Here is a 144,179-nt window from a genome sequence, read left to right as displayed (position 1 = left end):
CTTGCAGGCTGGAAAGCCCATTTTTAAGCTTATCTGCGCCTGAAACGTCCGAAAAAGCAATCATTTAATAATGACAATAACTTTTGAACCATGCATGCTAGAATCATAATTCTTGCTTTCCTGGGTTGGAAATCTTCTGAATTTTCTATATTTAGTGCAGATTTGGTGAAAAAAGCTCAACTTTTTGAGTTATGCAAGTTTTCATAAAAGTGTGACTTGCAGGCTGGAAAGCCCATTTTTAAGCTTATCTGCGCCTGAAACGTCCGAAAAAGCAATCATTTAATAATGACAATAACTTTGGAACCATGCATGCTAGAATCATAATTCTTGCTTTTCTAGGTTGGAAATCTTCTGAATTTTCTATATTTGGTGCAGATTTGTTGAAAAAAGCTCAAGTTTTTGAGTTATGCAAGTTTTCATAAAAGTGTGACTTGCAGGCTGGAAAGCACATTTTTAAGCTTATCTGCGCCTGAAACGTCCGAAAAAGCAATCATTTAATAATGACAATAACTTTGGAACCATGCATGCTAGAATCATAATTCTTGCTTTTCTAGGTTGGAAATCTTCTGAATTTTCTATTTAGTGCAGATTTGGTGAAAAAAGCTCAACTTTTTGAGTTATGCAAGTTTTCATAAAAGTGTGACTTGCAGGCTGGAAAGCCCATTTTTAAGCTTATCTCAGCCTAAAACGTCCGAAAAAGCAATCATTTAATAATGACAATAACTTTTGAACCATGCATGCTAGAATCATAAATCTTGCTTTCCTGGGTTGGAAATCTTCTGAATTTTCTATATTTAGTGCAGATTTGGTGAAAAAAGCTCAACTTTTTGAGTTATGCAAGTTTTCATAAAAGTGTGACTTGCAGGCTGGAAAGCCCATTTTTAAGCTTATCTGCGCCTGAAACGTCCGAAAAAGCAATCATTTAATAATGACAATAACTTTTGAACCATGCATGCTAGAATCATAATTCTTGCTTTCCTGGGTTGGAAATCTTCTGAATTTTCTATATTTAGTGCAGATTTGGTGAAAAAAGCTCAACTTTTTGAGTTATGCAAGTTTTCATAAAAGTGTGACTTGCAGGCTGGAAAGCCCATTTTTAAGCTTATCTGCGCCTGAAACGTCCGAAAAAGCAATCATTTAATAATGACAATAACTTTGGAACCATGCATGCTAGAATCATAATTCTTGCTTTTCTAGGTTGGAAATCTTCTGAATTTTCTATATTTAGTGCAGATTTGGTGAAAAAAGCTCAAGTTTTTGAGTTATGCAAGTTTTCATAAAAGTGTGACTTGCAGGCTGGAAAGCCCATTTTTGCACTTCTCTGAGCCTAAAACGTCCGAAAAAGCAATCATTTAATAATGACAATAACTTTTGAACCATGCATGCTAGAATCATAAATCTTGCTTTCCTGGGTTGGAAATCTTCTGAATTTTCTATATTTAGTGCAGATTTGGTGAAAAAAGCTCAACTTTTTGAGTTATGCAAGTTTTCATAAAAGTGTGACTTGCAGGCTGGAAAGCCCATTTTTAAGCTTATCTGCGCCTGAAACGTCCGAAAAAGCAATCATTTAATAATGACAATAACTTTTGAACCATGCATGCTAGAATCATAATTCTTGCTTTCCTGGGTTGGAAATCTTCTGAATTTTCTATATTTAGTGCAGATTTGGTGAAAAAAGCTCAAGTTTTTGAGATATGCAAGTTTTCATAAAAGTGTGACTTGCAGGCTGGAAAGCCCATTTTTGCACTTCTCTGAGCCTAAAACGTCCGAAAAAGCAATCATTTAATAATGACAATAACTTTTGAACCATGCATGCTAGAATCATAAATCTTGCTTTTCTGGGTTGGAAATCTTCTGAATTTTCTATATTTAGTGCAGATTTGGTGAAAAAAGCTCAACTTTTTGAGTTATGCAAGTTTTCATAAAAGTGTGACTTGCAGGCTGGAAAGCCCATTTTTAAGCTTATCTGCGCCTGAAACGTCCGAAAAAGCAATCATTTAATAATGACAATAACTTTTGAACCATGCATGCTAGAATCATAATTCTTGCTTTCCTGGGTTGGAAATCTTCTGAATTTTCTATATTTAGTGCAGATTTGGTGAAAAAAGCTCAACTTTTTGAGTTATGCAAGTTTTCATAAAAGTGTGACTTGCAGGCTGGAAAGCCCATTTTTAAGCTTATCTGCGCCTGAAACGTCCGAAAAAGCAATCATTTAATAATGACAATAACTTTGGAACCATGCATGCTAGAATCATAATTCTTGCTTTTCTAGGTTGGAAATCTTCTGAATTTTCTATATTTAGTGCAGATTTGGTGAAAAAAGCTCAAGTTTTTGAGTTATGCAAGTTTTCATAAAAGTGTGACTTGCAGGCTGGAAAGCCCATTTTTGCACTTCTCTGAGCCTAAAACGTCCGAAAAAGCAATCATTTAATAATGACAATAACTTTTGAACCATGCATGCTAGAATCATAAATCTTGCTTTCCTGGGTTGGAAATCTTCTGAATTTTCTATATTTAGTGCAGATTTGGTGAAAAAAGCTCAACTTTTTGAGTTATGCAAGTTTTCATAAAAGTGTGACTTGCAGGCTGGAAAGCCCATTTTTAAGCTTATCTGCGCCTGAAACGTCCGAAAAAGCAATCATTTAATAATGACAATAACTTTTGAACCATGCATGCTAGAATCATAATTCTTGCTTTTCTAGGTTGGAAATCTTCTGAATTTTCTATATTTACTGCAGATTTGGTGAAAAAAGCTCAAGTTTTTGAGTTATGCAAGTTTTCATAAAAGTGTGACTGCAGGCTGGAAAGCCCATTTTTAAGCTTATCTGCGCCTGAAACGTCCGAAAAAGCAATCACTTAATAATGACAATAAATTTGGAACCATGCATGCTAGAATCATAATTCTTGCTTTTCTAGGTTGGAAATCTTCTGAATTTTCTATATTTAGTGCAGATTTGGTGAAAAAAGCTCAAGTTTTTGAGTTATGCAAGTTTTCATAAAAGTGTGACTTGCAGGCTGGAAAGCCCATTTTTGCACTTCTCTGAGCCTAAAACGTCCGAAAAGGCAATCATTTAATAATGACAATAACTTTTGAACCATGCATGCTAGAATCATAAATCTTGCTTTCCTGGGTTGGAAATCTTCTGAATTTTCAATATTTAGTGCAGATTTGGTGAAAAAAGCTCAACTTTTTGAGTTATGCAAGTTTTCATAAAAGTGTGACTTGCAGGCTGGAAAGCCCATTTTTAAGCTTATCTGCGCCTGAAACGTCCGAAAAAGCAATCATTTAATAATGACAATAACTTTTGAACCATGCATGCTAGAATCATAATTCTTGCTTTCCTGGGTTGGAAATCTTCTGAATTTTCTATATTTAGTGCAGATTTGGTGAAAAAAGCTCAACTTTTTGAGTTATGCAAGTTTTCATAAAAGTGTGACTTGCAGGCTGGAAAGCCCATTTTTAAGCTTATCTGCGCCTGAAACGTCCGAAAAAGCAATCATTTAATAATGACAATAACTTTTGAACCATGCATGCTAGAATCATAATTCTTGCTTTTCTAGGTTGGAAATCTTCTGAATTTTCTATATTCTGCAGATTTGGTGAAAAAAGCTCAAGTTTTTGAGTTATGCAAGTTTTCATAAAAGTGTGACTTGCAGGCTGGAAAGCCCATTTTTAAGCTTATCTGCGCCTGAAACGTCCGAAAAAGCAATCACTTAATAATGACAATAACTTTGGAACCATGCATGCTAGAATCATAATTCTTGCTTTTCTAGGTTGGAAATCTTCTGAATTTTCTATATTTAGTGCAGATTTGGTGAAAAAAGCTCAAGTTTTTGAGTTATGCAAGTTTTCATAAAAGTGTGACTTGCAGGCTGGAAAGCCCATTTTTGCACTTCTCTGAGCCTAAAACGTCCGAAAAGGCAATCATTTAATAATGACAATAACTTTTGAACCATGCATGCTAGAATCATAAATCTTGCTTTCCTGGGTTGGAAATCTTCTGAATTTTCTATATTTAGTGCAGATTTGGTGAAAAAAGCTCAACTTTTTGAGTTATGCAAGTTTTCATAAAAGTGTGACTTGCAGGCTGGAAAGCCCATTTTTAAGCTTATCTGCGCCTGAAACGTCCGAAAAAGCAATCATTTAATAATGACAATAACTTTTGAACCATGCATGCTAGAATCATAATTCTTGCTTTCCTGGGTTGGAAATCTTCTGAATTTTCTATATTTAGTGCAGATTTGGTGAAAAAAGCTCAACTTTTTGAGTTATGCAAGTTTTCATAAAAGTGTGACTTGCAGGCTGGAAAGCCCATTTTTAAGCTTATCTGCGCCTGAAACGTCCGAAAAAGCAATCATTTAATAATGACAATAACTTTGGAACCATGCATGCTAGAATCATAATTCTTGCTTTTCTAGGTTGGAAATCTTCTGAATTTTCTATATTTAGTGCAGATTTGGTGAAAAAAGCTCAACTTTTTGAGTTATGCAAGTTTTCATAAAAGTGTGACTTGCAGGCTGGAAAGCCCATTTTTAAGCTTATCTGCGCCTGAAACGTCCGAAAAAGCAATCATTTAATAATGACAATAACTTTTGAACCATGCATGCTAGAATCATAATTCTTGCTTTTCTAGGTTGGAAATCTTCTGAATTTTCTATATTTACTGCAGATTTGGTGAAAAAAGCTCAAGTTTTTGAGTTATGCAAGTTTTCATAAAAGTGTGACTTGCAGGCTGGAAAGCCCATTTTTAAGCTTATCTGCGCCTGAAACGTCCGAAAAAGCAATCACTTAATAATGACAATAAATTTGGAACCATGCATGCTAGAATCATAATTCTTGCTTTTCTAGGTTGGAAATCTTCTGAATTTTCTATATTTAGTGCAGATTTGGTGAAAAAAGCTCAAGTTTTTGAGTTATGCAAGTTTTCATAAAAGTGTGACTTGCAGGCTGGAAAGCCCATTTTTGCACTTCTCTGAGCCTAAAACGTCCGAAAAGGCAATCATTTAATAATGACAATAACTTTTGAACCATGCATGCTAGAATCATAAATCTTGCTTTCCTGGGTTGGAAATCTTCTGAATTTTCAATATTTAGTGCAGATTTGGTGAAAAAAGCTCAACTTTTTGAGTTATGCAAGTTTTCATAAAAGTGTGACTTGCAGGCTGGAAAGCCCATTTTTAAGCTTATCTGCGCCTGAAACGTCCGAAAAAGCAATCATTTAATAATGACAATAACTTTTGAACCATGCATGCTAGAATCATAATTCTTGCTTTCCTGGGTTGGAAATCTTCTGAATTTTCTATATTTAGTGCAGATTTGGTGAAAAAAGCTCAACTTTTTGAGTTATGCAAGTTTTCATAAAAGTGTGACTTGCAGGCTGGAAAGCCCATTTTTAAGCTTATCTGCGCCTGAAACGTCCGAAAAAGCAATCATTTAATAATGACAATAACTTTTGAACCATGCATGCTAGAATCATAATTCTTGCTTTTCTAGGTTGGAAATCTTCTGAATTTTCTATATTCTGCAGATTTGGTGAAAAAAGCTCAAGTTTTTGAGTTATGCAAGTTTTCATAAAAGTGTGACTTGCAGGCTGGAAAGCCCATTTTTAAGCTTATCTGCGCCTGAAACGTCCGAAAAAGCAATCACTTAATAATGACAATAACTTTGGAACCATGCATGCTAGAATCATAATTCTTGCTTTTCTAGGTTGGAAATCTTCTGAATTTTCTATATTTAGTGCAGATTTGGTGAAAAAAGCTCAAGTTTTTGAGTTATGCAAGTTTTCATAAAAGTGTGACTTGCAGGCTGGAAAGCCCATTTTTGCACTTCTCTGAGCCTAAAACGTCCGAAAAGGCAATCATTTAATAATGACAATAACTTTTGAACCATGCATGCTAGAATCATAAATCTTGCTTTCCTGGGTTGGAAATCTTCTGAATTTTCTATATTTAGTGCAGATTTGGTGAAAAAAGCTCAACTTTTTGAGTTATGCAAGTTTTCATAAAAGTGTGACTTGCAGGCTGGAAAGCCCATTTTTAAGCTTATCTGCGCCTGAAACGTCCGAAAAAGCAATCATTTAATAATGACAATAACTTTTGAACCATGCATGCTAGAATCATAATTCTTGCTTTCCTGGGTTGGAAATCTTCTGAATTTTCTATATTTAGTGCAGATTTGGTGAAAAAAGCTCAACTTTTTGAGTTATGCAAGTTTTCATAAAAGTGTGACTTGCAGGCTGGAAAGCCCATTTTTAAGCTTATCTGCGCCTGAAACGTCCGAAAAAGCAATCATTTAATAATGACAATAACTTTTGAACCATGCATGCTAGAATCATAATTCTTGCTTTCCTGGGTTGGAAATCTTCTGAATTTTCTATATTTAGTGCAGATTTGGTGAAAAAAGCTCAAGTTTTTGAGTTATGCAAGTTTTCATAAAAGTGTGACTTGCAGGCTGGAAAGCCCATTTTTGCACTTCTCTGAGCCTAAAACGTCCGAAAAAGCAATCATTTAATAATGACAATAACTTTTGAACCATGCATGCTAGAATCATAAATCTTGCTTTCCTGGGTTGGAAATCTTCTGAATTTTCTATATTTAGTGCAGATTTGGTGAAAAAAGCTCAACTTTTTGAGTTATGCAAGTTTTCATAAAAGTGTGACTTGCAGGCTGGAAAGCCCATTTTTAAGCTTATCTGCGCCTGAAACGTCCGAAAAAGCAATCATTTAATAATGACAATAACTTTTGAACCATGCATGCTAGAATCATAATTCTTGCTTTCCTGGGTTGGAAATCTTCTGAATTTTCTATATTTAGTGCAGATTTGGTGAAAAAAGCTCAACTTTTTGAGTTATGCAAGTTTTCATAAAAGTGTGACTTGCAGGCTGGAAAGCCCATTTTTAAGCTTATCTGCGCCTGAAACGTCCGAAAAAGCAATCATTTAATAATGACAATAACTTTGGAACCATGCATGCTAGAATCATAATTCTTGCTTTTCTAGGTTGGAAATCTTCTGAATTTTCTATATTTAGTGCAGATTTGGTGAAAAAAGCTCAAGTTTTTGAGTTATGCAAGTTTTCATAAAAGTGTGACTTGCAGGCTGGAAAGCCCATTTTTGCACTTCTCTGAGCCTAAAACGTCCGAAAAAGCAATCATTTAATAATGACAATAACTTTTGAACCATGCATGCTAGAATCATAAATCTTGCTTTCCTGGGTTGGAAATCTTCTGAATTTTCTATATTTAGTGCAGATTTGGTGAAAAAAGCTCAAGTTTTTGAGTTATGCAAGTTTTCATAAAAGTGTGACTTGCAGGCTGGAAAGCCCATTTTTGCACTTCTCTGAGCCTAAAACGTCCGAAAAGGCAATCATTTAATAATGACAATAACTTTTGAACCATGCATGCTAGAATCATAAATCTTGCTTTCCTGGGTTGGAAATCTTCTGAATTTTCTATATTTAGTGCAGATTTGGTGAAAAAAGCTCAACTTTTTGAGTTATGCAAGTTTTCATAAAAGTGTGACTTGCAGGCTGGAAAGCCCATTTTTAAGCATATCTGCACCTGAAACGTCCGAAAAAGCAATCATTTAATAATGACAATAACTTTGGAACCATGCATGCTAGAATCATAATTCTTGCTTTTCTAGGTTGGAAATCTTCTGAATTTTCTATATTTAGTGCAGATTTGGTGAAAAAAGCTCAAGTTTTTGAGTTATGCAAGTTTTCATAAAAGTGTGACTTGCAGGCTGGAAAGCCCATTTTTGCACTTCTCTGAGCCTAAAACGTCCGAAAAAGCAATCATTTAATAATGACAATAACTTTTGAACCATGCATGCTAGAATTAGAATCATAAATCTTGCTTTCCTGGGTTGGAAATCTTCTGAATTTTCTATATTTAGTGCAGATTTGGTGAAAAAAAGCTCAACTTTTTGAGTTATGCAAGTTTTCATAAAAGTGTGACTTGCAGGCTGGAAAGCCCATTTTTAAGCTTATCTGCGCCTGACACGTCCGAAAAAGCAATCATTTAATAATGACAATAACTTTTGAACCATGCATGCTAGAATCATAATTCTTGCTTTCCTGGGTTGGAAATCTTCTGAATTTTCTATATTTAGTGCAGATTTGGTGAAAAAAGCTCAACTTTTTGAGTTATGCAAGTTTTCATAAAAGTGTGACTTGCAGGCTGGAAAGCCCATTTTTAAGCTTATCTGCGCCTGAAACGTCCGAAAAAGCAATCATTTAATAATGACAATAACTTTGGAACCATGCATGCTAGAATCATAATTCTTGCTTTTCTAGGTTGGAAATCTTCTGAATTTTCTATATTTAGTGCAGATTTGGTGAAAAAAGCTCAAGTTTTTTGAGTTATGCAAGTTTTCATAAAAGTGTGACTTGCAGGCTGGAAAGCCCATTTTTGCACTTCTCTGAGCCTAAAACGTCCGAAAAAGCAATCATTTAATAATGACAATAACTTTTGAACCATGCATGCTAGAATCATAAATCTTGCTTTCCTGGGTTGGAAATCTTCTGAATTTTTCTATATTTAGTGCAGATTTGGTGAAAAAAGCTCAACTTTTTGAGTTATGCAAGTTTTCATAAAAGTGTGACTTGCAGGCTGGAAAGCCCATTTTTAAGCTTATCTGCGCCTGAAACGTCCGAAAAAGCAATCATTTAATAATGACAATAACTTTTGAACCATGCATGCTAGAATCATAATTCTTGCTTTCCTGGGTTGGAAATCTTCTGAATTTTCTATATTTAGTGCAGATTTGGTGAAAAAAGCTCAACTTTTTGAGTTATGCAAGTTTTCATAAAGTGTGACTTGCAGGCTGGAAAGCCCATTTTTAAGCTTATCTGCGCCTGAAACGTCCGAAAAAGCAATCATTAATAATGACAATAACTTTGGAACCATGCATGCTAGAATCATAATTCTTGCTTTTCTAGGTTGGAAATCTTCTGAATTTTCTATATTTAGTGCAGATTTGGTGAAAAAAGCTCAAGTTTTTGAGTTATGCAAGTTTTCATAAAAGTGTGACTTGCAGGCTGGAAAGCCCATTTTTGCACTTCTCTGAGCCTAAAACGTCCGAAAAAGCAATCATTTAATAATGACAATAACTTTTGAACCATGCATGCTAGAATCATAAATCTTGCTTTCCTGGGTTGGAAATCTTCTGAATTTTCTATATTTAGTGCAGATTTGGTGAAAAAAGCTCAACTTTTTGAGTTATGCAAGTTTTCATAAAAGTGTGACTTGCAGGCTGGAAAGCCCATTTTTAAGCTTATCTGCGCCTGACACGTCCGAAAAGCAATCATTTAATAATGACAATAACTTTTGAACCATGCATGCTAGAATCATAATTCTTGCTTTCCTGGGTTGGAAATCTTCTGAATTTTCTATATTTAGTGCAGATTTGGTGAAAAAAGCTCAACTTTTTGAGTTATGCAAGTTTTCATAAAAGTGTGACTTGCAGGCTGGAAAGCCCATTTTTAAGCTTATCTGCGCCTGAAACGTCCGAAAAAGCAATCATTTAATAATGACAATAACTTTGGAACCATGCATGCTAGAATCATAATTCTTGCTTTTCTAGGTTGGAAATCTTCTGAATTTTCTATATTTAGTGCAGATTTGGTGAAAAAAGCTCAAGTTTTTGAGTTATGCAAGTTTTCATAAAAGTGTGACTTGCAGGCTGGAAAGCCCATTTTTGCACTTCTCTGAGCCTAAAACGTCCGAAAAAGCAATCATTTAATAATGACAATAACTTTTGAACCATGCATGCTAGAATCATAAATCTTGCTTTCCTGGGTTGGAAATCTTCTGAATTTTCTATATTTAGTGCAGATTTGGTGAAAAAAGCTCAACTTTTTGAGTTATGCAAGTTTTCATAAAAGTGTGACTTGCAGGCTGGAAAGCCCCATTTTTAAGCTTATCTGCGCCTGAAACGTCCGAAAAAGCAATCATTTAATAATGACAATAACTTTTGAACCATGCATGCTAGAATCATAATTCTTGCTTTCCTGGGTTGGAAATCTTCTGAATTTTCTATATTTAGTGCAGATTTGGTGAAAAAAGCTCAACTTTTTTGAGTTATGCAAGTTTTCATAAAGTGTGACTTGCAGGCTGGAAAGCCCATTTTTAAGCTTATCTGCGCCTGAAACGTCCGAAAAAGCAATCATTTAATAATGACAATAACTTTGGAACCATGCATGCTAGAATCATAATTCTTGCTTTTCTAGGTTGGAAATCTTCTGAATTTTCTATATTTAGTGCAGATTTGGTGAAAAAAGCTCAAGTTTTTGAGTTATGCAAGTTTTCATAAAAGTGTGGACTTGCAGGCTGGAAAGCCCATTTTTTGCACTTCTCTGAGCCTAAAACGTCCGAAAAAGCAATCATTTAATAATGACAATAACTTTTGAACCATGCATGCTAGAATCATAAATCTTGCTTTCCTGGGTTGGAAATCTTCTGAATTTTCTATATTTAGTGCAGATTTGGTGAAAAAAGCTCAACTTTTTGAGTTATGCAAGTTTTCATAAAAGTGTGACTTGCAGGCTGGAAAGCCCATTTTTAAGCTTATCTGCGCCTGAAACGTCCGAAAAAGCAATCATTAATAATGACAATAACTTTTGAACCATGCATGCTAGAATCATAATTCTTGCTTTCCTGGGTGGAAATCTTCTGAATTTTCTATATTTAGTGCAGATTTGGTGAAAAAAGCTCAACTTTTTGAGTTATGCAAGTTTTCATAAAAGTGTGACTTGCAGGCTGGAAAGCCCATTTTTAAGCTTATCTGCGCCTGAAACGTACGAAAAAAGCAATCATTTAATAATGACAATAACTTTGGAACCATGCATGCTAGAATCATAATCTTCTTGCTTTTCTAGGTTGGAAATCTTCTGAATTTTCTATATTTAGTGCAGATTTGGTGAAAAAAGCTCAAGTTTTTGAGTTATGCAAGTTTTCATAAAAGTGTGACTTGCAGGCTGGACATTTTTGCACTTCTCTGAGCCTAAAACGTCCGAAAAAGCAATCATTTAATAATGACAATAACTTTTGAACCATGCATGCTAGAATCATAAATCTTGCTTTCCTGGGTTGGAAATCTTCTGAATTTTCTATATTTAGTGCAGATTTTGGTGAAAAAAGCTCAACTTTTTGAGTTATGCAAGTTTTCATAAAAGTGTGACTTGCAGGCTGGAAAGCCCATTTTTAAGCTTATCTGCGCCTGAAACGTCCGAAAAAGCAATCATTTAATAATGACAATAACTTTTGAACCATGCATGCTAGAATCATAATTCTTGCTTTCCTGGGTTGGAAATCTTCTGAATTTTCTATATTTAGTGCAGATTTGGTGAAAAAAGCTCAACTTTTTGAGTTATGCAAGTTTTCATAAAAGTGTGACTTGCAGGCTGGAAAGCCCATTTTTAAGCTTATCTGCGCCTGAAACGTCCGAAAAAGCAATCATTTAATAATGACAATAACTTTGGAACCATGCATGCTAGAATCATAATTCTTGCTTTTCTAGGTTGGAAATCTTCTGAATTTTCTATATTTAGTGCAGATTTGGTGAAAAAAGCTCAAGTTTTTGAGTTATGCAAGTTTTCATAAAAGTGTGACTTGCAGGCTGGAAAGCCCATTTTTTGCACTTCTCTGAGCCTAAAACGTCCGAAAAAGCAATCATTTAATAATGACAATAACTTTTGAACCATGCATGCTAGAATCATAAATCTTGCTTTCCTGGGTTGGAAATCTTCTGAATTTTCTATATTTAGTGCAGATTTGGTGAAAAAAGCTCAACTTTTTGAGTTATGCAAGTTTTTCATAAAAGTGTGACTTGCAGGCTGGAAAGCCCATTTTTAAGCTTAATCTGCGCCTGAAACGTCCGAAAAAGCAATCATTTAATAATGACAATAACTTTTGAACCATGCATGCTAGAATCATAATTCTTGCTTTCCTGGGTTGGAAATCTTCTGAATTTTCTATATTTTAGTGCAGATTTGGTGAAAAAAGCTCAACTTTTTGAGTTATGCAAGTTTTCATAAAAGTGTGACTTGCAGGCTGAAAGCCCATTTTTAAGCTTATCTGCGCCTGAAACGTCCGAAAAAGCAATCATTTAATAATGACAATAACTTTGGAACCATGCATGCTAGAATCATAATTCTTGCTTTTCTAGGTTGGAAATCTTCTGAATTTTCTATATTTAGTGCAGATTTGGTGAAAAAAGCTCAAGTTTTTGAGTTATGCAAGTTTTCATAAAAGTGTGACTTGCAGGCTGGAAAAGCCCATTTTTGCACTTCTCTGAGCCTAAAACGTCCGAAAAAAGCAATCATTTAATAATGACAATAACTTTTTGAACCATGCATGCTAGAATCATAAATCTTGCTTTCCTGGGTTGGAAATCTTCTGAATTTTCTATATTTAGTGCAGATTTGGTGAAAAAAAGCTCAACTTTTTGAGTTATGCAAGATTTCATAAAAGTGTGACTTGCAGGCTGGAAAGCCCATTTTTTAAGCTTATCTGCGCCTGAAACGTCCGAAAAAGCAATCATTTAATAATGACAATAACTTTTGAACCATGCATGCTAGAATCATAATTCTTGCTTTTCCTGGGTTGGAAATCTTCTGAATTTTCTATATTTAGTGCAGATTTGGTGAAAAAAGCTCAACTTTTTGAGTTATGCAAGTTTTCATAAAAGTGTGACTTGCAGGCTGGAAAGCCCATTTTTAAGCTTATCTGCGCCTGAAACGTCCGAAAAAGCAATCATTTAATAATGACAATAACTTTGGAACCATGCATGCTAGAATCATAATTCTTGCTTTTCTAGGTTGGAAATCTTCTGAATTTTCTATATTTAGTGCAGATTTGGTGAAAAAAGCTCAAGTTTTTGAGTTATGCAAGTTTTCATAAAAGTGTGACTTGCAGGCTGGAAAGCCCATTTTTGCACTTCTCTGAGCCTAAAACGTCCGAAAAAGCAATCATTTAATAATGACAATAACTTTTGAACCATGCATGCTAGAATCATAAATCTTGCTTTCCTGGGTTGGAAATCTTCTGAATTTTCTATATTTAGTGCAGATTTGGTGAAAAAAGCTCAACTTTTTGAGTTATGCAAGTTTTCATAAAAGTGTGACTTGCAGGCTGGAAAGCCCATTTTTAAGCTTATCTGCGCCTGACACGTCCGAAAAAGCAATCATTTAATAATGACAATAACTTTTGAACCATGCATGCTAGAATCATAATTCTTGCTTTCCTGGGTTGGAAATCTTCTGAATTTTCTATATTTAGTGCAGATTTGGTGAAAAAAAGCTCAACTTTTTGAGTTATGCAAGTTTTCATAAAAGTGTGACTTGCAGGCTGGAAAGCCCATTTTTAAGCTTATCTGCGCCTGAAACGTCCGAAAAAGCAATCATTTAATAATGACAATAACTTTGGAACCATGCATGCTAGAATCATAATTCTTGCTTTTCTAGGTTGGAAATCTTCTGAATTTTCTATATTTAGTGCAGATTTGGTGAAAAAAGCTCAAGTTTTTGAGTTATGCAAGTTTTCATAAAGTGTGACTTGCAGGCTGGAAAGCCCATTTTTGCACTTCTCTGAGCCTAAAAACGTCCGAAAAAGCAATCATTTAATAATGACAATAACTTTTGAACCATGCATGCTAGAATCATAAATCTTGCTTTCCTGGGTTGGAAATCTTCTGAATTTTCTATATTTAGTGCAGATTTGGTGAAAAAAGCTCAACTTTTTGAGTTATGCAAGTTTTCATAAAAGTGTGACTTGCAGGCTGGAAAGCCCATTTTTAAGCTTATCTGCGCCTGAAACGTCCGAAAAAGCAATCATTTAATAATGACAATAACTTTTGAACCATGCATGCTAGAATCATAATTCTTGCTTTCCTGGGTTGGAAATCTTCTGAATTTTCTATATTTAGTGCAGATTTGGTGAAAAAAGCTCAACTTTTTGAGTTATGCAAGTTTTCATAAAAGTGTGACTTGCAGGCTGGAAAGCCCATTTTTAAGCTTATCTGCGCCTGAAAACGTCCGAAAAAGCAATCATTTAATAATGACAATAACTTTGGAACCATGCATGCTAGAATCATAATCTTGCTTTTCTAGGTTGGAAATCTTCTGAATTTTCTATATTTAGTGCAGATTTGGTGAAAAAAGCTCAAGTTTTTGAGTTATGCAAGTTTTCATAAAAGTGTGACTTGCAGGCTGGAAAGCCCATTTTTGCACTTCTCTGAGCCTAAAACGTCCGAAAAAGCAATCATTTAATAATGACAATAACTTTTGAACCATGCATGCTAGAATCATAAATCTTGCTTTCCTGGGTTGGAAATCTTCTGAATTTTCTATATTTAGTGCAGATTTGGTGAAAAAAAGCTCAAACTTTTTGAGTTATGCAAGTTTTCATAAAAGTGTGACTTGCAGGCTGGAAAGCCCATTTTTAAGCTTATCTGCGCCTGACACGTCCGAAAAAGCAATCATTTAATAATGACAATAACTTTTGAACCATGCATGCTAGAATCATAATTCTTGCTTTCCTGGGTTGGAAATCTTCTGAATTTTCTATATTTAGTGCAGATTTGGTGAAAAAAGCTCAACTTTTTGAGTTATGCAAGTTTTCATAAAAGTGTGACTTGCAGGCTGGAAAGCCCATTTTTAAGCTTATCTGCGCCTGAAACGTCCGAAAAAGCAATCATTTAATAATGACAATAACTTTGGAACCATGCATGCTAGAATCATAATTCTTGCTTTTCTAGGTTGAAAATCTTCTGAATTTTCTATATTTAGTGCAGATTTGGTGAAAAAAAGCTCAAGTTTTTGAGTTATGCAAGTTTTCATAAAAGTGTGACTTGCAGGCTGGAAAGCCCATTTTTGCACTTCTCTGAGCCTAAAACGTCCGAAAAAGCAATCATTTAATAATGACAATAACTTTTGAACCATGCATGCTAGAATCATAAATCTTGCTTTCCTGGGTTGGAAATCTTCTGAATTTTCTATATTTAGTGCAGATTTGGTGAAAAAAGCTCAACTTTTTGAGTTATGCAAGTTTTCATAAAAGTGTGACTTGCAGGCTGGAAAGCCCATTTTTAAGCTTATCTGCGCCTGAAACGTCCGAAAAAGCAATCATTTAATAATGACAATAACTTTTGAACCATGCATGCTAGAATCATAATTCTTGCTTTCCTGGGTTGGAAATCTTCTGAATTTTCTATATTTAGTGCAGATTTGGTGAAAAAAGCTCAACTTTTTGAGTTATGCAAGGTTTTCATAAAAGTGTGACTTGCAGGCTGGAAAGGCCCATTTTTTGCACTTCTCTGAGCCTAAAACGTCCGAAAAAGCAATCATTTAATAATGACAATAACTTTTGAACCATGCATGCTAGAATCATAAATCTTGCTTTCCTGGGTTGGAAATCTTCTGAATTTTCTATATTTAGTGCAGATTTGGTGAAAAAAGCTCAACTTTTTGAGTTATGCAAGTTTTCATAAAAGTGTGACTTGCAGGCTGGAAAGCCCATTTTTAAGGCTTATCTGCGCCTGAAACGTCCGAAAAAGCAATCATTTAATAATGACAATAACTTTTGAACCATGCATGCTAGAATCATAATTCTTGCTTTCCTGGGGTTGGAAATCTTCTGAATTTTCTATATTTAGTGCAGATTTGGTGAAAAAAGCTCAACTTTTTGAGTTATGCAAGTTTTCATAAAAGTGTGACTTGCAGGCTGGAAAGCCCATTTTTAAGCTTATCTGCGCCTGAAACGTCCGAAAAAGCAATCATTTAATAATGACAATAACTTTGGAACCATGCATGCTAGAATCATAATTCTTGCTTTTCTAGGTTGGAAATCTTCTGAATTTTCTATATTTAGTGCAGATTTGGTGAAAAAAGCTCAAGTTTTTGAGTTATGCAAGTTTTCATAAAAGTGTGACTTGCAGGCTGGAAAGCCCATTTTTGCACTTCTCTGAGCCTAAAACGTCCGAAAAAGCAATCATTTAATAATGACAATAACTTTTGAACCATGCATGCTAGAATCATAAATCTTGCTTTCCTGGGTTGGAAATCTTCTGAATTTTCTATATTTAGTGCAGATTTGGTGAAAAAGCTCAACTTTTTGAGTTATGCAAGTTTTCATAAAAGTGTGACTTGCAGGCTGGAAAAGCCCATTTTTAAGCTTATCTGCGCCTGAAACGTCCGAAAAAGCAATCATTTAATAATGACAATAACTTTTTGACCATGCATGCTAGAATCATAATTCTTGCTTTCCTGGGTTGGAAATCTTCTGAATTTTCTATATTTAGTGCAGATTTGGTGAAAAAAGCTCAACTTTTTGAGTTATGCAAGTTTTCATAAAAGTGTGACTTGCAGGGCTGGAAAGCCCATTTTTAAGCTTATCTGCGCCTGAAACGTCCGAAAAAGTAATCATTTAATAATGACAATAACTTTGGAACCATGCATGCTAGAATCATAATTCTTGCTTTTCTAGGTTGGAATCTTCTGAATTTTCTATATTTAGTGCAGATTTGGTGAAAAAAGCTCAAGTTTTTGAGTTATGCAAGTTTTCATAAAAGTGTGACTTGCAGGCTGGAAAGCCCATTTTTTGCACTTCTCTGAGCCTAAAACGTCCGAAAAAGCAATCTTTTAATAATGACAAATAACTTTTGAACCATGCATGCTAGAATCATAAATCTTGCTTTCCTGGGTTGGAAATCTTCTGAATTTTCTATATTTAGTGCAGATTTGGTGAAAAAAGCTCAACTTTTTGAGTTATGCAAGTTTTCATAAAAGTGTGACTTGCAGGCTGGAAAGCCCATTTTTAAGCTTATCTGCGCCTGAAACGTCCGAAAAAGCAATCATTTAATAATGACAATAAAACTTTTGAACCATGCATGCTAGAATCATAATTCTTGCTTTCCTGGGTTGGAAATCTTCTGAATTTTCTATATTTAGTGCAGATTTGGTTGAAAAAAAGCTCAACTTTTTGAGTTATGCAAGTTTTCATAAAAGTGTGACTTGCAGGCTGGAAAGCCCATTTTTAAGCTTATCTGCGCCTGAAACGTCCGAAAAAGCAATCATTTAATAATGACAATAACTTTGGAACCATGCATGCTAGAATCATAATTCTTGCTTTTCTAGGTTGGAAATCTTCTGAATTTTCTATATTTAGTGCAGATTTGGTGAAAAAAGCTCAACTTTTTGAGTTATGCAAGTTTTCATAAAAGTGTGACTTGCAGGCTGGAAAGCCCATTTTTGCACTTCTCTGAGCCTAAAACGTCCGAAAAAGCAATCATTTAATAATGACAATAACTTTTGAACCATGCATGCTAGAATCATAAAATCTTGCTTTCCTGGGTTGGAAATCTTCTGAATTTTCTTTATTTAGTGCAGATTTGGTGAAAAAAAGCTCAACTTTTTGAGTTATGCAAGTTTTCATAAAAGTGTGACTTTGCAGGCTGGAAAGCCCATTTTTGCACTTCTCTGAGCCTAAAACGTCCGAAAAAGCAATCATTTAATAATGACAATAACTTTTGAACCATGCATGCTAGAATCATAAATCTTGCTTTCCTGGGTTGGAAATTCTTCTGATTTTCTATATTTAGTGCAGATTTGGTGGAAAAAGCTCAACTTTTTGAGTTATGCAAGTTTTCATAAAAGTGTGACTTGCAGGCTGGAAAGCCCCATTTTTAAGCTTATCTGCGCCTGAAACGTCCGAAAAAGCAATCATTTAATAATGACAATAACTTTTGAACCATGCATGCTAGAATCATAATTCTTGCTTTCCTGGGTTGGAAATCTTCTGAATTTTCTATATTTAGTGCAGATTTGGTGAAAAAAGCTCAACTTTTTGAGTTATGCAAGTTTTCATAAAAGTGTGACTTGCAGGCTGGAAAGCCCATTTTTAAGCTTATCTGCGCCTGAAACGTCCGAAAAAGCAATCATTTAATAATGACAATAACTTTGGAACCATGCATGCTAGAATCATAATTCTTGCTTTTCTAGGTTGGAAATCTTCTGAATTTTCTATATTTAGTGCAGATTTGGTGAAAAAAGCTCAAGTTTTTGAGTTATGCAAGTTTTCATAAAAGTGTGACTTGCAGGCTGGAAAGCCCATTTTTGCACTTCTCTGAGCCTAAAACGTCCGAAAAAGCAATCATTTAATAATGACAATAACTTTTTGAACCATGCATGCTAGAATCATAAATCTTGCTTTCCTGGGTTGGAAATCTTCTGAATTTTCTATATTTAGTGCAGATTTGGTGAAAAAAGCTCAACTTTTTGAGTTATGCAAGTTTTCATAAAAGTGTGACTTGCAGGCTGGAAAGCCCATTTTTAAGCTTATCTGCGCCTGAAACGTCCGAAAAAGCAATCATTTAATAATGACAATAACTTTTGAACCATGCATGCTAGAATCATAATTCTTGCTTTCCTGGGTTGGAAATCTTCTGAATTTTCTATATTTAGTGCAGATTTGGTGAAAAAAGCTCAACTTTTTGAGTTATGCAAGTTTTCATAAAAGTGTGACTTGCAGGCTGGAAAGCCCATTTTTAAGCTTATCTGCGCCTGAAACGTCCGAAAAAGTAATCATTTAATAATGACAATAACTTTGGAACCATGCATGCTAGAATCATAATTCTTGCTTTTCTAGGTTGGAAATCTTCTGAATTTTCTATATTTAGTGCAGATTTGGTGAAAAAAGCTCAAGTTTTTGAGTTATGCAAGTTTTCATAAAAGTGTGACTTGCAGGCTGGAAAGCCCATTTTTGCACTTCTCTGAGCCTAAAACGTCCGAAAAAGCAATCATTTAATAATGACAATAACTTTTGAACCATGCATGCTAGAATCATAAATCTTGCTTTCCTGGGTTGGAAATCTTCTGAATTTTCTATATTTAGTGCAGATTTGGTGAAAAAAGCTCAACTTTTTGAGTTATGCAAGTTTTCATAAAAGTGTGACTTGCAGGCTGGAAAGCCCATTTTTAAGCTTATCTGCGCCTGAAACGTCCGAAAAAGCAATCATTTAATAATGACAATAACTTTTGAACCATGCATGCTAGAATCATAATTCTTGCTTTCCTGGGTTGGAAATCTTCTGAATTTTCTATATTTAGTGCAGATTTGGTGAAAAAAGCTCAACTTTTTGAGTTATGCAAGTTTTCATAAAAGTGTGACTTGCAGGCTGGAAAGCCCATTTTTAAGCTTATCTGCGCCTGAAACGTCCGAAAAAGCAATCATTTAATAATGACAATAACTTTGGAACCATGCATGCTAGAATCATAATTCTTGCTTTTCTAGGTTGGAAATCTTCTGAATTTTCTATATTTAGTGCAGATTTGGTGAAAAAAGCTCAAGTTTTTGAGTTATGCAAGTTTTCATAAAAGTGTGACTTGCAGGCTGGAAAGCCCATTTTTGCACTTCTCTGAGCCTAAAACGTCCGAAAAAGCAATCATTTAATAATGACAATAACTTTTGAACCATGCATGCTAGAATCATAAATCTTGCTTTCCTGGGTTGGAAATCTTCTGAATTTTCTATATTTAGTGCAGATTTGGTGAAAAAAGCTCAACTTTTTGAGTTATGCAAGTTTTCATAAAAGTGTGACTTGCAGGCTGGAAAGCCCATTTTTAAGCTTATCTGCGCCTGAAACGTCCGAAAAAGCAATCATTTAATAATGACAACAACTTTTGAACCATGCATGCTAGAATCATAATTCTTGCTTTTCTAGGTTGGAAATCTTCTGAATTTTCTATATTTAGTGCAGATTTGGTGAAAAAAGCTCAAGTTTTTGAGTTATGCAAGTTTTCATAAAAGTGTGACTTGCAGGCTGGAAAGCCCATTTTTGCACTTCTCTGAGCCTAAAACGTCCGAAAAAGCAATCATTTAATAATGACAATAACTTTTGAACCATGCATGCTAGAATCATAAATCTTGCTTTCCTGGGTTGGAAATCTTCTGAATTTTCTATATTTAGTGCAGATTTGGTGAAAAAAGCTCAACTTTTTGAGTTATGCAAGTTTTCATAAAAGTGTGACTTGCAGGCTGGAAAGCCCATTTTTAAGCTTATCTGCGCCTGAAACGTCCGAAAAAGCAATCATTTAATAATGACAATAACTTTTGAACCATGCATGCTAGAATCATAATTCTTGCTTTTCTAGGTTGGAAATCTTCTGAATTTTCTATATTTAGTGCAGATTTGGTGAAAAAAGCTCAAGTTTTTGAGTTATGCAAGTTTTCATAAAAGTGTGACTTGCAGGCTGGAAAGCCCATTTTTGCACTTCTCTGAGCCTAAAACGTCCGAAAAAGCAATCATTTAATAATGACAATAACTTTGGAACCATGCATGCTAGAATCATAATTCTTGCTTTTCTAGGTTGGAAATCTTCTGAATTTTCTATATTTAGTGCAGATTTGGTGAAAAAAGCTCAAGTTTTTGAGTTATGCAAGTTTTCATAAAAGTGTGACTTGCAGGCTGGAAAGCCCATTTTTGCACTTCTCTGAGCCTAAAACGTCCGAAAAAGCAATCATTTAATAATGACAATAACTTTTGAACCATGCATGCTAGAATCATAAATCTTGCTTTCCTGGGTTGGAAATCTTCTGAATTTTCTATATTTAGTGCAGATTTGGTGAAAAAAGCTCAACTTTTTGAGTTATGCAAGTTTTCATAAAAGTGTGACTTGCAGGCTGGAAAGCCCATTTTTAAGCTTATCTGCGCCTGAAACGTCCGAAAAAGCAATCATTTAATAATGACAATAACTTTTGAACCATGCATGCTAGAATCATAATTCTTGCTTTCCTGGGTTGGAAATCTTCTGAATTTTCTATATTTAGTGCAGATTTGGTGAAAAAAGCTCAACTTTTTGAGTTATGCAAGTTTTCATAAAAGTGTGACTTGCAGGCTGGAAAGCCCATTTTTAAGCTTATCTGCGCCTGAAACGTCCGAAAAAGCAATCATTTAATAATGACAATAACTTTGGAACCATGCATGCTAGAATCATAATTCTTGCTTTTCTAGGTTGGAAATCTTCTGAATTTTCTATATTTAGTGCAGATTTGGTGAAAAAAGCTAAAGTTTTTGAGTTATGCAAGTTTTCATAAAAGTGTGACTTGCAGGCTGGAAAGCCCATTTTTGCACTTCTCTGAGCCTAAAACGTCCGAAAAAGCAATCATTTAATAATGACAATAACTTTTGAACCATGCATGCTAGAATCATAAATCTTGCTTTCCTGGGTTGGAAATCTTCTGAATTTTCTATATTTAGTGCAGATTTGGTGAAAAAAGCTCAACTTTTGAGTTATGCAAGTTTTCATAAAAGTGTGACTTGCAGGCTGGAAAGCCCATTTTTAAGCTTATCTGCGCCTGAAACGTCCGAAAAAGCAATCATTTAATAATGACAATAACTTTTGAACCATGCATGCTAGAATCATAATTCTTGCTTTCCTGGGTTGGAAATCTTCTGAATTTTCTATATTTAGTGCAGATTTGGTGAAAAAAGCTCAACTTTTTGAGTTATGCAAGTTTTCATAAAAGTGTGACTTGCAGGCTGGAAAGCCCATTTTTAAGCTTATCTGCGCCTGAAACGTCCGAAAAAGTAATCATTTAATAATGACAATAACTTTGGAACCATGCATGCTAGAATCATAATTCTTGCTTTTCTAGGTTGGAAATCTTCTGAATTTTCTATATTTAGTGCAGATTTGGTGAAAAAAGCTCAAGTTTTTGAGTTATGCAAGTTTTCATAAAAGTGTGACTTGCAGGCTGGAAAGCCCATTTTTGCACTTCTCTGAGCCTAAAACGTCCGAAAAAGCAATCATTTAATAATGACAATAACTTTTGAACCATGCATGCTAGAATCATAAATCTTGCTTTCCTGGGTTGGAAATCTTCTGAATTTTCTATATTTAGTGCAGATTTGGTGAAAAAAGCTCAACTTTTTGAGTTATGCAAGTTTTCATAAAAGTGTGACTTGCAGGCTGGAAAGCCCATTTTTAAGCTTATCTGCGCCTGAAACGTCCGAAAAAGCAATCATTTAATAATGACAATAACTTTTGAACCATGCATGCTAGAATCATAATTCTTGCTTTCCTGGGTTGGAAATCTTCTGAATTTTCTATATTTAGTGCAGATTTGGTGAAAAAAGCTCAACTTTTTGAGTTATGCAAGTTTTCATAAAAGTGTGACTTGCAGGCTGGAAAGCCCATTTTTAAGCTTATCTGCGCCTGAAACGTCCGAAAAAGCAATCATTTAATAATGACAATAACTTTGGAACCATGCATGCTAGAATCATAATTCTTGCTTTTCTAGGTTGGAAATCTTCTGAATTTTCTATATTTAGTGCAGATTTGGTGAAAAAAGCTCAAGTTTTTGAGTTATGCAAGTTTTCATAAAAGTGTGACTTGCAGGCTGGAAAGCCCATTTTTGCACTTCTCTGAGCCTAAAACGTCCGAAAAAGCAATCATTTAATAATGACAATAACGTTTGAACCATGCATGCTAGAATCATAAATCTTGCTTTCCTGGGTTGGAAATCTTCTGAATTTTCTATATTTAGTGCAGATTTGGTGAAAAAAGCTCAACTTTTTGAGTTATGCAAGTTTTCATAAAAGTGTGACTTGCAGGCTGGAAAGCCCATTTTTAAGCTTATCTGCGCCTGAAACGTCCGAAAAAGCAATCATTTAATAATGACAACAACTTTTGAACCATGCATGCTAGAATCATAATTCTTGCTTTTCTAGGTTGGAAATCTTCTGAATTTTCTATATTTAGTGCAGATTTGGTGAAAAAAGCTCAAGTTTTTGAGTTATGCAAGTTTTCATAAAAGTGTGACTTGCAGGCTGGAAAGCCCATTTTTGCACTTCTCTGAGCCTAAAACGTCCGAAAAAGCAATCATTTAATAATGACAATAACTTTTGAACCATGCATGCTAGAATCATAAATCTTGCTTTCCTGGGTTGGAAATCTTCTGAATTTTCTATATTTAGTGCAGATTTGGTGAAAAAAGCTCAACTTTTTGAGTTATGCAAGTTTTCATAAAAGTGTGACTTGCAGGCTGGAAAGCCCATTTTTAAGCTTATCTGCGCCTGAAACGTCCGAAAAAGCAATCATTTAATAATGACAATAACTTTTGAACCATGCATGCTAGAATCATAATTCTTGCTTTCCTGGGTTGGAAATCTTCTGAATTTTCTATATTTAGTGCAGATTTGGTGAAAAAAGCTCAACTTTTTGAGTTATGCAAGTTTTCATAAAAGTGTGACTTGCAGGCTGGAAAGCCCATTTTTAAGCTTATCTGCGCCTGAAACGTCCGAAAAAGCAATCATTTAATAATGACAATAACTTTGGAACCATGCATGCTAGAATCATAATTCTTGCTTTTCTAGGTTGGAAATCTTCTGAATTTTCTATATTTAGTGCAGATTTGGTGAAAAAAGCTCAACTTTTTGAGTTATGCAAGTTTTCATAAAAGTGTGACTTGCAGGCTGGAAAGCCCATTTTTAAGCTTATCTGCGCCTGAAACGTCCGAAAAAAGCAATCATTTAATAATGACAATAACTTTTGAACCATGCATGCTAGAATCATAATTCTTGCTTTCCTGGGTTGGAAATCTTCTGAATTTTCTATATTTAGTGCAGATTTGGTGAAAAAAGCTCAACTTTTTGAGTTATGCAAGTTTTCATAAAAGTGTGACTTGCAGGCTGGAAAGCCCATTTTTAAGCTTATCTGCGCCTGAAACGTCCGAAAAAGCAATCATTTAATAATGACAATAACTTTGGAACCATGCATGCTAGAATCATAATTCTTGCTTTTCTAGGTTGGAAATCTTCTGAATTTTCTATATTTAGTGCAGATTTGGTGAAAAAAGCTCAAGTTTTTGAGTTATGCAAGTTTTCATAAAAGTGTGACTTGCAGGCTGGAAAGCCCATTTTTGCACTTCTCTGAGCCTAAAACGTCCGAAAAAGCAATCATTTAATAATGACAATAACTTTTGAACCATGCATGCTAGAATCATAAATCTTGCTTTCCTGGGTTGGAAATCTTCTGAATTTTCTATATTTAGTGCAGATTTGGTGAAAAAAGCTCAACTTTTTGAGTTATGCAAGTTTTCATAAAAGTGTGACTTGCAGGCTGGAAAGCCCATTTTTAAGCTTATCTGCGCCTGAAACGTCCGAAAAAGCAATCATTTAATAATGACAATAACTTTTGAACCATGCATGCTAGAATCATAATTCTTGCTTTCCTGGGTTGGAAATCTTCTGAATTTTCTATATTTAGTGCAGATTTGGTGAAAAAAGCTCAACTTTTTGAGTTATGCAAGTTTTCATAAAAGTGTGACTTGCAGGCTGGAAAGCCCATTTTTAAGCTTATCTGCGCCTGAAACGTCCGAAAAAGCAATCATTTAATAATGACAATAACTTTGGAACCATGCATGCTAGAATCATAATTCTTGCTTTTCTAGGTTGGAAATCTTCTGAATTTTCTATATTTAGTGCAGATTTGGTGAAAAAAGCTAAAGTTTTTGAGTTATGCAAGTTTTCATAAAAGTGTGACTTGCAGGCTGGAAAGCCCATTTTTGCACTTCTCTGAGCCTAAAACGTCCGAAAAAGCAATCATTTAATAATGACAATAACTTTTGAACCATGCATGCTAGAATCATAAATCTTGCTTTCCTGGGTTGGAAATCTTCTGAATTTTCTATATTTAGTGCAGATTTGGTGAAAAAAGCTCAACTTTTGAGTTATGCAAGTTTTCATAAAAGTGTGACTTGCAGGCTGGAAAGCCCATTTTTGCACTTCTCTGAGCCTAAAACGTCCGAAAAAGCAATCATTTAATAATGACAATAACTTTTGAACCATGCATGCTAGAATCATAAATCTTGCTTTCCTGGGTTGGAAATCTTCTGAATTTTCTATATTTAGTGCAGATTTGGTGAAAAAAGCTCAACTTTTTGAGTTATGCAAGTTTTCATAAAAGTGTGACTTGCAGGCTGGAAAGCCCATTTTTAAGCTTATCTGCGCCTGAAACGTCCGAAAAAGCAATCATTTAATAATGACAATAACTTTTGAACCATGCATGCTAGAATCATAATTCTTGCTTTCCTGGGTTGGAAATCTTCTGAATTTTCTATATTTAGTGCAGATTTGGTGAAAAAAGCTCAACTTTTTGAGTCATGCAAGTTTTCATAAAAGTGTGACTTGCAGGCTGGAAAGCCCATTTTTAAGCTTATCTGCGCCTGAAACGTCCGAAAAAGCAATCATTTAATAATGACAATAACTTTGGAACCATGCATGCTAGAATCATAATTCTTGCTTTTCTAGGTTGGAAATCTTCTGAATTTTCTATATTTAGTGCAGATTTGGTGAAAAAAGCTAAAGTTTTTGAGTTATGCAAGTTTTCATAAAAGTGTGACTTGCAGGCTGGAAAGCCCATTTTTGCACTTCTCTGAGCCTAAAACGTCCGAAAAAGCAATCATTTAATAATGACAATAACTTTTGAACCATGCATGCTAGAATCATAAATCTTGCTTTCCTGGGTTGGAAATCTTCTGAATTTTCTATATTTAGTGCAGATTTGGTGAAAAAAGCTCAACTTTTGAGTTATGCAAGTTTTCATAAAAGTGTGACTTGCAGGCTGGAAAGCCCATTTTTAAGCTTATCTGCGCCTGAAACGTCCGAAAAAGCAATCATTTAATAATGACAATAACTTTTGAACCATGCATGCTAGAATCATAATTCTTGCTTTCCTGGGTTGGAAATCTTCTGAATTTTCTATATTTAGTGCAGATTTGGTGAAAAAAGCTCAACTTTTTGAGTTATGCAAGTTTTCATAAAAGTGTGACTTGCAGGCTGGAAAGCCCATTTTTAAGCTTATCTGCGCCTGAAACGTCCGAAAAAGTAATCATTTAATAATGACAATAACTTTGGAACCATGCATGCTAGAATCATAATTCTTGCTTTTCTAGGTTGGAAATCTTCTGAATTTTCTATATTTAGTGCAGATTTGGTGAAAAAAGCTCAAGTTTTTGAGTTATGCAAGTTTTCATAAAAGTGTGACTTGCAGGCTGGAAAGCCCATTTTTGCACTTCTCTGAGCCTAAAACGTCCGAAAAAGCAATCATTTAATAATGACAATAACTTTTGAACCATGCATGCTAGAATCATAAATCTTGCTTTCCTGGGTTGGAAATCTTCTGAATTTTCTATATTTAGTGCAGATTTGGTGAAAAAAGCTCAACTTTTTGAGTTATGCAAGTTTTCATAAAAGTGTGACTTGCAGGCTGGAAAGCCCCTTTTTAAGCTTATCTGCGCCTGAAACGTCCGAAAAAGCAATCATTTAATAATGACAATAACTTTTGAACCATGCATGCTAGAATCATAATTCTTGCTTTCCTGGGTTGGAAATCTTCTGAATTTTCTATATTTAGTGCAGATTTGGTGAAAAAAGCTCAACTTTTTGAGTTATGCAAGTTTTCATAAAAGTGTGACTTGCAGGCTGGAAAGCCCATTTTTAAGCTTATCTGCGCCTGAAACGTCCGAAAAAGCAATCATTTAATAATGACAATAACTTTGGAACCATGCATGCTAGAATCATAATTCTTGCTTTTCTAGGTTGGAAATCTTCTGAATTTTCTATATTTAGTGCAGATTTGGTGAAAAAAGCTCAAGTTTTTGAGTTATGCAAGTTTTCATAAAAGTGTGACTTGCAGGCTGGAAAGCCCATTTTTGCACTTCTCTGAGCCTAAAACGTCCGAAAAAGCAATCATTTAATAATGACAATAACTTTTGAACCATGCATGCTAGAATCATAAATCTTGCTTTCCTGGGTTGGAAATCTTCTGAATTTTCTATATTTAGTGCAGATTTGGTGAAAAAAGCTCAACTTTTTGAGTTATGCAAGTTTTCATAAAAGTGTGACTTGCAGGCTGGAAAGCCCATTTTTAAGCTTATCTGCGCCTGAAACGTCCGAAAAAGCAATCATTTAATAATGACAACAACTTTTGAACCATGCATGCTAGAATCATAATTCTTGCTTTTCTAGGTTGGAAATCTTCTGAATTTTCTATATTTAGTGCAGATTTGGTGAAAAAAGCTCAAGTTTTTGAGTTATGCAAGTTTTCATAAAAGTGTGACTTGCAGGCTGGAAAGCCCATTTTTGCACTTCTCTGAGCCTAAAACGTCCGAAAAAGCAATCATTTAATAATGACAATAACTTTTGAACCATGCATGCTAGAATCATAAATCTTGCTTTCCTGGGTTGGAAATCTTCTGAATTTTCTATATTTAGTGCAGATTTGGTGAAAAAAGCTCAACTTTTTGAGTTATGCAAGTTTTCATAAAAGTGTGACTTGCAGGCTGGAAAGCCCATTTTTAAGCTTATCTGCGCCTGAAACGTCCGAAAAAGCAATCATTTAATAATGACAACTTTTGAACCATGCATGCTAGAATCATAATTCTTGCTTTCCTGGGTTGGAAATCTTCTGAATTTTCTATATTTAGTGCAGATTTGGTGAAAAAAGCTCAACTTTTTGAGTTATGCAAGTTTTCATAAAAGTGTGACTTGCAGGCTGGAAAGCCCATTTTTAAGCTTATCTGCGCCTGAAACGTCCGAAAAAGCAATCATTTAATAATGACAATAACTTTGGAACCATGCATGCTAGAATCATAATTCTTGCTTTTCTAGGTTGGAAATCTTCTGAATTTTCTATATTTAGTGCAGATTTGGTGAAAAAAGCTCAACTTTTTGAGTTATGCAAGTTTTCATAAAAGTGTGACTTGCAGGCTGGAAAGCCCATTTTTAAGCTTATCTGCGCCTGAAACGTCCGAAAAAAGCAATCATTTAATAATGACAATAACTTTTGAACCATGCATGCTAGAATCATAATTCTTGCTTTCCTGGGTTGGAAATCTTCTGAATTTTCTATATTTAGTGCAGATTTGGTGAAAAAAGCTCAACTTTTTGAGTTATGCAAGTTTTCATAAAAGTGTGACTTGCAGGCTGGAAAGCCCATTTTTAAGCTTATCTGCGCCTGAAACGTCCGAAAAAGCAATCATTTAATAATGACAATAACTTTGGAACCATGCATGCTAGAATCATAATTCTTGCTTTTCTAGGTTGGAAATCTTCTGAATTTTCTATATTTAGTGCAGATTTGGTGAAAAAAGCTCAAGTTTTTGAGTTATGCAAGTTTTCATAAAAGTGTGACTTGCAGGCTGGAAAGCCCATTTTTGCACTTCTCTGAGCCTAAAACGTCCGAAAAAGCAATCATTTAATAATGACAATAACTTTTGAACCATGCATGCTAGAATCATAAATCTTGCTTTCCTGGGTTGGAAATCTTCTGAATTTTCTATATTTAGTGCAGATTTGGTGAAAAAAGCTCAACTTTTTGAGTTATGCAAGTTTTCATAAAAGTGTGACTTGCAGGCTGGAAAGCCCATTTTTAAGCTTATCTGCGCCTGAAACGTCCGAAAAAGCAATCATTTAATAATGACAATAACTTTTGAACCATGCATGCTAGAATCATAATTCTTGCTTTCCTGGGTTGGAAATCTTCTGAATTTTCTATATTTAGTGCAGATTTGGTGAAAAAAGCTCAACTTTTTGAGTTATGCAAGTTTTCATAAAAGTGTGACTTGCAGGCTGGAAAGCCCATTTTTAAGCTTATCTGCGCCTGAAACGTCCGAAAAAGCAATCATTTAATAATGACAATAACTTTGGAACCATGCATGCTAGAATCATAATTCTTGCTTTTCTAGGTTGGAAATCTTCTGAATTTTCTATATTTAGTGCAGATTTGGTGAAAAAAGCTAAAGTTTTTGAGTTATGCAAGTTTTCATAAAAGTGTGACTTGCAGGCTGGAAAGCCCATTTTTGCACTTCTCTGAGCCTAAAACGTCCGAAAAAGCAATCATTTAATAATGACAATAACTTTTGAACCATGCATGCTAGAATCATAAATCTTGCTTTCCTGGGTTGGAAATCTTCTGAATTTTCTATATTTAGTGCAGATTTGGTGAAAAAAGCTCAACTTTTGAGTTATGCAAGTTTTCATAAAAGTGTGACTTGCAGGCTGGAAAGCCCATTTTTAAGCTTATCTGCGCCTGAAACGTCCGAAAAAGCAATCATTTAATAATGACAATAACTTTTGAACCATGCATGCTAGAATCATAATTCTTGCTTTCCTGGGTTGGAAATCTTCTGAATTTTCTATATTTAGTGCAGATTTGGTGAAAAAAGCTCAACTTTTTGAGTTATGCAAGTTTTCATAAAAGTGTGACTTGCAGGCTGGAAAGCCCATTTTTAAGCTTATCTGCGCCTGAAACGTCCGAAAAAGCAATCATTTAATAATGACAATAACTTTGGAACCATGCATGCTAGAATCATAATTCTTGCTTTTCTAGGTTGGAAATCTTCTGAATTTTCTATATTTAGTGCAGATTTGGTGAAAAAAGCTCAAGTTTTTGAGTTATGCAAGTTTTCATAAAAGTGTGACTTGCAGGCTGGAAAGCCCATTTTTGCACTTCTCTGAGCCTAAAACGTCCGAAAAAGCAATCATTTAATAATGACAATAACTTTTGAACCATGCATGCTAGAATCATAAATCTTGCTTTCCTGGGTTGGAAATCTTCTGAATTTTCTATATTTAGTGCAGATTTGGTGAAAAAAGCTCAACTTTTTGAGTTATGCAAGTTTTCATAAAAGTGTGACTTGCAGGCTGGAAAGCCCATTTTTAAGCTTATCTGCGCCTGAAACGTCCGAAAAAGCAATCATTTAATAATGACAATAACTTTTGAACCATGCATGCTAGAATCATAATTCTTGCTTTCCTGGGTTGGAAATCTTCTGAATTTTCTATATTTAGTGCAGATTTGGTGAAAAAAGCTCAACTTTTTGAGTTATGCAAGTTTTCATAAAAGTGTGACTTGCAGGCTGGAAAGCCCATTTTTAAGCTTATCTGCGCCTGAAACGTCCGAAAAAGCAATCATTTAATAATGACAATAACTTTGGAACCATGCATGCTAGAATCATAATTCTTGCTTTTCTAGGTTGGAAATCTTCTGAATTTTCTATATTTAGTGCAGATTTGGTGAAAAAAGCTCAAGTTTTTGAGTTATGCAAGTTTTCATAAAAGTGTGACTTGCAGGCTGGAAAGCCCATTTTTGCACTTCTCTGAGCCTAAAACGTCCGAAAAAGCAATCATTTAATAATGACAATAACTTTTGAACCATGCATGCTAGAATCATAAATCTTGCTTTCCTGGGTTGGAAATCTTCTGAATTTTCTATATTTAGTGCAGATTTGGTGAAAAAAGCTCAACTTTTTGAGTTATGCAAGTTTTCATAAAAGTGTGACTTGCAGGCTGGAAAGCCCATTTTTAAGCTTATCTGCGCCTGAAACGTCCGAAAAAGCAATCATTTAATAATGACAACAACTTTTGAACCATGCATGCTAGAATCATAATTCTTGCTTTTCTAGGTTGGAAATCTTCTGAATTTTCTATATTTAGTGCAGATTTGGTGAAAAAAGCTCAAGTTTTTGAGTTATGCAAGTTTTCATAAAAGTGTGACTTGCAGGCTGGAAAGCCCATTTTTGCACTTCTCTGAGCCTAAAACGTCCGAAAAAGCAATCATTTAATAATGACAATAACTTTTGAACCATGCATGCTAGAATCATAAATCTTGCTTTCCTGGGTTGGAAATCTTCTGAATTTTCTATATTTAGTGCAGATTTGGTGAAAAAAGCTCAACTTTTTGAGTTATGCAAGTTTTCATAAAAGTGTGACTTGCAGGCTGGAAAGCCCATTTTTAAGCTTATCTGCGCCTGAAACGTCCGAAAAAGCAATCATTTAATAATGACAATAACTTTTGAACCATGCATGCTAGAATCATAATTCTTGCTTTCCTGGGTTGGAAATCTTCTGAATTTTCTATATTTAGTGCAGATTTGGTGAAAAAAGCTCAACTTTTTGAGTTATGCAAGTTTTCATAAAAGTGTGACTTGCAGGCTGGAAAGCCCATTTTTAAGCTTATCTGCGCCTGAAACGTCCGAAAAAGCAATCATTTAATAATGACAATAACTTTGGAACCATGCATGCTAGAATCATAATTCTTGCTTTTCTAGGTTGGAAATCTTCTGAATTTTCTATATTTAGTGCAGATTTGGTGAAAAAAGCTCAAGTTTTTGAGTTATGCAAGTTTTCATAAAAGTGTGACTTGCAGGCTGGAAAGCCCATTTTTGCACTTCTCTGAGCCTAAAACGTCCGAAAAAGCAATCATTTAATAATGACAATAACTTTTGAACCATGCATGCTAGAATCATAAATCTTGCTTTCCTGGGTTGGAAATCTTCTGAATTTTCTATATTTAGTGCAGATTTGGTGAAAAAAGCTCAACTTTTTGAGTTATGCAAGTTTTCATAAAAGTGTGACTTGCAGGCTGGAAAGCCCATTTTTAAGCTTATCTGCGCCTGAAACGTCCGAAAAAGCAATCATTTAATAATGACAATAACTTTTGAACCATGCATGCTAGAATCATAATTCTTGCTTTCCTGGGTTGGAAATCTTCTGAATTTTCTATATTTAGTGCAGATTTGGTGAAAAAAGCTCAACTTTTTGAGTTATGCAAGTTTTCATAAAAGTGTGACTTGCAGGCTGGAAAGCCCATTTTTAAGCTTATCTGCGCCTGAAACGTCCGAAAAAGCAATCATTTAATAATGACAATAACTTTGGAACCATGCATGCTAGAATCATAATTCTTGCTTTTCTAGGTTGGAAATCTTCTGAATTTTCTATATTTAGTGCAGATTTGGTGAAAAAAGCTCAAGTTTTTGAGTTATGCAAGTTTTCATAAAAGTGTGACTTGCAGGCTGGAAAGCCCATTTTTGCACTTCTCTGAGCCTAAAACGTCCGAAAAAGCAATCATTTAATAATGACAATAACTTTTGAACCATGCATGCTAGAATCATAAATCTTGCTTTCCTGGGTTGGAAATCTTCTGAATTTTCTATATTTAGTGCAGATTTGGTGAAAAAAGCTCAACTTTTTGAGTTATGCAAGTTTTAATAAAAGTGTGACTTGCAGGCTGGAAAGCCCATTTTTAAGCTTATCTGCGCCTGAAACGTCCGAAAAAGCAATCATTTAATAATGACAATAACTTTTGAACCATGCATGCTAGAATCATAATTCTTGCTTTCCTGGGTTGGAAATCTTCTGAATTTTCTATATTTAGTGCAGATTTGGTGAAAAAAGCTCAACTTTTTGAGTTATGCAAGTTTTCATAAAAGTGTGACTTGCAGGCTGGAAAGCCCATTTTTAAGCTTATCTGCGCCTGAAACGTCCGAAAAAGCAATCATTTAATAATGACAATAACTTTGGAACCATGCATGCTAGAATCATAATTCTTGCTTTTCTAGGTTGGAAATCTTCTGAATTTTCTATATTTAGTGCAGATTTGGTGAAAAAAGCTCAAGTTTTTGAGTTATGCAAGTTTTCATAAAAGTGTGACTTGCAGGCTGGAAAGCCCATTTTTGCACTTCTCTGAGCCTAAAACGTCCGAAAAAGCAATCATTTAATAATGACAATAACTTTTGAACCATGCATGCTAGAATCATAAATCTTGCTTTCCTGGGTTGGAAATCTTCTGAATTTTCTATATTTAGTGCAGATTTGGTGAAAAAAGCTCAACTTTTTGAGTTATGCAAGTTTTCATAAAAGTGTGACTTGCAGGCTGGAAAGCCCATTTTTAAGCTTATCTGCGCCTGAAACGTCCGAAAAAGCAATCATTTAATAATGACAATAACTTTTGAACCATGCATGCTAGAATCATAATTCTTGCTTTCCTGGGTTGGAAATCTTCTGAATTTTCTATATTTAGTGCAGATTTGGTGAAAAAAGCTCAACTTTTTGAGTTATGCAAGTTTTCATAAAAGTGTGACTTGCAGGCTGGAAAGCCCATTTTTAAGCTTATCTGCGCCTGAAACGTCCGAAAAAGCAATCATTTAATAATGACAATAACTTTGGAACCATGCATGCTAGAATCATAATTCTTGCTTTTCTAGGTTGGAAATCTTCTGAATTTTCTATATTTAGTGCAGATTTGGTGAAAAAAGCTCAAGTTTTTGAGTTATGCAAGTTTTCATAAAAGTGTGACTTGCAGGCTGGAAAGCCCATTTTTGCACTTCTCTGAGCCTAAAACGTCCGAAAAAGCAATCATTTAATAATGACAATAACTTTTGAACCATGCATGCTAGAATCATAAATCTTGCTTTCCTGGGTTGGAAATCTTCTGAATTTTCTATATTTAGTGCAGATTTGGTGAAAAAAGCTCAACTTTTTGAGTTATGCAAGTTTTCATAAAAGTGTGACTTGCAGGCTGGAAAGCCCATTTTTAAGCTTATCTGCGCCTGAAACGTCCGAAAAAGCAATCATTTAATAATGACAATAACTTTTGAACCATGCATGCTAGAATCATAATTCTTGCTTTCCTGGGTTGGAAATCTTCTGAATTTTCTATATTTAGTGCAGATTTGGTGAAAAAAGCTCAACTTTTTGAGTTATGCAAGTTTTCATAAAAGTGTGACTTGCAGGCTGGAAAGCCCATTTTTAAGCTTATCTGCGCCTGAAACGTCCGAAAAAGCAATCATTTAATAATGACAATAACTTTGGAACCATGCATGCTAGAATCATAATTCTTGCTTTTCTAGGTTGGAAATCTTCTGAATTTTCTATATTTAGTGCAGATTTGGTGAAAAAAGCTCAAGTTTTTGAGTTATGCAAGTTTTCATAAAAGTGTGACTTGCAGGCTGGAAAGCCCATTTTTGCACTTCTCTGAGCCTAAAACGTCCGAAAAAGCAATCATTTAATAATGACAATAACTTTTGAACCATGCATGCTAGAATCATAAATCTTGCTTTCCTGGGTTGGAAATCTTCTGAATTTTCTATATTTAGTGCAGATTTGGTGAAAAAAGCTCAACTTTTTGAGTTATGCAAGTTTTCATAAAAGTGTGACTTGCAGGCTGGAAAGCCCATTTTTAAGCTTATCTGCGCCTGAAACGTCCGAAAAAGCAATCATTTAATAATGACAATAACTTTGGAACCATGCATGCTAGAATCATAATTCTTGCTTTTCTAGGTTGGAAATCTTCTGAATTTTCTATATTTAGTGCAGATTTGGTGAAAAAAGCTCAAGTTTTTGAGTTATGCAAGTTTTCATAAAAGTGTGACTTGCAGGCTGGAAAGCCCATTTTTGCACTTCTCTGAGCCTAAAACGTCCGAAAAAGCAATCATTTAATAATGACAATAACTTTTGAACCATGCATGCTAGAATCATAAATCTTGCTTTCCTGGGTTGGAAATCTTCTGAATTTTCTATATTTAGTGCAGATTTGGTGAAAAAAGCTCAACTTTTTGAGTTATGCAAGTTTTCATAAAAGTGTGACTTGCAGGCTGGAAAGCCCATTTTTAAGCTTATCTGCGCCTGAAACGTCCGAAAAAGCAATCATTTAATAATGACAATAACTTTTGAACCATGCATGCTAGAATCATAATTCTTGCTTTCCTGGGTTGGAAATCTTCTGAATTTTCTATATTTAGTGCAGATTTGGTGAAAAAAGCTCAAGTTTTTGAGTTATGCAAGTTTTCATAAAAGTATGACTTGCAGGCTGGAAAGCCCATTTTTGCACTTCTCTGAGCCTAAAACGTCCGAAAAAGCAATCATTTAATAATGACAATAACTTTTGAACCATGCATGCTAGAATCATAATTCTTGCTTTCCTGGGTTGGAAATCTTCTGAATTTTCTATATTTAGTGCAGATTTGGTGAAAAAAGCTCAACTTTTTGAGTTATGCAAGTTTTCATAAAAGTGTGACTTGCAGGCTGGAAAGCCCATTTTTAAGCTTATCTGCGCCTGAAACGTCCGAAAAAGCAATCATTTAATAATGACAATAACTTTGGAACCATGCATGCTAGAATCATAATTCTTGCTTTTCTAGGTTGGAAATCTTCTGAATTTTCTATATTTAGTGCAGATTTGGTGAAAAAAGCTCAACTTTTTGAGTTATGCAAGTTTTCATAAAAGTGTGACTTGCAGGCTGGAAAGCCCATTTTTGCACTTCTCTGAGCCTAAAACGTCCGAAAAAGCAATCATTTAATAATGACAATAACTTTTGAACCATGCATGCTAGAATCATAAATCTTGCTTTCCTGGGTTGGAAATCTTCTGAATTTTCTATATTTAGTGCAGATTTGGTGAAAAAAGCTCAACTTTTTGAGTTATGCAAGTTTTCATAAAAGTGTGACTTGCAGGCTGGAAAGCCCATTTTTAAGCTTATCTGCGCCTGAAACGTCCGAAAAAGCAATCATTTAATAATGACAATAACTTTTGAACCATGCATGCTAGAATCATAATTCTTGCTTTCCTGGGTTGGAAATCTTCTGAATTTTCTATATTTAGTGCAGATTTGGTGAAAAAAGCTCAACTTTTTGAGTTATGCAAGTTTTCATAAAAGTGTGACTTGCAGGCTGGAAAGCCCATTTTTAAGCTTATCTGCGCCTGAAACGTCCGAAAAAGCAATCATTTAATAATGACAATAACTTTGGAACCATGCATGCTAGAATCATAATTCTTGCTTTTCTAGGTTGGAAATCTTCTGAATTTTCTATATTTAGTGCAGATTTGGTGAAAAAAGCTCAAGTTTTTGAGTTATGCAAGTTTTCATAAAAGTGTGACTTGCAGGCTGGAAAGCCCATTTTTGCACTTCTCTGAGCCTAAAACGTCCGAAAAAGCAATCATTTAATAATGACAATAACTTTTGAACCATGCATGCTAGAATCATAAATCTTGCTTTCCTGGGTTGGAAAGCCTTTATTTGATTGCATAAACGCAACACAATGCTGTGTGCCGTTAAATGTTAGGAGAGGAAGAAATTATTTTTGTTGCACTTTAAGACCTACGGTCTGCTCCACAGTTCGGCTGCCACAGAGATCTTTAAGTTGGGGGTCAGAGCTGGCCCGCTGGCTCCGGTCTTGGTTTCTGGACTTGCCGGAAAGGTTCTTCTTCATATTGCCTGGCAGAAAAGCGGCCAGCCACAGACATTAACAAAAAAAAAAAAAAAAACACAAGACAAAATAGACATTAAGAACCACATAATAAGCACATAGATAGCCCCACTCCTATATGATACTTTATTAATAATTTAAAAGTTTTTTGATTGCACAAGGTGCACTTTAGTACAACACATTAGAAATGCAGCTTCCTCAGGACTTGAAGTGCTTTAGACTCACTTTTAGTGAGGAAGTTGGGGCTGCTGTCATAGCCCCCAAAGGTCTCTGCCCTCCTGGGTAGGATTCCAGAGCTGTTCCCTTCAATTTTCTGTGATGACAGAAAGGCATACCTCGCACCAGATTGGAGCAAATTTTGGAGATCTTCCACTGGTTTGACACAGGGAGAACGTTTTGCTTCACATCTTGCCACAACATGAATTTCACGTTGGGGAATGCGTTTAAGAGTTTACTTAGAGCAGTGCTTTACCATCAGTGATGGTTCCTTTAAGCAACGACTCCCCCAGCTTGAGATCTGAGCCGTCGCCTCTTAAAAGAAGCTTGGAACAGGTAGCTGTGTCCTCCACACCTGGCACAGATTCTGCCATCTTGGCAAAAAGTTGCAGTTTCTCGGAAAGTGCTTGGACAATCACCGCATCCTGCTGGCTCAAACATTCTAGGATAAAAATAGAAATCAATTAACTCGGATTCCTGTACACCTTTTTTTGTTGGGGGGGATTTTGCAAGGTTTATTGTTCTATATTCTTTATCAATTATCGGTCAAATCATAATACACTACAAAGCCAAGAGGCTGAAACACTTGCTCTCAGCCAAGAGGCAGAGTCAAGCTCCCAGCCACAGAGCCACGCAGCAATCAGTGCGAATGCAATTCTAGAGTCATAGCTGGCATCATGAATGGAAAATGATACCCGTAATTAACGTATGATGCAGACTTGTAAAGTCCAGGACCCGTTGAAAGTAATCCAAGGAAACGAAATGTATATTTCCAAAGTTAAGGGTGGGAAAAATATATACCCACTATTGTCCGCTGCGACAAGAGACAGATCTACCGGTAACTCAGCTTTACCCCAAATCCCATTAGCCCGCGTGTGCTCCGCCCTTTCTTTTTGATTCGTCCGTAGAACACATAACAGAATAAATCTCAAAAATAAATACATTACAAAAATATACAGTTGCAAATACATATTATACATGGTTACACATATTTACGAAGAAAGACGGTATACCGAGAGAGTTTTCAAAGCTTTAATAATAATAATAATAATATAACTTTCATCCCAAACCGTGCCTTTGAAAGGTACCAACACTGGTAGTAGGATCACGCTCGCAATGTATCAAACGTGCCTGTTAAAAAAAAAAAAACATCCCGTAATTGTGAAATTCACGGAAGATCGTCCTCAACTTCCTCCTCATAACTATCGCCATCAAGGGCGTCTTCCTCATTATCGGAACGTACCTTAACTTTACAGACAATGTATGCTTAAACTTAGAAGTTGCAGTCTTTCTTGGCGCCCATATTCTACTGGTCTTAATCTTACCTTTTATATTCTAGCGCCGCAGGTGGCCGTTAGAAAAATTCCATAAATTGGCCGCTTCACTGGATAAGCCGCAGGGCTGAACATTTGGGAAAAAAGTAACTTTGGAAATATACATTTTGTTTCCTTGGATTACTTTCAATAGGACCCGGACTTTACAAGTCTGCATCATACGTTAATTACGGGTATCATTTTCCATTCATGATGCCGACTGTGGTTCTAGGATTGTGTACTATTGACTTTTGAATTGTGTCGGTAGGAGGTTAGGAGGCTAGGACCTTGACTCAGCCTCTTGGCTGGGAGCAAGTGTCTCGGCCTATTGGCTTTGTAGTGTATCATGATTTGACCGATAACGGATAATGGATAATTGCTAAAGAATATAGAACAATAAACCTCTACAAAATCACAATCGTGGAACTAACAGCCTGGTCTGGGTTAAACTTGTGATCGTGTCACAAGTTTTAATGGGTGCGGCTTATAATCAGGTGCGCTCTATAGTCCGGATTTTACAGTACATATAGATTATATATATATACATATAGATTATATATATATATATATATATATATATATATATATTTATATATATGCAGTGAAGAATAGGTATTTGAATACACTGCTATTTTGCTATTTTTCCCACTTGGAAATCACGGAGGGATCTGAAATTTTTATCGTAGGTGCATGTCCACTGTGAGAGGGATAAATTAAAAAGAAACATCCAGAAATTACAATGCATTATTTTCACAGGAGGGATGGTGTTCTTTGGATTATACTCTTCATTCTTCTTCCTCCAAACACGCTAAGTGGAATTATGACCAAAAAGTTCTATTTTAGTCTCATCCGACCACAAACCTTTCTCCTATGACTCCTCTGTATCATCCAAATGGTCATTTGCAAACTTAAGACGGGCCTTGACATGTGCTGTTTAAGCAGGGGAACCTTTCAAGCCATGCATGATTTCAAATCATGACGTCTTAGTTTATTATCTACAGCAACCTTGGAAACAGTGGTCCCAGCTCTTGTGGACACTGACCAACTCCTGTCGTGTAGTTCCGGGCTGATTCCTCACCTTTCTTAGAATCATTGAGACCCCACGATGTGATATCTTGCATGGGGCTCCACTCCGATTGAGATTGACCATCATGTTTAGCTTCAACAGAGGACCTTGTTTGCCCAAGTTGCATGGCAATTTCCCCGTGGCCCTTTTCCAGCCTTGTGGAGGTGTACAATTTTGTCTCTGCTGTCTTTGGGCAGCTCTTTGGGTTTCACCATGCTACAAGTTAGTTTTACTGATTGTATGGGGTGGATAGGGTTCTTTATGCAGCTATAAACCTAAAACAGGTGCATCTAATTCAGGATGATACATGGAGTGCAGAAGGACTTCTAATGGGCAAACTAACAGGTATTTTAGGGTCAGAAGATGATACACAGGTGTTCAAATACTTATTTGCAGCTGTATCACACAAATACATTGTTAAAAAATGTGAGTGCTGGATTTTTCTTTTTTTCTCTCACAGTGGACATGCACCTACGATGCAAATGTCAGACCCGTCCATGATTTCTAAGTGGGGGAAATAGCAAAATAGCAGGGTGTTCAAATACTGTTTTCTTCACTGTATATACATGATTCCTTTAAAAAGAGTTGTAATTTCTCTTACTCCCACAAGGTGGTAGCAAAACATTTTTTTCTTTTTAAGAAGGCTCTTGGGTGGACGCCTTTTTACTCTTTGGATGTTTTTTGGCTCAACTCCAAAGCATTTTTTTCAGTTACTTGGATGTCTGTACCTTGAAAATCCTTCAACCTTGATGCCCGATATTCCTCCTCCTCACTGAAGAGCCTCTCTTCATTACGAGGGCAGCTAAGAACAGGACCAAAGTCCGTAATTATCACCATTGGACTACACTTTCACAGCTACATTGGACTAAATGGCTACCTCTCGACAGCTTGCCGTATTTGTGTCATCCAAGTGTTTCTTTCTTCCTTGGAGGCCGTGTGGATCTCGTACATCTCTGGCTCATTGGAGGATGCGCAGATCAGAAACATAGCTCTCTCTGCGTGGGCCACCTCCCGAACAATCAACTTCTGAAGAGAGATGACGGATGGCTTGTTGTCCTAGATGGAATAAAAATCACAAGAAAATGAATCAGGTTATGCTCAAATTAAATTATGTATAAATAAAAGTATTAATTGACTCACCACGGCCGCAAAAACATATCGCTGATCTTTCTCTTGTAGCAGCAGCAACACATCAGAAAGGAGAACTGCAAGAATATCTTTGAGGGGTAAAATAACAGAATGAGTTGAAGAAAAAAAAGTTTCTTCATGGTGTTCCCATCTAACCTTTGAGTCTGCCAGATGCAGCTTTCCAATTGATTGTACCCTCGAGCAGAAGACGTCGTCGACCTTGCGCCAAATCTCCCCTATGAAACACTCGGCCGTCTTTGATTTTGCCAAGCACCTTCGGCTCCATCTTGCTGTGTATTTCTCGAAGGCGACACGTTTTCTCATGAAGGTTGACCAATGAGTCGACTTGAACGATTGTGTCTTTAATCAAGCCTAGTGCACGGGTAAGCTCCATGTGCTCTTCAGTGCCCTCTGGAAAAAAATAAAACAAATAAAACAAACTTTATGTTGAGAATTAGTCATCAACCCAGCCCCAAAAATGATGGGATTCTCACTGCCCAGTCTAAGGGACATTGCCAGATGCACTATTTTCAGATGTACTAACAATTTAGGACAGTCTAGAAGAAATACGTCATAAATATTGCTTATACATCCTAGTATCCTTTACTTTTTAATCTTATTTTCGTTTTTTTTTTAAGTCTTTTATTACATGTTTATCATGTAGTGCAACATCTAATCTTGCTGAGAACAATCTACTGTACATCCTGACCAATGGGAAAAAAAAGACAATTCTATTCTTGTATGAAGAAAATTAATATGACCAGACCTTCAGTGCTGTGCAGGATGCGCTCCACAAGTGCTGGGTATTTGGTGATGCGCTGAGTTACAAGCAGAATACACTCAGGAACTCCTAACCTTCGCACAATGGACAGGTTGCCGATTTTCTGAGACAACAAAAGACAATAACCAAACACAAGGTTAATATTTGGGGATGGGGATTTTTTTAAGGTCCAGAAATGACCTTAAGTGCATTTTCAGTTTTGATGAAATAAAAATGAAATAAAACTGAAACAACACAAGTTTTAGCAATATTAGATTTTCTCAAAGGTTTGTGGGTTTTTTTCCACGCTTTTTTCTTTAGCAGCTTGCTGAACTTTTGCTGCTACTTACATCCTAACATTACGGAGCTGACTCACTAAAGTTTAGTAGCTTCTTTCATAAACACATATTTGTGTTTGTTATTCAATACATTTATGCCTGAAGTAAAATGTCTGGTTTTAAGCGATGTACGGCGAAAGTTTTTGACTATTATTATTTTGCTTTGGAAAATATGAGACAGTGACTCATTTGTTGCATTAGACAGCACCAACTACCGCTAGGGCTGTGTATTGATGAGGTTTTAGCGATTCTGATTCCTTAACGATCCCTGCTTATCGATCCAATTCCTTATCGATTCTCACTGCGGAAAAATAAGCACTATGTGACTACAGATATAGTACAAAGGGTTTTATTAATATAAAAATGATTTAAAGATGGGCTGGTATAGGCAGTAGGACAGGAACATTAAGTTCTGAATAAACAATATTAATCACAATTCAGTAAGAGTTCAACTTAAAGTAATGCAATACCTGAGATCAATTATAAGTCATGTATCCAGTAAGAATATCAGAACATCATGAATGAGAACAAACAATTCTGCGAAAGGAAATTAGAAAATTAACCATTCTTTTTTCTTTAAATTAGCTGGTCAGCTTTGTCAGCAAGGGGGCTAGATCTTTCTGGCGTAATGTGTCTTCAGCTGTGGAAAACACCCTCTGACTTGGGGTAGAGGACGCCTGGACACAAAGATAGGTCGCAGCCAGACCCGACAGCAGCGGCATAGTGTCTCTCTTTTCCCACCACCACTGTGCGGCGTCATTCTTGGTGGGGATGCAGGCCAGGCTTCTGTAGAGCTGGACTTTTTGTTCCACCTTCTCGGCCATGGGCACAGTGGGGACGGTTCCTTGCAGGGACAGAAGCTCAGAGTCCTATTCTTCAAACAGTTCCTCCAAGGCAGTCTTTTTAGAAAACAAACCTCATGTCACGACTAAACTTGGCTAACGTAGCTAGCTAACGTTTGGCTAACGTAGCTAACAGTTAGCAGGCTAGCTACGTTATTTATCTGCTGTGGCTACACTGTCCTTGTGTCGTCGGAGCGCCTCAAACACGGTGCATTCTTTCAGTTTGATGTCATGTTGGCCAGCCAGATGTTTAAGCATGTTGGTGGTCTTACCCCCTTTCGCCGAGTTGGCGTTTTTGCATGTATGGCATACTCCTGCATCGTCTATTTGAGTGAAATACAGCCACACCTTAGAACGTTGACTGCCGGCGACATCTCTGTAGCTGATGATTGGTCGAGCAGCGACAACAAATAGCACGTAGATCGACGTCACCTGATCCTGCATTGGGGTGTGTTTGTTTGCTATGTTCGCACCGCAGCCCTGGCGGGATTGATAGTGCAAGCAAAATTGAATTTTACTACTGATTCCAAGGAATCGTTTGACAGCGGAACAGATTCCAAATTAGAACCGGTTACCGATGCAAGCCCTCATCGTCATCATCATCAGTCATCATTAATCTCTCCCTACATCAGTTTTATTGTCACTATTCACTTTTCTGTCTATTAAAAGCTAAAATACATAAAAAATTATGTACTTACCTTCTGTGTTGTTTCATGACAATTGAATACGTGAAACAGTAAGAATCAGCTTCTAGAACTGGAGTCTCCAATGATGTGCCTCCGGGCACCAGGGTGGCGGCCCCTTAGGATAGCTGAGGTGTCTGACGAACTGTTTTGGAAATTTCTCTCTATTGCTGGGTCATTATGATTTTCTAGTCAACGATTTTTTTTTTAGTAGTTGACAGAGTATATTTAACCCTACTTCCAATAATTAATCTGCTTATAACATAGTTGCAACATAATAACAACAAGATAAGTTGTGATATTAGAAATGCATATAAAACTAAAAAAAGACCCATGATCCATTAATATGCCTGTCAGATATTTATTATCTTATATTGATTATATAAATATTATTATATTTATTAGTGAGTCAGAGCATTTACTATTTTTTGGTTTTGGCTCCTAATTTTCATTTTAGTGCATTCCTGATTATTTGATATAAAACCCGGAAATTATTTAGTTGTCTCACCCGTATGATGCTGTGGAATCTTTTGTTCGTCTGCATCTGTTCTTTATAGTAACTGACAGCCTCCGTGTGGTGACTGCAAAAATCGCCGTAGCTGTCCTTCATCTTCTCACCTGCGTCACCTGAAAACTGGAAGGTTTTATGGAGCAAATTAGAAACAAAAAAAAAACAACAAAAAACAAAAAATAGAAACGTGTTTGTCTTTTCATGTCCTTTCTTTACTTGTGCAATCAATATGTCAGCTATGCTTTCCACTGTGTAGTTTCCCTTTGCAGGTGAAACAATGCTCTCTCGCCGGCGTTCTTTAAGGCAGGACAAAAAATGTGTGTGCATCTCCAGGATGTTTTCCAAGCGCGGGAAAAGACATTCCAGTCGGCTCAAGTCCATCTGAAGGTTTTCCCTCAACTCTTTGGTGTAAACACGAAGCATTATCTTCAGTGTTCGCACGTGGTGCATTTCCGTCTGCATCAGCTCTGTCAAAGAAATTGACATATGACAATCATTTTTTTCTAAATATTAGCTGTGCCAATAACACATTCTGTGTTGTTTACTAGGGCTGCACGATTTTAAGAAAAAACCTAATTGCGATTTTTTTTCAGACCAGTTTTGCAATTTCGATGCAATTTTCGATTTTAAAAGAAAGGTGCATTATCTGTGCTATTTTTATTTTTTTTATTTTCATAAGTACTTAAACCCTTGAATGCATGACAATGAGTGGAGTCGGTTATTAGTGGGGAAAAGTATAAAAACACTCATGGCATCATATCATACACGTTTTATGAGAAATAAAGTACCTCCTCCAAGCCCTCGCCATCTCTCATATCTCAGACCCCTCCATCCTCTCCATTAAATTTTATATTGCGGCCTTCCCCCCTATAAAACCTATACAGCTGATATGGTTATCAGCATGTAACCTCCCAGGCAATGACTTAGCACAGGGGTCGGGAACCTTTTTGACTCAAAGAGCCATAAAAGCAAAATATATAAATTTTATTTTCGGAAAAAGCCACACCATATATTATAAGACAAATTTACTAAATTGCTAAACCCGCGCCCCAGAAAAAATGCTTAGTCTTCAGCACATTTATTTTTCATAATTTGATAAAAATAAAATAAATTAAAAAAATAAAATAAAAAGAGAATAATGCCATGTCTGAACAGGATTAATAGCTCATGTTTTGAAAGAGATGGAGAAAATTTGCATGCAATCAAATTTGTCTCTGAGCCACAGTTACTCACAGAAAGAGCCATATATGGCTCGTGAGCCATAGGTTCTCGACCCCTGACTTAGCAGAAGAGCAGGCCCAACTAGGCTTTGCCTTTTCACAGCCAACTACCCCGCTTGAACCACAAACACGGCTCGCCATTCTTTGCAGGAGCTGTAAATCCCCACCATCATCATATACCTGAATCATCTCTCTTACCTCTTCCCGCGTCTTGGTTTAAGATTTCATGTGAATCTTACAGAGAATAAATTTAAGTTTACAGCGCCCTCTTCTGGGGAGCTTTGTTAGGTTTGCAGTCTATAAATCCTTGTAAAGAAACGGGGTGGTATGCAATTACACAATCGCACTACGTCACATGGCAATGTCGATTCGATTCTGGTTAAACATGAAGCTCTATTGTCTGCAGTCAGGCCATTTCACATTGACAAACAAGACAATGATTGAGAAATATTTGTTTTCAACACTGCTTCTCACTCTTCGGTTTTGAGTTAATCCAGAAGCTTGACTGTTATTGTAATGACCTAATAGCAGTATGTTTTGTATTGTTTGAGTCAGTTTTAAACAGAGTGCATTCAAACAGACAGACCATAAATGACATCCTGTCTCTTCACAGCCTCTTTTGAGTGTCTCTTAACAAACTGTGGGTCGACTGCCCAACTCCAGGACTCTGCTTCCAGGTCCTGCGCATCACACTCAAGATCAGCTCGCACTGCAGCATAGTGATCATCTGGGAAAAATGAGAAAAAAAATGAGTCTTCTTGTTGTTACATTTTCATGCAAGCAATAATCTGCCAGTGTTGCGATTATGAATGAGAACATATTAATCCACCTAAGTTTTCCAACTTGAATGGTTGTGTTCAGGACAGAGGTCAGGGAACCTTTTGGACCCAAAGAGCCATAAAAGAAAAAACAAAAAAATGTTTTTAAAAGAGCCACACCATTAATATTTTAAGTCAATATTCAACCAAACCAAGAAACCCACTCTCTAGCTAATTCTTCAGTTCCTTTTAATACACTGTGGGATGTTTGATGATTAAATAAAATCTATAAAATTATAATAATAATGCCACAGCCTGTGTCCCATATCAACATATATATAAACCACTTAAAATGTGTCTCCCTCCCGCAGTTGTGAGGCCTCTTTATAAGGTTTCTTAATTCCCTCATGTTGAGGTTTAGAGTTTTTCCTTGCCCGCATGTTGGTTTTAGATGAGGGGATGGTGTAATTGTGGCCTGTGCAGTCCTGAGACATTTTGTGATTAATGGCCATACAAATAAATGTGACTTGACTAGACAGCCTCTTTAGAGTGTATAGGCTCATTATAATTATTTGTCCTAAATAATGATTTCAAAACAAGGTGCAAGCAAAGTTATTTTTGTAAAAATGTCAGAAAATACAGCAAACAAGGATACCAGTTTATCTAATTTTAGATTAGAAGGCTCTGTGCAAGAAAAAAAGTGTACACGCCCTCTTTATAGGTCCGCCCATTCCTACCACTCATCCAATCAAATTACCCCTGGTGCTTTGTTACGGCTTATAGGTAAGGAGTTGGTTTTCGGTCAAAGTTGGATCTGTAGCTTTTCGTCATAAAGTGTCTCAAAGATGAACATAGATTGTTGTAATGAGCTTCCAAAAAGATAACTTATTTAGTGTTTTACAGCCACATCAGAGTCTGTTAACTGTTGTTAATATTGTGTCCTAAATATGCTAGACCAAACCCTTTACGGTTCAATATTGTCTTGGCATCACATGTGCAGCAGTCGGCTCTACATTTAACAATATATGAATTAGTTGTACACGTTTCATTTTGTCCCTGAGGCCATATATAGTCAATGAAAAAGCCATATATGGCTTGCGAGCCATATGTACTTAACGAGAGAGCCATATATGGATCGCGGGCCATATGTACTTAATGAGAGAGCCATATATGGATCACGAGCCCTATGTATTGAACGAAAGAGCCATAAAAGGTTCGAGAGCCATATTTACTCAACGAAAGAGCCATATAAGGTTCGAGAGCCATATTTACTCAACGAAAGAGCCATATAAGGTTCAAGAGCCATATTTACTCAACGAAAGAGCCATATAAGGTTCGAGAGCCATATATACTCAATGAAAGAGCCATAGGTTCGCGAGCCATATTTACTCAATGAAAGAGCCACATATGGTCCGCGAGTCATATTTACTCAATGAAAGACCCATATATGGTCCGCAAGGCATATTTACTCAATGAAAGAGCCATAGGTTCCCGATTAGACCTTTCATTTTGTGATTACTTGTGCTTGATACGCATTCAAGGTATCGGCTTGTCTATGCAAACACAGAGTGTCCCTTGTCTGGATAATTTTGTGTTGCAAATTCTGGAAAATATAGTCAGTACGGAATGAAACATACAGACTCCAGCTTACTCGCTAAAAGAGCCTCATGTGTATTGGTCGATTTCTTCAGGACATTTCCATTTTATTTTCTGTAACTAAGGTGAAAATCTACCTATAACTAGTGGATGCCAACAGTTTTATCTATCAATATATATAGGCTGTTTTTGGCTACCCACGTATAACCACATCTTGTGACCACAGGGGCTCACTTTAGGGGCAAGCAAGCGCAGTACTTTGTTGAACTTGGTGAGAGTCACATGAATTAAATGCTCCTTTATATAATGTCAAAAGATAAATGCGTAAAAAAAACGTCTATTTGTCTCGTGACCTCGCCCTTGTCATCGGAATATTCGCAAACGGCATGTTTATGAGGTTATTCGTTTATCTCTAGTCATAAAACCAATTCATTTGGATTGCTCCAGGAATCCAATATTCTGCTTCCAATAGGATTATTGCCTGAATGTAAGCATTTAAAAGATGAGTCGTTACTCCAAACAGTCAGCAAATAGGCAAATCTAATCCCTTTTTCATAAAATGTGCCATAAAACGTATTTATTTTTCAAAAAAAAAAAAAAAAAAAAAAGGTGAATGTTTTTCAGTCACACAATAAACGAAATAAAGTCAACAAACCTTCAACTATGATGGACTCAGTCATGGAGGGAACGAGGGAAACAGTGTCATCATTGTAGCGCTTTAATCGAAAAGTGTCAGTTTCATCCATCCCCCCGGGAGAGATCTGCGTACATAAAAAGAAGGTTTACAGTCTAAAAAAAGACCCCAATTAATATTCTGATGACAATAATAATAATCCAAGTACGGGACCCTGAGGTGTGGTGGCGCAGGCTGTGGCTGAGGTATGATGCGGGCAGTCCGGGAAATTTTTGTGTTACAGTGGCCTGGGTACTTGTTCCTCGAGGAAACACAGTAATACCAGGAGCTGCAGGAAAAGTTGTGTGGCCATTGAGGCTCTGTGATGAAGTTGTGCCCGACTGTTCCTGCTCTCGATGCCGGCTTTTATTGCTAGAGGCCAAATACACATAATACAAATGTTAGTAACGAAAGGTTTAGGAGATCATCAGGAAAGAAGTCAAAGACAACAAAGTTGTACCCACTGCTCATCAATGTTTGTTAAGACTTTGGGGATTTATTGCTGTGCATGCGTTAAATAATCTGTAGGGACTTCCTTAATTGTTTACTGTAGAACATTTAATATAAGGCTGCGTCAAATTGACCTGAGCCATCTCTCAGTTATGCATAATATCAGATGCAAACGACCCGGACATTGGACTATCAAGCCTCACCCTACCTTAATCTTACAGTTTTTTCTTCTCCCTCTTATTCAACCATGTGAGAAGTGGTGATAAATGAAAATAAATTGACTTATACTTGGGCAGCACGGCGGGGCAGTGGTTAGCGAGTGTGCGGCACAGTTCTGAGGTCATGGGTTCAAATCCAGCTACCAATCTTCCTGTGCAGAGTTTGCATGTTCTCCCCGTGCTTGCCTGGGTTTCCTCCGGGCACTCCGGTTTCCTCCCACATTCCAAAAACATGCATGTCAGGTTAATTGGCTGGTCCAAATTGTCCCTAGGTGTGAATGCGCGAGCAAATTGTCTGTCCCTGTGTGCCCTGCAACTGGCTGGCAACCAGTTCAGGGTGTTCCCTGCCCACTGCCCGAAGATGGCTGGGATGGGCTCCAGCACCCCCGCGACCCTACTGAGGATAAGCGGTGCAGATAATGGATGGATGGATGGATGAATTATACTCCCGGGCCACGCGACGGAGCGAGTTCGGCGGACACGGCGTCACCCTAATAAGGATAAGCGGTGTAGATAATGAGATGAGATGAGGTTTTTTTTGTTCTTTTTGAAGGGTCGTCGCTACTTCGCAGATTTTCAATTTTTGCGGGTGGTTTCGGTCCCCATTAACCGGGTCTAAAAAAAAATAATAATTAAAAAAAAAATTTAATTTTTTTTTTTGGAAGGTGCGCCGCTACTTCGCGGATTTTCAGTTATCGCGGGTGGTTTTAGTCCCCATTAACCGCGTTAAACGAGGTCTTACTGTACCTGGGATCTACTGTAGGGAAAAAAAATAATAACATTGTTCGTGAGCTGAAAAACAGGGATGTGATTTGACCAAAGTGAAATTATCTGAAAATTAGCGGGGGGGGGGGGGGGGGTGATTGCTAGCTGGGGGGGGGGGGGAAACCAGGTAGGACCAGGGCAGTGCCCTGGTGGGGGGAAAAGTGGGGCGAAGCCCCCCCCCGGAGCTCATGGGTTTTTTTAAGTACTTTCAATGCACTCAGATGACAAAGAAATAGACAAGACAACAGCATAAATTTTCAATGTATATTGAACTATCCCATATAAAATTACAGTTTAAGTCAACTCAAAATCAGTCACATTAAAAAACATTTCCCCAACGCCACTATCTTAATTGTAAAGAAGATGGTTCCAGTGGCAAGGGAGACCCTAGACGACCGGCATCTTTCTACAACTGCAGGCGGCTAACGGGATCCAGGTCTGTAGGAAACCGCCTCAAAGCGTGCCGCCACCAGCTTTTGGGATCACTCTTAGTCTGGACTCTACCCTTCGACCTGTTCGGCTTGGGTAACCCTACCAGGAGTACGAGACTCCCGCCGACATAGCTCTGGGGGTCATGGAGACGCGCAAAGTGCCCCACCACGATAAGGTGGTGATCCGTCGGGACACAGCTAAATCCATTCACATGACCCAAACACTACTTCCTCCTAGACTTCATTGCTTTGGAATGGGTCTTTCTAGCCTGCTTCTGTGCAGCTTTGATGGTTCTTCTTGAGGCAGCCTTGCTCATTTGGGTGTCCTGTTTCACAGCAAGTTCTGTTCGTTTTGCAGACAACATAGCTGCTTCTGCATCCTTCTCCTCCCTGTACCTTTTGGAGGATGTCCTCAGATTTAGGCACAGTATGGACTGCACAGGATCCATCAGAATGTCTTTCCTTCCAAAATGGCTGACAGAGGTGGTATTTCTTGCTCTTAGGGCATATTTTACAGTCTGGATAGAACTGTATGTGGCTATGTCCATTCTGCATGCTTTGGGGTTCAGGACATCACCCATGACACTAAAAGCCCCCTCTACTTGCGGCCCATGGAAGCAACTCATGAGAGCCTTCACCATCTTGGCCAGGGTTGGGTATCTTCCAACAGCAAAGACTTGGGCCCACCAACGATCCAGTGCAATTGCCTTCCCCTCTGAGTCCAAAGGTGTTGGCAACTCACTGTCCAACTGGTATTCTCTCACCTCGAGATCATAGTTCCCCAGCTCTGACTCATCAAGGACATTGGTGACCAACGACGACAGCTTCTTCAGTTGGTTTAAAGTTGAGCTGTGTCCTCTGGCAAGTGGGTCAATGGCAGAGGCTGCTCTCAGAAGCTTGCTGTTCATGGGCAACTTTTTCTGAAGGTACAGACCACATGCCAGATATGCTGCCTTGGCTTTGGCTTTGAACTTGAACACAACTGACGACTTGTTAGAAGAATCCATCAGTTTGCTGGTGACACCACCATAGAAAATATCATTTTCTCGGAGTTGGTTGGCTTTGTTGTTCAGTTCAATTTCTGTCAGTTTACAGCCTTGAAGGGACTCTGGCTTTAGGAAACAGGACAAGAACTTCTTGAAGAAGGACACTTGCTTGTCGTTCAGCTTGTGGATCATTGGCGTTTTCGTCTCAAAGGTGATCACATAGTTCTTCAGCAAGGGCAGAACTGCTGTGTACAGGTTGAGGGTGAGAAGCGTATCCAATCTTGTGAAGAATATCTTCTCATAGATCCTCTGCTTCCTCTTCCTTCCTTCCTCAGTCATGTTCTTTTGGCCTAAAGCTGATTGTATGTCTTTGAGTTTGGCTTTGACTTCTCTTGAAAGATCCTTCTTGTGGTAGATGGCCATGATGGTGGGAAGATAGAGTTCTTTATCTCCTCTGCCAAGAAATGCATAGTAGAAGATGGTAAAGACATCCATGAGGCGTAAGGTGGACATTGAAACATTATAGTTTGAAAGCCATCGATGGCTGACAAATCTCTCTGGCATGGTGAAGGTGATGCCTGTCAGAAAGCAAATTTCTTGAAGAGCTTCCTTCAGATCGGTTGACCACTTGAAATCGTTGAAGAGATCATTATGGAGTCCTTCAATCTTGTACTCAAATGGCTTGCAAAAATGCTTAGAGGCGTTGTGGATGTGGTGGCAGGTATCCCCATCTATGTCAAGGAGATGTGGTGCTGGTCCCTCTCGCAAACGCGTCTCAACTCCAGATTTGGAACCCCGCATCACTGCACATGAGTCCATCAACACAGACACCAAATTGCTCCAGGGAATATTGTTCTTGGTCATGAGGGCTGAGAGTTCATCAAAGAGAGATTTGCCGTCAACTTTAACAACACTCAAAGATGCTAAATGTTCCACCACAACAGACTTTGTCGACGGGGAGAAATAGCTGACGAGAACACACAGGACACGGTGTAGATTGTTGCTGGTGGACTCATCAATGTTCATTGAAAAGTGGGAGGATCTTAAGTTTGTTAAAGTCTCATCAAGCATAGTATGGGCAAGGCCATACTTTGTTTTGTAGGATGCACTGGTTCTATCCATGGACAGTCCATTCAGAGCTTTTGGATCCCTTGCCAGTTCCTTTGACAGTGTGATGAGCTTTGGGGCCATGGTGAACGGAAGAGAATTTTCGGCCAGCACTCCCAACAGCATTGCCTGAAGAATAAAAGAAATTTAACAATAATCAGTAAACAATTAAATAATTTAAATAATTATTTGAATTATAATCCAAAATGTCATGCGACCAAAGTAAATAAAAAAGGATTTAGTCTAAACTTTCATGCACATTCACATGTCAGAGTATTTATTATGGTGACAAAAAAATGTTGAAAATTAGCTACAAACCATTGGAAATAATATTTACCATGCAATAAATCATTTAATCAATCATTCTTAATACATAATGGATAACAAAAACATAAAATACCTCATGCAGCAAGCTCTGATAAAAACACAATCATGCATTCGACTAAGATCATCTCTGTAACTGCATACATCAAGACACTCAACATCTTGAAACCTAAAAAGTGCAAACATGCAGCATTCATTTGAGTTTGTGTCAATGATTAACCATGTTATTAATATTAAGTAAATTATGTACCATAATAATATCGTGGCCATTAAGAAAATCAATGGTAGAATATCATACAAGTACTTAATTTAAAAAATATAAATACTGACAATAGTTTTGATTACTATTAGGCTTAATAATATTTTTAAATTTCCTAAATCATATTTTAAATGTAATAATTTATTTCTTTAATAGCAGCGTATCCAAGTATTTGATAAATGAAAGTACAATAAGTATAGGCCCTACAGTAAAGTGTTGGTGTAATGTACACATGAAAATCTATTATTGTAATTGTTAAATATTTATGGCCATTTTTATTACGTTATAATATTTTCGAAAAAAATGGGAAAACTGTCAAATAAATTTGAAAAGTTTACCACCTACCTCAAAATTCACGACTCTATCAGCAACTGGTACAGGTTGTTGGGGTGGATCACGTCTCTTTATTACCGCTTCCGATTGTGATGTCAATAAGGGATGGAGGCCGTAAAGTTTTGGAGTTTTCGTTTGGGCACCGAAACTTCCAGCGATGGAATAATTTGTCGTTCTTGACTGGAGTTCTTTCACGTGTTTTTTGCTCTTTGCGTGACTTTCAAGAGCTTTGAAACCTCTCCCACCATAGTCGATGGTATCATGACACCAAATGCAAAGTGCTTTCCCGGCACGATCGATCTTCCGAATAAAGTCATTGAACAAATTCGTCACAGTCTTCTTTCCAACATTCGTAGATAATTCCTTCTCCAACCAGTCCCATCGAAACTTGTTTTTTACAATCTTATCAATTTCTTTAGCTCGCGGAGCATCTTTGCGTTCGATCACGGACATCTTTCTTTAAACACCCGGCAAAAACGTGTGAGAAATGAACAATGGCACACTCCTATAACAAGCGCGTTTATTGGTCAACACGAGACTTCAACCAATCGCAAGTACGTTTCATTTCAGTTACGGAAACACTCAAATGGCATGCTGTCGAGACGAAATCGTTTTTTTTTACCAATTAAAACACCGGAAATTTTAAAATTTTATTTTTGGAGATAAAAAAAGCGGAATTCCGCGAATTAGCGGAAAAATCACATCCCTGGAAAAATAACGAAACAACGTAAATTTGGTACTTAGCTACACATTCTGAGTGTAGGTCAAACAAATCCACTCATTACTATAAAACCTCCGACTTCAGCTAGGTCATACCTCTGGATTCTTTGCAAATCAACTGAAATACTGAAAGCCTTTTATGATTTTAATTTTGCCGATGATGGATTAGAGCCAACGGTATAAATTTTCATGATATGGTAAAACGGTATATTTAAGTCTTCACATGTTGGACATTTTTCTTTATTGTAATTGTAGTACAGAAAAAAAGAAAAATAGATATTACAATATTATAATTTTCTGAGACAGTCCTGCATTTGTCCCAGGTTTTATGGACTGTATTGAAGCTAGAGAGTAAAAAAAAGGATGAGGGGGGGAAAAAACTGAGAAAATGGACAATATATATCGATATATCCTGATTTAAACCATGTGATAATTTCTGAAATAACTGTTGAAATTCTTGATAGAAGATGCGTCCAAAGTTATTTCGGGAATGGGTGTCCTATAAGCAAGCCCGTGGCTTCCACCAGTCTTCCATTGTTTCTTTTCAGGTGATTTAATATAGTGATGTTATCATGCGACAAGCCTTAAAAGCGAATGTGAATGTGAAATAAAATAAAAAAAACGTATGAAGCGTTTCTGGCCAATCTTAATGAAAAGTCAACACAAGACGGCTTCTGAATAAGTCTCAGCAGCAGTCATTACCTGAACTTTTATAAATTGCTCTTGTAATACTCAACCAGCATGCGTTGAATTTATAGATTATTCATTTAGTTTAGCTGAAAAAAACAAAACTAATATTAACATCAGTGTCTTTGGATCACAGACACCGGAGAAGTTTTAGTCCTTCTGAGTAGATTCAACAGCAACATGAAACACCCAGATTGAGAAAGTTAATATTGTTATTCCAGGAAGGTAGAGAAAATACTCGAGTCTCCAGTTAACTATAGCAACATTATCTTGAACAGAATCCCCACAACAGATACACAATTTAAAAAGAAAAACAAAGATAAAGAGACCGTGGGAATTTAGAGGTAAGCTGTGCCACACAAAAAAACATTGAGACATAAATTTCAGCGTCACCCATGACAAGCCCAAAACGTAAACTAATTCACTTCAGGAAGATGAAGAGGACAGTACACAAATTACTACGACGGGAATTCCAGTTGCTCCAAGATTAGCAAAGCATAAGTGAGGACAGGCTGTTTTTTTCTTTTTGCTGATATCACAGCTCTTATCAGCACACAGACCACTAGTTTTTGCATACTTAGATGACCCACGCAGGAAGCTCAACTGGCTAAATAAAAAAATTGAAACAATAAATCTGTCACTTTTAAATATAAAAAGACCCATGTAGATGTGTTGGCTCATTTACTACGAAAAATTGCTTAAAGCCAACCAAAAAGTTAAATTGTATATTTGATTAACATGAAGGAAAAATTTGCTACAAAAGTAAAGTTTTTCAAGAAATGGCAACAAGAGGAAAAAAAGTTGACCATTGTCATCTTTACCTACTTAGGTGGGCTCAACAGCTCTCGACATAAGGAATCCCTTTTTATGAGCGAAACTTCACTGTGATGACATTTGAAAGATTTTTCTTTCTTTCATTTTCCTTTAATAAGGTAAATGAAACGTTCCAGGTCTGAAGGAAAAGCCGCAACAAAAACGGCATGCAAGTCCTAACTTATTAGCGTTTTTTTTCCAATTTAAAAGTAACGCACATAAATGTTTAGCATGTGCCAAAGTCCAAGTGAGACAGTAGACCGTGGGATATGGCGTCCCCGCCTTACACCTTTAAAGTCGCCAATATATGTTTTTCGGCCCCTTGTTACAGCATTTTCACAACTATGCGATATGTGTTGCATTAGGGCTACACAATAAACCGAAATCTAATCGTTATCACCGTAATGTAGTGCGATAAGCTAACTGCAAAACACAGTGGTTTTTTTCAGTGATTCATAGTTACAGTTTATATTCTAGTGATGGAGTGTTTGGCCAACAAGAATTGTCACATTTCATGGTTTTAACAGCGCCAGGCAATGAGAAGCAGGTTTTAATGGAGGTCACCATAAAGCAGGGGTCGGGAATCTTTTTGACTCAAAGAGCCATAAAAGCAAAAAATATTAATTTTATTTGGGGAAAGAGCCACACCATATATTATGAGACAAATTTACTAAATTGCTAAACCCGCGCCCCAGACAAAAGCTTAGTCTTCAGCACATTTATTTTTCATGATTTGATAAAAATTATGAAAAGAGAATAATGCCAGAGCCCCTGTCCCAAAATCAACAAACATACCACTTTAAACTTGTCTCTTTCTTGCAATTACTCAAGATCGGTTAAACTCCTTTTGACCCTTTTTTTCATACATATTGGTTTCAAAACCAGATGCAAGCAGTTATTGTGTAAAAACGTCACAACATTCTGCAAATAGGGAGCCTGATGAGCTCACTTTTGGCGCAGACGGCGTAGGGCGAGAGATAGGAGGGAGTGCTTGCACTTTTTGCATAGCTCCACCCATCCCTCCCACTCACCCAATCAAATGACTAAGTTCTCTTCCGGTGTTTTGGCGTATTTACAGTTCTGTGGATTCATCATAAGCTATCTGAACACTGAACACAGATTGTATAGTGAACTTTTATATAAAGGATTCTTTAGCGTTGTACAGCCAAAACGAGGTTTTTTCCCCCCCTTTTTTTGTGTGACACCTTGACTGTAAATTGTAGTGAAAAACGTGCCCTATATATACTGCGAAGTAATACCATATTATTTAGCTTTGGTTTGGCTTTGCGTGAACCTGAACAGGATAGACAACTCAACTTTTGAACAAGATGGAGAAATTTTGCATGCAATCAAATTTGTCTCTGAGCCACAGATACTCATAGAAAGAGCCATATATGGCTCGCAAGCCATAGGTTCCCGACCCCTGCCATAAAGTGAGGCAAAGTTTGCAAGACATGTTTGCACGACTTGCTGGTGTAAGCTGCCAGTCAGTCAAACAGCCCTTGCATAAATGGCCACCAAAACAAAAACCACAGCTCGTAGCTTTAGAGGCTCGTTACATTGAAAATAAATTCATTTAATTAAATTGGACGCTGAGGAAAGACAGAAAAGCGCAAAGAAAAGCTGATAACCAGTAGGTGCTGCCTGGGTTTGTATTGCGTCCGGGAATTGGCGACCGTGGCTAGTCACCAACAGACGACTTGGAGCTACTACTCGTGGAAACCCACTACCTTTGTGACTCTGGTATTTTAATTATCACAAAGACCTTGCAGAAGTCACTGTTACCAGTTACTAGCGTGTAGGTAGCTAACCATCCGCTCACTAAATCTCTTTCTTACACTGAAAGGAGAAGCCCTCCAATTTTGTTGTCCTTTTGTATACTGACAATAAAGACAATTTATTTAATTGCAATTCTGTTTTTATTTGTGGATCAATAGTTGTTATTTTATTACAGTCGTATACTCTCAGTCTCTAAGGACGTCATCTTGAGGTAAGTTTGCATGTCGCTATGTTTAAGTTCTCCCTAAAAACAAAATGAGCACAGAAATGCACTTTTCTTTTGAAATTGAAAATCCCATCAAAATTGCAATACAGGTCTGAAAAAAAAAAATCGCAAGTAGGTTTTTGTCCAAAATCGTGCAGCTCTAAACAAGTCGCCGATACAATACCTCTATTATATTGTATTTATTTACGATTGGTGCAAAGGCTTGCAGTGATGTTAAAGGAACAAAAACCTGATAACTCGAGGAACGAGTACCCAGGCCACTCTAACACTAAACTTTACCGGACTGCCTGCATCACACCTCAACCATAGCCTACACCGCCACAGAAGCTAAGGGTCCCGTGCTTGGAATATTTTTATTGTGATCAGAATATTAACAGATAAGAAAAGTGAGGAATCAGACCGGAACTACACGACAGGAGTTGGTCAATGACATGAAGGGAGCTGGGCCCTCCGTTTCCAAGGTTACTGTAGATAATACACTAAGATGTCATGATTTGAAATCATGGATGGCATGAAAAGTTCCCCTCCTTAAACCAGCACATCTCAAGGCTCCTGGTACCTTAAGTCATGTGAGAACGTTTTGCGGTCAGATGAGACCAAAATAGAACTTTTCGGTAATGATTCAACTAAGTGTGTTTGGGGGGAGAAGAATGAATAGTACAATCCGAAGAATACCACCCCTACTGCGATGCATGGAGGTGGTAGCATCATGCTTCGGGGTGTTTTACTGCACATGGGACAGGACGAGTGCACGGCAATGAAGAGAGAATGACTGGGGCCGTCTATCGTGAGATGTTGGGGGACAACCTCCTTCCCTCAGTCAGAGCATTGAACATGGGTCGTGGCTGGGTCTTCCAACACGACAACGACCCGAAGCACACAGCCAGGAAAACTAAGGAGTAAGAAGCATAGCAAGGTTTTAGGATGGCTAAGCCAGTCTCCAGGCCTGAACCCAATCGAAAATCTTTGGAGGGAACTCAAACGCCGTGTTTCTCAGCGACAGCCCAGAAACCTGACTGATCTCAAGAAGATCATTCCTGCAAAGTATGCAAACCTGGTGAAAGACTACAGGAAAACGTTTGACATTCATTTTACTGACTGTTGAAATACTTATTTGTAGCTATATAACACAAATAAAGCGGAGTCCCCCCACAGAACCAAGTTAAAAATTACAAATACATCTCTCTGAGTTAAAAACTTTATGCTAACTCATAATGCTAACAACTCAGCGCTACCGGTTCTCTACCAACATCTGCCAGATCAATCACAACTCTTACAATTGCCACGGGAATTGTTTAGTTACTATATCTATCTTCTGACAAAAAAGTTTGTCGGGTAACTCCTCCCAGAGCTTTTGGACTAGCCCAACGATTCATATACCCAAAATTCCGGCCCGGGACTCTTGAGCGACAATATGGATAAGCGATACGGCGGGGCCCCGGAGACCAAAAAGAGTCCCCATCCGGACTAATGTATTTTGAGAATCTCCCATCCGGAATACATTGGCCCATTCAATTCAATGGGTAGCCTTGGAAACGAGGGCTTTGCCAGAGGTAGTAATCAGGGACTGTCCAGGGTGGCTTGAGGGGGCCCGACCTACATTACCTTTAACCATGGGTAAATGATGAATTCCAAAGTATTCGCGCAAGCAAGCTGTAACACTGTCGGCAAAGGGTTGGTCTGGCACAGCCAGCCCAAGTATTAGCGCAAACTAGCTGTAAACACTGTCGGCAATGCTAACTTATTCATAGTAAAAAATTTTGGTAATGGCTATATTTTAACAACTTAATATTTACAAATTATGCTAATGGACTCATGTTAATGAGTTATGCTAACGGGTACATGCTAAAAAGTGATGCTAACGGCTAAATGCTAACTTCTTCATGCTAAAAATTTTTGGTAATGGCAATATTTTGAAGACTTCATATTTACAAAGTATGCTAACGGATACATGTTGATGAGTTATGATAATGGGTACATGCTAAAAGGTGATGCTAACGGCTAAATGCTAACATATTCATGCTAAAAATTTTTGGCAATGGCTATATTCTAACGACTTCATATTTACAAATTATGCTAATGGACTCATGTTGATGAGTTATGCTAATTGGTACATGCTAAAAAGTGATGCTAACGGCTAAATGCTAACGTCTTCATGCAAAAAAGTTTTGGTAATGGAAATATTGTAACGACTTCATATTTACAAATTATGCTAGTGGACTCATGTTGATGAGTTATGCTAACGGATACATGCTAAAAAGTGATGCTAAGGGCTAATTGCTAACTTTTTCATGCTGAAAAATTATTCTAATGCTAACATGCTAACGACTCAGCAAATTGAATGGGCTAAATGCAGTCCGGATGGGCCAATTCAAATAGAATGGCTCATTCCTTTCGAACATGTACATTTTAAATTTTGTAATGTGTAATAACAGTGATATTACTATGTTTTTACCAAGAATGTGATTTTTAGACCTCCACAAGGCATATCCTTGTTGCTAACGGTTGTGGGCCGATCTCAAATGAACTTGCCAGTACCGGGGGTGTGTGGGGGGGCGAAGAAATTACAAATACATTTCCTGAGTTAAAAACTTTACTCATAATGCTAACAACCAGGGTTATATATACATCCCGGGATCATCTTCCAGATCAATCACAATTACAATTGTCTAGTTTCTTTTAGTGTTTCTGAATGCCTATATGTTGCACTTTTGAATCACCTTGCCATTGTTTCATGTTTGTGATCTGAGTTTTTTCTACAGAATGAAACGTCTGAGTGAGGGCTTTCCTGAAACTGGTGATATCCTACAATTTGCTAGGGGTTGTATATTGGAAGTATGTTGCTCCTAATGTCATTTCACTGTTGTTATGATGCACCTGTAACTTTAGCCCAGTCTACAAGCACTACCATATAAATATTTGCCTATCCATGATAATATTCTTTTTTCCCCTTACAGTATTTTATTGCATGTTATCCTGGAGTACCACTTCCAATCTCATTATAAACACTGTATACTACAAGTTTTAATCAATGATGACAAGTGCAATTTTAGTCCAACCTAAATACAAATTGATTGACTACGGTTAAACTGCCAACAAATATAATCAAATATATTTCTAAATTGTTAGTTATAGAGAAACATGTGAAGTAATTCATTACAAGCTGATTTAGTATCAATATAAAGGAAAACGGCAACAAACACCTATTGATCTTCAAGCTGATAAAGTTGCCAAGAACACTAATGACACAAAAATGACTAAGGAATACTTTGACAAAAGCAACTCCAACAGTAACTTTGTTGACACGAGTCCAGATTAAATATAAAAAAATATGTTTGCTGCAAAAATTGAATTGCTTTTGAGATAGCTAGTTTGCTTGCAATAAAATACTAAACAAGAATAGAGTACTAGTGTTATTGGTTACTGGGAGCAGTAACTGTCAAGATTTGGGTATTGGTAGGAATGTCATGAATATGACATATTCATCGAATTGTGAATATTTCCCATATTTGCGAATAGTTTTCAAATTCCCGATTAGTCTTTTTTTCTCTCCACCTTTTGTTACCACCCTTGAATGAAATGAATACTGTAGACATTAACGTGCAGCGACGCACACATGGAAGTAGACAACACTGGTTCTCTGTGTGTGGTTTTCACTACCCGGTCTGTTTTTAACATCACTTCAGTATTTTGGACACATTTTTTATTTACACCGAACAACAGCACTAATCCCTGAAATACCGAAGAAGTGGTCTGTTGTTTTAATAAAAGGAACAGAAAGTTGAGTTAATAATGATTTCTTGACTATTAATTAAATTTCTCTTCTTTATTAAGGTGTCCAATGATATCTATTAGTATCATGGTTGGTTGGTTCCCTCAACCCTAAGGTCGTAGTAAGGACACCATTAACTGCGGTGTGTCTTTGGCAAGCACAGCCTGGTAGAGCCCACGCAGAAGGGGAAAAATTGCCAACATATCGGTCACTTTTGACAATTTGCGTGACAATTAATCATATCCAGAAATTCTTAATCATAACAGTAAGTATCGGTATCATAAGTATCGGTCTGTCAAATGTTTGTGTCAAACATGCTCACCGCAAACCTGTCATCTTGGCAAAGAGCTGGACAGCCTAACAACAGTAGCTGAAAGACGAGCACTGAAAAAGCTGAGGTCAATCATGGACAATCCATCGCATCCACTACACAGCATTATCTCCAGACAGAAGAGCAGTTTCAGCGACAGACTGCTGCCACTGTCTTGTACTACGGACAGACTGAAGAGATCTTTTCTTCCTCATGCCATGAGGCTCTTTAACTCCACCCGGCAGAGTAAAGGCCCACATTAAACCACACCACCTACATTGGATATTACCGAATCTTACTGCAATATGTATTCTGTGTAGCACTATTTAGTTACTCTATATAACACGCTACAGTGGGCATTTGCACGTCACACTGGGTATTTGTATATTGTATTCTTTTGGCTTTATTATTGTACTGTTCTCAGCTCAGGGATGCTGCTGGAAATGTGAATTTCCCTTCGGGGATGAATAATGTATCTATCTATCTATCTTATACGTTTCAAATTGTGTACACTGTAAAGCCATTTTTGTACGGATTTTATTAACTCTTGCCTTGCCCATTTGAGCTCTAATTTGGATCATCTCGGTGACTGGTAACAATGGTAAATGATCTGCATTTATATAGCGCTTTTCACGGAGGAACCTGCAGACGACAACATCATTATAGATTGCTCAAACTGTTCGTGATATTCTGCGTGTTAGAAAGATTTATAATCACTTAATAAGGGAAGCAATTGGATGAGGTTGACTGGTGTGTCAGATTTTTCCCCCATTTTAAAAGTAAACACTGATTATGTAAACAAATGAGAAAGTAATGTTCTTTAATTTAGATTCATGTAAAATATAAGGTGTGTATTTATGAATACAATTTGATTGTGTAAGTTTGAATTACCAACAAATATCATCAATTATGATTAGCATATTGATATTTCTATAGACAGACATGCACTAAGGAATTGCAAGGAGCTTTAGTATAAAAATAAAAGCAAGCTAACAAAGCTGCCGAGAACGCAAACACTAAAAGTTGAAACAAAAACGACAACAAGGGAGATTTGTCGAAAGTATCCTCACTCGTGAGGTTATTAAGAGTAATCAGACAATTTAATTTTTAATGTAATAACTTTGCTTTATAATTTAATTTACTCTCTGGAACGCGAAATAGCTGGCAACAAGTTGCTATCGCTAGCTAGCATTGCCGACAAGAAAACGACGAACAGTGTTTTTTTTTTGTTTTTTTCAACTTGAACAGTCACCTTAGTACGAACACAACGCGGACTTAAAAGTTAAAATAAAATAAATAAAACAAAGTTCCAACTGAATGGGAAGCGGTCATCAAAGCCTATTGAAAGAAAAACAAGAGGAAGGATCCACCTGAGGCGTGTTCAGGAGAGTAATCAGACATGTAGTCGCTTGTTAATCGCTTGCCGCGCACTGCTGAACGTTTTGTAATCGCTCACTGTGATTGCCTTACTGATCCAAAATGGCCGACGACAGTACAATGGATTTCGTTCTACAGCTTGCTTTGAGCGAGTTGGCTTATATGAGCGACAGTTCGCATATTGACACAGTTAAGGTTATCCTAAACGCAGTGGAAGGGTCATACCTGTCTTGCATTGTTCACAAACATTACCAGGCAATGTAAGACGATATATTACATCGCCAACAGCACTCGTCAGGGTGAGATCCTCCATCTTCTGCACTGTCGACGCCATGTTGGAAATCAAAGTAAGCGGTCTTTCTCCCGTGATTACTCGGGCACGCGAGCGCTCAATAATCATTGGCCGTTCAGAAGCTAGCGATAGCTAGCGATAGCAATCGCTCACTCTCCTGAACACGCCTCTGATCCTTTTTACGGCGGCCGCTTCTTACCGTTACGAACACGGAGACTCCGGTACGGTTCTGTCGGTTTCCTCCGAAACGACACCAGTTGGTAGATTGAATACCCGTATTTTTGGACCAATTTGTGTTTTGGTGGTATGTTGTTGCGCTTCGGAGGTTCTGCCCCCTTCGGCACAGACAACTGGGCAAAAACGATTAAATTCCACAGGCAGGTTCAGGACCCGAACCGCAAGTCCGCTCCAGTTAAAGGGACATTACGCTACCTTTTTTTCCCTCCGCCAAAACCTCTCAGAAATGAAATAAACGAACGAACAATGAGACAAACAAATAAAAAAAATCAACTGGAAACAATTTTTTGAAAACTAAATTTAATTGTTGTAGATTTATCGTATTTTAATAAGTTACAATTTATTTTTCAGTTGATTTCTAAGGAAAGCCAAAAGTGCCACAAAGTAAATATAATAATGTTTAAAGAATTTAAGTATCCCTAAAAAACAATAACAAAAATACAAAACGAAACAAAAAAACATTTCATTTTTATGTTTCTTTTTAAAAGGTGAAAAAAATGATATAATTTAAACTTATTGTTTCAAATGTTCATTTGTCCTTTTGGAAGGCCAAGAGGGAAAAAATAAAATGACGTTTAATTAGATATCAATTTTACTAAAACAAGCAACTATGTAATGCTCTCACACTTCCTTGCTTCAAGTAAAACAAAGTTTGAAAAGAATGCATGTAAAAAATGAAACATGTTTTGGGATATATCATGTCAAAAGTTTACTTGTATGTTATGGAATCTAGAGAGGGACAAAATTATATAAATGATATGATTTGGGCTAACTTGTGTTCTACCGAAGCCCAAGAATGCCAAAATAAAATGACATTTAAATAAATGTTACTAAAACCTGGCAATCATGTAATGCTTTGGGGCGGCAGTAGCTCAGGAGGTACAGCGCTCGTGTTGGGATCAAGGGATCCCAGTTCGAATCCCGGCTTGTCCGTGTTACATGTCGAAGTGTCCTTGGGTAAGACACTGAACCCCTAACATCCCCAATAAGCAGGTTAGTGTCTTACATGGCTGCAATACAAGGCCGCTATTGGGAAATGTGAAGCACACTGTAAAGCGCTTTGGGAAGTCATTGACTTGAAAAGCGCTATATAAATGCAGATTATTTCAGATCATTTCATTTGCTTTCATCCCAAGTTTCAATTTTTTAAAAGTTTTAAATAAAATATTGAAAAAAGATTTATCTCAGTATTTATCATGTCAAAAGTTTACTTGTATGTTATGGAAGCCCGAGAGGGATAAAATGATTATAATATATATATATATATATATATATATATATATATATATATAATTATTTTATCCCCAATGAACAATATATATGCTGTTTTGCGAAAAGTTTGAGCACCCAGATTTGTGTCATTCGCAATCGAAACATCTCAATGAGCCCGCTAGTCATTAATCAACAGATGGTTCCCTCTGAGACCCCGTTTTTCTCTTGTGATTGGTTACTGCGCATTTTTTGGAGATTCCGTGTTGTAGACTTTAAATTTGTTGAGCATAAAAAGTTGAAATTGTTTTGTATTTTATCTTTGATGTAGATTTATAAATATAGTAATTCTATTTTCTTATGTTTTTCAGTGTTAATGTGTTTATACAAAAATTTAAAAACATCTCTCTTTTTCCTTTTGTTATCGTATTTTTTTTTCATTTACCCCCCTTTTTTAAGTCATTCCGTGCATATGTATTGTTAGATTTTGAATATTAAAAATGTATCGTTCACCAAATTGTTCAAATTAGTTATCTGACTCCATTAACCAAACAAAACCAAATAAGCGAAAAAGACAACGGCCAGGGGGGCACTTCAGCTGTTTGGAGGTACTTTGGAAATGGTTGAGTCCCATAAAAAGAAAAAAACAAGCGACAGTTTCAATTGCAAACTTCGGCAAAGCGACAAATTTTAGGGCAGAAGATTTCAAACTCTTTGACATACAAAAACTTATTTTAGAAGTTCAGAAATTGTTACTTTTCTTGGTAACTAGAGTAATTCAGTTACTAAGTCAGTTACTCTTTCGAAGAAGTAGTGAGTAACTATAATTACTTTTTTCAAGTAACGTGCCCAACACTGGTGGTGACCCATGTGTCAGAAATGGTCAGATGTCAGACTGGCTGCCCTGTATTTTGATCAAGAGACATTTTTTTATAGTGAAAGGGTGCCTCAAAATTGGTGATCGGATCTCATCAGTGACCGTGTGCATCTGTGACAACACGCAAGGGCATTACAGACGCTGCCCGACTTATGAACAAGTTAGTTCCCGGATGATGGTTCATAAGTTGAATACGCTCGCAACACAGTAAACGGGTCTGTTAAAAAAAACATACCGTACTTGTAAAAATCACGGTAAACCGTCCTCATCTTCCTCCTTAGAACTGAAGCCATCAAAGTCGTCTTCCTCAGTGTCGGAAGGAAACTTTGTCATATAGACGTCGTCCCACGCTCCCGCAGCCGGTGTTATGCCAAGAAATGCCGAGAATTGCATCCCCTGTCGCGGGAGCGCACACACGTCACTCCCGCTACTACAACCACTTTTACGTACCTTGTTTTATCTCACTTTTATATCTGTTGATGATTTCAGCAAAATAAGCTTTATGGGAGAGGGCATAACAGTTTAAATACGAGCGATTTGAGTCGAAAAAGCCAAAATAAACACGTTACATGCTCAAAAGTGGTATATATACGGTGTGCATTACTGTTCGATTACATTCACAATAAATACAAGACAGAATGGTTTAAGTTGTATTACATTCCCAACAAATGCAAGACGAAGTGGTCTTGGATATATTTTCGCCATTACATTCCCGAAAAGTGATATAAAAGTGAGATAAAACGAGGTAAAAGTGGTTGTAGTAGCGGGAGTGACGTGTGCGCGCTCCAGCGACAGGGGATGCAATTCTCTGCATTTCTCGGCATTACACCGGCTTTTCGGAACCCGTTGGTGACGGTGGATTTTTTGATGCTGCCCCACGCTGTCAGGATCCACTGGCAGACTTGTGAAAAAGTTGCCTTTCGCATGCGGCCAGTTTTAGTGAAGTTGCAGTCTTCCTTGGCGCATATATTCCACCGGTCTAAATCTTACCTTTTGTACTCGAGCGCCGCTGGCGGCCATTAGAAAAATTACATAAATTGGCCGAATCACTGAATAAGCCGCAGGGTTGAAAGTTTGGGGGAAAAGTAGCGGCTTATAGTCCGGAATTTACGGTAGTTCCAAAATATGTGGAATTGTAGTTTCAGGTCGGGTTACATACAGTACAGAAGAATGTCACCTGCGTACAAGGAAAACTTTTTGCAAGTATGTTCTGTGTTATAGCCATGTATGGCAGGGTCTTCTCTAATTGTTTGTGAGAGGGGCTCCAGAGCTAAAGCAAACAACAAAGGGCTCAATACACATCCCTGTTTGCAATCCCTACCTAGTAAAAACCATAAAAAACCTAGTAACCATAAATTTGCGGGCTTAAACGATGTGTAACGGGAGCTACCCCGACCTGCCTCTTCTCAGCTCACTTGTCCAACCGGAAACCCAAACGGACAGTATAATAAAATAACAATCTGCAGGAAACAATATAAAGTGAGTTTAATAAACTAAATTTAACTCTCACAGTCTGAGACAACTGGTCAAGTGGACAGCCTGCTGTTCACCACAAAAATCAATTGTAAGACAATATAGATTTCACAATCTGTAGTCAGACATCTGCTCAAGTAGACATATGCTACTGTACTTCAAGTATTATCACGCAACAGAAGGAAACAGATCATAAATAAAGTGTGTTTAACACTTCAGCGTAAAATCAATCAATCAATCTCTCACAACATGAGACGACTAGACAAGTAAAAATAAGTAACTGCACCTCAACTATTTTGTGCACAACAAAAGTCAACAGTACGACAATATAAAGTGACTATCCAATCCCCTTTCTACCTCTCTCACTCCCTCCGCTCCCTATCAATTTCTATCCCCTCCCCTCTCCATCTCTCTCCCTCTGTCTATGATACCTGACAAAAATCTTTCTCAGTGAGGAAAGAGCAGCACTTTTGGAAAAAAATAGGGTTTAAAGATGCAGGAACTACTGAAAAAGAACTACAGTGGGACCTCGCTACTTCGAGCTTTGACGTTCGCGGATTCAGAGCTTTGCGGGCCTAAAAAAAAAATAAAATAAAAAAAATAATTATCTATTTATTTATATATATACTTTTTAAAGCATTTTTAAGGGGTGTCGCTACTTCGTGGTTCCACGTTCGCGGGTTTAGAGCTTCACAGGTCTAAAAAATAATAATATAGAATAAAATAATTTTATAAATAAAGTTCTCCCCGTGCTTGCGTGGGTTTCCTCCGGGCACTCCGGTTTCCTCCCACGTTCCAAAAACATGCATTTCAGGTGAATTGGCCGGTCCAAATTGTCCCTAGGTGTGAATGAGCGAATGAGTTGTCTGTCCCTGTGTGCCCTGCGATTGGCTGGCAACCAGTTCAGGGTGTCCCCTGCCCACTGCCCGGAGATGGCTGGGATGGGCTCCAGCCCCCCCGCGACCCTGATGAGGATAAGCGGTACGGCTGATGAGATGAGATGAGATGAGAATTTTTTTTTTTTTAAGGTGCGCAGCTACTTCGCAGATTTTCACTTATTGCGGGTGGTTTTGGTCCCCATTAACCGCGATAACCGAGGTCCCACTGTATACACTGGTTCTCCCAAATTAGATGTTAAGTATTCAGTGTTCTCGTTTGCCCGCGTCCTCGACGCATCATTTTTGCTGGGGACGCATAGTGTTGAATCAACGTGCGTCCCCGGGACGCAACTTTTTTGACACAAAATTGACATTATTACCCGATTACTTTTTTTTTTAACAAAGATTTATCGCACTCCAAACTTTTCGTCAGGCAGATCCGCCATTGTTGTTTTGGTCTCGCGGTTCGAGATTTCGTCTGCAAGCCGATCTCGGCAAACGAGATTTCGTTGCTTCCAGATTACGTCATTGTTGTGGTGCTTGTCGTTGAGTGAAGGTTAAGTATGCCTCCGAAAAAACAGTATTATTTAACAATCAACACAAAATTGGTCATTCATCAGTGTCAGTATAAGTCAAAACATAATGCAGAGAGTGATAACAACGGCAATAATTCCGGCAAGGAAAGCACGTGTGTTGAAGCGAACGATTCGACGAAAGAAAATAAACAAAAGAATACTTCTAGCAAGAAAATTACTTTTCTGCCAAAATGGACTCAATTATATTCCTGGTTACGCTATGAGGATGATAATAGAGGCTACATGTTCTGTGTTGTGCGTACCCAGCGTGACAAAAAAACTGGATTGCATAAATAATTTCACAATACTAACTTTCAGAAGAGCACATTTGATCGGCACCACGACAATGAAAACCACAAATTAGCTATGGAAATTCCGTTGCTGCAATTGGACCTTAAGAAGGCATTACAACTGTGGCGGGACAGCAAACCACGAAGAATATATGAACTGAAAACCTGAAGTCATAACTGCCTTGTATTACCAATCAACTGTGATGATTAAAACTGCATTAATATATAGACTAATATTTCAGCAATATTATTTTGTATAATGTACAATATTTTTGTGAACTTAAAACTCTTGAAGTGATAACTGATTTGTATTACAAATTAACTGTGATGATTAAATTTGAATGAAAATATAGATTCATATTTCAGCAAGATTATTTTGTATAATGTACAATATTGTGAACTGAAAAATCTGAAGTGATAACCGCTTCGTATTACCAATTAACTGTCATGAATAAAACTGAATGAAAATATAGATTAATATAATTATTTCAGCAATATTATCTTGTATAATGTACAATATTGTTGTGAACTGAAAACTCTTGAAGTGATAACTGATTTGTATTATCAATAAACGGTGGTGATTAAAACGGAATGAATATATAGATTTACATTATATATTTGTCGCCGATTTACAATTTCAATATGAGACTAAATTTTGGGGACCCATAGATATCTGTTGGGACCCATAGATTTTTAAACATGCGAGTCCCCGGGACCCATCACTTTTCAGAGGTAAAATGAACACTGTGTATTGCTAATTTAATAGCGCTCTTACCCGTGATATTACGGTAGGATGTTCTCCATTGTGTACACAACAGAACACATTGCTTTGTTTAATTTTTAGATGGCTCTCGTGTAAGGTAAAAATGATAGCCGTGTTCACGTTAGCGTATTGTGCGTGAATAAATATGTTGAAAGGCCAACCGAGAATGCCCTGCTTTTCTTTCTTACGCATAAGAAGAATGCACACGCTGACATAGCTTTAACATGAAACAACCAGCTGATTTGTACTTGACCATCAGTAATGATGACGTTGTGGAAGAGGCTGTAGAGAAATTGGTCTAAATCATATTTATATAATTCAGAATCTAGTTCGGTGTGTGGTGTCGTGTAATACACTCCCCTTCCTGCGGTGTCACTGTATACTTATGCGCAGCCTTGTACTTGTGCTAGAGAACTACCGAAGAAGAAGTTGAGTAAACACTCTATGACTGTACCGTCCGTGCCTGTCTCTGAATCCGACTGCAACCCGACTACATACACAACATATTGGCGACGAGGATGACTTGGATCGGAATTTCACAACCCCCTGCTTTGCTTGAAACCCCGGGTGAGCCTACGATGTTGTACTCCACGTGGATTCAGATGTTCGAAAATTACCTGCTAGCATTGACTGCTAACGAAATGCCGGACAAACGAAAGCGCGCACTACTGCTGCACTGTTTAGGCACAGAAGGGCAGAGAATTTTTCTTTCCCTTCCTGACACTGGCACTTCTTACAAATCCGCCTGTGATGCGCTAGAAATTTTCTTTGTACCGAAGATTAATGTCGTTGCTCAGCGTACCAAGTTCCGTCAGCGTGCTCAGAGACCGGGCGAGACCACTGCTCAGTTCATTGCCGCATTGAGGGAATTAATTGCTAACTGTGACTTTGGCACGTTTGCTGATGATATGATCAGGGATCAATTCATTGAGAAGATGTCCTCTTCGAGAATCAGAGAGCGCTTGCTGCTGGAAACGGACTTAAAGCTTGACAAAGCGATCGCTATTGCTACACAAGTCGAATCTGCTATTTCAGAAGCTAATGCTATTACTCATGTGCACGTGTCCGACACTCCTGTGAAGTTTGTGCAACAAAGAGATAAAAGGAATCAGAGCAGTACACATACACAGCGCTCGAGAGATAAAAGGAATCAACACAAAACCTGCTACCGTTGTGGATCCAACTCTCATCTAGCAAATGACCCCAAATGCCCTGCTAAAAATGCAAAATGCAACCAATGTGAAAAAATTGGACATTTTAGTAAAGTGTGCCGCAGCGCAATTCCTACTCGATCAGTAAGAGAAGTTACTGTCCCAGAACTTACTGTGTGTCATGTAGCCCCTACAGCTGCAGTCCCAAAGCGCCTTACGTGTACAGTTGCTCTCCATGCGAATGATGAACAGTCAATTACTACTGACCTGCTTGTGGACACTGGTTCAGCAGTTTCAATTCTGCCAGAGAGAATTTACAGACAGTCATTCATGCACTTGCCTCTCTCAAAGCCTACTGTGCGTCTGGTGACCTACATGAAGAAGCCAATTCCAGTGTTGGGCTGTCTTCAACTTACTGCTACATACTGCAACCAGAGTGCACATACTGACTTCTACATAGTTCCTGACGGTACTCCACTACTGGGAATGGACCTGTTCACTGCACTTCGCCTCCACATACAAGATGGGCAGATTGCAACACCTGCCGCATCGGAGATGAGTTACACTGTCAACACTACAAATGCTCTAGGCGTTGCTACAGGTTTTATACACAAAGTTAAAGTGCGTGCAGACGTCCCTCCAGTCCAGCAAAAGCTACGCAGACTCCCATATGCCGTGCGTGACAAGGTGTCGGAGGAGCTGGAAAAACTGGAAAATGATGGCATCATCGAGAGAGTCGACGCGTCTGCCTGGGTGTCGCCTCTGGTGGTCGTGAGCAAGAAAACAGGTGGCCTTCGTGTGTGTGTGGACTTACGTGAACCAAACAAGGCTGTGGTGATCGACAGTCATCCGCTGCCACACATTGAGGAAGTGTTCACTGAGCTCCGTGGCGCTACAATGTTTTCCACGATTGACCTACAAAATGCATACCACCAAGTGCAGCTACATCCAAGCAGCAGAGATCTTACAGCGTTTATAACACAAGATGGACTGTTTCGTTTCACACGAGTGCCTTTCGGCCTGGCATCAGCACCCAGTGCCTTTCAACGCATGATGTCTCAGATCCTGGCTGGTCAAAAGGGTGTACAGTGCTATTTGGACGACATCATTGTTAGTGGGGAGACGCCTGAAATACATGACGCCAGATTGAACGATGTCCTCAAACGTTTACAGGAGAGTGGGCTGAAGCTCAATGCTGCAAAATGCCACTTCAGGAAAACAGAGTTGTCCTTCCTTGGGCATCTCATCTCTGCCTCTGGTATACATCCAGATCCTGGCCATGTACGGGCTGTGGTTGAAGCTCCACCTCCACACGACGCTCAATCTCTGCGATCTTTCCTAGGCCTGACTGCGTGGTACTCAAAGTTCATCCCCAACTACGCCATGCTTGTGGAACCCCTCCGTGCTCTACTCAGACAGTCTGCTACATTTCACTGGTCTGAAGAGGTGCAAGCAAACTTTTCCAAAGTGAAGGAGATCATCGCTACTAGCTCTGCACTCGCCTTGTTCGACCCTTCCCTGCCAACTGTCGTGACAACAGATGCATCAGACTATGGCATCGGTGCTGCGTTGACACAAATGAAAGGTGACATAGAGCAGACCATTGCATTTGCTTCCAGGACGCTGACTGCATGCGAGCGAAATTACTCAACAGTCGAAAAAGAGGCTTTGGCATGCGTCTGGGCGACTGAAAAGTGGCGTACTTACCTCTGGGGCCATCACTTCACTTTACGGACTGATCATAGCCCTTTGACCACTCTACTCACATCCAAAGGCCTTGGACGTGCAGACGACCACGAGGAGATGGAGTTGGAGATGGTGGCTGCTGTGTCTCCTGATTTTGCTGCAGTCACTGCTGATGAGCTCTCCAGTGCATGTGAGGAATGTCCAGTGCTACAGAAGGTGCGACAGTACATGCAGAAGGGATGGCCTCGTACTGCAAAAGGCCTTGACCCCCTCATCGTGCCATACTTCCGTGTGCAAAATGAGCTTGCCTTGCAGAACAGTGTCATTGTGCGTGGCACTCATCGTGTTGTGATACCACAACAGCTACAGGGAAAAAAAATCCAACTTGCTCATGCTACACACCAAGGGATAGTTCGCACAAAACAAAGACTGAGAGACTTGTACTGGTGGCCTGGAATGGATTCTCACGTTGAGCTCGCCATCAAATCATGCACCACCTGCTTGCAGCATGACAAAACCGCAACCACGCGTACTGCACCATTACAGCCTGTGCCTACCCCAACTGCTGCCTGGGAAAAAGTTGCTGTGGACATTGTTGGTCCTATTCACTCTGCGCCTGCTGATTGCCGCTTCGCCATCACCCTCATTGACTATTACAGCCGATGGCCTGAGATTGCCTTCTGCTCAAATGTTACTTCTGCCTCTGTTATGACTTTTCTTTCCATTGTGTTTAGCAGAGAAGGTAATCCACAGGAAATTGTTACTGACAATGGCCCTCAGTTCGTGTCGACCGAGTTTGAAGCATTCCTTAGTGACAGGAACATCACACACCGTCGCAGCTCTGTGTACTACCCCCAAGCCAACGGTGAAATTGAGCGTTTCAACAGAGTCTTCAAGGACTGTCTACAAACAGCCAACATCGAAGGTAAACCACTGAAAGCCTTCTTCACTGAGTTTTTACAGACTTACAGAGCCACACCACATGCTGTGACTTCAGTATCCCCCGCTGAACTGTTGCATGGTAGACCACTGAATACAAAGCTTCACATCACAGGTCTTCACTCCATGCGTCCCACTGCTGACAAAGGCAACATGCTACAAAACATACAAAACAAACAACGGAAGTCCAAACGATACACCGACAAACGTCGCGGTGCAAAATCACCCAGCTTCCAGATTGGCTCTGCGGTTCGCATCCGCAAACCTGGAATCATTGCGAAAGGACACTCAAGGTTCACCAAGCCACTGACAGTGGTAGCCCAAAAGGGTCCAGCCACTTATCTGCTGTCTGATGGAAAGGTGTGGAATGCTTTCCACCTTGCCCATTCTTCCACCTGTGCTGCTGTTTCAGCGCCACAGCCTCCTGATAATGATGCTTGCCTCCTGCCAAGCGACCAAGTTGCTGAGCCACCCGAAACTGAAACTGTGCCCTCAACACATCCCTCTCCTAGTGCACCGAGAATACGACATGCTCCTGCATGGCTTCAAGATTATGTGACTTAAAAAAAAAAAAAAAAAATACAGAAAAGATGTGATGATGTAAAAAAAAAAAAAAAAAAAGACATGATGAATGTTCATTGTTAAAAAAAATTGTCATGTTTGTTTATGATGTGATCTTCATACAGTCTGCTTAAGTTTACAAGGTTTACACACTTTGCTTACCGATATTGACAGTATAGTTCCTTACGTTATTGCTTACCTCTGATAAATATTTACCTCTAATCTGGTAATGAATATTGAAATGTATGTTTTCTACAAGCTCATACTTACCGAAGAGTTATTGCGTATTTTAGATTAATGCTACTGTTGTGTCCTATGCTAACAAAAAGGGAATATGTGGTGTCGTGTAATACACTCCCCTTCCTGCGGTGTCACTGTATACTTATGCGCAGCCTTGTACTTGTGCTAGAGAACTACCGAAGAAGAAGTTGAGTAAACACTCTATGACTGTACCGTCCGTGCCTGTCTCTGAATCCGACTGCAACCCGACTACATACACAACACGGTGGTTACCAATTTGGTCAGGTAAATTCTTACTGTTTCCAACACAAATAGTCTCATATTATGCCTTGCATTTATCATGAAGTACGAAATACTCAAAACATATTTTAATTTTAGCTTTAAATGGTCGTTTTTCTATTACTGTAATTGATATAGGTAATGATTGATCAGTCCAGAAGGAAAATAGTAGACACAAATAAATAATGCAAGTGGTTTGATACTAACTAACTATGTATATTTATATGACAAGGAAAGTTGTATCAAACGAAAGAATAAAGGACATTGTTGACAAGAGAAAGTCACATTTGTCATTAACAAAGGAGAAACTGTGGGGGGTAATAGGAGTCTTCAGTCAGGGAATATCTTTACATCTTTGAACGCTGTTTGGTAACAGCGTTATTTATAACGGCGTCATTCCTAACACTGGCAATGATAAAGCACATCAAACATGGTAATTGAGACAGAAGTTTAATGTATAATACACTTCTGTTAGCCATCTAATTACACTAAAAAATAACTAGCATTGTTCCAATGCAGATTCTGTACTATTTTAAGGTATCGTATCGGCGAGTAAAAAGATCAAATGAAAGATATGGGTTTTAAATTTAGTTTAGTGTAACACTCATATCGTAATGTGGTGATTTACAGTATTTCATATCAATACCACTGCTTTTGTGATTGCTGGGTATTTTTTGACCCCTAGATGTAGCTGTATTAGGTAGTACAACCGAAAACAAGTGCTTCAAAGCACAAGGAAAAACAGAAACTACACAGACTCAAAGTGACTAAGCTACACATTTTTTCTTATCCTATTTTGCCCAGACATTAACAAGTTTTTTGTTTAGCCATAAGATGAGGGACAATCATAGATTCCTCTAGGTGAGCCTCATGTTGTTTAAAATATATACAAATTACTTGATCAAGTGGGCGTAGGCCTAGTTAACTGGCTTAACCGCTGACACACTCAATGTGTCAAATTGCAAAGATTAAGTGGCCAAATAAACATTGTATAGAATAGAATATACCTTTATTGTCATTGTTACAAAATGGGTTAACATATTGTGACAACGAAATTGGACATGACACTCCAGTGTCACACTCTCACAGTGAGGTAAAAAAAAACAAGAAGATAATCGGACGAGACGCAGGATATTAAAAAAATCACTGGACTTTCTTGTAAACAAATTAAATGACTTTTATAAAAAAATATATGATACTTGATCTGTTGATGAAGGGGAAAGAGCTGAGGATGCGTGCTGTGGAAAGAGACGGAAAAATAACCGAGCTCGACCTGGAGCAGTATTTAAGAATGAATTATTTCATTGTGACTGGGCTGAAGATCAAACCCCGCTCGTATGCAAAAGGCAGCAGCTACCAGCCTCTGCAACGAGGTGAACCACAGCGAGTTGGCGGCAAAGTGCGGAAGAACTGGTGGTGGCGTTCCTAACAGCTAAAAACATCGAACTGAACATTGACACGATTTAAGATTGTCACCTCTTCCATTGAGACTGAACAATATCAGAGCTAGATTCTTAAAGAAACAAAATAAAATACAGAACATGTCAAATCAAGTCAGTCAAGTCACATTTAATTGTATAGCCCTTAATCACAAAAATGTCTCAAAGGACTGCACAGGGTTATAATTTCACCGTCGCCTGATTTTAAACCAACATGTGGGCAGGGAAAAACTCAAAACCTCAGCGTGAGGAAAAAAGAAACCTTGAAAAGGGTGGTAATCCCCCTTTCAGGATGACCAGGGTGTAATAGATTTAGCACTGGGTAACAGTATACAAACATAGTAAACATCAATAAAAGAGAACAATAGATAACATGTCGAAATTTGTCTAAAAAGTCCATAACAGCGACGACGCAGCTTCCTATCTCTGCCGGCTGGTCAATGCAGGTGTTGACATGCTTTAGGTAAGACGGTGGTTCGCTGACTCATCTCAAATCGTCCTTCTCCCAAGTGTCACCACCGGCCAAACATTCAGAAAAAGACAGGACAATACAAAATATGAGGTGGGCATCAATCGTACGCTTTTGAATAGAAATGTGTCTTAAGTCTAGATTTAAAAATTTCCACTGAGGTTGCAGATCTTATTTCTGGAGGCGCAGAGCATTCCACAGCACCGCGACCCGGATTGGAGATCGCTCTCGAGCCTGCAGACTTCTTTTTGGCTCTCGGAGTCACAAGTAGACCGGCATTTTCAGAGCGGAGGCTCTGTGCAGTAACATGGGGAGAAACCAAATCTGAGAGATAAGAGGGCACAAGTCCATGCAAATATTTGTATGTTAGTAAAAGAACCTTAAAGTTACATCTTAGGTGGACTGGGAGCCAGTGCAAGTTGGCCATTACAGGAGTAATATGAACAAACTTTTTTGTCTTAGTCAAGGGTCTCGCTGCCGCATTCTGAACCAGCAGCAAACATTAGATGCTAGACATCGGGAGACCAGAAAGCAATACATGACAGTAAATCAAGCCGAGAATTAATAAACGCATGAATTAGAACCTCTGCATCTAATTGGGACAGCATCGAACAAATCTTTGCAATATTACGGAGGTGTAAGGTCATATTTTTCATGTGTAACTGACAGATTGGGATAAAATATAACATGTAGATTTTTGACCGAATCACTATGGGTGATATTACATTTGTCTAGGTTCAGGGCAGTGTTTGAAAACAACTCACGACAATGAGCTGGACCAACAATCAACATTTCAGTTTTTTTCTGGGTTTATCTATCTACCTATCCTGGTCATATCCCTCTAGAGGGGAGACCGACAGCAAGACAAACACATACAAAAACAAAGAAAATAAAAAGGGAAAACGGAGCAAAAACACACACAACATTTTTTGGACCATGGCCAACCCAAATGCCCAAACACCTGGGTTAAGGCGCAAAAAATTAAGTGACATCCATCTTTGAATCTCAGTAAGCCAGGCCTCCAGATTTCTACAATTTAACCGTTGAGTGTCATTTGCATAGCAATGGAAACTATTATACTTGCAGATAATATCACCTAGCGGAAGCATATAAATACTAAAGAGAAGGGGGCTAAATACAGAGCCCCATGGAACGCCACAGGGGACATCAAAATGGCTAGAGGTCAGATTGCCGTAGTTAACGCATTGCGTCCTGTCTGACAGGTAGGACCTAAACCACGAGAGTACAGTCCCCAAGATACCGATGCATTCCAGACGAACAAATACCATGTTTTGGGCCACAGTATCAAAAGCAGCACTGAGATCCAGCAGCAGTAACATTGACAAGGCACCAGAATCTTTTGCAAAGAGGTGATCATTGGTTACTTTAGCCTGGGCTATCTCAGGAGAGTGATTTTCTCTAAATGCTCACTGGACAGTCTCAAAGATTAATTTCCGGCATAAAGTCATAAAGCTGCATTGCAACGACCTTTTCAAGTAATTTTGCAAAAAATGGCAGATATGACACTCGCCTATAATTACCTACACTTTCCAGGTCAAGGTTAGGTTGCTTAAGCGTGGGTTTAATGACAGCAGACTCAAAGGCTACAGGAACAATACCCCAGGATAGCGATATATTAATCATATTTAAAACTGAAGGTCATGAGATCCCAAACAGATCTTTCACCAGTAAAGCCAGAAACGGATCAAGAAAGCAAGTAGTTCGTTTGACCCTACTGACCATCTTGTTAGACCAGTGTCTAAAATAACGTCTGCCCGGATGCCCGGGGCGTGCATCTTTTACGTCGGGCGTACAACTTACAAAACATCTCCGCCCGGGTGGCCGACAACTTTTTCAAGGGAAAAAAAGGTTGTTTTTTTTTAAATCAAACTTTTGCTTTATTCCGATTTCAAAATCTTTGTTCGGTTTGGAAATTTCGGTTCATTTGGCAATTTGCATACTCGGCAACCGATCAGAAGCCTGCATCAAATAACTTCGTGCTTCCGGACTCTCCCGAGCGTTATAAGGTCGTGCATTTGCATTTCATTTTCTAAAATACACACAACAGAGAACACAAGAAAAATGGATAAGTGGTTAGGAATCAAGCCAAAACCTCAGTCCCAGAAGAAAGATTCAAAAGAAGCTAAAATTTATGACGCTGCAAAACGTAAACGTACATTAAAAGCATCGTGGAAAGAGTTCACGTGGCTTGTAGAAGACGCAACACAAACATTGCATGAATGATGACGAGTAAATACAGCAGTGGCACGTGAGGGGTTACCCAGTGGCACGCGAGCGCACAGCAAAATAATAATGATTTTTTGTTTTTCGCGCATTTACCTGAAATTTAGACATTTTCAGTTGTGCGGCGTGTTGTTTAGAGGCTTTACGGTCACGCCCCTCCTCCTCTGCTCCGTTTGTGAGCGTGTGTCTGTGCGGTGCCGAGGAGAGGGGAAGAGATCTGTGTTGTAACCCAGCCAACGAAACACAGGCGCGCGATAACCGAATGAATCATGGCGGCTTTTCCAGCAAAAAATGTTGTTCTTTTCAGCCAGCATGGGCAAATGACTGGGGCCTTGTGCAAAAAATGACCATGCTCTTTGTGCATTATGCCTTGAGAGTGTTGTACCTCGCACATCAAGTATTAAACGTCAATACGTAACGAATCATGAACATGAATTCAAGGACGAGTCTGACAAGGCGGTGACATTGAAACGCGCTGTGTCCAGGTTACGGCAAACAAACACAGATCCTGAAAACCACTGTCACTTCTAAAAGCGCCATTGCTCACTATATAGCAAAGCATGGAAAATCTTTTACTTAATGCGAATATATCAAAGAAGCGTTGTTTTTGAGCTCGGAAGTTTTGTTTGATGGCTTGCATAACAAATAGACAATCAAAATCAAGAGTAAAACACATCCCCATTCATACTAACCCTAACCCTAACTTTCTGAGATTCTGTGATTAGTTTAGGCTTTCCAATTTTATAACAAAGTATTTCAGTGACTAGTGACATCGTAAAGACAAGACTTTATCAACAGTCTGACGGCAGACCGGTGGAACATTGAAGGGTTTAATATATTTTTGTTGAATTTTTAAAAAAAACATCCTTTGCAAAATGTCCAGACAAGAATATCTTATTTCAAATCAGATTTTATGCAGAGTAGTAAAGACTTGCAGTTTTTGCCTAAAATTTGCTGTTCATAGTGCTGTGTTTTTACTAACTTGTATGAATGCCACAATTCAGTATTTAGTAACTATTGGGGGGGTTAAGGGTTATTGTTCTATTTTTTCTATTAATCATCCATTATCCGTTATCAGTCAGTTCATAAAACGCTACAAAGCCAAGGAGCCGGGGCTCTTACTCTCAGCCAAAAGGCCAAGCTAAAGAAGCGAGGGGGTGGGGGGTTAGGGGGTGGATTTTTTAAGGGTTATTGTTGTATCTTCTTTATTCATTATCCATCATCGGCAAGTTCATAATACGCTACAAAGTCTAGGAGCCGGGACACTTACTCTCAGCCAAAAGGCCAAGCTAAGGTCCTAGCCCCAAAGCCGTGCTGCGATCATTGCGAATGCACCGATCCCGGAGGTACTACAATACCAGGCCAGTGATCGTATACAAGATCAGAACCACAACTGACCAGGGGGGGGGGGATTTTTTAAGGGTTATTGTTCTATCTTCTTTATTCATTATCCATTATCCGTTATCGGTCAGTTCATAATACGCTACAAAGCCTAGGAGCCGGGACTCTTACTCTCAGCCAAAAGGCCAAGGTAAGGTCCTAGCCTTAAAGCCTTGCTGCGATCATTGCGAATGCACCGTTACTGGAGGTACTGCAATACCGGGCCGATGCGTGGAGTGGACAAAGCATGACCGTCTCCTCCCAGTTATATCAGAACCACAGGAGGGGATTTTTAAGGGTTATTGTTCTATATTCGTTATTCATTATCCATTATCGGTCAGTTCATAATGCGCTACAAAGCCTAGGAGCCGGGACACTTACTCTCAGCCAAAAGGCCAAGCTAAGGTCCTAGCCTTAAAGCCTTGCTGCGATCATTGCGAATGCACCGTTCCCGGAGGTACTGCAATACCGGGCCGATGCGTGGAGTGGACAGAGCAAGCTCTTATTCCATCTCCGGATTGCAAAAATCAAAGATCATGGCTCTTCATAGATTGTTCACAAATCTTGAACACGATTGTAACTGCATAGTTGGTTACAGGAGGGGGGGGGTTTAAGGGTTATTGTTCTATCTTCGTTATTCATTATCCATTTTTTTGGGTTTAAACAATTTTATTGACACTATTAACAACAAATAAACAATGTGAGGTTTGAACAATTTTTCTCGATAATTTTAGCAGCAATTAGGCATATTCACAATTTCGTTATATCTGACAATATGACATTTTAACAATTTTTTCAACATTTTTAACAGCAATTAATGGTTTGAACAAATTCATTGACACTAATAACAGAAAACAATCTTGTCAATCTCAACAGCAATCAAGCACATTCACAATATTATATTTCAATATGACGTTTAACAGCAAACACAATGTGAGGTTTGAACAACCCTTCTCTAAAATCTTAATAGCAATCAAGCGTATTCACAATTTCGTTGTATAACATCTTTGTTAGTGTCAATAGATTCGTCCAGGCCAAAGTCGATTGTCTTTGTTTTGAACAAATCCACCGACACCAACAGCAGCAAAACAAATACGACGATCTCAACAGCCATCAAGCATTTTCACAATTTTGTTATATCTGACAATATGACATGACGATATTTTAACACTTTTTTCTGACATTTTCAACATCAATTAAACAATTTCAGAGTTATTATCTTTTAATAGTAGTTAACCAAAGTGTAAAGGGCAAAACTATTGTGCAAGGGCATAGCTCTGTCATCCCACCCTCCCAAGCAGCATCCTCCAGTCCTCTTTGTGGGTCCTCTCCCTTCTTACTTCTACTTTCCACAACCCAGGCCGTTGCTTCCGGGACCCCCACAGTGTAGCCCCGGTTCCCCACTCCGGGTGGGTGCAGACGATTCTTCTTTATGGTTGCGTCCTAGGCCCGCCGCTCACAGATTGTATGGTATCTACAGCCATTTGGAGCACAGCCACTGGGGGGATCTGCCTGCACCTCCATACCAGCAGGTTTCTAGAGGTCCAGATGGCGTCCTTGATGGCGGCGAGAGTGAGCCAATCCCTGGCAAAGTCGTTCCGAGACCTCCTCGACCGACTCATCCCGTAAAGCACGTACTGTGCATCAGGGACCTCCCCTGCTGGCAAGTCCGGGAATTTTCCTAGTTGGTCGGCCATTGTCCACAAGTCCTCGGCAGCGCTGCACTCACAAAAAAGGTGCCTCACCGACTCCTGGGCGCCACAGCCAGGTCGAGGGCACGTCGAAGTCGCTGACATTCCTCGGTGGTGCATTACGGCTCTGACTGGGAGAACCTCATGAGCCACCATCCATGACAAGTCTCGTAGTCTGTTTGGGAGGGCAGGATGATTCACGTTGCTCCAAACCGTTGTAGGTTCGCCAAACGCAAGCCCCCGCACAGGACTTACTGTTGCACGCTCTTGCACAATAGCAATAAGGGCCCTGTGGTTTTGTAAAGTGTGACTTTCTTGTGTTTCTAAATCAAACTTCTTTAAAAAATCCCGAATAAAGAGATGTGTTGGTGGCAAGTTAAATGAAACTGGAATCAAACGATTGTTTGGTACAAGCTTTAGCTTCCGCAAATATGAGCCCATCCAGAACCGGGTCATCGCTTGACTTTTCGGGTTGTTGGGTGGGCCCACAGCGTTTTGGAAGTGGAGAGAGACATATTTGCTTCCCAGGAAAAGCTGTAGATCAGGCACTCCTTTCCCCCTTTTTCCTTTTTCTTTTTCATTGTATCTCTTTTTATCCTTTCCCACTTTGAGCCCCAGACAAAGCAAAAGAGGGCTCGGTCCAGTTGTAACAGCACGTTTCTTTTGGGCATAAAAACTAAACTGATTGATAAAAGCAGTGGGAGGATGATCGCTTTGATGATTAGGACCTTCCCCTCTATTGTCAGTTTTCTTAGTGACCAAAAAACAAGTCTTTGCTTAACTTTCCTTGTCACGTCATCCCAGTTGGTCTCGCCTCCTCCATCTGCATTGAATTTTATCCCTAGGATTTTCTGGTCTGTCTTTAACACCGTCAGTGGGAGTCCTGCCTTTTCTGTCTTTTTCCACGTTCCATAAAACTTCACTTGTGACTTTTCTCTATTTAGCCTTGACCCAGACGCCTTCCCAAACAGGTCAGTCAAGTCAAGGGCTCTTCCAACAGATGCGCGGTCAGTACATAAAATATTAAAATCATCCATGTACAAAACACACTTGGTAATTTGTCCCCCACTTCCTGGGATATTGATCCCTTCGACAAATCTATCTTTTCTTAACATTTGTGCCAAAGGTTCAATGCAAAGAACATAGAGAAGGGGAGACATAGGGCAACCTTGACGTACACCGCAGTTGATCTCGATTGCTTCCGATAAATTCCCGTTAATCATGAATTTGCTGTAGATGTCTCGGTATAGCAGTCCTACCCACTTGATGTATTTTTGGGGAAAACCACATTTTTGCAATACCCTGAAGAGGTATTGGTGCGAGACTCGATCAAAGGCTTTTTCAAAGTCTAGGTTTAGGACCGCTAGTCGCATGTTTCTGTCTCTCGCATAACAAATGGTGTCACGGATCAGCATGAGACTGTCGCTGATCTTCCTTCCCACAATGGCACAGGTTTGGTCTGGATCAACCAAGTCTCCCAAGACTACAGACATTTGTGTTGCTAGAAGCTTGCTGAAAATTTTACAGTCCACGTTTAAAAGCGTTATGGGTCGCCAGTTTTTTAAGTCAATTTTGTCTCCTTTTTTGTGCAATAGAGTAACTATCCCTATTCTGAAACTGTCTCTTTAAGTTTCTTGTTTTTTTCCTGCATTTTTAAAAAAGGTCTGTGTTCGTTTCTTTGTCATTTCCCACCATTGTGCTTGTGAATCATACGAGTCTTGAAGGGTCTGCCAGTCTTTGTACAGCTCCCTGTATTGTGCGGCTTGAGCCTCATCCTCCAGCAGGGAGCAGTTTAACTTCCACAAACCCTTCCCAACAGTCATACCTGAAGGAAATGAGAAAGAGCAGGACAGTAGCAAGTGATCCGAAAAAAAAACTGGAATTAATCTTGCATCACTCTGTGCTAAACCCCTCGTAAATATGTAGTCTATTCGAGAGGCTCTGGCATTGTCACTACTGAACCAGGTGAAGCCCTCCTCTCCTGGATGTATGGATTTAAAACAGTCTACCAGTTTAAATGTCCGGCACATGTCTTGTGATAAAGTTGATGTTTTATCTACTTTAAACTCGTCATCGGTCCTCTTTCTATCCTTCCTACTTAGGATGCAATTAAAATCTCCTCCCACGATTAGTGGTTGATGGCCTAGCATATCCGACTGGATGTCCTCTAAGAGTTCGTACCTGAGTTGTCTGTCGGTATGTTATTGAGGTTAAAATCATTCCCTATATAAGAAAGTCTTGCTAAGATTGCGCGTCCGTCTCTCATCACAGTACTCCCCTTTAGGATGAGTTGAGGGTTGTTTATCAAAATGGCTACCCCATCGTTACGGTTTTCATTCGAGCCACTCCATAATGACGGATATGGCCAAATCTCTTCCCACTGTTTATAATTTTTTAGAAAGGGGATGCAGCATTCTTGTAGTAAAAACACATCCGTTCTGAACAATAAAACGCTGTGAGCCTTAACCTTTGATCTCACACTTCTCACATTGATAGTAGAGAATGTAATGTTCATAATTATTGTTAAAGTATTTAAACTACTTGGACAAAACCGGGGGATCCGAGTCCATTCTTTGGTGATCATCGAGGGTGTCACCTGTGTCAGACACATCACTTAAGAGCAGTACCTCATTTGGAGACTCACCGGGGAAAACTTTGGAATCCTCTGACTCTCTGTCTGTGGTTCCAGGTCTTCCCCTTTTTTCTGGGTTAGGGGGTGAGCCAGAGGACCTATCAAGGGGTCTCTTACTTCCCTGCCCACAAAGGGTCCGATTTTTTCCCTCCCCGACTTCCTCCGTCTCAACTTCATACAGTTCCCTTGTGGGCTTTTTCATCGGCAATCGGCTTTCTTCTAAATCTCTTCTCTTTGTTTCCGGTGTTTTCACCACCCACAATTTTGTCTTACTTTTACCCCTCTTTCCAGTGCCCGTAGGGTTTTTTGGGGAGTCGTTCGCCTTTTCGATTTGTTTGTCTTTTTCAAATCCCGGAAGTGGCATAGCAAACAATTTTGTTATTTTGGACTCTCTTCCAGGCCCTTCCTGATTAATATGTGTTTTTGGAGTGACAGTTGCCTTTTCTATTTGTTTGTCTTGTCCAAATTCAGGTATTTGATGAAAAATCGAATTAGAATTTCCAGTTCCTTCCTGACTCAAATTTGATTCTTTGGTCTCTCCTCCAGAGGTTTGGGATGTATTTTCAATTTGTTTGTCTTGTTCATTGTCTTTGTGCATTTCTTGTTCATCTTCATTGGGTATTTCCATAATTTTATTCATTTCCTGTTCATCTTCATTGGGTATTTCCATAACTTTATTCATTTCTTGTTCATTTTCATTTTGTATTTCCATAACTTTATTCATTTCATTGTTTTTGTTGTCTTTTTTCATTTCATTGTCTTTGTTACATATATTAATTTAATTATCTATGTTGTCTGACATCATTTCATTGTCTTTGTTGTCTTTGTTAACTCCCTAGCTTTCAACTTGTTAGCAAACGATTTTGGGCAGTTTCTATAGAGGTTGTTCGTTTCTCCGCAGAGATTGCATTTTCTGCTATTGGTGCATTCCTCAAAGGAATGTCCAATTGTCCTGCACTTTCCACAAAAAATTCGATCACATACCTCAGCCAGATGCCCATGCTCACCACATTTATGACAGAGTTTCGGTTGTCCTTGATAGTGGATAAAGCCAGAGTTTTCCCCCAGGAATATAGTCGACGGGAGTTGTTTCAGTCCCTGAAAGCCCTGAGGATCTTGCCATTGCTGGATGGGTATCCTCCAGGCACAATTCCAATTGTTTTTCTCATCCCTCACCTTCATAGCCTGGCCTTTTATCGAGCAATATCTACTCAACAAATAACAGATGTCATCAGCATTCACCATTTCATTAAACATCCTGACAATAACTATCTTGTTAGCATTATCAGACAGCTTCTCCACTGTAAATCCAGAAAACTGGGGCCTCACCCCCTCAAAACGATTCCAAAACTCTTGATAAAGAGCCGCCGTTACAAAACTTACATCAAAGCCTTTGCCAGAAGGCAAGTTTATGACGCAATGTAAGTCCTCCATTTTAAACTTCAGAATTTTATCAATGTTGGGGAGGCAGCGTCATGAAGAAGGATTCCTCTCGTCTCAATAAACTGGCGAGGAAAGCGAGCTCTGTTGTGGGCACAGAGCTCGACAGCCTGACAACAGTAGCTGAGAGACGGGCACTGAAAAAGCTGCGGTCAATCATGGACAATTCATCACATCCACTACACAGCATTATATCCAGACAGAAGAGCAGCTTCAGCGACTGACTGCTGTTACTGTCTTGTACCACGGACAGACTGAAGAGACCTTTTCTTCCTCATGCCATGAGGCTCTTTAACTCCACCTGGCGGAGTAAAGGCCCACACTAAACCACACACCCCTACATTGCATATTACCGTACTTTTATTGCAGTGTGTATTTTATGTAGCACTATTTAAAGCACTATTGTTACAGTGTTAATGTTACTGTTTACCTGACTTGTTAACCTGAATGCCCATTTTGCACATCTGGTTAGCTACTCCTCTTGCACTATCGGCACTATGGTAAAATACTATACGTAGCCATAATACAATACAATACAACTTTTACTTATATCTGTACATTCGAGGAAACTGTGTGGGTCAGATGTATCGACATTTCGTTCTGTATACACGTGTACTAGAATGACAATAAAGTAGATCTGAATCTGAATCTGAAATACTCTATACAACACGCTACAGTGGGTATTAGCCCGTCACATTGGGTGTTTTGTATATTGTATTCCTATTGCTTTATTATTGTGCTGTTCTCAGCAAAGGGATGGGTTTGAACAAATTTATTGACACTAATAACAGAAAACAATCATGACAATATCAACAGCAATTAAGCACATTCACAATATTATATTTCAATATGACGTTTTTAACAGCAAACACAATGTGAGGTTTGAACAACCCTTCTCGAAAATCTTAATAGCAATCAAGCATATTCACAATTTCATTATATAACATCTTTGATAGTGTCAATAGATCCGTCCAGGTCAAAGTCGATTGCCTTTGGTCTGAACAAATCCACCAGATTTTTTTTTTTTTTTTAATTTTTTTTTTTTTTAACAAATTTATTGACACTAAAAACAGAAAACAATCATGACAATCTCAACAGCAATTAAGCACATTCACAATATTATATTCCAATATGACGTTTTTAACAGCAAGCACAAAGTGAGGTTTGAACAAACCTTCTCGAAAATCTTATTAGCAATCAAGCATATTCACAATTTTATTATATAACATCTTTGTTAATGTCAATAGATCCGTCCAGGCCAAATTTTTTTGGTTTGAACAAATTTATTGACACTAAAAACAGAAAACAATCATGACAATCTCAACAGCAATTAAGCACATTCACAATATTATATTCCAATATGACGTTTTTAACAGCAAACACAAAGTGAGGTTTGAACAAACCTTCTCGAAAATCTTATTAGCAATCAAGCATATTCACAATTTCATTATATAACATCTTTGTTAGTGTCAATAGATCCGTCCAGGCCAAAGTCGATTGTCCTCAGTCTGAACAAATCCACCGACACCAACAGCAGCAAAACAAACACGACAATCTCAACAGCCATCAAGCATATTCACAATTTTTTAATATCTGACAATATGACGTGACGATATGACGTTTTAACATTTTTTCCTGACATTTTCAACATCAATTAAACAATTTCAGAGTTATTTTCTTTTAACAGTAGTTAACCAGCGTGTAAAAGGCAATACTATTGTGCAAGGGCATAGCTCTGCCATCCCACCCTCCCAAGCAGCATTCTTCCAGTCCTCTGTGTGGGTCCTCTCCCTTCTGGTGTTCCGCAGGGTTCAGTGCTTGGCCCCCTTCTTTTCAGTATTTACATGCTTCCATTAGGTGATATTATTCGCAAGTACAATATCAGCTTCCACTGCTACGCAGACGACACTCAACTATATCTTCCGTTGGAGGAATCTCACACACTAAACTGTGGAAATTTGGAGGCCTGCCTCGTTGAGATAAAAGAGTGGATGTCACTCAATTTCTTGCGTCTTAACTCTGAAAAGACCGAAATGTTAGTCATTGGTCCATCTAAATGCCGTGATATATTCTCAAAAACTGCTGTGAACATTGACAAATGTCACATCACACAGAGTGACTCAGTTAAAAATTTAGGTGTCATATTTGACCCTGATCTATCCTTTGAAATGCATGTAAAGAAAACTACTAGAACCGCTTTCTTCCATCTTCGTAACATTGCTAAAATCCGTTCAATACTGTCTCAGTCTGATGCGGAAATTATAATTCATGCGTTTGTCACCTCCCGTCTCGATTACTGTAATGCACTACTCTCTGGTCTCCCGAAGTCTAGAATCAAATCACTTCAGCTGGTACAAAATGCCGCAGCGAGGCTTTTAACTAGGACAAACAAGTACGATCACATAACACCGATTTTGGCTAACCTGCATTGGCTCCCAGTTAGCCATAGATGTGATTTCAAGGTTCTCTTAGTATTGTACAAAATCATACATGGACTTGCTCCCTCTTATCTTTCAGATCTGATTTGCCCCTACGTCCCGGTCCGAAGCCTACGATCTGAGAGTGCCGGTCTTCTGGTGATCCCAAGAGCAAATAAGTGTTCTGCTGGTTCGAGAGCGTTCTCCATCCGGGCACCGGTGCTGTGGAATGCTCTTCCCCCTGAGATCCGATCTGCAACCTCAGTGGAAATGTTTAAATCTAAACTTAAAACTCACTTCTACTCCATAGCATATGAATAACCTACTCTTCTCGTCGGCTGAAAAAATAGTCTGTGTAACATAGTGTAATAATCTGTGAAGCCCTTTGAGACTCTTCGTGATTTAGGGCTATACAAATAAAAATGACTTGACTTGACTTGACTTCTGTGTGGGTCCTCTCCCTTCTGGGTTCCACAACCCAGGCCCTTGCTGCTCGGACTCCCACAGTGTAGCTCAGGCTCCCCCCTCCGGGTGGGTGCAGACGAGTCTTCTTTATGGCTGCGTCCTAGGCCCGCCGCTCGCAGATTGTATGGTATCTGCAGCCATTTGGAGCACAGCCACGGGGGGGATCTGCCTGCACCTCCATACCAGCAGGTTTCTGGAGGTCCAGATGGCGTCCTTGATGGCGGCGAGAGTGAGCCAGTCCCTGGCAAAGTCGTTCCGAGACCTCCTCGACCGACTCATCCCGTAAAGCACGTACTGTGCATCAGGGACCTCCCCTGCTGGCAAGTCCGGGAACTTTCCTAGTTGGTCGGCCATTGTCCACAAGACCTGGGCAGCGCTGCACTCACAAAAAAGGTGCCTCACCGACTCCTGGGCGCCACAGCCAGGTCGAGGGCACGTCGAAGTCGCTGACATTCCTCGGTGGTGCATTACGGCTCTGACTGGGAGAACCTCATGAGCCACCATCCATGACAAGTCTCGTAGTCTGTTTGGGAGGGCAGGATGATTCACGTTGCTCCAAACCGTTGTGGATTCGCCAAACGCAAGCCCCCGCACAGGACTTACTGTTGCACGCTTTTGCACAATAGCAATAAGGGCCCTGTGGTTTTGTAAAGTGTGACATTCTTGTGTTTCCAAATCAAACTTCTTCAAAAAATCCCAAATAAAGAGATGTGTTGGTGGCAAGTTAAATGAAACTGGAATCAAACGATTGTTTGGTACAAGCTTTAGCTTCCGCAAATATGAGCCCATCCAAAACCGGGTCATTGCTTGACTTTTCGGGTTGTTGGGTGGGCCCACAGCGTTTTGGAAGTGGAGAGAGACATATTTGCTTCCCAGGAAAAGCTGGAGGTCAGGCACTCCTTTCCCCCCTTTTTCCTTTTCATTGTATCTCTTTTTATCCTTTCCCGCTTTGAGCCCCAGACAAAGCGAAAGATGGCTCGGTCCAGTTGTAACAGCACGTTTCTTTTAGGCATAAAAACTAAACTGATTGACATAAGCATTGGGAGGATGATCGCTTTGAGGATTAGGACCTTCCCCTCTATTGTCAGTTTTCTTAGTGACCATAAAACAAGTCTTTGCTTAACTTTCCTTGTCACGTCATCCCAGTTGGTCTCGCCTCCTCCATCCGCATTGAATTTTATCCCTAGGATTTTCTGGTCTGTCTTTAACACCGTCAGCGGCAGTCCTGCCTTTTCTGTCTCTTTCCACATTCCATAAAACTTCACTTGTGATTTTTCTCTATTTAGCCTTGACCCAGACGCCCTCCCAAACAGGTCAGTCAAGTCAAGGGCTCTTCCAACAGATGCGCGGTCAGTACATAAAATATTAAAATCATCCATGTACAAAACACACTTGGTAATTTGTCCCCCACTTCCTGGGATATTGATCCCTTCGACAAATCTATCTTTTCTTAACATTTGTGCCAAAGGTTCAATGCAAAGAACATAGAGAAGGGGAGACATAGGGCAACCTTGACGTACACCGCAGTTGATCTCGATTGCTTCCGATAAATTCCCGTTAATCATGAATTTGCTGTAGATGTCTCGGTATAGCAGTCCTACCCACTTGATGTATTTTTGGGGAAAACCACATTTTTGCAATACCCTGAAGAGGTATTGGTGCGAGACTCGATCAAAGGCTTTTTCAAAGTCTAGGTTTAGGACCGCTAGTCGCATGTTTCTGTCTCTCGCATAACAAATGGTGTCACGGATCAGCATGAGACTGTCGCTGATCTTCCTTCCCACAATGGCACAGGTTTGGTCTGGATCAACCAAGTCTCCCAAGACTACAGACATTTGTGTTGCTAGAAGCTTGCTGAAAATTTTACAGTCCACGTTTAAAAGCGTTATGGGTCGCCAGTTTTTTAAGTCAATTTTGTCTCCTTTTTTGTGCAATAGAGTAACTATCCCTATTCTGAAACTGTCTGGCATATGGTCTCGACTGGAAAATTCGTTAAAAACAGTAAACAGATTTGGTGCTAAAATATCCCAAAAAGTCCGGTAAAATTCGAGGTTGAGTCCGTCCTCCCCGGGTGATTTGCCTTTTTTCATAGGCTTTATGCAATCATTCAGTTGGTCTTGGGTAAAGTCCGATGTTAAAAAGGGGTCTTGACGCACTGATCTTGAAATATAATCTAATACATGCCCCATTTCATTCTCATGTGTTTCTTTCTTTTCAAATAATTTTTTGTAGTAGTCTTCGACCAATCTGGTTATTTCACTACTTTCCTTTGTTATTTGCCCGTTTTCGTTTTGAAGTTTAAAAAGCCCCTCATTTTTGCTCATAATTTTAAAAAAAAAATAGCGTGTACATTTTTCCCCTTCTTCTATTTCTCTTTCTCTGCTTCTTATTATGATGCCTTTGCTCTTTATTTCCGCCAAAGCGTTTAGTTCTTGTTTGGTCTCTTTGATTTCATCATTAAAGTCCATCCCCTTTTCTGTTAGGATGAAATAGCGTTGGAGTCTTCTTTGTAGTCCCGACATGCGTTTCATCTCTTTAAGTTTCTTGTTTTTCCCTGCATTTTTAAAAAAGGTCTGTGTTCGTTTCCTTGTCATTTCCCACCATTGTGCTCGTGAATCATACGAGTCTTGAAGGGCCTGCCAGTCTTTGTACAGCTCCCTGTATTGTGCGGCTAGAGCCTCATCCTCCAGCAGGGAGCAGTTTAACTTCCACAAACCCTTCCCAACAGTCATACCTGAAGGAAATGAGAAAGAGCAGGACAGTAGCAAGTGATCCGAAAAAAAAACTGGAATTAATCTTGCATCACTCTGTGCTAAACCCCTTGTAAATATGTAGTCTATTCGAGAGGCTCTGGCATTGTCACTACTGAACCAGGTGAAGCCCTCCTCTCCTGGATGTATGGATTTGAAACAGTCCACCAGTTTAAATGTCCGGCACATGTCTTGTAATAAAGTTGATGTTTTATCTACTATAAACTCCTCATCGGTCCTCTTTCTATCCTTCCTACTTAGGATGCAATTAAAATCTCCTCCCACGATTAGTGGTTGATGGCCTAGCATATGCGACTGAATGTCCTCTAAAAGTTCGTACCTGAGTTGTCTGTCGGCATGGCCGTATATGTTAATGAGGTTAAAATCATTCCCTATATAAGAAAGTCTTGCTAAGATTGCGCGTCCGTCTCTCATCACAGTACTCCCCTTTATGATGAGTTGAGGGTGGTTTATTAAAATGGCTACCCCATCGTTACGGTTTTTATTCGAGCCACTCCATAATGACGGATATGGCCAAATCTCTTCCCACTGTTTATAATTTTTTAGAAAGGGGATGCAGCAGTCCTGTAGTAAAAACACATCTGTTCTGATAGTTTTTAAGAACGATAAAACACTGTGAGCCTTAACCTTTGATCTCACACTTCTCACATTGATAGTAGAGAATGTAATGTTCATAATTGTTGTTAAAGTATTTAAACTAGTTAGACAAAACCGGGGGATCTGAGTCCATTCTTTGGTGATCATCGAGATCATCGAGAGTGTCACCTGTGTCAGACACATCACTTAAGAGTAGTACCTCATTTTGAGACTCACCGGGGAAAACTCTGGAACCCTCTGACTCTCTTTCTGTGGTTCCAGGTCTTCCCCTTTTTTCTGGGTTAGGGGGTGAGCCAGAGGACCTATCAAGGGGTCTCTTACTTCCCTGCCCACAAAGGGTCAGATTTTTTCCCTCCCCGACTTCCTCCGTCTCAACTTCATACAGTTCCCTTGTGGGCTTATTCACCGGCAACCGGCTTTCTTCTAAATCTTTTCTCTTTGTTTCTGTTTTTTTCACCACTCCCAATTTTGTCTTACTTTTACCCCTCTTTCCAGTGCCCGTATGGGTTTTTGGAGAGTCGTTCGCCTTTTCGATTTGTTTGTCTTCTCCAAATCCCGGCAATGGCGTAGCAAACAAATTTGCTAATTTGGACTCTCTTCCAGGCCCTTCCTGATTAATATGTGTTTTTGGAGTGGCAGTTGCCTTTTCTATTTGTTTGTCATGTCCAAATTCAGGTATTTTATGAGAAATCGAATTAGAATTTCCAGGTTCTTCCTGATTCAAATTTGATCCTCTGGTCTCTCCTCCAGGGGTTTTGGTAGGGACATCTGTTTTTTCAATTTGTTTGTCTTGTCCAATTTCTTTGTGCATTTCTTGATCAAATTCATTGGGTATTTCCATAACTTTATTCATTTTGTTCATCTTCATTGGGTATTTCTATAACTTTATTCATTTCTTGTTCATTTTCATTTTGTATTTCCATGACTTTATTAATTTCATTGTCTTTGTTATCTTTATTCATTTCATTGTCTTTGTGACATTTATTCATTTCATTATCTATGTTGTCTGACATCATTTCATTGTCTTTGTTGTCTTTGTTAACTGCCTTCCTAGCTTTCAATTTGTTAGCAAACGAATTCGGGCAGTTTCTATAGAGATGATTCGTTTCTCCACAGAGATTGCATTTTCTGCTATTGATACATTCCTCAAAGGAATGTCCAATTGTTCTGCACTTTCCACAAAAAATTCGATCACATACCTCAGCCAGATGCCCATGCTCACCACATTTGCGACAGAGTTTCGGTTGCCCTTGATAGTGGATAAAGCCACGGTTTTCCCCCAGGAATATAGTCGACGGGAGTTGTTTCAGTCCCTGAAAGCCCTGAGGATCTTGCCGTAAGTGGACGGGTACCCTCCAGGCACCAGTCCAATAGCCTTTCTCATCCCTCACCTTCATAGCCTGGCCTTTTACTGAGCAGTATCTACTCAACCAATAACAGACGTCATCAGCACTGATTATTTCACTAAACATTCTAACAATGACAATCTTGTTAGCATTATCAGTCAGCTTCTCCACTGTAAATCCAGAAAACTGGGACCTCACTCCCTCAAAGCGATTCCAAAACTCTTGATAAAGAGCCGCCGTTTCAAAACTCACATCAAAGCCCTTGCCAGAAGGCATTTTTATGACAGCATGTACCTCCTCCTTTTTAAACTTCAGAATCTTTTCAACAAACTTGTTAATAAAATCCAGCCTTGACATTCCCTCCGAAATTGCCACAACATCTTTGAGCAAGAATCTTACGCAGTTACGTCTCCGCCCGCCGGTATAATGCCCGGCCATGGCAGGACTCGGCTGCTTTACTTCTAACTATGTTAAAATGGCTAGAATTGTAAAATTAATAATTAACAATACTCTTAAAACCGACGCCAATGACAGTATAAACGCATAGAACGAGCAGTGCTAACCTGATGCGTCTACCATCATGCCCTGCCGGTGTCCACGTACATCGACTACAACTTTCGCAATTCAGATGGGGGTTTTGGGGTTTTTAAGGGTTATTGTTCTATCTTCGTTATTCATTATCCATTATCCGTTATCAGTCAGTTCATAATACGCTACAAAGCCTAGGAGCCGGGACACTTACTCTCAGCCAAAAGGCCAAGCTAAGGTCCTAGCCCTAAAGCCTTGCTGCGATCATTGCGAATGCACCGTTCCAGGAGGTACTGCAATACCAGGCCGATGCGTGGAGTGGACAGAGCAAGCTCTTATTCCATCTCCACTGAACACAAAGTTCACAGTTCAAAAATGCTGCTGGAAAATTGAAATTCCCTGCGGGGATAAATAAAGTATCTATCTATCTATCTATCTATCTACTAGCGTGTTGGTACCTTTAAAAGGCACGGTTTGGGATGAAAGTTATATTATTATTATTGAAGCTTTGAAAACTCTTTCGGTGTACCGTCTTTCTCCGTAAATATGTGTAACCATGTATAATATGTATTTGCAACTGTATACTTTTGTAATGTATTTATTTTAGAGATTTATCCTGTTATGTGTTCTATGGGCAAATCAAAAAGAAGGGGCGGAGCAAACGCGGGGTGATGGGAATTGGGGTAAAGCTGAGTTACCGGTAGATCTGTCTGTTGTCGCAGCGGACAATAGTGGATATATATTTTTCCCACCCTTAACTTTGGAAATATACATTTTGATTCCTTAGATTACTTTCAACAGGACCCGGACTTTACAAGTCTGCATCATACGTAAATTACGGCTATCACTTTCCATTTATGGTGCCAACTATTGTTCTAGAATTGTGTACTATCCATGAAGTTACAATCATGGAACTTACAGACTGATCTGGGTTAAACTTGTGATTGTGTTACAAGTAATAATGCGGGCGCACGCTGCTTATACATGGGTGCGGCTTGTGTAAGTGCAAAAGTGGCAAATCCGCCAAAAAGTTGTGGGTGCGGCTTATAATCAGGTGCGCTCTATAGTCCGGGATTTACGGTGTATATATATACATGTGTAAATATATATTTTTTTTTTCAGGAAATACTTGGATACACAATGGACACTCAACTAATAGACACCACAGAGCATGCTAAGCCACGCACACCGTAGTATGGTATCCATGTGTCACAAATGGAGAAAATGCCGCCGCCGAAACATCAACAGAAAGCAACTCTTTAGTCGATATTCCTCATTGCATAATCTGAAGAGAAATTATATGGCTATGGTAATTTATCTCAAAAGTCAGTAGATAAGGGTATCAAGTATTATAGGCAGAGTGCTATTCATGGCATCAAACTCTCCAGAGACGCTAACCTTGTAAGGGTGGATGCAAATTGTTGGCTATCGATGAGGAAGTTAGAAGCCCCGTACCAACAACGCATAGAAATAGATTCACATTTGTGAAAGATAGTCGTATTTAGATGATATACAATGAGTGATCCAGTCTATCAAATGTTTGTCTTTTATCAGCATATTTGGTATTGGAGTAATCTAAACGTAATGGAAAGTAATCCAGTTACATGACTGCAATATTATAGTATTCTGGTTATGTTACTAAAAACATTTTTCAAAAGGTAACTAGTATCTGTATTACATTTTGAGTAATCCCCCCAAACCTGTCTATGCTACAATATGCGCTACCTCTTACCGCCTTACTAAAGAGCCAAGCAATGCAAAGACTCAATAAGATGACAGACTCCCTAAACATTTACGGTTAACATAAGTTTTGCAGTCATCCCTTAACTCCATGTCGAAAAACGGTTGCAAAAATCAGTATGCTGTTGTCATGGGAGGTGATGTTTCCAAGAGTACATGACTGCAAGCTGCACTGTCCAACATAAACTGCACTGTCCTGCACCTTCAGTGTCAGTCCCGGAAATCACGTGATACATTACAAAATAAAATTGCAGGGTCACCGTCAGAGTAGCGCCTATTGCACAAGAAATCACGTGATATATTCCGAAATAAAATCGCAAGGGCAATTTCGGCGAAGTCATATCATGTCTATTTGTACAGCCCTTAATCACAGAAAGTCTCAAATAGTTTTACAGACTACCTTTACACCATCCTCTGAATTTAACCATATCGGCTGCAATCTAGATAAAGTTGTTGAACTGGAGAAAGAAAAAATGTCTTTCTGTACCATAACTGCCAAAACTCCACTGTCAGTATCTGACCAAAGATAGTAAAAAAAGGCCTAACTCTTTTACTTGGTGTCATCATTTGACGGGCTTTGGACCCTGGCCTGCTGCCTTTCTTACTGAAAATTCATGGAAAAGTGTAAATATAAGTTGATACATTATAACCCAAGCTCAAAAAAGATTAAAATAAATTATTTCATCAGGGCCCATTGAATGGGTACCGAGACATATGACAGAGCTCAACAATTTTTCAATTTAATCTTGAATCATTTAAAAAACATTTTTAAAATGAAAAAAAAAAAAAGTTTATTTGTTCTGCGCGTGCGAGCTTCAGACAGTAAAAAAACAGTTACGATCCCGAAAAGTGCATCCTTGAGTCCTATGCGTAATTTCAAAATCATTCTAATATTTACAAAAACATCACAATTTTCATAAGAGGATGATTTATAAAATATACCAAAATTAAAAGCTATTTTGTGAAGCAAAAATAGTTTTGTAGACTCCGCCCACCTTCTTTGTCCTTCCGAGTCAAGCTCAGGTTGTTTTCGGCTCCGTGGCGTTCCGCTCCAGCCGTATATTACGTTTGTCTCGTTCAAAGTCTAGCGATACCTTCAAACTCGACTGAAATGTACTGCAGGGGGAAAGGACATTTTAAAGGGGAGCTTCAAGAAGAGACCGAGCGAAAACATCGACGGCCGGACCAAGTTAGCATTAGCAAGCAACTACAAGTTGTGTTGAAAGGAGCAGGTTGGTCCTTTTACTTTTAACAACATCTTTGGCGTCTTCTTTTCTACTCCCAATGTGATTTTACAATATTTCATCCAAATTGAGCTATATAGCTTTATATCATGGATCACCAACGTTCCTCCAGATGAGAGCTACTTTTGTGACGTACTAGTGCAAAGGGCACCTAGTTTGATATGAATTTATGTAAAAACGTATCATGTCATTACTGTGTTGGTACTATGTTATTACCAAGTTGTTATTCAAAGTAGGGTTCAATAGACTCAAGTCAACCACTAAAACACATTTGACTAGAAAATAGCAAAGACCTAGTGTAACCGCGGTATACCTGTCCCACCAAAGATCCACATTCACGCAAGACTGGATGATGAGGCTTTTATTACAGTTGCTGCAATGAGAGACACAAGATATCCACAACATGTGGTTAGCACCTCCGCTGGCTTTCAACATGTTTGCAGCGCGCTGTAGACTGCTAACAATCTCCGCGTTCCGGTTGGCTAAACTAAACCTTGCCCCATACCAGCATGTGGCACTGTTGGACTCGTCATTGCAGGACTGCCTACCTCACATTTGCACAAATATTTTCTTGGACTTGGCTTAAACGTGTCCAGCTACGATTCTTCTTTTGTTGGGTTTGTCCATATTTGGTCTTCCCAAACCTTATTGTCCTGAATTTCCATCATCTTCAAATTTATCTCTTAATTCAGTGTTGCTAACTCCTGTTGGTGGTTCTTTGTTAAACTCTTTCCTCTATGGTCTTCTACTCCGTTTTCATACTTCAAGTAGAATTTCAGAATCGATTTCACTTTTTGAAACTCAAGTCTGGCTGCCATCATTTAGTTCATTTAATTCAGTTCATGACCATGGGTGAGGGTAGGAACATAGAGTGACTGGTAAATACAGTGCATCCGGAAAGTATTCACAGCGCTTCACTTTTTCCACATTTTGTTATGTTACAGCCTCATTCCAAATTGTATTAATTTAATCTCTTATCTCAAAATTCTACAAAAAATACTCCATTATGACAGTGTGAAAAAGTTTTTTTTTACTCTTTTTGAATTTATTAAAAATAGAAAACTAAGAAATCACATTCACATAAGTATTCACAGCCTTTGCTTGATACTTTGTTGATCCACCTTTGGCAGCAAATACAACCTCAAGTCTTTTATAATATGATCCCACAAGTTTAGCACACCTATCTTTAGGCAGTTTTGCCCATTCTTCTTTGCAATAAGTCTCAAGCTCAATCAGGTTGGATGGGAGACGTTTGTGCACAGCCATTTTCAGATCTCTCCAGAGATGTTCGATCGGATTCAAGTCTGGACTCTGGCTGGGCCACTCCAGGACATTCACGGAGTGGTTCTGAAGCTAATCTTTTGAGATCTTGGCTGTGTGCTTTGGGTCGTTGTCCTGCTGAAAAATGAACCTTCGCCCCAGCCTGAGGTCAAGAGCGCTCTGGAGCAGGTTTTCATCCAGGATATCTCTATATATTGCTGCATTCATTTTTCCTTCTATTCTGACTAGTCTGCCAGTTCCTGCTGCTAAAAAACATCCCCACAGCATGATGCTGCCACCACCATGCTTCGCTGTAGGGATGGTATTGGCCAGGTGATGAGCGGTGCCTGGTTTCCTCCGCCTGGCATTCACACCAAAGAGTTCAATCTTTGTCTCAACAGACCAGAGAATTTTGTCTCTCATGGTCTGAGAGTCATTCAGGTGCTTTTTGGAAAATTCCAGATGGGCTTCCATGTTCCTTTTACTAAGGAGTGGCTTTCGTCTGGCCACTCTACCATACAGGCCTGATTGGTGGATTGCTGCAGAGATGGTTGCCCTTCTGGAAGACTCTCCTCTCTTCACAGAGGAACGCTAGAGCTCTGACAGAGTGACCATCGGGTTCTTGGTCACCTCCCTGACTAAGGCCCTTCTTCCCCGATCGCTCAGTTTAGAAGGCTGGCCAGCTCTAGGAAGAGTCCTGGTGGTTCCAAATGTCTTCCATTTTCGAATAATGGAGGCCACTGTGCTCATTGGGACCTTCAAAGCAGCAGAAATGTTTCTGTATCCTTCCCCAGATTTGTGCCTCAAGACAATCCTGTCTTGCAGGTCTACAGACAGTTCTTTTGACTTCATGCTTGGTGTTTGTGCTCTGACATGCACACTCAACTTAGGGACCTTATATAGACAGGTGTGTGCCTTTCCAAATCATGTCCAATCAACTGAATATACTGGAGGTGGACTCCAATTAAGCTGTAGAAAGATCTCAAGGATGATCAGTGGAAAAAAGATGCACCTGAGCTCAATTTTGAGCTTCATGGCAAGGGCTCTGAATACTTATGTAAATGTGATTTCTTAGTTTTCTATTTTTAATAAAATCAAAAAAAGTAAAAAAAAAAAAAAACGTTTTCACACTGTCATAATGGAGTATTCTGTGTAAAATTTTGAGATAAGAGATTAAACTAATACAATTTGGAATGAGGCTGTAACATAACAAAATGTGGAAAATGTGAAGCGCTGTGAATACTTTCCGGATGCACTGTAGATAGATAGAGATAGATACTTTATCCATCTCCGAAGGTAAATCGAGAGCTTTGCCTTTCAGCTCAGGTCCTTCTTAACCACGACAGACTGGTACTGGCACCGGTTATACAGGGACCTCACACCTCATAAGACTGTCTGGTTCGCCATACTTCAGAAGAACCCCCAGCAGATGTAAAGAGGTCAGGACCTCTGCTTCTGTTCCAGGAAGGATATTTGTGGTCCCCATATCCTTTCAAATTTTTCAGTTTTGTCTTTTATGATGTACCGAATTTTCTCTACGTGTAGCGTGTCTGTCAGTTCCGTCAGCCATCTTCTCCTTGTGGGCACCTCTTTTCCTTTACAACACAATAATATGAGTTTTTTTGCTGTAACGATTCTGTAGGAAATGAGCTGTTGTTGCACCACTGTTAATGCATAGGATACTTTTGATATTCCAAAGATTATCATATGCGGTTCAGGTTCTATCTGCCTGCCGAATATTCTTAAGAAAAGATTAAAAATATCAACCCAAAAAATGTATTACAAAGTGCGAAGCTGTGCAACAGGTCGGCCTCGATAGACTCACATTTCTCACACATGGGAGACATTTCAGGAAAGATACTATGTAGTCTTACTTTGGGCGTAATGAATTCTGTGGGCAACCTTAAATTGAATTAGACGGTGCCTAGCATTTAAGGAGCAGATTTGAATATGTTCCAGGCTGGCTAGACATGTTTGGCTCAGAAATACCTTGCAATTTGTCACATAGGAAAGTCATTGAATGGTCACCTGCGCTAGACAGCCATCCAATTGATCAGGGTTTGCATTTTTGGATCCAGTCAGGTATGTATTCAGATTCAGGAATCGGTGAGTCCATGGTAGGTCATATTTTTCCTGAAGTTGTTCAAATGATGCAAAGAGCCCTCTATGAAAAGGTCCCCATTTCCTTCCAACTGTTAAAAAAGCCATCCATATTAGAGTTGGGAAAATAATGGATTCGATGCAATAGGTAAAATAAAAAAAAACTATCTTCCTATTTGCTTCCATATCTTTTTTGTGTTTATATAATTGGATTTTGCCCAAAGGTATATTTACCAATCTCCACAAGAGAGAGTATAACTGCTCCAATCGCATAGGGCTGACAGTCTTCCCTCTTCATCCTCAGCCAGCAGGACGACATTGAAGTGTCATCCAGCCATGCTGAGTCCGAGCAAAGGCCTGCTGCAGTAACCCATGAATTTGGACAAAGCAAGTCCGCCATCCATCTTAGATTACATAGATGATCTTTTTTAATCCTACGTGATTTAGGATTATAAATGTATAATGTATAATAGGATAGTTGCATCTAATTTTATGAATAAGCTTTTACTGATGATATTGGTATGTTCTGTAGGAGATATGAGAATCAAGGAAGATTATCTTAATTGCATTAACTCCACCTAATTACGAGATTGGCTAATTACGAGTTTTCCAAAATTTTATACGGTTTTTAAGTTTCTCCATTAAGGGAGTAAAGTTTGTGTCAAACAAAGCTTAATATTTTTGGGTGATCACAATCCCTAAATATGAAAAAAATTCCACAGTTAACTTAAAGGGGAATCGTCTTATCAAACCTTCATCAGTAACTTATTGGCTTGATCTCACTCTTAGTCAAATTAATTGTATAAACTAATAATGTTACAAACAAATCAATTCTATCCATCTACCATGGTCATATCCCTCAAGAGGGGTGACTGACAGCAAGACACACACATACAATAACAAAGAAAATAAAAGGGAAATAAATAGCAAAAAAAAAAAACACACAAAATATTTTGGACCATGACCAACCCAATTGCCCAAACAAGTTAGGCATCTCGGCACCCAAGTTGGTCATGCTTTCGTCCCGCCAGATGAAATGGAACACCAGAAAGCGGCCATGACACTCGGGTCAGGGTGACACAACACACAGTTTTGTTCAACAGCAGGGCCCGACAGCTTTCACTAGTTTACCCCTGCCACATCATACGGGTGCCCTGCCCATCCTTAAGAACGCGTCCACAATCCCACTATCCTTTCACAACACCTCTCCACTCCTTTCTATCACCAACAAGAGCTCTAGCTTCCATTATATTTAGACCTCTTTCCTGAAGTGCACTCATAACACCATCCATCCACGTCAATCGCGTCCTTCCTCTTGGTCTCCTTCCATTTACTTCTGCTCTGTAGATCTTCTTCAACATTCGCTCCTTATCCGTCCTCTCCATATGTCCAAACCAACCGAGTCTCTCCTATCAACACGCTTGCTCAGTTCCACGACTAATCCAGTTCTGTCTCTCACAATTTCATTTCTCAGTCTATCCAATCTTGTCACTCCTAACATAGTCCTCAAACACTTCATCTCAAAAACATTCATCTTCCTTCTTAAATCTGCGTTCAGGCTCCAAGTCTCTGCACTATACAAGACAGTCGGCACAATCACACTCTCATACAGTCCCCTCTTAACATCCATACTCATACTCTTGTTGTTCATCACTCTCCTCAGAGCACCCAAAACCTTGCTTCCTTGATTCACTCTGTGCAATACCTCGCACTCCATTCCACCTACTGCAGCCACATCACAACCCAAGTACCTAAAGCTTTGAACTTCTTCCAGCACCTGTCCATGCAACCTGATTTCTAACGTCATGCCCACTCCATCACTTGAACACTTCATCACCTTACTCTTCCCAACATTGACACATAACTTACGCCTATCACATACTCTTCCAAACTCCGTTACCAACCTTCTCAATGTTTCCTCGGAATCAGCCATAAGCGCTGTGTCATCTGCAAACAACAACTGACTTACCTGCCTCACTGTTCCACTGTTGTCCATCATGTCTACACCTCTGCCAAATACTCTTGCATTCACCTCTCTCACCACACCATCCATGTACACATTAAACAGCCATGGTGACATCACACACCCCTGTCTCACACCAGTCAACACAGGGAACCACTCACTTGTCTCACTCTCTACTCTTACACATGCTCTGCTGTTCATATAAAAACTCTTCAATGCTTCCAAGAAATTTCCACCCACTCCATACATCACCAGCACTTGCCACAACACCTCTCTATCAACTCTGTCATACACCTTTTCCAAGTCCATGAAAGCCAAATAAACATCCTTACCTTTTGCAAAATATTTCTCACACACCTGTCGTACTGCAAACACCTGATCCACACATCCTCTTTCTTTCCGGAAACCACTCTGCTCCTCCATCACCACCTCATTCGTTCTTTCTCTCACTCTCTTAATCAAGACTCTTCCATACAGTTTACCCGGCACAGACAACAAACTGATAATTGCTACATTCATACTTATAACCTTTACCCTTATACAATGGCACCACACATGCACTACACCAATCAACAGGAACCACACCACTTAAAAAGCATACATTCAACAAGCGTACTAACCAGTCAATCATAGCTGTGCCACCTTTTTTCAGGCATTCAGCAGAACAACCATCCAACCCAGGTGCCTTCCCCCCTTTCATTTCTTTCACTGCCTCTTGCACCTCCCATGTTTCCACAGGCTTCACATTTAAATCACCCAACACGGGCATTCTCTCCATACCACCGATTGCCTCGACTCTCACTTCTCTCCCATCCTCCACATTTAGCAACTCCTCAAAATACTCTGCCCATCTCATCCTGACTGCACTACGCTAACCAGCAATCTACCATCCTTATCTTTCACTTTCTCTTCCTTTCCAGACTCACTGTTTCTTACTCTTTTCACTTCTTTCCAGAACACTTTTCTCCTTTCCTCAAAGTTCACTCCTATCTTTCGACACCATTCATCATTTGCTTTCCTTTTCGCTGCTTCCACTGCCACTTTTACCAAACTTTTCTTCACCTTATATCTTTCATACGCACCGCCACTCTTATCTTGCAGCCACTCCTCAAAGGCACGTCTCTTTTCTGTCACATTCTCTGATACCTCATCATTCCACCATTCACTTCCTTTCCTAATACCTCGACCAACTTTTCTCATTCCACACACCTCTTTTGCACTCCTCAACACTGCCTCTTTAAAACACTTCCATTCAATTTCCACACTCTCCATTTCTCTTCTACTAACTCGTTCATACTCTTCCTTTATCCTCTCTTTAAACTCTTTCCTTTTCTGCCTTATTCAACTCTCACATTTTCACCTCTTTTCTCACACTCTTCTTATAACTAGCCCTCCACGATCCATCTATTCTCAGTTTTCCTTCCACATAAAAATGATCAGACATACCACTCATTTCACCTCTGTAAACATGCACATCCAACAATCTACTTAACATCCCTTTCTTAACCACTACATAATCCATCAGTGCTCTGTCCACCAACTTTCCACTATCCACTCTGACAAAGGTATACTTATTCACGTCCCTCTTTTTAAACAATGTATTTCCAATCACCAACTCATTTTCCACACATAACTCAATCAATTTCTTCCCACTCTCTTTTCTTCCTGGTACTCCATATACACCAATCACATTTTCAACCGTTTCATCACCCACTCTAGAATTCAGGTCACCTAGTATTACCACTTTCCACCCTTCTTTCGCACTTGCCACACAAGTCCTTCCAGAACTCCTCTCCTCAGCGCTTCTCTCTGAACCAGGTCCATATGCACTTATAAACATCCATACTTCTACACCCCACTTCAACCTCACCCACATCAATCTGGAAGATATCTCTTTCCACTCCATCAGTTTTTCCTTTGCTTTCTCTTTTACAAGCACAGCCACTCCTTCTCTAGCATGTCCACCTGCAACTCCAGACCTTCTACCATACATACCTCCAAGCTGTAATTCACCCTTTCCTTTCATCTTTGTTTCACTCAAAGCTAACACATCAACCTTCCTTTTAGTCATCATCTTTCCGATATCCTCTTTCTTCCACTCAGTCGCTTTACTTCCACATCCTCTCACATTTAATGACGCTATAACTGGGGTTTGTGAGACCTTTCGGTCACCCAGCCCCCTTTCTTTGCCTTGCTGTCTCTTAGGGAGTAGAGATAGAGAAGAGAGGATCCCCAGTCCCCTCGCTCCCTCCACTTTAGTCGCCTCTTACGACACACAGCGGACCATGGTGGGAGAATTCTCTTACCTCTCACAAGGCAAAATCAATTAGTTCCAAAATATGTGGGATTGTAGTTTCTGGTCGGGTTACATACAGAAGAATGTCATCTGTGTACAAGGGAAAACCTTTTCTGTATTAAGTATTTTCTGTGTTAAGCCATGTATGGCAGGGTCTTCTCTAATTGTTGGTGCGAGGGGCTCCAGAGCTAAAGCAAACCACTAAGGGCTCAATACACATCCCTGTTTGCAACCCCTACCTAGCATGAACAACGTTGTCTGATTGGTCACTATCCTGGCAGAGGGATTGCTGAAGAATAGCCTAATCCAAGCGATGAACCCGTCTCCAATCCCAAATTTTCCCAAAACTGAAAATAAGTAAGAAAATTCTACCTGGTCGAAAACATTTTACACATCTAGGCTCATCACAAGGTCTTCCCCAAAGCCTCTGGGGGTGCATGACATTAAAAAGGCGTCTATTTTTGGGATAAAACCTGATTGGTCTGGGTGCACCATTTTGCTCTTACAGACAATAAGCCGCCTTGCCAAGGTTTTAAGCTTGAATCTTCTGATCCGTATTTAAAAGGGAAATTGGCCTATTCGTCTCTATCCTTCTTGGGGATCAAGGTGATAATGGCTTCATTCAAGGTGGGTGGTAGGGTGCTATCTTTCATAGCTTTGTTATACATTTTATGCAGGTAGGGAGCCAAAGTTCTACTAAATTGTTTATACAACTCATTACTCAGACCATCAGGGCCAGGGCCTTATCCATTTTTAAGTGATTTAATACAGTAGAATCCATGATGTCTGCACACGTATTTTTTTGCATCCAGTCTCTCCCTATCAGACTGGTCAAGCTCTGGTAAACTACATGAACCTAAAAATGTTTGCATTACTCCTGGCTTCTGCAGTACTCTAAGAAGAGTACAGCCTTTTGGAGAAACTTTTGAATTCTCTATAAATATCTTCATGTTGAGTGTGGAGAACACCGAAGTCAGATCTTATTTTGTGTATAGTTTGGTACTTTCCAATTTGGATAATTGTCCTGCTAGCAATTTTTCTGGTTTATCACCAAATTGAAAATATTTTTGTTTCACATGCAGAAAAGCTCTACTTATTTGGTCAGATAATAAATGGTTAAGTTTAATTTTAAGGCTCAAATCCAGTTATATTTTTTAGTTGATGGGTTTTGAGCGCTATCCAAATCTAATCGTCTTATTTCTTCTTCCAGCTCTGTTTTTTTCCTGTTGTGTTTTTTTGGCACTGAATTGATATGATACTATGCACCCTCTCAAAAAAGCCTTAAAAGTCTCCCATAATAACACGGACGAGATGTCATCCTTATCGTTAGTATTGAAAAACAAGGCAATATTCCCTTCCAAGCATTCACACAACTTTTTGTTGTCAAGTAGCTGAGGGTTAAACCTCCAATTATATTGTGGTGTAGTAATTTTATCCATTTTCAAAGTAAAGGAGACAGGTCCATGGTCAGATATTATGGTATTATGATATTTAGGATTAGAGTCATATGGTAGCAGTTTTCCATCCACCAAGACATGGTCAATTTGGCTATACATATTGTAGACCCTTCAGTGAAAGGAATACTCTCGGCCTTTTGGATTAAGTAATTCCAGAGGTCTACTATTTTCATGTTATCAATGTATGTTTTCATCAGGTTACCAGATTTCGATGAGGTTACTTTTTGAACGTTTGCTTTATCCAAAAGGGTCTCAAAAACAAAATTGAGCTCAGATCCAATTATTAGGTTGGTGCTTGAAATATTTGGTATTAAACTTAAAACTTTCCTAAAAAATTCAGTGTCATCATAATTTGACCCAAAAATATTCAATAGTGTTAAATGGACAGAATGCAATTCTCCCTGGACCATCACGTAGCGTCCATTCTTGTCTGATTTTGTTGATAAATGTTTAAAAGCCACTCCATTTCAAATCAAGATTGCTGTTCCTTTAGCTCTGAATGAGAATTTTGAGTGGCATATTTGACTTCTCGCCTATATCTCAATTTCCCATGCTCATCGTTTATCAAATATAGCTCCTGCAGTTCTCTTATACCTAGCCACTCCTTTGCACATCCGTTCTCCTCTGCACTATTGTATTCCAGTGTTATTGTTATTGTATAGTGACTTGTTTACTGCCCATTTTGCACATCTGGTTAGCTGCTCCTCTTGCACTCTTTGCACTACTGTATAATAATAATAATAATAATTTTCTTTGTATTGTCATTCTTTGTAAAGAACGAAATGTCCTGACCCGTTGTAGCTATAATTATTTAGCATATTATTAGTACTTCAATACTCTAACGCAGTACAACATTTATTTATATCTGTACATTCAAGGAAACTGTGCGGGTCAGATGTATCAACATTTTCTTATGTATACACGTGTACAAGAATGACAATAAAGTATATCTGAATCTGCAGGAATATTATATCCGCCTGTAGGTTTTTCAATGTTGGTGTTATGAGTGCACTGCAGGAAAGAGGTCTAAATCTAGTGAAAGCTAGACCTATTGTTGGTGATAGGAATGAGTGGGTTGTTTGGGCGCGTTCTAAGTGTATGATGTGGCAGGGGTAAACCAGTGAAAGCTGTCGGGCCCTGCTGTTGAACAAAAGAGTGTGTTGTGTCACCCTGACCCGAGTGACATGGCCGCTTTCTTGTGTCCCGTTTCATCTGGAGGGACGAAAGCATGACCAACTTAGGTGCCGAGGTGCCTAACTTGTTTGGGCATTTGGATTGGCTATGGTCCAAAAATTGTATGTGGGTTTTTTTTTTGATATTTTTTCCCTTTTATTTTCTTTGTTGTTGTATGTGTTTGTCTTGCTGTCGGTCACCCCTCTTGAGGCATATGACCAAGGTAGATAGATAGGTTTTTCAAATGGGAAAGCACCTTACCTCTTTTTGTTTGATTGTTGATACCATTGACATTCCATGAACAAAACAAGACTTATCCTGCATCAACGAATTGAAGAAAGGTTATTGATATCCGGGTTCTATGGCCCACCCTATATGGACTGAACATTAAGTAGCGCTCTATTCCACCCCATACCCCTTTAAGACCTAAGCTAAGAAATAGAAAACAAAATAAATACAAAGAACCTGAAAAAACATGATTGGCAGAATCTTAATCATTGCTTCCTATAGAAACCTGTCTTTAACCCTATCGCTTAGGGGGAGACTCCCAGTACAAATGAAAAGTTTGTCATTAAAGATAAATGAAAAATCTTATGGTTCAGGCCCACCTTCCCATAAACCACAGGCTCTTATTAATCCTTTTGTATAATAACTAAGCATTCTCAACCCCTCACTGCACACAAAGTCACGTGCAGTGTTTCAAGACGGGCATAGCCACAAAAAGAAAAAGATACATAAATATATATCTAAATATATATAGTCATCATTAATGCCAAATATGTATGTGCATGTATGTATGTTTATATATTATATATATACATGCACAAACATATACACACACAAGCTGCATCAGAATTTAAAAAGGAGGTAGTCAACTTGACAGAGAGCCCATGTGCATGTCTTTTCTCAATGTTCGAAGTCTTACTTACGCCACACTGAGTCTGTTGAAAACGATGGGGAGAGAAACAACAGGAAATAAATCCTGTCAATTAAACATATTTATCCAGTTGGAAAGTGTTGGTCATAGAATATTGGGCTGCTTCTGCTTACTTAAAGAGGTAAGTATGATCCCCATGCTCCACCCGAAGCAACGCAGGGTGGACGAGGTAACATTTAATCTTCCTCTGGTACGGTCGGGATTTCACCTCTCTAAAGGAGGTGCGTTGCTTGGAAGTATATTGGCTGTCATCTGTTAAAAAACGGACCTACACTCCGTGACATGAATTGTGTAGCATTTTGTCCACCCGCCTCTAGGTACTTCTCGTCGATATTGGTCACCCTCAAGTTGAATCTCCTTCCACGGTCCTCAGCGTCAACACCGTGCTCGCGCAGTGTTTTATTTTCCGGCATTAAGCACCTCACAGGTTGCCTCCAAAGACGCTATCTTTTCGCTGTAAGAGTTAAGCCCTTTCTCGAGGTGCTTGATGCGCTTCTCGTGATCCACTTGGTTATGCCTTTTGGATTGAATGCAAACATTGAGAGGGCTTTCATAGAATCGTCTTTCTTGTCATTGATAACAAAGTAGTGTACATGACAACACAGTTCTGCCTGGCACTCCAATTAAACATGAAATAAGACTTTTGGGAGGAAAAAAACCAAAACACCATATTCCTGTAAAGCGTTTTATAGTCATTTAAATTATTTTTGCAAATATGCCTGAAGGATTTTTGTTGTGATGCATTTGCTGTTAAAAAATACATTTTTCTTGTGTGTAGAGATTTTACAAAACCTTTTGTGTCTTGTGTCCTGCAGACATCAGTTAAGAGCATCTTCTTCCTTGGCAACAGGAGACAAAGTTGTCTGGCATCAAAAAAGAGGAAAATGAGATTTTAGAGACAGTTGACGTCAAAAAGGAGGATGAAGTTTTGGAGTTTGATCATGATGAAATGGAAGAGGACAAATTTGAGCCTATTGTAATTAAAAAGGAGGAAGATTTGAGAGAGTTTCCTGTGATTGAGGCCTGTTTAACCCCGAAACAAGAAGACGGAAATGAAAAGAACAAGGAGAAAATGTCTCAAGGCACAATCTCCTGTCAACATGTTACAACTGTTGATGACAATACATCAAACTCAGCAAAAAATATTAGCAACAAACAGTCAGAAGGTGATAATACTTATCACAAATTTTTGCACTGTGGGAAAACATTTCGATCCAAATCTTATTTGAATTCACATGTCATTTTACATGCGGGTGACAAATATTTTGCCTGCTCAGTTTGTGGTCTAAACTTTACCCGCAAATCACACTTACTAATTCACGTCAGAACCCACACAGGTGAAAAACCTTTTGCCTGCTCAGTTTGCGGTCAAAGATTCAGCCGGAAATCAGACTTAAAAATCCACACAAGAACCCACACTGGTGAAAAACCCTTTCTATGCTCAGTTTGTGGTCAAAAATTCAGCCTGAAATCCAACTTAAAAATCCACACGAGAACCCACACTGGTGAAAAACCCTTTGCTTGCTCAGTATGTGGTAAAAAATTCACCCACAAATCCCACTTAAAAAGGCACACAAGAACACACACTGGTGAAAAACCTTTTGCCTGCTCAGTTTGCAGTAAAACATTTTCAGATGGTGGGGATTTAATGAGACACACAAGAAGCCACACTGGTGAAAAATCATTTGCCTGTTTAGTATGTGGTCAAAATTTCACAGAGAGTGAGAGCTTAAAAAGACACGCAAGAATCCATACTGGTGAGAAACCCTTTGCATGCTCAGTTTGTGGTCAAACATTTACCCAGAGAGGTACCTTAAAAATCCACACAACAATCCACACCAGTGAAAAACATTATATTTGCTCTGTTTGCGGTCAAAGATTCCGCCATAAAGGAAGCTTGAAAAGACACCTAAAAACCCACTGTGATAAGAAACAATATTCTTGTTCAGTTTGTGGTCAAACAATCTCTACTCAAGTCAAAGTTCAGGATCACAAGTGTGTTGGTGAGAACAGCAGTCATCTCTCTGTTTGATATGAGCTCATTGTTTGCATTTAAAAAAACACTGAATTAATTCATTTGTCTACTCTTGACTTGAGTGATATGTATAAACTCAGCCCTTTTTATTGTTGTTCTCGTTATGAAAATGTTTTTTTTTTTAAATGCACAAGTCTTGCAGCTTGTTTCCTTTTTCGATTCATTAAATGAAACTAAATGATGAATATCAATACAGTAATTACTATGATATAGTATACATTTCCTGTTGACTTAAACTAGTTAGCCTCTTTACAGGGTGGTTGTGTCACCCTGACCCGAGTGACATGGCCGCTTTCTTGTGGAAAAATAATTATTCCAGGTTAACTGAATTAGCGCATCTTGATCTAGTCTGGCTTTATAGGTTGCACGTTTGCCAAGTCAGGGTGAAAAGAAGCAGCTATCTCAAGCCACCTTTATATCTCATCTCATCTCATTAGCTGCACCGCTTATCCTCAGTAGGGTCGCGGGGCCACCTTTATATAGTTGGGATAAATGTATGTTGCGAAAAATGCACTGACACCTCAAATACAAACCCCTGGATGCATTTTAGAATCACGCATCTGAAAATGGAAAAGTGTACCCCATGGTCTTTTCCAGTCGCTGAACATCAATTCCTGATAGTGAGGATGAATTCAAACAAGATAAGAATTATATCCCTGTTTAATCCCTCATATATATCTTGGTTCAATCCCTTGTATGGGTTTTGTGCAATACCCCCTCCCCCGTTTAAAAAAAATCTCATTCTCATTGTATGACTTTACCATTTATAAATATATCTTTAATCAAAGCATACTTATACTAGGATTTCATTATTTGCATCACATGTAAGCATATTTGAAATGTGAATTTGTTGGTGGATATTTTTTGTACATTGTTCTATAGACGAGTTGTTTTTTTTTCTACAGAATGCGATTTTCAGTGATTCAAAAACGTCATAAATTTAGATTTGATCAATAATCAAAGCATCTTAAGTTAATTCCAAGTGTCCAAAGTTTTAAGGAGACAAGAGATGAACTATCTTTTCCCATCAGCCCTTGTTGGGTTTCTATTTCACTGATCTCATCCTCTTTTTTTGTATTGATCTGACTGCATTTGATTTGGTCTCGTTAAACTGTGATTCTGTCATTTATGTTTTTATTTTTTGCAATTTGTAAATAACGTATGGTGTCTGCTGTGTGATTGTCATGAAAGTATTCAGACTTGAGTCATTATGTCGCTGTCTCATCAACAAATAGAAACCATTTCTTTACTTTTATTTACAATAAATAGTTGCTTTCATCACTGTCTTGTCTTTTTTTCTTAGATTGAACTGTAATATTGTCATTTAAGTTTTTGTGATCATCTTGTGAAATAACGATAAGAAACATCAACCCTGCGTGTGGCAACCAAGTCATTACAAACATGTCCAAAACCTGATATCCGGTAACACTAGTTCTTCAAATGCTAATGAAGTGACCACTGCACTATTTGAAGGGTTGCACAGCTCACACACGTTAGTTGTTTTTTTCAACAACTATTACATGAGATTTCTTGTCTTTTTAAAAGAGTATCTTTTGTGACATAATACTAACATTTTATGGATTTTTTTTAGTTGGTTGCACAATACATAATTGTATTTAATCACGTTTTTAGTGGAAGTATGCTGTTGGCAAAGATATTGACTAAGACCCAATCCCATTCCTCTCACTTGGCCCTGAGAACCCTCCAGTGAGGTCCCTCCATAGGGAAGTCCCCTCAGTGAGTGGAGTTCAAAGTGAAGATTGTCCCATAAGAAATTGGACGGGACTTGCAAGGTTCCACCCCAGTCCAGTTGATGGCCGTAACACGAATTGGCTGGTTACAAAAAAAAATCTTCCTCAGCCCATCCCGATTTGGGAATATCTGCTCCAATTTGCAAAAGCAAGGTCACAATAATTGAATAAATATGAACATTCTTGTACCAGTGAAGCTTTTGGGATTGCGTCATCCGGACAAGGCCAAGCTGATTGAAAAGGTGTCACGAAAATGGGAGAAGAGGACGAAGAATCTTCAACCGGCGTGGCCACAAGGGGGTACGTTTGATGCATACACTTGTGGCGTCAAGGAGGTGAGAATCATGGACTACAAGTCTGGCAAAGATAGCAAGAAACGACGGGAGAAGAGGAATACTGAAGAGGACATTTTGAAGCTGTTAAAGACTTAAGGAGTGCATTATAAGGAGAAAATTAGGGAAGGACTGAGTCGACTAAAAGATAAATCATTGAACGCTGATACGACAACTGGATCGGCTGGGTTGTATCCAACTTTGGTCGGAACAATGAAAATAAATGGGGATTTCAAATATGATGGAGAAGGAGACGAGATGAGATCGCCAACACGAAACCTGGGAAACGCGCCAACAAGTCCTCAACATCATCCTATCCTGAAGCATTGTAGCACGGGGAGAAAGTTTGACGGAGCAGAATGTAAAGAACCGCTTGACTGCTATGCAGGTGCCCGGCAAACCATCCGGAACTTGGAAGAAGAACGGCAAGGGGCGATTCGCGCTACAATTCAAAAATTGGAGGAAGAACTGGACAGTCTTCACACAAGAACTGAGGCAGGAAGGAACAGCGAAAGACCTGGACCGTCAACGAGTGCAACCGGAATTTATGACCTAAGATATAGGCCAAATATCCGGCCGCCGGAGAGATATACAGACCCTGGTCAGTTTCCGATTCTAACCAAGGGAAACAAAGGTCAGTACATCCCTTGGCAGACGCTCGACCTTGCTGGACTGATTTCCCGACTGCCAGACATACATGAAGGTGCTGGGAAGTGGATTCGACGGTTTGTTGAAGAGACTATTGGCAAGCTGCTGGCCATCGGCGATATCAAGTCAGTATTGGCGCAATGTGTAGGTGCTTCAGCGATGGAGAATCTTTTGCGTCACAGCAACAATGGATGGATGGTCGATGTGATGGCGGATGGAACTGAATTTAACGCCTACCGTGCAGTAGTGTGGAGAGCACTACGGGATGAATACCCTGCCAAGATCGACCCTAAGGCATTAAAAGGTGAAACTCTCTGCGAAACTGAGAACCCAGCTTCATACATCGGCAGGCAGCTCAAACGATTGAAGCAGGAAACAGAGGAAGAAGTGGAGAACAGCCCTATACTTTCGACTCTGTTCCGCAATGCAGTCATCGGAGCCCTGCCAATACGAGTTCAGAGTAAGCTGGAAGATGTCGTAGGGTTAACCTCAATGCCATACAGGAAGTTCCGCGACCATGTTGTCCACGCTATTGAAAAATTCAGAAAGGATCAACAAAGGCAACAGGACTTAGAAAGAGCTGAACAACGGAAACTCACTCAGATGCAGCTCTCTGACCTGCAAAATTAAATTGAAGACTCAAGCACCTGTACTTGACCAACCCTTCCAAACAAGCATGACGGCGCCGCCTATCGTCTATTACCATACCAGAGGCGACACAAGCTGGTACTACCCGTGGTAAAAAAGGACTTTGGAGATCACATGAAAGACTGATTATTGCTCCAGTGTCACTGCTGACTATGTTGATATCAGAAGCGGACAATATAGATCATTGTGCAAGGGGGGAGGTTGTAAAAAAGCTGAAAAAACAAGGTTACTGGTCTCCATATTTACAGGCCACTGTAGACAAAGTGCTCAACCAGTATGAAATCTGTGCAGAGAATAATATCATAAAATGTAGCAGTTCCATCAAAAGATCTAGGTGCGGAAACAGTAATTAAGTTTTTGATCAGAGATGTTATTCCGCGATTTGGTATACCGTCAGAAATAAGCTCAGATAACGGTGCGGCATTTGTTCAAAAGGTTGTGAAGGGCATCCCACAAAAAATTACACATCAAACAACGATTGGGTGCGGTGTATCACCCACAAAGTCAGGGGATGGTGGAAAGAGTAAATGGAACATTAAAATCAAAGATAAACAAGATCTGTGCGAGTACTAAGCTCAACTGGGTGGATGCGCTACCGTTAGCGCTGATGAGTTATCGCATGCAAACTCATCAATGACACATTTAACACCGCATGAAATGCTAACAGGCAGACCAATGCCAGCGCCGGATCTGAGAGGTCCCTATAAGCTTGAGCAACTGCAAACTGAACTGAGAGACCATATGAGACAATTGACGGCTGTCCAGAAGGCCATCTACCTGCAGGTGAAGAGACAAGAGTCCAAGGTCGAACAACCATTCAAGAAGACGGTGGTCCCAGGGGATCTCGTGTACATCAAGGTGTTTCGACGTGAGGGACCATACACCGTCGTGAGGGCAATGCGACCGCAGTCCAGGTCGAGGGCAGCTCAACCTGGTATTATCTGAACCACTGTACCAAGGCTCACGCTGCCACCGTCAATGAGACCAACCAAGATCAATAGGGCAGTAACGTTAAATTAGGAAAACAAGATGTGTATGATAAAGTTGTGTGTGGTAATAAGTTGTCTGATATGGTTGTTACTAGGAGCAGAGCTCGAGAAATCGCAGCGACGGATGGAAATCCCGGGTCCGGAAGTGCAGCCGGAGAATCGAACAGCGGCGCTGCAGTTGCAGACCTTGACGCATCAAAGAGACAGCAGCCCGGTCAAGTGTGACACTACGGCAAATGCAGATAAAACCCCCTTCCCCAACCTCAAATTCCAGCATTGTCAGTCAGATAACATATCTATGTGATTGACTTAAAACACAGTATTCACTTCATATGTCATTCATCTACTCCCTTTCACCGTGACAGTCCGTAATTTCCGGAATGGAAATTGCCCATCCAGATCATGGCCGTACCCCCAACCTACGCTGACCTTGGAAAGTCTGCTCGGTATGTTTTCACTAAGGGATACGGCTTCGGGCTTATCAAGCTGGACTTAAAAACAAAGTCTGAGAATGGACTGGAATTCACCAGCACGGGCTCAGCCAACACGGAGACCAGCAAGGTGGCTGGCTCTCTGGAAACCAAGTACAAGTGGTCTGAGCACGGACTTACCTTCACAGAGAAGTGGAACACTGACAACACGCTGGGCACTGAAATCACGATCGAGGATCAGTTGGCCAAGGGTCTCAAGCTGACATTTAACTCCTCCTTTTCACCAAACACTGGCAAAAAAGGGGGCAAGCTGAAGACTGGCTACAAGTGCGACCACATCAACCTCGGCTGTGACGTCAACTATGACATCAATGGCGCAGCTGTGCACGGCGCTGGCGTGGTGGGCTTCGAGGGCTGGCTGGCCTGCTACCAGGTGACATTTGAGGCCGGCCGCAACCGAATCACCCAAAGCAACTTTGCTGTTGGCTACAAGACGGACGAGTTCCAGCTTCATACCAATAAAAATGATGGCACCGAGTTTGGGGGCTCCATTTACCAAAAGGTGTATAATCAGCTGGAGACGGCCGTCAATCTGGCTTGAACTGCCGGCAACAGCAACACTCGCTTTAGCATCGCCGCTAAGTACCAGATTGACCCAGACGCGTCCTTCTCTGCAAAGGTGAACAACTCCAGTCTCATAGGCCTAGGATACACTCAGACTCTAAAGCCAGGCATCAAGCTGACGCTGTCCGCCCTCCTCGATGGCAAGAACATCAATGCCGGTGGCCACAAGCTGGGTTTTGGACTTGAGTTCCAGGCGTAAAGGTTTATGTGGAACTTTTCACTGATGCCTCCTCAAGCCCACACCCAGAATTCACATTTAGATGAAAAGTAATGAAGCCCTCACAACGCCTTCTCCTTCCAATTCCTCTGTAGATATGTGCATCAGTTTGAGGAATGTCAATCCCCCGACCCAAGAGGTCTGCAGTGCCTCTCACAGTTAAAGGACCACGTTTAAGGGAATATGTTTTGACATTGTTTGATCATTTTCTGACATTGCAAAACAGAATTCTGACCAAACGTTGAATACTCTACATTCCTCCCTTTGTCTTTATCACGGTTATTGGGGGCGTGATCCCACAGACACCTTTGGAAAACTTTGGGCGTTTGCTGAAGATGACACCTGATTGTCGTTGTGTCGGTAGGTGACATTGGGCCTACAGTCCCTTCTTGGTTCCACAAGAAATTATTTTTCTTGAGTCTTGGGTCCTTGGTGGCCTGGATGAGATTGGTCAGGTGGGAGAAGTTGTCACATCATCGTAGGTCCCAAATCATCAGTTACATCGTCTTAGTTACCCAAGTATGGATTAGTATGACCCACACCACTTATTTGTCACACAAAATTTCAGGTTTGGGTGCTTTTCCAAAAACAATTTAAAAAAAGCCCATTAAATTAAAAATAAAAATAAAGCAATACTATTGCACTAAGTATGGGCAGAACAATTCAGTGCAGTTTTTCTCAGTCTTTTGACACAAGCTGGTGGTGCGACAAAACAAGAGAAAAAAACGAATTTTGGTTGAGTTTAAGCGAATTCGGTTTGGATTTTGCTTATCTTTACAAATGTTCGCTAAGAAAAAAATGCTTGTTTAGATGCGCACTGCTGATGGCAATGGGAAAATCTGATTCCCCAGTGGGTTTTCAGGGCTTTTTACCCCAAACTACAAATATTATAAAAAGGACATCGGACATAGCAGCCTGAAGCAGGTGTGTCACCAAACACTTTGGGTCATGAGAGATTTGCCAAGTTAGAGTAAAGTCATTGTATACTTACTGGAATATTTTGCCAGCACATTTGTATTATTGGTGACGTCCTCAGCAACAGCAAACCACATTTGTCAGGCATCAGGTGCCCGGAAATATTGTAAGGTCTGGCTGTGTCAACCGAACTTTTCGAACATGGGTTTCGTCTCATGGTCTCATCCTCAAGTTTTGAGGATCTACTCCCCCTTTTTGGCTCTAGGGTTTGGACTCAGAAAAACTGATTATAAACCACCAAGCCACACAGAGAAACACCCATGAAACGTACCCGCGTTATTTAAAGAGCGGGCTCGCTTTCCCGTGCCAACGGCAACCAGACTGACTTGTATGAGTGGAAGGCAACCTTTCTTTTGTACGGGTGGGCGGCTATGTTACGAACTTACCCAGGGACTGGTCTGGTATGCTCTCACGACCTTCAATCGAAACGTTGGGTAGCTTTTAATTTTTTTAATTGGGGAAATGTCGTTGATTTTGCTAATTCTTTATTGGCAAGTTATATATTTGTCGTGTTCATTGTCAGCCTACAAAACGGAATTCTGAGCATTACGTTGAATAATCTACACTGGTAAAATAAATTGTATTTGCTCAGTTTGTGATAAAAACAAAATGAGTTATAAAGTAAGCTTTAAAGACACTCAAGAACTCACACTGATGAAAAACTGTTTTCTTGTTCAGTTTGCAGTCAGATTATCTAGTTAATTAAAAACTCGGGGTCACAAGTGATAGTGAGACCAGCAGTCATCACTCTGCTTGATATGAGCTTACAGTTTGCACTGAATGAACACATTTGTGTACTTTTGACGTCAGTGATATGTATTAGCTTATCCTTTTTTAGGAGGCCAACATGTGTGGAGGAGAGGCCGACGGGAGCCTCGGTCAGATCGGCCCCAACTTTTCCCGGAAACCCCATTCGAGGCACAGCAATTATCATGGCAGGCGAGTCCATGGGCCGAATGGGCGGGAAATACGACAGCACGGCAGGAGGAGAGCCCCCGGGAGGCGGGGCCGTTGCCGACGGCCGACGCGACAGGAGCTCAGTCATCAGAGCTAATTGCTCCTGCTGGCCCTGCTTGTTCTGTAGATTTCGCTGGAACAGCAGTTGAAGGGCGGTGACGTCACTGGACAATTGCCAGACCCCACCCCCTGTCCGGTGCAACTGCTGCAGAGCGTAGGGAGTTTCCAGCTCTCCCCAATCCGCGATTGTGTGAGCGTTCGCTGGGTCCATTTTGTGGTCGGTCCATACTGTCATGAACCAGAACAGGAAACAGGACCCACTCGAGTAACGTTACTTACAGTTTTATTGGGGGGAAAAAGATAGGAGAGCACACTCGATCCGGAGATCGATGGTCGCGGGGAGTAGGTTGCTCAGCCGCAAAAGTGGGACTTCCGTGGCGAGGGAACGGAAAAGTCGAAATCAAAACAGATCGTGGCGGGAGAAAATCAAGCACAAAAACACAGAAAAAACGGAGATTTGCAGACGGACCGACGAAAGTCTACAGACAGGACAGCGTTTAAGTATTGACAGGGAGCCAATCTGTCAACAAGCTTCAGCTGGCGCCCAAGGGCGCGACCAATTGGGCGCCATGGCGACCGTGACAAGAGCTAGCGCCACATGGCGGGGGCCAGTTGGGCGCCATGACAACCATGACAGATTGATTATATGAAATTGATGACTAACAGTATTTCCCACAATATGTCCTCAGTATGTTCCACTATTGTCTTATCTTTTGGACTACTTTTCAAGCATCTCTTGCATGCACATGTAAATATATGTTAGATCTTATGGAGTTGGCCTAATCAAGACAGCCCCTTTACCCAAAATTTGAATATAGAATATCAAGGCTTGATTGAGTTTGCCTTAATGGGCACGTTTGCCGGAGTCAGGATGAAAAAGCCCAGCTATGTCAAGCCTGCTGTAGAAGTTGGGATAAATGCGTATTTACCAAATCCTCAAATAGACCTCCAAGATCTATCTTAGAATCATGGATCAGAAAAGATAAAAGATTAACTTTCATCTTGGTTTCGTCCAATACCCCCCATGGTTTTAAAAATGTTTTTGAATATGATTGTTATTGTATGAATCTGCAATATATGTATTTTATACCTGTATTGAAAGCTTGCCTTTTATGTGGATTTCATTACCTAGAATCACATGTAAGCATATTAGAATTGCAAATTTGTGACAAATATTATTTGACGATAGTTATGTCGATAAGATTGATTTTAAACTGAATGTGCTTTCGCTGTGATTGAACAAGTTGGTTTTGTTTTGTTTTTAAAACTTACCCTTTGTCTAAAGCAGGTGTCACCAACACGGTGCCCGCGGGCACCCGGTCGCCCGCAAGGACCACATGAGTCGCCCGCGGGCCTGTTCCAAAAATAGCACATCTCATAGAGAGCTGCGTCTAAAAATTAATTTTGTTCTGTTGCTATTATTTTTTTAATCACACTTGTATGTATATAGATTTAAAAAATACTATCTTAAAAATACTTTAAGGTTAACGCGCACAATATTTACCTATGGGCAGTAAAGTAGAGCTTGTGGGATGTGGAGAGTAAGCTAGCGGGCGCTGTATGCACTTTCGTACCCCAAAAACATGGCAGAAAAAAGAAAGAAAACGTATCTCTTTCACAGTGAATGGGAAGAGGAGTTCTTTTTTACGACTGTAAAAGAAACCTGCGTGTGTCTGTTTTGCGGGACGACCGTGGCGACAGCAAAACGGCACAATGTGGAGAGACATTTCAATACGTGTCACAAAAGCTACCATGATAAATATCCACCTGCAAGCGCCCTACGGGCAGAAAAAGCCCGTGAGCTAAAGACCGCTCTGGGTAAGCAACAGTCTTTTTTTACGAGGCCGGCCAAAAACTCACAAAAAGCAACCGAAGCCTCGTTTAGAGCTACACATTTTCTGATCAAGAAAAAAAAGGCATTTACAGATGGAGAAGTTGTCAAAGAAGCGATGTTATTAATTGCTAACACTGTATTTAAAGACGAGAAAAATGGAAGCGACCTAATCTCCACTCTTTCCGACGTCCAACTGGGGGCATCTACGATGGCAAGACGAGTATCAGCTATGTCCAGTAACTTGGTCGATCAGTTGGAGCAGGATCTGGCGAAGTGCAAGTGGTTTAGCCTCCAGTGCGATGAGTCCGTGGACAGCAGCAGTACAGCGCAGTTATTGGTTTTTATCCGGATGGTGTTTAATGATTTCTCCACAAAAGAAGAACTCCTGACACTACTGCCCTTAAAGACAACTACGAGAGGAGTTGACATTTATAACACGGTGAAGGAGTTTTTCGTGCAGAAAAAGGTGCCATTGGAAAAGCTGGTAGCGGTGACAACAGACGGGGCTCCTGCTATGGTCGGCCGACAGACAGGTTTCATCGCTCACTGTAAACGTGACCCAGACTTCCCCAAATTTCTGCATTACCATTGCATCATTCACCAGCAGGCGTTGTGTGCGAAAGTGATCGGCTTTGGGCACGTGATGACTCCCGTTGTGAAAATCATAAACAACATCCGCTCCAAAGCAAAGCAGCACAGGATTTTCAAGGTACTATTAGAGGAGATGTCAGCAGAATATGGGGACCTACTGCTACACACAGAAATCAGATGGCTCAGCAGAGGACGAGTTTTGCATCGTTTTTTGTCTCTTTTGCGTGAAATCAAAGAGTTCATGCAGTCCAAAGGCGAAGATGTCTCACTGCTAGAGGACACAGAGTGGACACTTGACCTTGCATTTTTGGTGGACATTACTGGGAAATTAAACCTCCTGAACTGCCAGCTGCAAGGCAAAGGTAAGACTGTTGTCGATATGATAAGTGCTTTAAATGCATTTAAAGCCAAAATGAATGCATTCTCTGCAGATTTACAGAGAAAAAAAGTTCTGCACTTTCCCTCTGTGCAGTCAGTGCTGAAAGACAATGCTTCTGCATCTGAGACATTTGAAAAAGTGGCAGAAAAGTACATTGAAGTAATAAACAGACTTGGGCAAGAGTTTGAGAATAGGTTTTGTGACCTTCATCAGCTTGAACCATGTGTGTTCTTCATTTCCAACCCTTTCATGAATGGGGACACAACATGCTTTGCTGAGCAGTTAAGTGCAACGTTCAACTTGGATGCTGGACAGGTGGAGATTGAAATTATAACATTGCAAAATGATCTCCATCTCAAAGCCTACCAGGCTGCACCAAACTTTTGGCGCCTTGTTGACACAGAGAAGTACAGTGGAGTATGCACAGCAGCCATGAAGGTTGCCAGCCTGTTTGGCTCAACCTATCTCTGTGAATCAGCATTTTCTGACATGAACTTCATCAAAAACAAACACAGAACACGCCTCACTGATGCACATCTGAGAGACTCACTCACAGTTGCAGTGTCAAGTTACACACCAGATTACAACACACTGGTGAACAGCATGCAATGCCAGTCTTCCCACTAACCAAGGACGGATACCAGATGTAGTCAGTGACAACATGGTAGTGCCATGGCAAAGTTGAATTAAAATATTGAAGAATTGTGTTCAATTTAAAAGTGTGTTCATGACATTTAAAAGTTATAATTTTGTTAAACATAACACAGACTTGGCCATTAGTTCAAAATGTGAAATAAAAAATGTATTACATATTTAAAAATATGTAAGTTGATTTTGTTTAACATTACATAATTGTTAACTTTTTGAAACATGTTGCAACATAGTTCATGATTTGTTAACAGGGCATGTCAGTGGCTTGTGCAAATGGGATATTTTTTGCTAAAATGTAGTGATGTAAGTGATCATCTGAAAATGTAACAAATACTGTGATTAATAGAGATAAAGTGTTGAATATTGATATCTGTTTCCCACCTTGTTGTCAATTTTGATAATCATTGTTAGAAATCATTAACATGATCAGTGTCTTTACATAGGTGAGTATTACTAATCATTATAAATAATGTATAACTAAAGGCAAACTGAGCAAATTTGTTATTTCAGAAGAGCGTATCAAACTGGTAGCCCTTCGTATGATTCAGTAACCGTGAAGTAGCTCTCAGTTTCAAAAAGGTTGGTGACCCCTGGTCTAAAGTATCAAAGTGTGAAGTGGGGCACAGGAAAAACTTGAGCTGTTGTTTTGGGGTTTTGATTATTTTTTTGTCTCTATATGACTGCAATTGTATTTTTTAAACAAGATGTCTTTTGTCTTATATTAATTTGGGATTATGTCTTCAAATTTTGATTTTTTTTTTGCAATGTATAACTATTGTGCATGGGCTAAGCAGTGTGATTGCCGCCTTCACATTAGCAAATCCAAACCTTTTATTCACTTTTGTTTACAAAAAATAGTTAGCAATTGTAGCTTTTGTGACCTTTTTTTCTTTGTTCTTAGATTAATCTAAATTTTTGTCATTGCATTTTTTTTGTCTTATTTCAAGAGTTTGTAGTTTGAACTGCTTAAGCGAGTTTAATTATTTGAAACCCTTCCAGCATATATTTGAAACTAATTGTTTCCCACTTAACAATTTCCTGAAGTTTTCAAGATTACTTATTTACAGTTTCAGGGTTAGTGGAACAAAATCTACATTTAAACCTCAATGTCTTTGCTAGACATTTTAATGTATGCACTTTGGCTGGGTATATCCCATGAATTATTCCAAAACTAGGTTTCTTGTACTTTGTTTCTTAATAAATGGCAATTGGGTAACAACCAGCTTTTTTCCCGTCAATCAATAGAACATACTTTTTCGAAAAAGACATGGCATATGGAACTGGCACATTTTCCTTTTTACACACTGATCTGATAAGTCTTTTCCTGTGATAATGATTGTTGGACAAGCACATTTTCCCAAACAGTGATGTCCACAGATGGTTTAAAAAATTGCTGGCATCCTTCACCAATTGAATATTTGAATAACATGCAGATGCCCAGAGGGATTGCTGAAACAACGTATACATAGTCACAAGGTGAAATAGGAAAATTGGATATTTCAATGAATTCTACAATATAGATTTCCATTCCGATCAAATAATTGAGAAGATTTGGAAAACACCAGCAAAAGTCATTGAGAAAGCTGCAAAACCAAGGTCTTGTATCATCCAAACCAAACACGGAACTGTTGCTCGGAAAAAACTTGAGCGCCCACAGAAAATGCCTAAGTCAGCTTTCCTGGGTGCTGAACAAGAGACTATTGGTGGCAGTGATTCTGCTATTGTTGTCAATGACACAACTACTAGTTTCTTATTCTTCTTAGACTTCCTCTTCTTCTTTCTGCTGCTTTCACACATGCTTGAAGGAGGGGAGGCCTTGCTAGCTTAGGCCGCCTGGGTACAATGAGGAAGAAGGCTGAACGCCACAGCCTCATCTCCCCAGCCTGGAACATGGCAAAACCAAACCATGGTTCTCCTTTTCCCTATAATTCGTCTGTGGGATGCAAAAAATATTATACAGAGTTTTCTGAGGAGGGTTTTAATTTCCCGCCATGCGGCTAATCCCCAAGACCTTTTTATTCCTTCCCCTCACGTGCTGCTTTGTCTGACCTAAAGGTAGGACAGAAATAATTTTACAATAAACCGTTTGATTGCTGTGCAAATAACATTTCATTTCTAACATGCTATTAAAAACAGCCCATTCATTTAAATGAGTTGATAATCTTTACGGGTTGATGGAACAGTAATTTCATTATTTCGTCCGAATTTCTTCCCTCACTCATGTTTTCTAATACTGCAAGGGCTTTTGTGTCAACAATGTCTTTTTATTCTTTCGTTTGATTCAGTTATTTGTGTGTCGCTACTATTTTCTTTTTGAAATTATTAATCAATATCCATATCAATGAACTGAAAAATGATTAGTCCAAGCTAAAATTGAAATGTATTTACAGTATTGCTACCTTCATGAAAAAATGCGAAATACAATATGAGGCTAGGTCAATTTAATTTGGGTGGGAATCCTGCTGGCCAAACCGGTAACCACCAAATTACATTCTGAATGAAATAAACATAATATAAGCTATTCCTACAGCTATTAGAGCACCCAATAGGTTTTCAACATGCTAAAACATCTCATCTCATCTCATCAGCCGTACCGCTTATCCTCCTCAGGGTCGCGGGGGGGCTGGAGCCCATCCCAGCCATCTCCGGGCAGTGGGCAGGGGACACCCTGAACTGGTTGCCAGCCAATCGCAGGGCACACAGGGACAGACAACTCATTCACTCATTCACACCTAGGGACAATTTTGACCGGTCAATTCACCTGAAATGGAACGTGGGAGGAAACCGGAGTGCCCGGAGGAAACCCACGCAAGCACGGGGAGAACATACAAACTCCGCACAGAAAGTCTGGAGCTGGATTTGAACCCACGACAGGTTCCCATGACATGAACTGTGCCGCACAAGCGCTAACCACTGCGCCGCCGTGCTGCCCATGCTAAAACATATTGTCTGAAAAGGAAGATTTTTGGTGATTGGTTTGTTTTTCCTTGATAATTTTTTTATTTAACTTAAAGGGACATTCTGTAATAGTTTGTACCTTCTATTGGAACAAAAAACAACTTTCATTTAGTAAAATACATTGGTATGAATACTATTCAAAACTACATGAACCATCATACCAACGTTAAGTTTTCTAAGAAATCATAGGTCGATAAATTCGTATTTATTTTACTTTGTGGCACCCCTGTCTTGTTGACGTGAAAGCGGTTATTTTTTATGAAAGCTGCCTGTGGCAGTTGGCAGATTTGGTTAAACTACCATATAATAAATGTCCAAAAGTCTCCAGCACAGAAGAAATTTGTGACAACATTGCCCTTTTTGAAGTGTCCATCATTACAAGAAGTTTTGGGATACCCTGCCCAAGCTGAAATTTGGAACGCTTGCTGGGGATTTTCTTCTATATATATTTTTGTCTGGAAACAACTACGCCAAGGTAGCACTGCTGTTCAAATACACAAAAATAGGAATGGAAAACAGAATCACCTTTTTCACCATACAAAACACATACTGTGTTGATGCCCTCAAAGAGTTTTCCTACCAACTTGTCCGGCCCCCCTGGGGGGAGTTGTCAAGTCAACCTTTGCTACACATATGCGAAATAAAACCAACCCTCATGCCCAGTAGCTGCCAGATAATTAAATCAATGTAATTAAAGAGAAACACAGTTCAGTATTCATTTCACATGTTTGACTTTGATCATTTTCTGACATTGCAAGAGGTTAATTTGTGTAAGTTCCACTCTTGCGTGAAAGCAGTGTTTCATCAATGTATTCCAGCTGGAGTAGGGAGAGAGAAAAAGAGGGAGAGGAAGGTGGATGCAAAGGTGGGGGTTGGGACGGGGCTAGCTTGTCTGCCTGAAAGAACAATGGTGTCCCAAAGTAAAGTCTTCTACAGCATGATTTTTTTTTAATTGCCTGAAAGGTACTTTTAACGGCGACGTCTGCGGCACAGTTCTGAGGTCATGGGTTCAAATCCAGCTACCAGCCCTCCTGTGCAGAGTTTGCCTGTTCTCCCCATCCTGGTTCGGGATTCCTCCGGGCACTCTGACTTCCTCCCACATTCCAAAAACATGCACTTGAGCCCAAATTGTCCTTAGATGTGAATGAGTTGTCTGTCTGTGTGTGCCCTCGGACTGGCTGGCAACCATTTCATGGTGTTCCTTGCCCACTACCCGAAGATAGCTGGGATGGGCTCCAGCACACCCGCAACCCTACTGAGGATAAGCGGTGCAGATGATGGATGGAAGGATAGATGCATTATTTTAACAGAAACCCTTCGTATCACCTCCAACCAGACAGTCGGAAAAAGACAGGACAAAACAAAATATGTGGTGGGCATCAATTTTGAATAGAAGTGTGTCTTAAGTCTAGATTTAAAATCTTCCACTGAGGTTGCCGATCTTATCTCTGGAGGCAGAGCATTCCATAGCACCGGGGCCCGGGTGGAGAACGCTCTCGAGCGTGCAGACTTCTTGCTCTCGGAGTCACAAGACCGGCATTTTCTGAGCGGAAGCTCCGTGCAGGAACATGGGGGAAATTAAATCAGAGAGATAAGAGGGTACAACTCCATGCAAACATTTGTATTTTAATAAGAGAACCTTCAAGTCACATCTTAAGTGGACTGGGAGCCAGTGCAAGTTGGCCAATACAGGAGTAATATGCTCAAACTTTTTGTCTTAGTCAAGAGTCTAGCTGCCGCATCCTGAACCAGCTGCAAACTTTTGATGCTTAGACATCGGGAGACCAAAAAGCAATACATTACAGTAATCAAGCCGAGAAGTAATAAACGCATGAATTAAAACCTCTGCATCTGATTGGGACAACATCGAGTGAATCTTCGCAATATTACGGAGGTGGCAGAAAGCTATTCTAGTATTATTTTTAATGTGTGACTGAAACAACAGATTAGGATCAAATATAACACCTATATTTTTGACCGAGCCACTATGGGTGATATTACATTTGTCTAGGTTTAGGGCAGTGTTTGAAAATAACTCACGACAATGAGTTGGACCAATAATCAACATTTCAGTTTTTTCTGGGTTAAGGCGCCAAAAAATAAAGTGACATCCATCTTTGAATCTCAGTAAAGCAAGCCTCCAGATTTTTACAACTTAACTGTCCAGTTGTCTCCAGTAGCATATACAGTTGAGTGTCATCTGCATAGCAATGGAAACTGATATACTTGCGGATAATGTCACCAAGCGGAAGCATATAAATACTAAAAAGAAGGGGGGCAAGTACAGAGCCCTGTGGAACGCCACGGGGACATTAGAGAGTTTAGAGGTCAGATTGCCGTAATTAACACATTGCATCCTGTCTGACAGGTAGGACCTAAACCGCAAGAGTACAGTTCCTGAGATACCAATGCATTCCAGACGAACAAATAATATGTTATGGTCCATACCCGAGGATAGCGATATATTATTAATATTTAAAAACGATGATCTTAAGATCCCAAACAGATCCTTCACCAGTGAAGCTGGAAACTGATCAAGCAGGCAAGTAGTTTGTTTGGCCCTACTGACCATCTGTTCAAGACTATCAAGGGACAAATTATTGAAACTGGAGAATGTTTCTGAACAACTGCCGACACGGTCCTTACCTAACACCTCTGCATCTTTGAGGTAGGACGAGGTTGCAGAGCGTTCGTTTAAGATTTCATTCCTGATGAGTTTAATCTTTTTATTTAAAAATTCCCTAAAGTCATTAGCAGAATAAGTAGAACTATTTGGGTTAAGTTGTTGTCTGGTAAGTTTCGCCATTGAGTCGAACAAAAAATTCGGATTATTTTCATGTTTAACAATAATCTTAGAGAAAAACGATGCTTTAGCTGAGGCAAGAGCGACTTTATATTTTAGCAAGCTGTCACACGAGGCCAGTCGGAAGACCTCCATATTTGTAGTGCGTCATTTTCATTCAAGTTTCCTGCGACCTTATTTGAGTGACCTGGTTTCTTCGGTAAACCAAGGTGTATGCTTCTTAGGTCGAAATGTATGCCTTAGGGGCGCCACAGAATCAAGAACATTAACCAAAGCAATTTTTAAGTTGTTTGTAAGTGAGTCAACAGACCCAGTGTATGAAAGGAAGGCCGCAGTTACTGTAGGTAATAATTCTTTTAAAGCTAATGCCGTTGCAGGGCGGATATTGCGACTACTAAAGCCTAAATTTCCCTTATCACAGTAAACATTAAACAGCACCTCACACTTAACAAGATAATGATCAGAGATGGCATTAGGATACGGTAACAGTGTATCATTTGAGTCCACTACACCCCGGGTCTAGAGTGTTCCCATCTTTATGAGTGGGCACATTAACTATTTGATTAAAAGCAAATGCATCAATCAGTGACTTAAAAGCAATCGCAAGTGAATTTGATGCGGAGTTTATGTGTACATTAAAATCACCAATAATTACAACATTGTCCGCATAAGTTACTAAGTCTGTTAACAGTTCCGAAAATTAATCCAAAAAATTTTGATTATGGTCCAGGTGGGCGATACACAACAACTACATAAATTGGTGTTGACATCAAGGACCTCGTAACAAGTGCTTCAAACGTTTTAAAAACAGTAGGGGTACCAGGAGTAAATTTCAACTTACCTTCCGATATCAGAGCCGCCACCTTATTTGCATGGTCGTGGCAAGTGTGAACTCACAAAGTTAGGGGCAGAATCCTCATTTAACACTACAAACTTATTTGGTTTTAACCAGATCTCACAAAGGCCAATAAAGTTGAGATTGTGTTCATTAATAAGGTCATTGACAAGTAAAGATTTGGAGGCTAGTGATCTAATATTCAGAAGGCCAAGCTTCAGCACTGTGGACTGAGCTGAACCCTTTCCCGAGTTTTGAACCTTAATGGTAACCTTAGTGGTAACCTCCACAAGATTATACTGCTTGTCTTGTGCCTTGCATGGCGGCAGATGCGGCCCGAATTCCATACCATAGGGATATTGTTGACAGGTGGAGGAGCAGGATGACTAGTGGTAGAAACTAATGTTATTTCTTCTCCCTTCTCACCTAACAAGGGAGAATGAAATGAAATGATTTGCATTCATATAGCGCTTTTCAATGACTTCCCAAAGCGCTTTACAATGTGCTCCACATTTCCCAATAGCGGCCTTGCAGCCATGTAAGGCGCTAACCTGCTTATTGGGGGTATTAGGGGTTCAGTATCTTACCCAAGGACAATTCGACATGTAACACAGACGAGCCGGGATTCGAACTGGGATCCCTTGATCCCAAGACGAGCGCTCTACATCCTGAGCTACTGCCGCCCAGAATCAGAGGTAAGAAGCACAGAAGGAGATGTTATAGAAGAGTACAGATAAGGGTGTGTGGTGCAGGTAATTGAACGCTCTAAACTACAAAAACTATGTGAATTGCATGAATCTAGCATAGCGCTAGTTAGCTCCAGCAATACAGACTCCACACCCGTGGTTACAGGTTCACTAATCACCTGTGACCTGGCCTGCACTAGTGTACCCTGTCATGGAAGGCTTAAACAGTACTCTATATTTTTAAAAAGAGTGAGAGCACCTTCCAAGTCAGGGTGAAGGCCGTCGCTCCTCAGAAGGTCAGGTCAGCCCCAGAAAGCAGGCCAGTTATCCACATACCTAAATCCCTGCTGACTACAGAAACTTGCAAGCTAGCCGTTCAGCGAGACTATAAACCTCTCATCATTTTTTTCTGGGTTAAGGCGCAAAAAAAATTGAAATTTGAAGTTGAAGCATGTAAATACTAAAACTCCGCGGAAAGTTGAAATGAGACAATTTTGTTGCACATGTTAGGTTCGAGACTCGTCAGCAATTGTTGTGTTCTCATCAAAAATATAGATGGGGAAAAACGGCATGAAGTTTACATGACTTTACCGCTTGAACAATCTTTAACGGATTCAGCAGTTGATGATCGACCTATACATTGTATCACTACACGCCGTGCGCAGGGTGATAACTACAATATTATTACACAGAAAGTAGTTCCTTTGGAACATAAACAAAAGTCTAGGGTTAGAAGTGGAAGGGGGCCTACGGATCAGATTTTTGGAGTGAAACGTTTTTAGTGAAAGGAAGAGAGGTGTTTTATGCATTTATGGATTAAAAGAAAGCATATGACCGGAAAGATCGGGAAGCTTTGTGGCAAGTGTTTAAGATGTATGGGGTGGCAGGTTGCTGCGTGCTGTGCAAAGTTTGTATGAGGATAGTAGAGCTTGTGTGAAAGTGGGGAGTAAAGTTTTCGAGTGTTTTCCGGTAAGATTGGATTTGAGGCATGGGTGTGTCATGTCACCTTGGCCGTTACTGTATATTTGTATATGATTGGCGTGGTGCATGAGGTGCATGTAAGAGGAGGCATATCAAGTATTGTGGGTGAGTGTGGGTTGCATGTAAGTCAGATGTTATTTGAAGAAGACACTGCTTTGGTGGCTAACTCTGCAGCAGGACTGAGGGCTTTGGTAGTGAAGTTTATAGAGAGTGTGAGAGAAGAAAGCTTACCAAGGAGTAAGGTAATGAGGTATTCGAGAGGTGGTGAGGTAGGTGTATTAGATATTTTGTTAAATGATCTAGAGTTGCAAGAGGTAAATGGTTTTAAGTATGTAGGTTCATATGTGGCAGTATGTGGTGGTTTGGAGAAGGATGTGAGGAAGGCGGTTGGCAAAGGTGAAAGGACATTCTAATGTCTCACCGCGTTTTCTTTTCCAGGACCAGACCAAATATTCGGACTTTGAAAAAAGAGAAAGAAGCAATGCAGTTGAGGATATTTATGACAAAGTTTCAAATTAAGTTAAAATAAGAGTGCACAAGCGCCCTCCCACCAAGATATGGCCAGGAGTGCGCCCCTCCATGATTTCACAATGATTTTCACATGTTTCTGAAGGTCCCATCTATGGGTGGAGGCTGAGAAGTATCCAAGGGCATCTGGTGAGTTTTTGCACATCAGCTACTACCAGATTTAAAGTATGGGCACCACATGAGATAAAAAAAGCTCTTGAGTTCATTTTTTCCCTTCATGCGGCACTGTTGTCATAGGACTGTTCTCTGCAGTCCTCAAATGGAATGTTAAGTTCCTCTAGCTTTTGGAGGATTAGAGATGACAAATGTTCTGGTGACTGCTCTGCAACAAGAAAGCACAAGAAATGCTCCTCATGTCTTCTTGTGACACTATTCTGACTATGACAGAGAGCTTTTTCTCATAACTCACATCAGGTGTGCAATCGAAAATGATGAAAAATGTTTGGATATTTTTATCTCTTCCACCTAGTGGGTATAGGACTTTAGAACTGATGGAGTTTATCAGTTCATTTTGGATTATTTTGCAAAAATAATGCATGTTACTGAAAGCTCCACCCCACTGACATGTTGCTTCATCACTGGGTCAGATTTGGCCATAACCTTCACCTCTTTCAGAAAATTCCCATTGTCTGGTGGATTTTAATGTGTCTGTGGAACCCCTAAAAGCCATGTTTCTTTCAGCTTAAGACTAAATTATTGCCACCAATCGATTTAATACTTCACGCCACCTTTATCTCTAAACCTCCGCAAGTGCCATCTCTTGTCTATTTATTGTAAGCCCTTTCGCAACACTTACCTCCAAGTCCCCTTTCATGTTGCCATTTGAGCATTATGATCCTGGCTGCCCTTGAGGACTTTGAGAAAGTGACTTCCATTTTTCCAGTCCATCTGTATTCAGTTTGTACTCTCTTTTAGCATAAAGTTTGCAGCAGAAGCAGTGCAAGCTATCATTGTTTTAAGAGTACATAAGCCAGCTTTTTCTGACTTTTTTTTCATTGACTAAGAGTCTGTTGAAGTATTCATGTTAACACCTTTGTCTAACTTTTTGTTTCGGGAACTTGAAATTGTTTCTTATTTGAAATGCACCATTGTGAACCAACTCTGTTTGTACCTTATCAGTCAGCGGAGATGGACTACTACTCGAGCAGATGACGGTCCAATTGATGCTGCTGTGTGTGTCAGTAGTTTGAGTAGCTGGGGTAGGGGCAACTGGAGGACGGGTGGATGTTGTTGCATCACTAGGTTGGGTAGCAGGATTGGAGAGAACTGGAGGAACGGTTGATGCTGCTGTCACTGCTCGGTTATGCTGCTGATGTGGAGGTGACGGGGGGATCTCCACTTGTGGGACTGAGGTATCTCAGCAGTGTATCTGAAGAGAGAAGAGGAGTATTTAACACCAATCTTATAACACATGAATTAAATAATAAAATAAAATTAAATAATATAAATGAAAACCATAAGAAATTTAAACCCCTCTATGCAGAGCAGAGTCAAGATTCGTTTCATACAAATGAATGGGCCAGTTGTGGAGTTTACCTAGTATCAGTCTGTCTTTCTGGAGTTGTTGAGGATTTTTTGGAAGAGTGTGTGTCATAATCCACAACTATTTATGATTGTTGCTTGCAAGCTAGAACAGGGCATGAAAACAAGAGATGTCCTGGGAAAGGTTTAGTGACTGGTCACCCGACGTAAAAAGTGACAGATAGCGCTGGCTATTTTTTGATTAACTAACTACTGGTTTGTTAAGCTGAATGGTATGTGAATAACCTTATATAACACTATCAATCTACTTCAGAAAAATAATATCGTGGTATCATCTTTACTGACTGCAACATTACCTCTGTGCTTGTTGGGTTTTTCCTCCTCTTTTTTTATTTTCTTCCTCTTCTGGGCACCAGACAGTTTGGGAAGTTTTGAGATGTTTCAGGTTGTCGCATCAAAACATGACCATCCTCCCCAAGTACTAGTAAAGTCTGATTATTCTGAGGGGGATGGGGGGAGGGGCATCTTGGGAAAGTAATATATCATCCATCCATCCATCCATCCATCCATCCATCCATCCATCCATCCATCCATTGTCTTCCGCTTATCCGAGGTCGGGTCGCGGGGGCAGCAGCGTCAAAAGGGAAGCCCAGACGTCCCTATCCCCAGCCACCTCTTCCAGCTCATCCGACGGGACCCCGAGGCGTTCCCAAGCCAGCCGAGAGACATAGGCTCTCCAACGTGTCCTGGGTAGCCCCCGGGGCCTCCTGCCGGTGGGACATGCCCAGAACACCTCCCAAGGGAGGCGTCCAGGAGGCATCCTTATTAGATGCCCGAGCCACCTCAACTGTCTCCTCTCAACGCGAAGGAGCAGTGGCTCTGCACCGAGTCCCTCCCGGATAACTGAGCTTCTCTCCTTATCTCTAAGGGCCCGGTCACACAGCCGTTTGCGGCTGAATCACGGCCAGAAATTTCTGCCTGTGAGGCGGACGCTATTGGACGCTTTGAGATCGCCATACAGACGAGATACAGCAGTGCTTAACACGCGGTCGGAAATTCACGCGCGGGTGGCGGCGCGAAAAAGTTTTGCGCTGCTCAATACTTTAGAGCGCGGGTACACAGCCTTTCACGGGCGTATCGAGGCTGAATCACGGCCAGAAATTTTGCAACGTTGAAAATGCCCGCCACAGCTGTGTTATTACCGATCGCCTGGAAGCTTATCACCTTTGCCGTCTCTCCAATAAACTGAGGAGACGGCTTTCGCGCTATGTTGCGCTGATTCATCTTTACAAGGTAAGTCCTCTCATTAAAAAAATGACGCGGTTGGTCAAATACAGTTAGGGTTAACGTACAACCCACGTTCACATAATACCCTATGTTTGTGTAGACATAAATGACAACCTACTTATTAGTATCTTAATGCCATTTTATGACATATAGTAGGGGTCTTTAATGTGTGACACAATGAAAAGTAACACAAAAACAGTCCACCTGACCCTTAAGCTGAAATAATATCATTACCAAACCTTCTATTTAGCACCCAAACACCTTTGTTTATAAGTAATTTAATTCAAAAGAATTGTCATTAGATATTAAAAAAAAAAGATAATTTCTACATTGTTTTCATGACGCATACGTCACAGTAAAAGCTGTCTCTTTCTTTTCTATGCCCACATTTATGTCCAAATTGTTTATCTTATCTATTGTGTTTCAGAGTGGCTGCCCCATAAGCGTGGACAGGTTGGACAGGAATGTTTTTATCCTGTGCTTATGGTTTGATGCGTCGTTGTGGAGTCAGAACTCATCCAGGACTTCAGGCTGAGCAAGAAGGCCTGCAGGAGCTGCTGAAGAGAGAACAGGACCATGGCTGGAGGTCCTGATCTACGTGTACTGGCTGGCCCACGGTCTGTCCTACCGTATGGTGTCACGGGTCTTCAGTGTTCCCAGGGCCACAAAACACAGAACTTTCCACAGTTAATATGGAATAAATTGCCCAAAAGCCATGTTTCAGGCTCTGGAAGTCAGACCCACATTTGCTTTTCTGCATTATGTTTTAACTATTAGTTATTACTGCAGCAGTCACTATTTGTCCTGAGTTCTACACAAGTTAATATTCATACTAGACCTGTGCGTCATGTGTATTTGGTATATTGTTTCTCTAAGTACAACTACGATTCATTAAATGTCTATATATTGAGTAACAGCTTGGTGGTTTATTTTATAATGATGTGACATACTGTGCGCGAACTGTGTGATTGTTGAACAGAAAACAACTACAAATCACTCTGGGTTGAATAATAATTTACAAACAAACGCACATTGGTCCGAAATACATAAGAGTAAATAAATAATGTGTCACAAAATGTAACAAATATACCAATACTTCCATATAACTGGAAAATAGACTGGAACTTCATCGAGTTCTTAATGAAAAAAAATATTTTCCTTTCATAAAACAAATGAGAACTTGCAGGGATGTCACTGTTCTGGCAATTTGTCCACAAGCTTCCCAAAAAGGATCAGGAACGGCTCAGTTTTGGCCTCAGTTTCTGCGTGCCTTTTCTTTACTCTGGCAGACTCCTCTTTTAAAAAGTCAAGGAGTGTATCGTGCTTCCTTTTTTTTCTGGGTGATTTGGGGTCTGGTGCCGGAGTGGAAGATGACGCCGACGTGCCCGGTAGCAGACATGGGGACTTGAGACTTAGTGACTTGGACTCGAGTCGACTCGAGTCGCTGTTTTTATGACTTGTGACTTGACTTGGACTTGGCAATCTAAGACTCGGGACTTGACTTGACTTGAGCCACGATGACTTGAATGACTTGCGTGTTCATATATATATATATATTTCATTATTTAAATAATGTTGACAATTACAGTACGGGATGCGGGCTGAGAAACGCTCTCATGTCACGCCCACTCTGCCCATGCGCCACACACCTCCACGGCAACCACCTGAAGTCAGCATGTCTGCTCCGAGGGTAGTAACTTTTGGCTTCAAAAACTTCTGTGAAGAAGGTAAACGGCGAACAGCGCAGTGCAAATTTTGCAACGGGAAAATTTCGGACAGCCAGACCACCACCTCAAATTTCATCCGACATTTGAAGAGCCATTCTGCCCAGTAAGTGTTTGTCAGTGTTAATATCTGTTTGTCAATGTGTTAATATCTGGTGAGTTGGATGTTGGCTAATGTCTGTGAATATTGTCATTCACCCAGGTCATTTTATCCATACAGTTTAGTTGTAGGCAACTGGACTTCTAATTTGAGCTTGAGGAACTTCCATGAGGAACATCTACAGCTCAATCTCTAAAAAGTCCAGTTGCTTACTCTTTGGTTGTTAGCTAAGAGTGAGCGGCAGGGCGATTTAGCCGCTGCACAGGGGGGTTTCAGTTTATCATTGTGACATTCTTATGCAGAGACGAGAGGTTATCGTAACCTGCGTCAATGATGCTTCATTCATTTACTTTTATAAACATTGCAGTATGTTTGAGTAAAACGAATGCATTTGTGCTCATAGTGCCTCGTCTATCCTACAACGGGTAACGCAAAAGACAAGCCAGGCATATTGAGCTAGGAGCTACGGATAAACGGGCTGTCTAATTGAGAAAATAGGGTAGGCTAAGCGGTGAAGTTGAGAAGGACACGTGCACTGTACATGATCAAAAATCAGGGATGTGATTTGACCAAAGTGAAATTATCTGAAAATTAGGCGGGGGTCTGGGGGCCGCGGGCACCCAGCTAGGTCCAGGGCAGTGCCCTGGTGGGGGGAGAAGTGGGGCGAAGCCCCCCGGAGGTCATGGGTTTTCCGTGTTTTTAAGTACTTTCAATGCACTCAGATGACAAAGAAATAGACAAAACAACAGCATACATTTTCAATGTATTTTGAACTATCCCATATAAAATTACAGTTTAAGTCAACTCAAAATCAGTCACATTAAAAAACATTGGACTGCCTTTGCTATTAAAAACTATCACTGAGAATATCATCATATCTAACTCATGTGATTACTAAGTTAACACATAAATCATGTTGAAGAGTTCAAATTTCATGAACAAATAATTGTATCATGACCAAATGAAAAGTAACTCATATTAGAACATACCATAAATGTCTTTGTTATAGAAGAAGATGTTATCTATAAATGAAAGTACTGTAGTGGGTTGTACATAATTCACCCACGGAACCATTGTTTAGTTAGCGAGTTCCTAGGGGGACTCTTAATTCGGCCGGTTCTAGCCACTCTCGTGTTTGTTTTGTTATCGCCAGTTTAAATGTCATTAAAGCAGCTTTCGTTGGCACCTTTGTTTGACACTCCGCTTACGACTCCCGTCTCTGCTCGCTACATTGGATCACGTCGGGGTCACCAACATTTGTAGATAATTCCTTCTCTAACCAGTCCGATCGAAACTTGTTTTTTTACGATCTTAGCAATTTCTTTAACTCGCGGAGCATCTTTGCGTTCGATCTCGGACATCTTTCTTTAAACACTCGGCAAAAACGTGTGAGAAATGAACAATGGCATACTCCTACGCCTTTATAAGGAGCGCGTTTATTGGTCAACACGGAGACTTCAACCAATCGCAAGTACGTTTCATTTCAGTTACGGAAACACTAAAATGGAACGCTGTCGAGACGAAATCGTTTTTTTTACCATTTAAAAGAATCGGAAATTTTAAAATTTTATTTTTGGAGCGAAAGCGGAATTCCGCGAATTAGCGGAAAAATCACATCCCTGAAAAATGTGTCTTTGCCTTAATGTTATAGTCTCAATCTGCATATAATTTGGAAGTGTTGGCAAAAGGGCACCTTCCACGATTGGGGAGAGTGTGGGGTTGGCGGCAGCTGCAGGGGGATCCGCTCTTTTTCACAGGCATGCTGATCGTACATAGTCAAGTCAAAGTCAGTTTTATTTGCCAGTTCCTTCAAATGTACTTGACATAAAACGGAATCGAAATTACGTTCCACACTGTCCTATGCGTAGACATTGACAACAATAAAGTGCAATAAAAGTGCAACAATAAAGCCTGGCTATCGCGACTATTAATAAACTGTGATAAACGTGTGATAAACTCATCACACGAGTTTAGTCTGGCCAACCATCCGAGAGGCTGCGTTGATCAAATGCCTCTGTGTACTACTGGACTATGCTACAACCAATCAGACTACAACGTCATCACGCTAAAACCGCCTCAATCGTGCAGGCTAGATCAAAAGTTATGCCAGTAGTCTCCAAATCAAATAGTGACAATAATGTTAATCCAATCTTATAATTAAGACCACTAAGTCGACAATTATGGAAGTTTTTTTTGTAGTTTTTTTTTAGTAACTTTTTAGTATAAAAATAAATATTAGCTCATTATTTTCTTTAAAAATTTTGATTTCATGGTTGGAAATGTTAAATAAATTGTTTTATTTATTAACTATCACATGGTTAAGATATACCAGCTTTATGAGCATAAAAAAGTAAAAAAATGTGGTAAAAGCTTCAGTTACAGTTGATTTGATATTAAGTAATATCATCCAGAAGATAGATAAAAAAAAATACAGAAAGTTTCAAACAACTGTTTTTTTAACCATATGTCATGATTTCATGTCTGCCCAACCATACAGGACATCTCATTCTTGTTTTTGCATCTGCTTCACAGATATGCAGAGTATGAAAGGACAAGAAACGCCTGCACTGATACTACACAGCCTGCAATATCACAGTTCATCCAGTCTCGTCCTCTGGAAGCATATTCAGCAAATCATCCCAAACAGAAGTCCATAACCAATGCTATTGTTACAGATCTTGTGATTGGATGTAGCATGCCCCTTTCAATGACGGAAAATAAACATTTCAGGCACTTCATGTCTGTGGTCGACTCCAAATACCAGCCTATCTGCCGCAGAACAATAACTTCAACAATAGAATCACTTGTTGCAGACATGCAAGAAAAGATCAAAGTGATTCTTGCTGGTGTAGACCATGTGTCGGTTACCATAGACATTTGGTCAGATAGGAGGATGCGCGGCTTTTTGGGAGTCACTGGCCATGTCTTAACAACCTCAGAAGGAGTCATGCTGAAGTCATACCTGCTGGCATGCAGCAGATTCAAGGGATCTCACACAGGAGAGCGCATTGCTGAAGCCTTTGATTCCCTGTGTGAGGATTATGGCATTCGGAAAAAACTCGACTTCATAATCTGTGATAATGCTGCGAATATGAAGCGAGCATTTTCAGTCTGTTTTCCGAAGGATCAAGATGACGAAGTAACCGATGATGACAATCTGGATGATGAAGAATTGTGGGAAGACCTCTCCAGAGGTGACTGGGAGACTGTGGACCGCACAATCAACAGAGGAAGCCCTAAACGTCAGCAATGCTTTGCGCATACTCTGCAGTTAGCTGTTGGTGATGGTCTCAAGGATGCACGGATCATGAACAGTTCCTTTGCAAAATGCTCCAAGCTTAGCTCTCTCTTGCATACATCCAGCACCTTTAAAGATGCGTTTGAGGAGAAGTTTGATCAGCGAGGGATACCCGCTGCTGTAAACACACGGTGGAATTCAACTTTCCGACAAGTCAAGGCAGTGCTCTCATTCAGTCACCAGGACTTGTGCAGTGTTGTTCAGAACACGGGACACAGTGAGCTGGTCTTCTCAATTAGGGAGTGGAACTTGATGAAGGAACTTTGTGATGTGCTACAGCCATTTGCAGAGGCCACTGATCTTACTCAGGGAGAGAAGATTGTGACGATTAGCTCTGTCCTCCCCTGTGTATTGTCTCTTAACCACCACTTGGAAAGACTCAAGCCGCAAGTGCGCTTCCTGGGAAGCATGATCCATAGCCTGCAATTCTCTTTGAAGAAACGGTTCCGGGGAATCTTCGTTAATGTGAAGATGTTGTCAGCTGCATCAGGGGAAGAGCTGCCATTTGCAGACCCAGTCTACATCAGGTCAGCTGTCCTGGACCCGGCTTTCTCCATGATGTGGCTTCAGCATGATGTGCTTGTCACCGATGATGTCAAGAATAACATTGTTGACATGGTAAAAGGTCAGTGGATTTTTTTTTTTTAACGTGATGTACACTTAGGCGTGTCACCATTATCAAATTATGGAAATGTAATTCAAAACAGTTATATGAGTATTATAATCCATTTTAGAGATGATTTTGCAAGCGTATCAAACTGTGGATGTTCAATTTTGAATAATGCTCATGAGATCTTACGCTTGCCCTTTTTTTTCTTTGTTTTAATTAGATCTGATTCTACGTGAGGTGCAACCTCACACAACATCCCAGAGTCCTGAATTCCTAGAGGAGGAAAGCGAAAGCCAGCAAGAAGACAGCACTGGCCTATTCTCAGGCTACAAAAAACGCCGCAAGCAGGACCCAACCACCAACCCAGAGACACAACTAAATAACTATTTTTCTCTTTGTTGTGGGCAGCCTTGTCTGTCCTTCTGGGACGCAAACAGGGCTGTCCTCCCTGCCCTTTTTCCTGTTGCAATGAAAGCTTTGTCAGTGCCAGCCTCAAGTTCCCCAGTGGAAAGAGTCTTCAGCCATGGTGGAATCATTATGAGACCCCATCGAGCTCGGCTTGCAGATAAGACCCTGTCTAATCTTCTATTTTGCAAATGCAATACCTTGTAAAAAGGGAATGACTGATGGATATACAGTGACTGAGTGAGTGAGTTAATTTGTGTCATTGTGAGTGAGTGAGTGAGTGAGTGAGTGAGTGAGTGAGTGAGTGAGTGAGTGAGTGAGTGAGTGAGTGAGTGAGTGAGTGAGTGAGTGAGAGTGTGTGAGTGTGTGTGAGTGTGTGAGTGAGAGAGAGAGGAGAAATGTAACAAAGTTTAATAATAATAAGCTATTTGTTTTAGCTGTTATTTGTTTCCTCATAAAAAGGGATTGACTTATGGATATACTGTTTGAGTGAGTGACAGAAAGCGTGTGAGAGAGAAATCTGCAAAGAAAAGAGCAAGAGAAATGTGACAGTTTAATCCTCTGTAAGTTAGTATTTGTTTTAGCTGTTATTGTTACTTTGTAAAAGTAAAAAAAAAGTAAAAGTTTGGGTTTCGATCTACAGATCACTTTTTCTGTCAATAAATACCAAATACTGACGATATCACTGTTTGTTTGAGTCTATGATGTATTTTACTGAACATGAGTATTTAGGATACAAATATTTTATTACAGGTTAGGCACATTAGCCAAGGATGATTACTTGATTTCTTATATATTGCCTTTCACTTTATTAAGATCAGATTCTGAAGCTAAAATTACAACAGTACGCCAAAGGTGACTTGACTTGGACTTGACTTGACCTATTACAGGACTTGACTTGACTTGACTTGACACAGCCTGTGACTTGACTTGACTTGACTTGCCCAAGAAAAAAATACTTGGGACTTACTTGAGACTTGCACATGTGTGACTTGGTCCCATGTCTGCCCGGTAGTGTGGATGGTGTGGTCGCTGTGATGGTGGCCAGCTCTTCCGGCATAAATCACGACCTAAAAGACGCACACCTTGGTTTAATGATGAAACTAGATCCCTTAAACGAGAATGCAGGAAATCTGAAAGAAAATGGCGCGCTACCAAGCTTGAAGTTTTCCATCAAATCTGGTGTGATAGTTTGTTGAAGTATAAAGCGGCCCTGGCCTCTGCAAAATCAGCCTACCTTTCGAAAGTGATTGCGTCACAAAAGAACAATCCCAAGGTCCTTTTCGACACTGTAGCATCGCTAACAAGGCAACAGACTATCCCAGATAGCTCCACCCATTCTGCCCACGACATAATGGTCTTCTTTACTAAGAAGATCCAAAGCATACAGGAAGAAATTGCTAAAGACAGTATTAATTCAACACATACTAAAGCACTCAAATCTCTAGATGCACGACATGGTGGCTGTCTAGGTATTTTGTCCCGTTTTAGTGAACTGTCACTCGAAAATCTTAAACAGATGGTGAATACGGCCAAACCGACGACTTGCCAGTTCGACCCACTTCCAGGTTCACTTATCAAAGGTCTCTTTGGCGTTCTTGCACCTTCAGTTCTAAATATTTTAAACATATCACTCGCCTCAGGTGTAGTTCCAGCTGCTTTTAAGTCCGCTGTCATTAAACCCACACTGAAACGACCCAACCTAGATCCAGAAAACTTATGTAATTATAGACCTGTGTCAAACCTACCGTTTCTTTCTAAAATACTTGAAAAAGTAGTGGCACAGCAGCTGAATGATTTCATGCCCGAGAACAATCTCTTTGAATCAATGCAATCAGGATTCAGGGCTAACCACTCTACTGAGACAGCTCTGATTAAGGTAACCAATGATCTCCTACGGGCAATGGACTCGGGCGCATCATCACTTTTGCTGCTGCTGGACCTTAGTGCTGCATTTGACACAGTGGACCATATTATCTTGCTAGAACGGTTGGAAAAATGGATTGGTCTCTCAGGAAGCGTCCTATTATGGTTCAGATCCTACCTCTCAGATAGGACACACTGCGTTAAATATGGCGAATTGACATCTGAGCTATTTAGTGTTACTTGTGGTGTTCCGCAGGGTTCAGTGCTTGGCCCCCTTCTCTTCAGCATTTATATGCTTCCACTAGGTGATAGTATTCGTAAGTATAATATCAGTTTCCATTGCTACGCAGATGACACTCAACTCTATCTCCCGATGGAGGAATCTGCCACACTAAACTGTGGAACTTTGGAGGCCTGCCTCACTGAGATAAAAGAGTGGATGTCACTCAATTTCCTGCGTCTTAACCCTGAAAAGACTGAAATGTTAGTTATTGGTCCTTCTAAGTCCCGTGACTTATTCTCTAAAACCGCAGTGAACTTGGACAATTGCCACATCACACAGAGTGACTCACTTAAAAATTTAGGTGTCATTTTCGACCCTGATCTGTCCTTTCAAACACATGTGAAGAAAATTACTAGAACCGCTTTCTTCCATCTCCGTAACATTGCTAAAATTCGTCCTATACTTTCTCAGTCGGATGCGGAAATCATAATTCATGCGTTTGTTACCTCCCGTCTCGACTACTGTAAAGCACTACTTTCCGGTCTTCCGATGACCAGACTCAAGAGTCTTCAGCTGGTACAAAATGCTGCAGCGAGGCTTTTAACAAGGACAAAAAAGTACGATCACATCACCCCAATTTTCTCTAACCTGCATTGGCTCCCTGTTAGCCTAAGATGCGATTTTAAGGTTCTCCTACTACTATACAAAATCATACATGGACTTTCCCCCTCATATCTTTCAGATCTGATCTACCCCTATGTCCCGGTCCGAAGCCTTCGTTCCGAGAGCGCCGGTCTCCTGGTGATCCCAAGAGCCAAGAAGTGTTCCGCTGGTTCGAGAGTGTTCTCCATCCGGGCACCGGTGTTGTGGAATGCTCTTCCCCCTGAGATCCGATCTGCAACCTCAGTGGAAATGTTTAAATCTAGGCTTAAAACTCACTTCTACTCTATAGCATACGAGTAACCTGATCTTATATGTAATAACTTGTGAAGCCCTTAGAGACTAATTGTGATTAAGGGCTATACAAATAAAAATGACTTGACTTGAAATGACTTCCACAGGACATTCTACAATGGCCTTTAGGTTGGGTGGAAAAAACAAGAATTACTTAATGCTGGTTTATTGCCAGGTCAAGTCAAGTCAAGTCACATTTATTTATATCGCCCTTAATCACAAAAATGTCTCAAAGGACTGCACAGGATTACAATTACACAATTACCTGATCTTAAACCAACATGCGGGCAAGGAACAACTCAAAACCTCAGCGTGAGGAAAAAGAGAAACCTTGAGAAGGGACCTCACAAGTAGTAATCCCCCTTTCAGGATGACCAGGGTGAATTACATTTAGCATTACAGTACACAAACATAGTAAACACTAGGTAACACGTTGAAAATTTGTCCCGAAGGTGCATGACAGCAACGACGCTCCCAGCCTGTAAACCATTCAAAAAAGTTTATGACGGCCACGACGCAGCTTCCCATCTCTGCCAGCTGGTAAGTGCAGGCGTTAACATGCTTCTGGTCCGCTAACTCATCTCAGATCGTCCTTCTTCGTATCACCACCAGGCAGGCAGTCGGAAAAGGACAGGACAATACAAAATATGAGGTGGGCATCAATCATATACTTTGGAATAGAAGTATGTCTTAAGTCTTGATTTAAAAACTTCCTGTACAAAAACAACTGTGTATAGGGTGCTATACATAAAGAAAACATTATTGGTGGGTTGAGTTCCTGCTCCTCTCAACTTACTATTGGTGATTCTGTCGGTTCAGGTGGGGTGAATGACGCCACCAATACTTGTGGATCAACGGATGGCCTACCACGGAGAACTGCATGCATGGCCTCATAAAAATGCCAGCTTGATGCCGTCTGTTTGAGGAGTTGTTGAATGTAGAGGATGGAAGGGAAGTGAAAGTCGAGGCGTTCGGTGGTATGGGAAGAATGTCCATGTTGGGTGATTTAAATGTGAAGCCTGTGGAAATATGGGAGGTGCAAGAGGCAGTAAAAGAAATGAAAGAGGGGAAGGCGCCTGGGTTGGATCGTTGTACTGCTGAATGCTTGAAAAAAGGTGGCATGATTGACTGGTTAGTACTCTTGTTGAATGTATGCTTTTTAAGTGTTGTGGTTCCTGTTGATTGGTGTAGTGCATATGTGGTGCCATTGTATCAGGGTAAATGTGATAAGTATGATTGTAGCAATTCCAGTTATTTTAGTTTGTTTTCTGTAAGCTGTATGGAAGAGTCTTTATTAAGAGAGTAGGAGGAAAAACAGATGAGGTGGTGATGGAGGAGTAGAGTGGTTTCAGGAAAGGAAGCAGATGTGTGGATCCAGTTTTTGTAGTAAGACAGGTGTTTGAGAAATATTTTGCAAAAGGTGAGGATGTTTGTTTAGCTTTCCTGGACTTGGAAAAGGCGTATGACAGAGTCGATAGAGAGGCATTGTGGCAGGTAATGGTAATGTATGGAGTGGGTGGAAAGTTGTTGGATGCATTGAATAGTTTTTATGTGAACAGCAGAGCATGAGGAGGAGTAGGGAGTGAGACAAGTGACTGGTTCCCTGCGTTGACTGGTGTGAGACAGGGGTGTGTGATTTCACCATGGCTGTTTAATGTGTACATGGATGGAGTGGTGAGAAGAGTGAATGCAAGAGTATTTGGCAGAGGTGTAGAGATGATGGATAACAGTGGAACGGTGTGGCAGGTAAGTCACTTGTTGTTTGCAGATGACGCTTGTGGCTTATTGTGAGGAAAAATTGAGAAAGTTGGTAATGGAGTTTGGAAGGATGTGTGATAGGCGTAAGTCATGTGTGAATGATGGGAAGAGTAAGGTGATGAAGTGTTCACGTGATGGAATGGGGCAAGGCGTTGGAAACAAGGTTGAATGGACAGGTGCTGGAAGAAGTTGAAAGCTTCAGGTACTTGGGTTTTTATGTGGCTGCAGTTGGAATGGAGTGCGAGGTATTGCACAGAGTGAACCAAGGAAGCAAGGTTTTGGGTGCTCTGAGGAAGGTGATGAGTAACAACAGTATGAGTATAGATCAGGGGTCAGCAACCTTTTCTGTGCGGCGTGCCACTTTTTAAATTTCCTTGTAATTCAGTGTGCCACACCAAGATTAATGACTTGCACAACAACCCTTTTTGAACCAAGGTAACTTTTATCTATAAAAAAGTTCCGTGTCACACCATCCGTCAAAAATGTTTGAAAATTAAGTTATGTCAAATATTTCAATGTACTACCTCATAAGCAGATAATTAGTATATAAAAAGAAGAAAATAAGACTTAATATAAAAAATAATGATGCGCTTTATGTTTTTATTTTTTACAGTAAAATCTTAAACCACTTTGTTAAACAAATTACGTTATTAAATGTACTGTGCTACCTCAAGAGCAGATAATTAGTACATAAAAAGTATATAAAAATCTACTGTCACCTACTGATATGGATGACTATTACAGCTCCTCATCTGAAGAGTGCAAAAATACTGAATACATTTTTGGAAAGATAAAATTCCAGCAGCACACTGGTATACCTGACCTATTTATCTTCCACTGTTCTTGTTCATCAATTAACTAAAATATGAATGTGAACAACATGTGGAAAGGCCTGTAGCCATTCTGACTTCAACTTTTTACCACAAGAAATAACCAGGATCAACCATTCGTCATCAACTATAAACTACAATCAAAAAACAAATAATATGGTCAGCTACTATACCATTCATCAATGATATCTTGTTGTAGAAAATATCAAAACTTGAAATAACAGCAGCAATAAAGAAGGCACGCGCGCGCACACACGCACACACCCGCGCGCGCGCACACACACACACACGCCCACGCGCGCGCGCACACACACACACACACACACAAAAGCTTCTTTAAAATATTCGCCATCAGTAAATGGTTTTCCGTGCTTTGCTATTCAGTGAGCAATTTGTTAGATAGCTTCAGTCGTGGTGTTTTTAGCAGTGACAAAGGTTTTTAGTGTCTGTGTTTGTTTACTACCTGGACACAGCGCGTTTTAATGTCTCGGCCTTGAATTCAATGTTCAATTTTCGTCTCGTAATGACGTTTAACACTTGATGCGCTCTCGGGGCATAATGCACAAAGAGCACGGTCACTTTTTGCACAAAGCCCCAGTCATCTGTCCACGCTGATGGAGAGAGCGCGATCTTGTTATGCCGAGAAATGCATCCCTGCCGAGTTTTGCATCCCCTAGCTACTATCACCACTTTTACCTCGTTTTATCTCACTTTTATATCACTTTTCGGGATCGTGATGGCAAACATAGAACCAAAACCACTTCGTCTTGCATTTGTTGGGAATGTAATAAAATTTAAACCATTTCTGCTTTGTATTTGTTGTGAATGTAATCGAACGGTAATGCACACCGTATATAAATTACTTTTGAGCAGGTAACATGTTTATTTTGCCTTTTTCTACTCAAATCGCTCGTATTGAAACTGTTATGCACTCTACCATAAAGCTTATTTCAGCATAATAAGCTTTATGGTAGATCATAACAGTT

The 144,179-nt window shown here is 39.6% G+C and overlaps 4 protein-coding genes, 1 long non-coding RNA gene and 3 pseudogenes across 11 annotated transcripts; 3 read left to right on the top strand and 5 right to left on the bottom strand.

The window, feature by feature from the left end:
- Positions 1 to 35,811: 35,811 nt before the first annotated feature.
- On the bottom strand, positions 35,812 to 62,416 carry LOC148345876 (rho guanine nucleotide exchange factor 18-like). Of its 5 annotated transcripts, none has more exons than XM_088325793.1 (14): positions 62,196 to 62,416; positions 47,322 to 47,519; positions 47,130 to 47,235; positions 44,707 to 44,847; positions 43,117 to 43,367; positions 42,898 to 43,023; positions 40,533 to 40,650; positions 39,923 to 40,177; positions 39,779 to 39,855; positions 39,516 to 39,694; positions 39,367 to 39,440; positions 36,516 to 36,701; positions 36,269 to 36,415; positions 35,812 to 36,051 (listed from the first exon to the last, which is right to left on the bottom strand). In XM_088325793.1, exons 3-14 carry the CDS (start codon positions 47,218 to 47,220, stop codon positions 35,912 to 35,914), a joined length of 1,785 nt encoding a protein of 594 aa, XP_088181919.1. In that variant the 5' UTR covers positions 47,221 to 47,235; positions 47,322 to 47,519; positions 62,196 to 62,416; the 3' UTR covers positions 35,812 to 35,911. The 5 variants fall into 5 exon arrangements, with proteins under 5 accessions (XP_088181919.1, XP_088181920.1, XP_088181921.1 ...); XM_088325794.1 differs by lacking the exon at positions 62,196 to 62,416 and adding an exon at positions 61,930 to 62,069; XM_088325795.1 differs by lacking the exon at positions 62,196 to 62,416 and adding an exon at positions 61,698 to 61,782.
- Positions 48,698 to 52,652, bottom strand: LOC148345877 (uncharacterized). Its single transcript, XM_088325792.1, has 2 exons — positions 52,033 to 52,652; positions 48,698 to 51,233 (listed from the first exon to the last, which is right to left on the bottom strand). Exons 1-2 carry the CDS (start codon positions 52,471 to 52,473, stop codon positions 49,236 to 49,238), a joined length of 2,439 nt encoding a protein of 812 aa, XP_088181918.1. The 5' UTR covers positions 52,474 to 52,652; the 3' UTR covers positions 48,698 to 49,235.
- Positions 62,417 to 74,703: 12,287 nt separating the features above from the next.
- LOC148345873 (uncharacterized) lies at positions 74,704 to 95,684 on the bottom strand. The gene is made up of 2 exons (XR_015848391.1): positions 95,309 to 95,684; positions 74,704 to 75,357 (listed from the first exon to the last, which is right to left on the bottom strand). It is a non-coding gene; the product is annotated as an uncharacterized LOC148345873 (long non-coding RNA).
- Positions 79,122 to 79,261, bottom strand: LOC148345875 (U2 spliceosomal RNA; annotated as a pseudogene).
- Positions 92,849 to 92,933, bottom strand: LOC148345874 (U2 spliceosomal RNA; annotated as a pseudogene).
- LOC148345872 (uncharacterized) lies at positions 95,301 to 110,056 on the top strand. 3 transcript variants are annotated; one of them, XM_088325781.1, is made up of 3 exons: positions 95,301 to 95,545; positions 98,826 to 98,899; positions 107,559 to 110,056. In XM_088325781.1, exon 3 carries the CDS (start codon positions 107,693 to 107,695, stop codon positions 108,773 to 108,775), a length of 1,083 nt encoding a protein of 360 aa, XP_088181907.1. In that variant the 5' UTR covers positions 95,301 to 95,545; positions 98,826 to 98,899; positions 107,559 to 107,692; the 3' UTR covers positions 108,776 to 110,056. The 3 variants fall into 3 exon arrangements, with proteins under 3 accessions (XP_088181907.1, XP_088181908.1, XP_088181906.1); XM_088325782.1 differs by lacking the exon at positions 98,826 to 98,899 and adding an exon at positions 98,139 to 98,256; XM_088325780.1 differs by lacking the exon at positions 98,826 to 98,899.
- Positions 110,057 to 113,383: 3,327 nt separating this feature from the next.
- Positions 113,384 to 114,500, top strand: LOC148345871 (non-selective voltage-gated ion channel VDAC1 pseudogene; annotated as a pseudogene).
- A 3,596-nt stretch (positions 114,501 to 118,096) lies between these two features.
- Positions 118,097 to 120,240, top strand: LOC148345870 (general transcription factor II-I repeat domain-containing protein 2A-like). The gene is made up of 2 exons (XM_088325779.1): positions 118,097 to 119,197; positions 119,267 to 120,240. The coding sequence occupies exons 1-2, from the start codon at positions 118,360 to 118,362 to the stop codon at positions 119,839 to 119,841; spliced, it is 1,413 nt and encodes a 470-aa protein (XP_088181905.1). The 5' UTR covers positions 118,097 to 118,359; the 3' UTR covers positions 119,842 to 120,240.
- Positions 120,241 to 144,179: the final 23,939 nt, after the last annotated feature.

The sequence above is a fragment of the Urocampus carinirostris genome, unplaced genomic scaffold, assembly GCF_059441175.1.
Source record: "Urocampus carinirostris isolate Australia breed hairy pipefish unplaced genomic scaffold, RoL_Ucar_1.0 HiC_scaffold_22, whole genome shotgun sequence".
Taxonomy (NCBI): domain Eukaryota; kingdom Metazoa; phylum Chordata; class Actinopteri; order Syngnathiformes; family Syngnathidae; genus Urocampus; species Urocampus carinirostris.
This window is presented reverse-complemented; position numbering and strand designations above follow the sequence as displayed.

Bases quoted from the DNA above. Each gene is read 5' to 3' on its own strand.
- LOC148345870 (XM_088325779.1), top strand. From the start codon at position 118,360: ATGTTATTAATTGCTAACACTGTATTTAAAGACGAGAAAAATGGAAGC. The intron at 119,198-119,266 runs GTAAGACTGTTG...CATTCTCTGCAG, and splicing joins CTGCCAGCTGCAAGGCAAAG to ATTTACAGAGAAAAAAAGTT.
- LOC148345872 (XM_088325780.1), top strand. From the start codon at position 107,693: ATGGAAGAGGACAAATTTGAGCCTATTGTAATTAAAAAGGAGGAAGAT.
- LOC148345876 (XM_088325793.1), bottom strand. From the start codon at position 47,220: ATGGATGAAACTGACACTTTTCGATTAAAGCGCTACAATGATGACACT. The intron at 44,848-47,129 runs GTTTGTTGACTT...CATTTTTCCCAG, and splicing joins TGAGTCCATCATAGTTGAAG to ATGATCACTATGCTGCAGTG. The intron at 39,695-39,778 runs GTGAGTCAATTA...TATTCCATCTAG, and splicing joins GATATGTTTTTGCGGCCGTG to GACAACAAGCCATCCGTCAT.
- LOC148345877 (XM_088325792.1), bottom strand. From the start codon at position 52,473: ATGTCCGTGATCGAACGCAAAGATGCTCCGCGAGCTAAAGAAATTGAT. The intron at 51,234-52,032 runs GTAGGTGGTAAA...TTTATTCTTCAG, and splicing joins ATAGAGTCGTGAATTTTGAG to GCAATGCTGTTGGGAGTGCT.